Below are 115004 nucleotides of genomic sequence, written 5' to 3'. Positions count from 1 at the left end.
GGTTTAGGAAAAATCTGAAAAGTGTGACATTATAAAACTTAACAGCTTCTGAATTTTAATCATGTGATGTTATACCTACCTTTTTGGCTGAAATTTGGAAAACCATTCAGCAGCGACTTTATATAGCTGGCTTTTTTAAAGTAAAAAAACTACACTCACCTAAAGGATTATTAGGAACACCTGTTCAATTTCTCATTAATGCAATTATCTAATCAACCAATCACATGGCAGTTGCTTCAATGCATTTAGGGGTGTGGTCCTGGTCAAGACAATCTCCTGAACTCCAAACTGAATGTCAGAATGGGAAAGAAAGGTGATTTAAGCAATTTTGAGCGTGGCATGGTTGTTGGTGCCAGACGGGCCGGTCTGAGTATTTCACAATCTGCTCAGTTACTGGGATTTTCACGCACAACCATTTCTAGGGTTTACAAAGAATGGTGTGAAAAGGGAAAAACATCCAGTATGCGGCAGTCCTGTGGGCGAAAATGCCTTGTTGATGCTAGAGGTCAGAGGAGAATGGGCCGACTGATTCAAGCTGATAGAAGAGCAACTTTGACTGAAATAACCACTCGTTACAACCGAGGTATGCAGCAATGCATTTGTGAAGCCACAACACTTGCACAACCTTGAGGCGGATGGGCTACAACAGCAGAAGACCCCACCGGGTACCACTCATCTCCACTACAAATAGGAAAGAGAGGCTACAATTTGCACGAGCTCACCAAAATTGGACGGTTGAAGACTGGAAAAATGTTGCCTGGTCTGATGAGTCTCGATTTCTGTTGAGACATTCAGATGGTAGAGTCAGAATTTGGCGTAAACAGAATGAGAACATGGATCCATCATGCCTTGTTACCACTGTGCAGGCTGGTGGTGGTGGTGTAATGGTGTGGGGGATGTTTTCTTGGCACACTTTAGGCCGCTTAGTGCCAATTGGGCATCGTTTAAATGCCACGGCCTACCTGAGCATTGTTTCTGACCATGTCCATCCCTTTATGACCACCATGTACCCATCCTCTGATGGCTACTTCCAGCAGGATAATGCACCATGTCACAAAGCTCGAATCATTTCAAATTGGTTTCTTGAACATGACAATGAGTTCACTGTACTAAAATGGCCCCCACAGTCACCAGATCTCAACCCAATAGAGCATCTTTGGGATGTGGTGGAACGGGAGCTTCGTGCCCTGGATGTGCATCCCACAAATCTCCATCAACTGCAAGACGCTATCCTATCAATATGGGCCAACATTTCTAAAGAATGCTTTCAGCACCTTGTTGAATCAATGCCACGTAGAATTAAGGCAGTTCTGAAGGCGAAAGGGGGTCAAACACAGTATTAGTATGGTGTTCCTAATAATCCTTTAGGTGAGTGTATATATGTGTGTGTGTGTGTGTGTGTGTGTGTATGTATGTGTGTGTGTATATATATATATATACACATACATACATACATACATACATACATACACATACACACACACACACATATATATAGTTTTGATAATATATAAAAACTTAACTTTTGATTAGTAATATGCACTGCTAGGGATTTAATGTGGACAAATTTAGAGATGATTTTCTCAATATTTTGATATTTTTGCACCCTCAGATTCCAGTTTTCAAATAGTTGTATTTAAACCAAATATTCTCAGATCCTAACATACCATACATCAATGAAAAGCATATTTATTCAGCTTACAGATGATGTATAAATCTCAATCTAAAAAATTTGACTGGCTTTGTGGTTCAGGGTCATATATATACCTTATATGTACAGTTATATATTAATGTTATGCAAAGCTGTTGCTGTTTGCTTATTTATTTGTATTTTTTTTTAAAACAGTGATACATTTTTCAGGATTCTTTGGTAAATATAAAGTTCAAAAGAACAGCATTCACTTGAAATTGAAATTCCATGTCACCTTGGATCAACTTAATGCATCCTTGCTGAATAAAAGTATTCATTTCTGTCCAAAAAAAGTACTGATCTCAAACTTTTGAATGGCAGTATACACCTAAGCCTCACATAAAAATGGGTTGGTCATTTGGTGATCAAACAATCTAAATGTGCGGTTCTTGGCCAGAGTGAGCTGTTTGAGCAGATTTTATGATGGAAGTCTACTTCATCTCATCCGTTTCTTCCAATAAGAGGGATTTTCCAAGTGCCGTTCCTGTTTTCTCTGACTCTCTTGAGTGTTTATGGGATGATGTTCTACTGTATAACCGTATATAGCTCTACCCTGCTCTCTCACTCTCTATGATTTCATTCTCACTTTTCCTCTCTGGAGTGTTTGAACAGATGAAGTGTCCAGAGCACTTGGCTCCCACTAGCTTTTAGTACCACGGCTACTCTCGGCTGTTGATGACATCATAGGGAGGCCCGGCAACAAGCTTCATGATGCCATGACTCATAACCTGACACAGATACACACACACTTTAAAACGATTAACATGACTTCATCCCCCCACCACTGCCCTGGCAGCTCAACAAAATACAGACAAAATGTTATGCAAAATTCAATTTCACATGTTGTTTGAACATAAGTGTTGGCAGTTCTTTTTTTTTTAATCCCCATAAATCATAAGCAGTGTCTCTGAACAAGCAGTTCGCAGAATCCGTAAAAAATGTGACGTCACATTTTACAAACTCTGCCCACGACTGTTGACGGTAGCAGAGACCCCGTCCTGAGTGAGCCACACACAATCAGCCATGTTTATCTTCACGTTAGAGCATTTAAAAGCAGCATTCGAGTGAGAAATGTCTTATTAGAGCTACAGAAATTATTCATTCAAGAGCAGTGATTTTTATTTTATTGTTTGGGTCATATTTTCAGCACAGACAGCAGAATAGGTACTGTATATTACGCTGCAGTCACTTAATACACTGATCTAATATTAACACGCAATTTCTTTCCCAGCTGTTTCTTTGCCTTCACAGACATAACCGACTGTGTTTTTGTAACTCGTGTGTTTTTAACAAACCTGTATGTATTTGACTGTTTAAGCACAATAAAACATGAAAGAGAACTTAGTTTAGTACTCACATACCATGTGACAGCCGCTTTCTGTGTGTGTGCTTCGGATGTGTGAGCTCAGAAAACCATATATATCAGAAGTTTAAACTGATGTGGCTTTAAAACACATGATTTCAGTAAGGTAAACATGATAATCAAAGCCAAACTATTTTTTTTGGGCAGAATATCTGAGATACGAGCTAAATTGGACAGCCCTGTTCTGGAAAAGGGGGCAGGCAGCAGCAGCTCATTTGCATATAAAGAGACATGCACTAAAACAGCATGTAAAAAAGGGACATAATAGGTGCTCTGTAAAAGAATACTGCAGCTTTTATATGTATGTGTGTATTGCCTTGCAACTAACTGAAATAAATTAAGTCACTAAAATTACTAGAAATAATTTTTTGCGGCTGAAACTTCACTTTCACATTCTACAAGATTTCTTTTTTTTTTTTTTTCTTTTCATACAAATGACAGAAGCGCATAATACGTCAACAAGATTATGGTGTTTGTTGGTAGTTGCTGCATCGCTCATTTGCATATTGTCAGTAGCTGACAGTTATTGAAAATCAATGCCTTCTGGTTGCTTTATCAATCCTAATTGCTGTGAATGTCCCTTCTTCACACATACACAGTACAATATTCCTTTTGTATAGAAGGAAAAGCAGTAAAAAGCACACAATCCCTAAATATTGCAAATGAACAGTCACCATTTAATACTGTAGCTCCATAATGTTCATATTATCTGTGTAAATCTTACTTTATATAACCCATAAGAGCTACATAATGGTGATTGTTTTCCTCTATGATGTCATCACACTTTAGCATCCTACGCACTTCAGTGGTTCCAGCACTCAACATCTATTGTTACCATGGTGACAGTGCTGACACATGTACTTGTTCTGTCTCGCGCAAGATACTTTCCGTATCATTTAATACTTGATTTGCGCTTACGTCCTCTAGCACAGGACTGTGGTTATTGCTCAGTGAAAAAAAGAGGGCCAGAAATACCTTGCATAACTTTAATGTGGTTTGACGCCTGGTAGTTTTGGGGTTATTGAATGAGAGGGAACAGAGGGAAGGCGGGTGTCATAACTGTGCAGGGAAAGTAAAGAGCTCTTTCACTCTGAGAGCAGCTGGTGGCGTCTCTCCTCTCATCCACCCACCTAGACAAACACACACACACAGATTTGAAGGACACGGGCAAAACCTTCCACCGTGTCTCACCCAAGAATAAACATCCTGTTATTATTTACTTACCCTCATGTTGTTCCAAACCTGACTGACTATCTTCAGTGAAACAAAAAAGATGATTTTTTTGAGGAATTTCCTGAGCCCTCTTAATCTATGAAACTGAATGAGGAAGCTCCTTAACGACCAAAACAGAACCATATAAGAATCAAAACAGAACCATATAAGAATCACGAGAGACTCATATACGCATTCCAAATCTGTTGCAGTCTTATGATAGCTTTCTGTGGGAAAACAAACTTAAATTTAAGTCATTATTCACTAATAAACATACCCTTCAGTGAGCTGTTAACCACTGCAACAGGACCAAGTCAGAGTCAATCAATTTGAATTAATGAATTAATCATTTAGGCTGCTTTTGTGAACTGGATCAGCTGATTCATTGAAAAGATTGGACTCTAAAGCAGTGTTGTTTCTGTTAACTAAAAATAAACAAAAAATAAAATTATGCATTTAGCATAAAATGAAATCTGAAAACATAAAATTAAAGCTAATTATAAATGTAAATTTAAAGAAATATTCAATAATAATAACAAGAATTTACATTTTGTGTTCCAAAGAAGAAATAAACCCCTACAGGTTTAAATTAGGGTGAGGGTGAGTAAATGACAAAATTTGTGGTTGAACTGATTCTGTAGTCTTACTTCCAGTCTCTCACTCTTCATATTCTGAACTAATCAGTCTCATCAGAGTCTTGTTAATCTTCTGTATCTGCCCTTTTTCTCCCCCTCAGTCTGTTGATTTGCTGTTTCTGATTCAAAGCTGTTTGCTTTTGAAAAATGTTTGAAGGCTTTTTATTCATAGCAAAGCTGGAAAGATAAAACTGATGGGGAAGCAAAATTGGGACACAAGAGATCTGAAACCTGCATTGCTCAAATGAGCACCACGACTCAATATGTCTACAATCACAAAACCAGTCATAGCTCAAACTTAATGCTCATTTTAAACATCGTGACTGAGTCGTTCTCTTATGTTGTTCACAAAAAAGGTACCCAAAAAGTACAGTGGTAGTGCAGTGTGTTTTTGGACTTGCTTCCATTGTATTACTATAGTTATTTGGTAAATACCATGGTACATGTATTTCAGTCTCACTGTTCTATTCAAAGCACTATACACTGTAAAAAGAAAAAAAAAAAAAAGTTTAGCCAACTTAACATTTTAAGGCAGATTTTTGAGTTTTCTCAACTTGTTGTTTTAAGTTCATACAACAAAAAGTTGAGAATCTCCTACAAAAATGAGTTGAGAGAACTCAAAAATCTGCCTTAAAATTTTAAGTTGGCTAAACTTTTTTTTTTACAGTGTAGTATTACCTTCGGACACCATCACTTTACCTATTTACCACCATAGCACAGTTTTTGTTATAGAAATTAATACTTTTATTCGGCAAGGACGCACACATTCAATTTATTAAAAGGTAAAGGTGTTTAAATGTTATAAGATTTCTTTTGTAAATTCTATTTTTCTATTTGTAAAAGAATGTATCAGTTTTAAAAACCATTAAGCAGCACAACTGTTTTCAATATTGATAATATTAAATGTTCCTTGAGCAGCAAATCAGCATATTAGAATGATTTCTGAAGGATCATGTGACACTGAAGACTGGCGTAATGATGCTGAAAATTCAGCTTTGAATCACAGGAATAAATGACATTTTAAAATAGATTACAATAGAGAACTGCTGTATTTCAAAATATAACCATGTATTTTTGATCAAATAAATGTGGCCTTGTTGGGCCTTCTTTCAAAAACATTAAACGAATCTTGCCAACCTGAAATATAGGAGTGGTGCTGTTTATGATAATTTACACTTACATTTATGCATTTAGCAGACTTTATGCATTTAGCAGATAATATAATTTGATATCATTACTGTACTATGGTACCAGCACAGTACTTGTTTTCCATCAGCTATGCTCTCTTATCACCCCCCCAGATTCCGAAAGAAAACACTCGTACACACACACTCCAACCCCCGTTCGCTTCAGTGTCAGGACAGGCCCGTGATCCAGTCAAGCCAAGCTACTGGCGTCAGTCCAACACACACACATACACACACTGAGCCCTCACTGCATTAGCTGAGAGAGCAAGTGGGAGAGAGAGAGAAAAAAAATGAAAGGGAGGAATAAAAAACGAGTAGCTAAACATACACCAGCTCCCTCCGCAGATCTGCATCATATGAAGTCAGGCTGGTGTCTCAATGCTGCATTAGTGATCCATTAGAAGTCACTGCCTCTGGGGTCAGCGCTAATGCTAAATTTGGCCGAGTGTTTATTTCAGGAGCGGCATGTGGTCCGCACACATAAAGAGTCTTACTGTCGGGAGACTGGTCTCCACTGTAGCAGTAAAGAGAACATATCGTTTGGCTGTCCGACTGAGACCCTCCCACTGATTGTGTAGATATACTGTCATACAGAGGAAACACAGTCCCAGAGGGCCTCAGGCGAAAACTCAAATCCAGCTGCAGGTCTTATGGGCCCTCAATCATGTCCACACTGTTTGCTTGGAGAAGCTATTTAAAAAAAAATGGTAAAACTCTACAATAAGGATTCATTTGTGGGCTACATCAGTAAAAATAAATCTTAAAGGGTTAGTTCACCCAAAAATAAACATTCTGTCATTCATTACTCACCCTCATGTCCTTCCAAACCCTTTAAGACCTTCGTTCATCTTCGGAACACAAATTAAGACATTTTTGATGAAATCTGAGAGCTCTCTTACCCTCCAGAGACTACAACATATCTGAAATGTTCCCAAAACGTCCAGAAAACGTAAGGATATTGGTAAAACAAAAAAGCTAAGAGAATACTTTTTATGCGCAAAGAAAACAAAAATAAAATGATTTATTCAACAGTTTATTTTGGACAGTACCATGACACACGTGCGCTCTTTCCCCAGAACATAAACAACATAATCAGCAATAATATTCAACGTAATCTATAATATTATTGTGCTATGATTGCTGCTCAAGAGACATTTCTTTCTTATTATTATAAATGTTAAAAACAGTTGTACTGTCGAATATTTTTGTGGAAACTTTTTTTTTTCTCCCAATTATTACAATTAAAAGTATGAAATTGTTAATGAACTCACCCTAAACTTTATGAATAATAAAACTGAAACGATCACACACAAAAAAACACTGACTAAAATAGCTAATTTAATGACTAAAATTAATATTTTACCCAATATTTGTGTACATTAAGTTTAGTAAGTTTACTTTAATTTAATATACATACACTTTTGTTCAAGTTTGGGATTGAATTATTTTTTTTTAATATGTTTTTGAAAGTCTTTTGTGCTCACCAAGACTGCATTTACTTAATCAAAAATACAGTCATTATGTTTTATATTTTCATACATTTTAAAATGTATTTTTTTTAAATACAGTAAATACTTATATGAAATATTATATGAAATATAATGTTATAAAATGGAATATTATATCATATGAAATATTACTACAGTAACAATGCTAAATAATATTATTATGCTGATTTACTGCTCAAGAGATATTTCTTATTATTATAAATGTTGAAAATAGGTGTGCTGCCAAATATTTTTGTGAAAAAAGGGATACATTTTTTCATTTCATTTATTACAATTAAAAGTATTAAATTCTTTAAAAAATTTTACGGACCCTAAACTTTGTGCAAGTAATAAAACGGAAACTATCTAAAATTAAATTGATGTTTTACCCAATATGTGTGCACATTTTTATGATTTTTTAATTAGTATATATCTTCAGTAATTGCTGTAGTGATTAGTCAAGGCAATTTCAGTTCTGGTTGCCTTAGTGATGTTTACGATGTTGTTGTCATTTCATGTTAACATCAAACATTTTATGTCCCTAAAAGAAAAATTGTGGAGGTAAAAAGAAAAATTCTGACAGATCTTTCGCTGTCAGTTTATTACTACAATACTGTTTTTCTATATTTTCATCTCTGGATAGGCTTTTTGAGAAACCTGAAACCAGAGCGATGACGCATGGACAAACCCACCTCTACTGGTAATACACAAAAGTAAAGTGCATTGAATGCATTGACCCCAGATCCTCTCCTGGGTCTCTGTACAATGCAAAAGCTGTGTACTGGCGGTGTGTGATTTATATGGAAGGAGAGACACATAAACGAGCAGGAAAGCAGGCAGACAGATAGCGACAGCACCAGGGGCTGACTCATCCCTTCAGAAGGATAATAACAGCTGAAGGAGGGGACACAAGACCAGCGGCCAATTCTCTCAGTTCTTTGGAACGGGATGTTATATGGCTTTCTATTATTCCAAAGTCCTGTATTTGACTCATTTAACCTCATTACAACGTCACATCCGTGCTGGTGAACGTGCATGAGCCGGTGACGGATCTAAACGCATTGGGGATGGTGACTCTGAATTAACAGATATGAACATGAGAAGGTGCTAAGAAGTGAGCCACGAGACATAGAGAGCACTACAAGAGCACAGCTGTTATCCTGTTACTCAAAGACAACTTCCATTATGTGACAAGGCATATATTTCAAAAATCAAATACTTATGAAATAATGCATGCTGGGGCTTGATTTTGTGAGATTTGGTGCACTAGGCCAGATAAAGAAAATTTGATTTGGTGAGCAAAGAAAAACAACTCTACGGTTTTAAATTTCAAATCCAACCTAGCATATATCCTTAATAAACCAATCAACATTGAACTTGACAGGAAGTGATCATGCATTGTCATTGTATGAAGAACAGCAGACTTTTACTTTGGTTTCATTTCATGAGTTTGTAGAGATATGAAGGGATAGGTGAATTATGACAGAATTTTTAGTTTTAACTCAATGAACTATGACTTAATTAGACTGACCAAATTTTTATACACACTACTTTTCAAAAGTCTGGGTCAATACGATTTTTGTTTTTTCCAGCAGGATGCATTAAATTAATTAAACGGTATCAGTAAAGACATTAATAATGTTACAAAATATTTTTTATTACCAGTAAATGCTTTTCTTTTTACCTTTCTATTCATCAAAAAACAGCACAAATATAAAGCAGCACAAATGTTTCAATGTTGATAATTATAAGAAATTTTGGTTGCTGAAAATTAATTTTTGCAATCACAAAAATACGTTATATTTTAAAATATATTAAAATACAAAATGTAATTTTAAATTGTGATAATATTTCATAATATTGCTGTTTTCACTGTATTTTGGATCAAATAAATGCAGCTTTGGTGAGCATAAGAGACTTCTTTCAAAAACATAAATACATAATTTCTGCCAATGTTAATGGTGATTTAGGTACAACCATGCAACTCAATTTTTAAAAGATAAAGATTTATTTATTTTTGAAATCCACTTGGCTTAAAATGGGACACAAAAGTGGACTAATGATTAACTATTTAATCATTAATTATGAGTCTAAATTGAAAAACATGCACTGAATCACACAGAGCAAGAAAGTTGCTATTAAAAGTTACAATTTCAGTGCTTCTTCGAATAATGACTGTTTCCAAACAATCCTTCCATCTAGCATTGTTCAGCAGATAGACTGTTTCACCCAAAACTCAAGTTTTGAGCTCAGCTAACACATGCAGAGCGCAGTCAGAGTCTGGAGCTGTCACACGGACAGGTGTGATTTCTCAGGACACCTATTTCAGTCATGTCTGTCAAGAAAGAAATATATTTGTGCTGAAAGAAAATGCTTACAGCTACTGTATAAGAAATTGAAGTATTAAAGTATTACCACCATATACAGCATTTTCAGTGTTCAGTTTCAGTTTTGAGATGCTATGATTGTTAAATGACTGAGGATTATATCGGAGAGAGACGAACAATATATACACACATTTTGTGCCACAGGCATTTTTTACAGCTGACACCAAAAATGCCAGCTGAGGCTCGCCTCACTCCTCTGTATTTAATATAATGTGTACGTGAGCACAATCAGTCACTCCCACCTCTGAATCATATTCACCCGGTCATAAACATCTGTGTTGGTTAGTCGATGATGGCCCAAGAAAGCAGGCTTTATGAGCTTCATTTTCAATTTGGTGTTCTTTACTGGCATGACATTTGTATAGCCAAAGCAATGCAAAAATAAGTAATATGTTGCATAAGATAAAACAGTAGTGCAAATTCACGAAACAAAAAGGTAACTATTTTATGTTTTTAAAAATATAACAAAACAATACAATTATAAAATAAATAAATAAATGAAACATTTCTAAAATAAAGTAAAAAAAACACTACAATAAATTAAAATGCTAGTTAAAGTAAATTAAATGAAATAAAATACATCTATAAAATAAAATTATAAAATAAAAAACAAAACGAGAAATAAACATTCAAAAAATAAAAAGTAATAAAGATTCTACAATAAATTAAAATACTATTTGAAGTAAATTAATGAAATAAAATAAATGTTAAATGTAATTTAACCCCCCCCCCGAATAATATTAAAATAATGATAAAAGTAAAAATATAAAACAAAATGAGCAATAAACATTCATAAACTAAAAGATTCTACACTAAATTAAAATACTATTTTAAGTAAATTAATGAAATATGTAATAATGTAAAAATGGGATAATATTAAGCTAAAATAATTAAAATATTATAAATATAAATGACGAAACAAAACCCTAAAATAACTTCACTACTGTAAAATAAATTAAATAAAATACAAAAATAAAATGAAATAATATAAAAATGACATGTAAATAAAAATACTATTTTAATAAAATAAAATAAATAAAAATGATTATAAAATAAAATTATATATAAAATAATAAATGAAAAAAATAAAATAAAAGTAACTGGTGGGGTGGCAGGGGGCCAGACGGGGCTGGAAAGTTCCCAACTGTCAGCAGCTGCTCCTGCCATTGTCACCTAGTCTGTCAGCAAAACAGCCTGAGAGAGGTGTACACGTGAATAGCGGGGACATCCCATAGGCGTAATGGTTTTCATACTGTACAAACTGTATGTGCTATTGCCCTACACCTACCCTACATCTAAAGCCGCCCTCACAGGCGCATTTCTACTTTCCCCAAACAAACTCACTCTGTATGATTTATTAGCATTTTGAAAAGTGGGGACATGGGTCAATGTCCTGAAAAGTCACCTTCACCTTGTAATACCTGTCACACCTGTGTCATTATACAAATTTATGTCCTCATTTGTCACAAAAATGTGCACGCACACACACACAGAGAGTGCAACTGAACCAATTCCCCATATCAGCTGAATCCCTGAACAGATCAGCCAGAACCTGACCTCTTTCTCAGCCACACATTAGTGACAGCTGATCATTTTTCATTGATCCAATGAGTGCATCTGCAATAGTGATTCAGACCCACTGATCTAATGAAGGCACAGATGTCATGATGACACACACACTCATTAGCCCATCCTCACAACATGATGCAGGAGCAGAAAGGCTTAGCTCACCACTAAAATAAAAATTATGTCATTATTTACGCAGCCTTATGTCTTTTAAAAGGAGATTGTGCTGGCAGCTCTTCTTCAAACAATGAAAATGAATGGGGTAGGTGCTGCTAAACTCCAAAATGACCAAAAAAGCAATATAAAATGATGTAACGTGCTATATATTGCAGTCAAAAAATTTAAATAATTAAGATTTTGTAAATGTTGACAGAAGTCTCACGCTCACAATATCTGAATTATTAGACCAAAAAGAGTAAAAACAGTCTGCTGTGAAATATTACAATTTAAAAGAACTATTATAAAATGTAATTTATTGCTGATCAACGCTGAATTTTCAGCATCATTAGTCATCATAGTCTTCAGTGTCACATGATCCTTCAAAAATTATTCTAAAATGCTGATTTGCTGCTTAAGAAACATTTCTGATTATTATCAGTGTTAGTACTATGATAGACTGCTATTAAAAAATTTTAGGGTAAAAAAAGGAAACGAACACATTTAGCAAGGACGTGAAATTGATCAAAAGTGCGAGTAAAGGCATTTATAATGTTACAAAAGCTTTCTATTTCAAATAAATGCTGTTCTATTGAACTTTCTATTTACTAAAGAATCCTGAAAATTTTTTATCATGTTTGCATCAAAAATATTAAGCAGCAAACACTGTTTTACCATTGAAAATATTAATAATAAAGCACCAATAACAACAGCAGATCAGAATGATTTCTGAAGGGTCATGTGACACTGAAAACTGGAGTAATGATGCTGAAAATTCAGCTTTGCATTTTAAAATATATTCAAATAGAATTTAAGTTATATATTTTATTTGATAATACAGTAGTCAACATTTGAAGTGGATCAAAACCTTTCATCAAAGTTGTCCTAAAACCAAAACGTGCTTGATCCAGCACTTCAAATGTTGACTACTGTATTTCCCAATATTACCATTTAACTGCCAAATAATTGCAGCTTTGGTGAGAATAAGGGTGAAATTTTAAAAACATTGAAAAGTTTTAATTTATTCCATTATTCGATTGATTTGAACTACAGTGTATATCAAGTCATCTGAAGTCTTTATCACAACCTACACTTGCCATACAGCAGAATCTGCACTTAACATGTCGATTCATGTAGACTGTGTGTTTCAAAACTTTAAGGAAACCGCCCAGGCCCTAAATAAGTGAAATCTTTTGTCTTAAAGCCAAAGTCAAGTCACATGCTGTCCATCCTCACAGTTTAAAGATAATCCAAAGAGACTCTGGCATTCAGACATCAAAGAAATGGCTCAAACATGAAATTTTCCTGGATTCTCTGTAAGGAACAGATGGCTGATGCTTTACTGAAAGCTGTTTCAAAGGGCCTTTTAGGAATGCACGCACGATAATAGAAATTTGACACTCTAATAAATGCAACGCCATTATATAACGCTGAGATAATGTTATCTTTATCCTTTTTAAGATTAATGTTTTATTGGTTTCTTTCTACTGCAAAAGAATCTCATGTCTGAGAAACTCAAGCTGTGAAAGATTTTAAAACTATGGCCGACTTAAAGATGAATTCATGAGTTCCAATTTGAAGGGTTTTAAAATCTTCAACTGGGTTAAGAACTAGGTTCAACCATCACAAGCAATATGATATTATTATAATGCTTTATACAATAACACCAACAATCAATTATGTAGAACCCTGTTATCTGTTATTCTACATAATTGTTGTATGTATATATACAGTGCCCTCCATAAGTATTGGAACAGTAAAGACAAAATTGCTCTGTTGGCTGTGGAGTCGAGACATTTGCAAATATGATTAAAAGATGAATATGAGACAAAACTACAGAATGTCACATTTTATTATTAGCCGTTTCAACACATACATGATTTACCAAATAAAAAGAACAGCACTTTTAGAGTTCATCCCACTCATTGATGTATAAGTATTGGGACAGTTGAACATAAGGCAGATATAAAAGATTAAAAGCTATTATTTAGTTGCAGATCCCTTGCGCACAATCACAGCAGTGAGTCTGGGACCCATAGACATCACCAGACTCTTGGTCTCATCCTTTGAAATGCTTTTCCCAGCCTTTAATGCAGCCAATTCCCATTGTTGCTTGTTTTGGGGAGTTTCTGCCTTTACTCTCCTCTTCAGCTGGTGAAATTCATGTTCAATCGGATTTAAATCTGGAGATTGACTTGGGCAATCTAAGACTTTCCATTTCTTTGCCCTTATACTGTAAATTCCTTGACTGAACTGGCAGGGTGTTTTGGGTCATTGTCCTGATGCAATATGAAGCAGTTCCTAATGAATCTGGTGGCATTTTCTTGAATATTTGTAGTCAAGAAGGTTTTGTACGCTTCCAAATTCATTCTGCTACTGTCATCATACATTAAGTCATCAGTAAAGTTGAGAGGGCCTGTTCCAGAGACAGTCATGCATGCCCATGCCATGACACCACCTCCACCATGCTTTACAGATGAGGCTGTATGCTTGGGATCATTGCAGTTCCCTTTTTTTCTCCACATTTTTGCTTTCCCACCACTTAGATAAAGGTTCATCTTTGTCTCATCGGTCCATAAACACAGTTCCAAAACTCTTCTGGCTCACCTTTGTGCTTTTTTGCAAACTCTAATCTTGCCTTTCTATTTTTGGTGCTGGTCAGAGGTTTGCATCTTGCTGTGTAGCATCTGTAATTCTGTGTCAAAGTCTCCTGAGGACAGTAGATTGTCAGAGCATCACCCCAGCTTTCTGGAAGTTGTTGGTGATTTTACAGACACATCTTTTAGGGTTTATTTTCACAGCTTTTATGATTCGTCTGTCATCGACTACTGTTGTTTCCTCAGCCGATCAGGTCGTTGTTGGTTGCTGGTGGTTTCTAAACTCTTGATTTCTCCATGCCCTTTGTTTTTGCTAGAGCTCTAATTGACTTCTAATCTTATAAATCTAATCTTAATCTAATCTTTGTCCTGGTTTGTGTGGGTCATCATCGAATGCAAGATTCAGAATACAGAAGTAATGGATATAACCGATACGACACATTCCCTGCTTTTAATATCTGAAGAATTAACACACAATCAATCAGACTCCAAACTCTCCACTATGGGCAAGACCAAAGAGCTGTCTAAGGACACTAGGGACAAAATTGTAGACCTGCACAAGGCTGGGATGGGCTACAGGACAATAGGCAAACAGCTTGGTGAGAAGGCAACAACTGTTGGCGCAATTATTAGAAAATTGAAGTAATTCAAGATGACTGTCAATCTCCCTCGGACTGGGGCTCCATGCAAGATCTCACCTCGTGGAGTATCAATGATCCTGAGAAAGGTGAGGGATCAGCCTAGAACTACACGGGAGGACCTGGTCAATGACCTGAAGAGAGCTGGGACCACAGTCTCAACGGTTACCATTAGTAACACACTACACCGTCATGGATTAAAATCCTGCAGAGCGCGCAAGGTTCCCCTGCTCAAGCCAGCAAATGTCCAGGCTCGTCTGAAGTTTGGCAAAGACCATCTGGATTATCCAGAGGAGGCATGGGAGAAGGTCATGTGGTCAGAGGAGACCAATATATAACTTTTTGGTATAAACTCCACTCGCCGTGTTTGGAGGAAGAAGTACAATCCCAAGAACACCATCCCAACCGTGAAGCATGGGGGTGGAAACATAATGCTTTGGGGGTGCTTTTCTGCAAAAGGGACAGGACGACTGCACCGTATTGAGGGGAGGATGGATGGGGCCATGTATCGTGAGATTTTGGGCAACAACCTCCTTCCCTCAGTAAGAGCACTGAAGATGGGTCGTGGCTGGGTCTTCCAGCATGACAATGACCCCAAACACACAGCAAGGGCAACTAAGGAGTGGCTCCGTAAGAAGCATTTCAAGGTCCTGGAGTGGCCTAGCCAGTCTCCAGACCTGAACCCAATAGAAAATCTATGGAGGGAGCTGAACTCAGTGTTGCCCAGAGACAGCCCCAAAACCTGAAAGATCTGGAGAAGACCTATATGGAGGAGTGGGCCAGAATCCCTGCTGCAGTGTGCAAACCTGGTCAAGAACTACATATATTTTTTATGCAGGAAAATATAATGGACAACACTAAAAATGCATGGTTTAAAGTAACTCAAAATCTTTCTATAGGCCATAAGATATTTTTTCTACACAAACATATTGGGGTCACCCTTAAGAAAAGACATGCTGAAGCCTCAAAATGTGATAAACACATTACAATTCTTCTTCATCGGAATTTTATGGCAACATCTGTGCCAAGTTAAACAGCTATTTTCGTTCTTTTGTTCTCTGATCAACTTTAATCAAACATAATTTTATAGTAAATTGAGAAAATATGAGCCATATGGAAGTTATGTACCACAATGTGAGCAAGGCAAATCCTCATATGAGATTGCACAAATTGTATACTTATGATGGTTTGTTTCTTGTGTTCAGAAAATTAATTAAAAAAGGTTAAGAATGATATATCTATATATGATATATTTAAATTAAAAAGTAAAAACAATATAAATAAAATATTAACTATAAAATATGTCATTATTACAACAAGCATACCACAGAGGGTTAATGTTAAATATTTAAAATGACTCATTTTGAATGAAATAGTTTGTGGTAAAATGAGAATGCTAATAGCATTTAGGAGGAACACGTGGAGGACAGAACAGCGCATTATTTGAACATGAATCTGTTGGCAAGTTGTAGCATTCGGTAAACAGTGACAGATTTCTGTGTGCTGCACTCTAACACTAAAGAGACGAGCCTGATTGACTGATGGACTGCGGAGACGCTGTAAACCCGCCATCTGTGCCATCAGAGACTGACGGAGAGAAAGTGTGTCCCTGATCTTCTGCTAAACGCACAAGAGCAGGTCACGCAGAAGACAGACACAGGCTTATGTAATGGCCGGAGGAACGCACTCCTCTGAGATCCACAAGTTGTTTACCAGGCCATGATCACATCACCTGCCTGTTTCACTTACACACAGAAACCTCATCTGCAAACACATGGCACAAAGCTGCTAGCCTGCGCTTTAGTCTCTAACGGGTCATAACGTTCAAACGGTTTTTAAAGTGTTTTTGTCACTTATGTTCACAAAGATGGCATTCTTTTGATTAACAAAATGCAATAATGTGAAATTATATTTGAAAATGTAGTTTATTCCTTGATAGAGCAGAATTTTCAGTCTTCAGTGTCACATGATCCTTTGGAAATCATTCTAATATGCTGATTTATTGCTCAAGAAACATTGTCACTGCTGAAAACAGTTGTGCTTTGTATTTTTGTGGAAACAGATACATTTATTTATCAAGTATTCTTTGAATAGAAAGTAAAAAAAAAAAAAAAAAAGTATTTATGAAAAAGTATTTTTTTTAAAACATTATAAAAGTATTTACTGTTATGTTTCATCAAACCGATGTGTCATTGCTACAGAAAAGCATTTATTTTTTTCAGAAAAATAAAAATACTTCCTGACCCTAAACTTTTGAATCAGTGTATGGGTCATTTTTTCATCCAGAATTAATAAAATAGATTATATTTTGCAAGAAAATTTATATTTTTTTGCATATCCTTTTTATGAAAAATTCAGCACTTTTTTCCACACCAATTCACATGAATGTAATGGATCTGGGCATTTATTTGCTTATCTATTTTTATTTTTTGCAGTTTTTCTCAATAGTGAGTATCATTATTAATGAAGTCATTTTTATATAAACATGACTGACATGACATTACAACACACACCCCAAAAAGTCGTTTCTATGAGCTTCACCTGACAGGTTTTATGAGATTTGGTCCTTATGCCAGTAGAAGGAAGCGAAAGAGGTAATAACTTTCAGAAACAGTAAGCTTGTGTAATTGGCCCCCGGGGTCACATGAAACACACTTGGGTCACAGCAAAAAAAAAAAAAACACTGCACACTCAGCAAGAACAGTCAAAAACAAAGCAAGCAAGCACAGGAAACTCCCCTGCAGAAAAAAAAACACATTCAAAACCAGACACAACTTCCACAAGAGGAGAAATGCTGTTTTGCGTGAACTAATAATAAAAGTTGTGGGAGGAATCAGATCGGTACGTCCCATTGGAGGACGCCTGATACTGTAGCTACAAGCACAATGCCACGATACCTGCACACAAGAAGAGGAGGCGACTGACTCACAGTAATACTGTTGCTTCAGACAGAAAATTGAGGTCAATGGTAAATATAGATTGATAGATCACTCAGAATTATGAGAATTGTGAATTGGCAGAATTGTGAGGAAACAGTCTGAATTAACTTTTTTTTTTTATGCTGTGGTGGAAACGGGCTTCATATCATACAGTTAACAAAAATAAAACCACTGCAGCATGAACAAGCCAATCTTTAAAATAAATGCAATCAAAATGCATTTATTAACGCATACATTAAATCATTCAATATGCAAAAAATAACTGATTATTTACAGGACTTGACTTAACTACATGTGAACTAAATAATCCCCGCCACAGTAGTACCTAAAAATACAAATCAAAACCGGGTCCATAAAAGGGGAAAACCAAGGGGTCTGCGCCGAGTATGATCAGTCCAATATCTCAATTTACCCACAATCAATCTTTGTGAGGAGGGAAGGTACCGTGCTTCTACCAGGAACTGAAGTCTCCAAAACCTGTTCTGCCTTTGGGCTTCTTGGCAGGAGCTTGACTAGTGGAGGGTTTGGCACCATCTGGGTGGGAATGTTTCCTGATGAAGGAGAGTGAATAAGACATTAAAGTTAATTAGGTTTGTGTAATTGATTCAGTAGTGATTATATGAGTCCAGCCTCAGCAGTTCGTCTGGCACGTTTCAGAGCACAGTGTTTTGTGAATCTGTCACAATGTAAATGCAAGGTTTTGCAAAAAAGGCTGTTACTGAATGAACCAGCAGCAAATCTGGAACTTGAATGTAAACGCTGTTACTCATCATTTCACATGCAATGAGTTTAGCCAATCACAATGGACATGCTTTACATACAGAGCTCTTAAAGGTACAGTAGCCTGTTTAAATCTAAGGTTCATCGAAAGGGTGAAAATAAAATTCTTCACTTTCAGTAGTAATTAGTCTTTTATAGTATCTTTAAAACGGTTAAACTACAATAAAAATAAATGTCATACAATGTTTAAAACAAGTATAAAAAGAGTATAACATAACTAAAAGATGATAAAAAATATTAAAAAACAAAATACATGGCAGATGGATAGTTAAGTTTTTTAATTGTTTTAAACTTATTAGGCATTACATTATGATTGAGGCAGCTCATCTGTTCCTGCATTCAATGATTGTGTCCCGTATCTCATATTGTATTACAGTTTGGTTTCAAATGAATGATTCTTTAATTAGAAAAATTGAGATGCTGTATAATCAGGCTATAAAAATAATGGATAAAAAGCCAAACCAATCGCATTGTCATATTTTAAAGAAATGGCATATGCTTAACTTTAAAAAATGTATCATGTGAGAAATTGATTTTTAAATGCTTGCGTAATAAGGAACCTTCTGTTTTATGTAATTTGGTAAAAAGATGATACAGACTGAACCACTAAGAGTACAGGAGGTTGGAAAATGTAGGATTGGGTTTTGTAGAACATCACAAGGGAAAAAATCATTCTCTGTTAAGGGATCTCAACTTTGGAATATGTTGCCAAATGAGTGATACATTATATAAAAATACTTTTACACTGATGGTTAAGCGTTGGCTTAAAATAACCAGACCTGTATGCATATTTAAATTTTCATATGGTTCCTTCCTAGTAATTAGGATTGGAAGAGTCTATAAAACTAGGTGCATATTTGTTCTGTATTCTGTTTGTAATGTGTTAGTTTTTTGGTACAGAGAGTTATTTTATTCTAATCAATTTGGTTATTTATACATGCAATGATTTTTTTTTTTAGAAAAGCCTTTCTAGGGACATGAGATGCAAATTAGCACCTGGAACGTGACTGGAATCACGTTTATTGTATTGTCCCTATCCAAATAAACGTATAAATAAATAAAAAAAACTGATCTCATTTCCATATATTTGCATTTATTAAACTTTTAAAAATCTTTTCTTATAGAGTCTTAACTTGGTATGGGTCATTTTTCAACCAAAATGAATAAAATAAATAATAGATTATATTTTGCAAGAAAAAGAAACCTTTTTTTTTGCATCATAACATTTTAATGAAAAATTAAGCATTTTTTCCCACAAAATTCTAATGAATTTAATGGATCTGGACATTAAGTAATTAATTAATTTGTTTATTTATTTATTTATTGCAGTTATTCTCAATGGTGAGTATCATTATTAATACAGTCATTTTATGCAAACATGATTAATTGACATGACATTAATTGACGATGTAATTCTTTGAATTATTTTGAGCTCATTTAATTATCCGAACCCCATGTTTGTGTAAGTAATAAGCAGTAAGTCAAAATGAATAACAAGCATACTTTTCATAATACTTGCATGCAGCATGTGCATGTGAAAAATGGCACTGTTCCCATCAGGTAGCTGTGGTGTGTGTGTGTGTGTGTGAGCAGCAGGTGTTCACATTACTGTGTATGTATGTGTATGTCTGTTTAACAGTTAGTCATGTGTGTGTGTGTTTGTGTGAGAAGCAGTGGGGTTGTGAGGGATAATTAGAATGATCTCCTGCCGTTCTCAGTAAACTTGATATCCTGAGTCCTGCTGTGGCGTGGGACAAACCCCTCACTAGTGACACCCACAAACACACTCATTTACCATCAGAGCAGATCTATATAATAAAATAATGATCCTGCAATTATGAGATCTGTCTATCCATCCATCCATCTATGCTATCTATCTATCCATCATTACAAAGACAGAATACAAAGTTCCTCATATCAGAGTCTAAATCAATTCTGGTTAAATCATTTCTTTTGCCGTGATGCTGGAGATACAGTGTGAAAACTGCCGTAATCCTATAACCTTTCGATAAATAACAAGTAACATTTATTTTCAGAAACCAAACAACAAAATATTGCTTTTAATAAATAATTTGTTGTGATAAAGATGAGGATTACCAGAGTAAATTTCAGACTTTGAAAGTCAACAGACTTTATGTATTCAGTATGAATCACTTCTGTGCTAGCAGGAAAGCTTCTGGTAATGTAACTCATATGTATTACCTTGGTAATGATCAAATAACCTCCTCACTGTTGCAAGAAAAGTATTTGTGGATATTCAACTGAAATGAATCAATGCGATATATAAAGATCTGTGATATTACACTGTTGTCATATTCAACAGCGGTGCATCATCATGGATGTGTGTGTGTGTGTGTGTGTGTGTGAACTCACGTGGCAGTCGTGTTGATGTATTTGCCCACTCCTGGTCTGAAAGTTTTAGGCTTGTCCTCTGTTTTTGCCTTGTTGATTGAAGCAGAGGTTTGTGCTCTCTCTTCCTCCAGTTTCTGTGCTTCCTTCTCTCGCTCGGCTGCAATCTAAACACACAGACACACACACAGTCACATCGATGGCACGGCATGAAAACACAACTAATACGATACTGACTATGTACATGAACACAAATGCTGACCTGTGCATCGGCTTCCTCATACGGGTCCACAAATACTGAAGTGCTCAGCAGCTTTATCTCAGACTGACAATGTGAAAGAGAAACAGAGAGTCTGAGAAAACACTCTTCACCTATTAGCATGCTGCTACCTTTAAAAAAATGTAAGTCTCGAAAAGGAACTGAAGTGATGTGTCAAAAACTCTGCTGCCCCAGGCTATAACATTTTACATGAAGGAGAGAAAAATGGTTAAAATTCTGTTTTGAATTGGACTATTTTCTCTTTTGGCATTGTGGGATTTGACAGCAGGTGGAAAAATATAAACAAACAGGAGGTACAGTGAGTCAACATAAAGCACAGCCCTACACTGCTGACATGCAATTGTGTAAACGAATTGTACATTTTCTGATGCTACAGAAGGGACAAAAATGGCTTCAGCACCTTGGGTTTGTCTGTCTTTGGATCACTTTCAACATTCTCCATCGCTGTGAGGGTCTCTAAACCACCAACCACTCTAAAAGAGAGCAAGAGAGGGACAGAATCCTATTAAAATCCTGCTGCAAAGAGTAAATGAGGTAGCATTCAGTGCCAAGTGGTGATAATATCTCTAATGAGACTGGATCAAACTCTTTCACTGTAGTCAACAATCTTCTACTTTTCTTAAAGGAACACATCCAAATATGAAAAATTCTACAATTTGTTTATCCTCATCTTGAGTTGTTATGTTACCAGAAGGGCAAAAAAGGACCAAAGTAGTACAATACATAAATATTTTTAAGTTAAATTTTAAGCATTCTGAAAACCGGTTTTAACAGGGTTGTTATTATTAAAAATACTTTTCAGGGAGTAAGAATAAAAAACTAAAATAAAATAAAAAATAAAATAAAAACTAGTCACTGAAAAACCTAAACTTGCATTAAAATAAATTTTGCCTTGGCAATGTAACTTACAAAGCTGCAGTCGGTAACTTTTTTTTGGTTAAAAATGATCCAAAAATCAATATTTGAGCAAGTACATAACCAGCCAGTGACAAAGTTATTAACAAGATTTCCATTTCAAATAATTAGATAATAATAATAATAATAATTATTATTATTTCTTGAGCACTAAAATTAGCATGTTAAAGTTGTGAAGGATCATAGCTGCTGAAAATTTATTTTACCATCAAAGAAATATATAACATTTTAAAATATATTCATACAAACAGTTATTTTAAATTGTAATAATACTTCACAATATTACTGTTTTTACTGTATTTTTAATCAGATAAATTCAGCTTTGATGAGCATAAAATATTTTCTAAAGCATTAAAACAATATTTAAAAAAAAAAAAAAAACATTTTCATTATTTATTTTTAAAAAACTTTTTTTTTTTTTTTTTTTTTTTTATTTAGTACTGCCCTGATGAAGCTATTTGACTGTGAATGTCCTGTTACTGAAGACAAATCAATTCATAAATTACCTTCCAAACACAGTGTGTTTCCTGTCCAGGTATGCGCATGAGCGAAATGTTATAAAGCTGAAAGTAAACAGAAAAGAAACATTTTAGTAAGGGCAGTTTCATACTTGCACTATATTTGCCTTTCATGAGCTAAACATCAGTGCTTACACAGGCAACAAAAAATAGTGTTGAAGTTTCAGGTCAGTTTAGGCTTTGTTTCCTCTCATTTGTTATTGCTGGTTACAGAGGGTTAAATAAGTACAAGAGACAAGACCAACCAGAATTCAGTATGCAAATATTAGAATGACATCATAGGTGCTGGTTAGATTTAAAAATTCTTGCGATGTCAAAGGTCAATATTTAAAACAGAATCTTAAATTTCTGTTAAAGAGGTTTATAAAAACCCAAAGCAGACATCAGGTTAAAGTGATGTATGATACAAAGTTTGTTAAGAGGCTCGGCTGAATTAATTGCAAAAGTTTAATACTTCATAGGTTTAAAACAAACTCTAAACAGAGCGTTTGATTTTAATCCAGTCACTGTAATGAGCAGATGAAACATTTACTCACAACTGGGATTTATTTGTGTTGGGTCCTGAGTTAGCCATGCTCAGAATACCACGACCCGTGTGAGACAGATTGGGCCTGAACTCGTCCTTGAACGGCTTCCCCCAGTAAGACTCTCCTCCTAATGCACACAACAACAGAGAGAGGAACAGGAGGGGGGAAATATGCATATTAAACACAATGGGGAGCCTGTGTATGAGATTAAGAGTAACACATCATGACACTTGGCCAATAACAACCCTGCTGTATATGCAGCATCACATCTGTAGTCTGGTATAATTACAGCGGAAGAACAAAAGCAGTGATCCAGCACAACACGAAAACATAACTACATGTACACAAACAGAAACATTCATTTCAAAATAAAGTGTAATTTTCCCTCAAGTACCTTACTCCATGTCCTTGGGATTTTTTCTGCTCATTTATCGTAAATCTGATCACCTAAAAAGTAACACTTCATAAAAAAGCCACACAATTTGAGGATAAATTCATGTCCAATTTACTTACTGGATGGAGTTCAATAGGTTTAGTCATTAAATCTCAAATACTAAGAATCAGCGATATGCTTCATTTAAAAAACAAACATAGCAACCAATAAACTGTGGCAATCCAAAAATCACACAAACAACATGCACTAACATTTTGGCATCAGTAAGATTTCTTTTTTAAAGAAATTATCATTTTATTCAGCAAGGATGCATTAAATTGATAAAAAAAAATTACAGTAAATACATTTGCAATATTACAAAAGTTTCTATTTTTAAATGAATGCAGTTTTTTTTTTACTTCCTATTGACGAAAAAATAAAAATATAATAATATTTTACAATATTGCTGTTTTTACTGTGTTTTTGAGCTATAAATAAATTCAGCCTTGGTAAGTGAAGTCTCTCCTTTCAAAAACATTTTAAAAAATGTACAGTCCACACTTTGTGTAATGCAGTAGTCTATTTAATTCTTCCCAGATTTTACACTGAAATATTAAAAGCAGTTCAACTGAACTTGACCCAGATTGTCTATTTGAATCACTTCAAATCATTTATAGAATTACTAAACCAGTGCCCCACGCACAGGCACCATGCGTCGTCTTCTGCCACCATAAACAAACACCTCATGCCAAAGGCCTCCAAATCAGGTACACTAATTAACGCTTCATCACGCTCAATCAAAAGCTCAGCTGGATGCAGCTCTCTCAGCGAGTGATCGCGTGTGTGTGTATGCAGAGACTGACATGAGACTGCGCTCGAATGCAAGATTAGCAACATTTTTCCGCAACTCAAATGGTGTTCTGAGACACCAACACTGACTGAATTCACACCGTCATGTGAGTTTGAAAATCTTTTGTTACTTCAGTAGCATATGATTCTAGCTGTAGCAGAGCAGAGAGGAGTTTAACGTCCAGCAGCTGGTGTCGTTGTGGAGCGATGGCTTTATGGCACACCAATCTGCCTTTGAAAACGTGCACACCCTCATAAACATTCCCCAGGTGACATTTCTGCATAATTTATGATCTTGCTGACATTTCCTACCCCATGCCACTGACTTGATTAAAAAGGATGAGGAAAAAAAGGATGAAAATCAACCTACATAAAATCAACAGAATACCAAGGCTGCTAAGATTTAAAAAACAATGGTAAGAAAAAGTGATTTGTTAAAAACAAACAAAAAAAGCTGAACAATTACTTAATATGAATATTCAAATCCAAAGTTGGATGGTTAAATCCAAGCATCTGTGGAGTGCATCTGTGTGCATTATCACAGAAAATTCACATCACTTGTTCACCAATGGATTCTCTGTAGTGAATGGGTGCCGTTGGAAAAATAAATAATCCACAAATCCATCATTGTATAGTCACTAAAATAGTCAAAAATGGCTATAAATCAGAAATATTCAGATCCAATAACACTTCCTCCAGAGGAAAAAGTCCATTATTTAGAACTATTTTGTTTTCACTTGTAAACTGTGCTTGATCTGCGCATACTTCTCTTCTGATTTAGATGTGGTAAATTTTCACTGGAGAAAGCAATATTATGGACTTGTTTTAGCCAATAGAAACAATTTAAAGTTGCTTTTTACAAACATGCAGCTTTTCACTTCACAAGATGATTAACTGATGGACTGGAATGGTGTGGATTACCTATGGATTATTGTGATGGTTTGATCAGCTGTTTGGACTCTCATTCTGACGGCACCCATTCACTGTCCACTGGTGAGCAAGTGATGTAATGCTAAATTTATAATTATTTGGAGAACAGCAATAATTATGCCACATTTTCATTTTAACATTAGTGTTACTTTAAAAAAGTATGCAATACACAATGAATCATCAATAAACCATACATAAAAAAGCCATCTCATGCAAAGGCAATCTGGTAATTCAAGCTTGAAGTACCACCTTCATGAGTCTGCAGTGACTAATTAAAAATGATCGCAGATGGAAATAAGCAATTATGTTTAATCTGATTAACCGGCCATTCATGTAAAATCCCAATCATATACGATTGCCATAACTTTAACAAATCAACAACAATTAAACACTTTGTAAATATTTCAGAGTTGGTGATTACTACAAAACTAACTGGAACTTTTCTTTAGGTCTGAAATACTATTTTTTAAATGTCATGATCTTTTCCTTTTTTCCTATATGTATACAGACCTTTATATATACTCATTCATGCACAGGTATATCTAAAAATATCTGTGCATGTCAGCGTGAGATGTGATGTTTTCTGCTGCACTGATAGCAAACCGCTGTGTAAGAAGCCTTCATTTAATTTTGTAGATGAATCCTGCAGATTCATAATCACTGCACATTAATTCCCAGCCTAACAGCGCACCATTATTACAGAAAGGTGCGTCTCTTCAAAGGAACAGTGTGTGATTTGTCACACTCATACTTTATGGTTGCAGCATCCAAAACACATTTTGATAATTTGGTTAATATTATCTATTTTTCAACTAAATGGAGGAAAACAGGACGGCTGAATACATGATCAAAGCCTTCAAAATAATAATAAATAAGCCATGTTATTATGGTTGGTATAACGTCAACATTTATCAGTACATATCGGTTCATATTAAAGGGATAGTTTGCAGAAAAATGTCTCAACTTTTACTCACCCTCACCGTTTCAATCCTGTTTCTGAACCACAAATTTTAATTAAGTACGGCTTGTTCCTCTGCATTTAAACAGGTTTTGTGCATATGAAAGTTTTGTATGAAGTACAGACCAGAATTTAAGTTCAGGTCCAGATGACACTCGGGTTTTGTGAACTGGATCCAGTGTCATTTTAGTACAAATTAAATTACTATTATAGTTTTTTATTATTTTGAAATAAATTAAATTTTTTATACTTTGTTTTCATTTTAATTTGCAAGTTTTAGTCATTTTGTAATAATTAAGTATGATAATGATAAGTAATGTTTTTTTATGGTTTTAATTTTCTGAATTAACAGATTCATTGAGAAGATCAGACTGAAAAAAAGATTAATTTCCGAATTACTGGGATGAATTTTAAGTGAATAACTTGATGTTCATCACATTATTGCAATTATATGACTTTTTTATTGTCATTTTGGAGCTTAACAGCCCCAGTCCATATCAACTTTCATTCAATTAAAAAAGTTGAAATATTATTTTATAAAATCCTTTTGTGTTCTACAGAAGAAAGTAAGTCACAGAGATATGAAACAAGAGTAAATGACAGAATAATGATTTTTGTGTGAATTATTCCTCTAAAAATGACACTATTGTACAATTATAATCAAGAGAATTGATTTATATAATTGTTGCCATTCTGACAGATAATCACATGCATATGCAAATGCATCACTGAGGATTGAGGACACTGCAAACTCTTCCCTATTGAACAGTCATTTACACACTGTCCCACTCGAGTGACTAAAAGCACATATTTGATACAAAATCTCACCTTCTTATTTGCATCTATTTTAGGTCAAATGCACTAGCAGACCTCGCCTCAATTCGCATGGTAATATACACGTGAGAATGACTGGAAGCTTCTGACATTCAATCTAACACTAAACGCTTTAAAATTCACTCTCTGTTCATGACAAATCTTTTGGTCTACTTCCTTCTCTTGCTTTCAGTCCTTCTTTTTACTCAAGGGTCTCAGGTGAGGCTGGTGCATTTTTTATGTGATTGAATTTTAGATACATAGGAATAGTGCACAAACTCCTTACCCTTTCTGTTTCTCAGTTAGACCTGCACCTTTAAACAATCATGACCACAGGAAAACATCCCTTGTAAATGTGCGTCAAAAAAGCCATTCAGTTTGATAAGGTAAGCTGAGGTCAAATTGTCTAGACAGCTCAGAAAAGCCTGAGAAAATAATAAAAAGCTCATCTGACCAACTGAATACGAAAAATATTTATTTTTTCCAATCAAAGGCTAAACTTCCTATAAATGGTTCCATTCGAAAAACCTTATAATTTTAAGGAGAATCACAAAAATGTCCATGAGTCACCGAACTGACTTAGACTTGTAACTAAAACCATGTATTCAATATATTTGGCACTTCGGTGAGGGCAGATTCCATATTTAATTTGATGTGATTGAAAACAAGGCTCTACTTGCACTTTCCTAGAAAAAGATCAGGTTAAATAGCACTACTTCTCATAGTTTTCTAAACAAAATCTGAAGAGAGCAACCAAGGAGGACCATGTTGTAAAGTACCCCGCTTCGGTGGTACAACAAAACACATTTTTGTGCACATGATGTGAATATTAGGACACGAGTGACACGAGTACAAAGCTTTGTTCACCAAAGAAATAATTGCTTAGCAGCCAAATGCCACATTGCGACCATGGAAACATTTGGATTCATGCCGAACGAGAGAGGTACGTGAGCCCATACATTTGAATTAAGTTGTGTTCTGTTGTGTGGTCACTTAAACTGTTAGAGAAAGCATTGTTAGCCTAACTTTTCACTTTCAGTAAATGTCAGTTTAGACATTACTGACATTATCTCTTCCATCTACACTTGACCCTCTAACACTAACACTCTCTATTTCATTTCTTTCTACTTGTTTTCTTTTATATATTATACTGTATTTATAAAATAAACCTGACCGTTTAACACTAGCATTCTCTCTTCTTTTTTTCTATTCTATCTACTCGTTTTCTTTTTATTTATTGTAAAAATTAAAAACAAAATTCACACTAGCTCTCTCTATCTACATTTTATTCTTTGTATTTAATATATATATATATATATATATATATATGAGCTTGCTACGTGTACTTGTTAGACAAAGTAAGGCATGGGGAAGGAGAAAGATGAAAGATATTGTGTGATAATTCAGTTTCACTTTCCCTGAGTGTCAATTACTTTGGAATTTTGGGAGAAAACATGAAGATAAGAGACAAGAGATGGGCTCTGTCTTGCTTGTGTCCCACAGCCCTCTCAAAGCTCAGAGTGGGATATATGATAAAACATTCATTCTTGTGGGAAAATATAACTAACCCTGACTTAAATACTAAAGTTCTATTACTTACTGATTTTAATGCACTTTTAAAGTCTGAATGACCTTAAAAGCATAATTTGTACATTGTAAATATACTGCATGTGTGTATACATTGTGCAAATAATCAACACTGTCAGTCCAAGTTGTAACTGTTATACATCAGTGATCAAAATGATAAATTATTCAGAACAAATGTAAAAATTATTACCTGTACCAGTCCCTGTAGGGTCTCCTCCTTGAATCTGAAAATAACAAAATAACATAAATATGCCACATATTTTTCAAGATAAAAAGTGAAGGTATGGCTAGAAATCTATGGGAACTCCAATATATTGGAAAATGCAAAGCCTGACCAAAAAATTGAAATCAAAATGTAAAAAAAATCTAATATCTAAACTACTTCAGTTACATCAATATAATGAATAAAATGTAATTCTATGAAAAATTTGTTTACCATGAAATTTCTAATAGAGCGGTGGAATATCGTGCCTTCATAATATCCTTTCTTACACAGTTTAATAAAGTTTTCTCCAGCCTTGGGGACCTGCAAGGAATAAAACAAACATCAGTTTTTTAATGTCAGGAAATGTGATTTATAAAAACGGTTTGTCATTACGATGACACTTGCATAGCAGCCCGCTATACTGAAGAAGGGGTGAAGAAATTGATTCATTTACGAATACATATCTTTGTTGTGGTTGTGGGACACAGGAGACCATACAAATCACAAAGTATCTCCGGACAAGCAACAACAGTCTTTTGAAGATCTTACAACTCAAATCTACCAAATCTGAAATGAAACTGTAAATAGCTTAAAAAAAAAAAAAAAGTCAAAAAAGTCAAAAAAAAAAAAAAAAAAAAAGTTACAACAAATAAGAGGAAAAAACTATTTATCATTAGGATTTTTTGACAAAAAAAAAATTATTACTATAATGCAAGAATTTTTTATTATTATTATTAAACATAATAGTATTTATACATCATGGAATAATTTACTGCACTAAATAACAACTATGTCTGGACATGATGTTTATTATAGTACAGGCAATGAGCTTAATTATTATGAAAATAATGCCACAATGCAAAAAATCTTAATGATCCTTTTTTTTGCTTATGATATTTGAGGTGAAAAATGGTATTTCTTGATGAGATTCAACCAAAGGGAATTTAAACCCATCTCCAATTAAAAGACTGCAAAACATTCACATTAATGAAACTGCAGCTTGCATCTTTTAATCATTCATGAATATTACAAGAACTGTGTCCACTATAACTTCAGATGATGATTTAATTATTTTACTTAACATATATATACACAAGCCTTTCTCTCAAAGCCCTTGTGTGCTACCAAAAGGATCTTCTGTGGGCTATAAAGGTCAATAAACAATTAGGTCTGTTAGTAATACTTCTGGCAGCTTTGAATGTACGAGTCTGCTAGGTCATTCAGGAAGTGAAAGGCTTATGTAAAATGCTGTTTAAAAAAAGCACACAAAGTTAAAGCAGTTGCTTCCTCGCCCTCTCTGTAAATGTTTATGTGTTTGTTTCTATGGCGATCAGACATCCCTTTCTTCCAAAAAAACGTCTGCGAGTCAATAAACTGATTTTGTGTTCAGGAAAGACATTGTGTGCCTTACTGGGAGATGTAGAAGCAAATTCCACATTAAACTTTTATAAGTCATCCAGAGAGGAGGTCAAGCATGTCAGAACTTAAAACAAAAAGTCTGATTTCAATGTCACACACTCATGCATGAAACGCACACAAAACACCTACAAAAATAAAGTTGTCAAGTAAGATCTCAATCATCTGCTCCATCTAGACCTGACAGTGTTACATAACTGTCCACAATGACCTTCCAATCTAGATGCCAACATGTGCTGGAAACTGTAAACCCTGGACAAGAGGACTTGTGTTTCTACACAAATCAAAATGGGAAAAAAAAAAAGAATCATTTTGCTTATATAAAATGAAGAAAAATTCATAAATTTAAATAATTTTAGGGGAACTGAATAATTTAGAAGAGTTTTTCATTTACCTCTAAAACTATATTTTCATTACAGTAACACAAAAATATAGAAATTATTTTATTTATTAACAATTATACATATTTTTATTATTACATTGAATAAATAAATACATAAAAAACATTGTTTAAATTGTGAAGTGCTTATAAAGGCTAGGTACTGTCTGTTTCATTTTAAAGTCATTGTAATTACTGTATTTATAACAATATTACAGTAAAAAAATAAATTGGCTTAATTGTTATGAAAAGCAAAACACCCTAAAATAGGCTTCCCTTTATTTTGGCAAAATATATATCTATTATGTTATACAGTGAGATATGAACATGATCTTGACATTTTTCTTGTCCTTTCATAAGATTTAGCCTTACAGTAAAAAAAAAAAGCTATTACTACTTTGTAAACACTGCACCACAAATAGAATCATCACAAATGCAGGCAAACCACAGGAGGGAGGGAGTGGAGGAGAGGAAGAAAAAAGGCAGAGGGTAATTTTCTTATCAATGTGACCTCTCCTCTTTATCCTGATTTGACAAGCACACAGCCAACGAAAAGACACTAAAATAGCATCTAGTTACTAGGACTATGAAGCGCATGAAATACTGTTTCTGTGTCCATTAGGCAGCGTTTACTTTGGTTCCCAAGTCACGCTGACACAAACACATGCACTACTACTAGAGGATGCATTTTATAGCTGTCTCTGCACACCTGGAATAGAACAAAGTGCTTCTGTTTTCACAATAGTTTCCTTAAGCTTTAATTCTAAAATTCAAGGCATTTTCTAACCAAATTAAGTCTTTTATCTTCTGGCCTTGTAAAGGCTGTCTTCTGCTTTTGTGCACTGCATGAATTAAAACCTGAGCCAAATTCTTCATGAAAGTGATAAAATAGTGCTAAAACACAATAAATGTGATTTAAGCGTATGGAATCTTATGTAATTAAAAAGTCAGTATGACAAAGCTCACCAATTTCCCTGCACTGTGTTAAAGTGAAAAACTAAATGATAGATATAAAGAAATTGATGTGCAGCTTTGACCCAGGAGCGAGAGCCTGGCACACGCTCTCACATAAATAAGAACAGGGACCCTGCATCTGCTCAGCTGAGAAGAGAGAACTATGGGTACGTTTTACTGCCAGCGCAAGGCCAGAACGAACATTTTTTCCGAGGAAGTGTTTTATGTCAGGGATGATTTTACAAGCTCAGTGGGATACAGAGCACATCAAGGAAAAGAAATGAGAAGAGGGAAAACACATAAGAAAAGACACCAAGAGAAAGAATCTGACATTAACAGCAAAAACAAGACAACGTAAAAATGAGAAATAAAGGAAACAGAGTGAATCAATCAATGTAGGTCAGCAGTTGCAGTGTGTCAGTGAGATTGAGCACTCTGAACGCATTAATTATACATTATGTACAGACAGGACAGCCTTTAGACCACTACTCACACACACACACAGAACAAGGACATTAAATATACACACCTCTGCTCAATCCAGAAATATCTGGGCAGGACTGTGTTTTTATAAGCTAGTGTACATTGGAGCTGAATTGTATATATGCCGTATGTGAATTCACTGCATTGACCAACAGAAAGCGGTGATCTCTGTGTGAGAGGTGCTTTATGCATTACTACAATATTGACAATAAACAATGAACATTTTTTGCAGAATTTCTGCAAATTTGATCATACATTTAAGCCACAATTAAAATGTATTTACAAAGTTTAACTATACAAAATAACAAACAAGTGCCATTTATTTTAAAGATATATAGCACAAGCACACTTTTCAAACAAACCATTTTACAAAGTTTGTTAGATTTTAAAATATGAATTAATCTTCTATTCAAAAGTAAGAGGTCAGTAAGATTTGTTTTACGTTAAAGTCTCTTCTGCTTGCCAAGGCTGCATTTATTTCATCAAAATATAGTAAACAGTAATATTGTGAAATATTATTTAAATTTAAAATAATGGTTTTCTACATCAATGTTTTAAAATGTCATTTATTCCTGTGATGGCAAATCTGATTTTTTTGTTGTTGTCATTACTCAAGTCTTCAGAAAACATACTGACTTGCTGCTCAAGAACCATTTCTTATTAAAAACAGTTTCATATTTTTTTTTCTTTACTGTCACTTTTGATCAATTTAATGCATCCTTGGTGAGTATTAATGTCTTTAAAACAATCTTACTAATCACAAACTTTTTGAATGGTAATATAAATAAATGAAAATATCTACCGGTTGTCAAACTTTGTGAAACATGTTTACTGTTGATATATTACACTGTAGCTAATCTGCTTGAACACCTGTGTGAAACTGATAGGAACTGACTGACCTTAACACCAGCGGGTTAAAAATAATTGAAAAAGTGGCACATAAATGTGAAGTTACTTTTGAGAAAAGCTCTAGCAACAACTGTTTGCAGATGCCACTTGCTTTGATGTTTTGTATCTAATGCAATGAAAGAATGACTTAAGTGTCCAAAAGTGGACCACAGTCAGATCTGGCCTTGATCTGACACTGTGACAGCAAACAAGGTGTCTAACAGAGCCAGGAAAAAATAAAAATAACACATTTAGATAATGAGCCTACATGACGACAAGAAATGTTAAAAGAACAACTTTAAAAAGTTTAAGTCCACCAACACATATACCCAACTGAGGTTTGAGCTAGTGTTCATGTTACCTTATCACAGTGCAACTCCACATTCAGGTCTCCTTTGTTTGTGTGCAGGCGGACATAGCCTTTCTTCTTAACATACTGGAAGCGAACGGCATCATCGGAAATAGCATCTGCATTAACAAGGCAAATATTTTCATTCTTTACATTTATGAATGACTCCGCTGCGGACAGTATTGACAACATTTTTGTATCATAACTGCCTAATGCTAGTCTGAAAGAGAATGAACAGGTATGCGAAACCGATTTGACAGCTGCCAGATGGTTTCCTGAGGTATACTGAAGCCAGATTCATACTAAATGAGAATAAAATATGAATCAGCTCGAATACTTGCCAGGAGTTTCAGGTAGTGCAATGACACAATGTTATGAAATGCATTCAACTTCTTCCCAGCATAAACAAAAAGGGAAATGGTGTAATTTGTTGCGTGCATCACAAGTCATGGTGACATTTACATTTGCACATTTGGCAGATGTGTTAACCCAGAGCAACTAAGTGCATTCAAGATATGTAGGCAATAAAGTAATGGTTCACCCAAAAATGCTAATTTGCTTAAAATGTACTCGCCTTAAAACATCTTAATGATTGATTTGTTTCTTACAAACTTTCACTTCACAGGATTTTAACTGATAGACTGGAAAGGTGTGGATTGCTTGTAGATTACTGTGATGTTTTAATCAGCTGTTTGGACTTTCATTCTGACGGCACCCATTCAAATGCAGAGGATCCATTGGTGAGCAAGTGATGTAATGCTAAATTTCTCCAAATTTACATCTTGGATGGCCTAAGTGTGTAAATATTCAGCAAATTTTTATTTTTGGGTGAACTCTTCCTTTATGCCAATGAGAATCGGTAGTGTGAACTTAGAGAAGGAACCCTGAGAAGACTAATGTCAAGTTTGTGACTGATTAATACTAACCTTGCCCCATGGACTGTCTGATGCATATTTCACACAAAAGTGGCAAGAGCTGCCTAAAACTGTCAGTTGACTGATTTGTTTGGTATGAGTAAGCAGGGAAGCATTTCATTTATAACTCCATTACCTGCTTCATGCGTGGTGGCTGGAGCCATAGCTGTAGATGTGAAGGAGGCAGACACTCTTCCAGTGGAATAGTGAGCCTGGAGGAAGAGAGACAGACACGGTTTACAGATAAGGCTCTTCAGATTAGACAAAATAAGCTCTAACACCCACATCCAAAACAACCAAATAGGTGGATATGTTTTATTGATTCCTGTGGGGCAATTCAGGTGTGTTTGGATATGTCTGTATGCAGATGTTTCCAAGCTGACTTGTTGATCTTAAACGAATAGTGAACGAATCAGGCTTTTCTTTACCATTTTAACATCCATTTTCAATATTCAATGGAAAAAGGTTTAAGCAATGTCTCTTATGCGCACCAAGGCTGTATTTGAATTTGAGTATATTATTGTATATTATGAATACATAAGTCAAACTAAGGTATTTTTTTCTTTAACAAATAATACACAATGAGTAATGCATTTTCGAACTTAAAATTTGAATTTAAATCTATTATCACTATTAAAAATGGTTACTTTATTTATTTATTGGCTTAAATTTTGGGTTTGAAATGGACATAGTTATATTTGGGATATTATAGTTATCTTAGCATGGTGTAGAAATAGCAAAGTTAATTCAGTAGGAGAGTGGGCCTGGATGCCAGTCTATTTCAGCGTCACAATGCCAATCCAGCACAGCTAGGGCTGAAATAGACTGGCATTCATGCTAAAAGTCAAGCCAATTACATTCAATGCCTGCGCTGTGAATAGGCTGAGCAAGCAAAGCTAATATAGCTAAAAGCACGGGGGCAGACACACTTCAACCTGGGCTAAAAGCAGACTTGAGACACGGCCAGAGATGCACTTAAAACCATCGCAGACTAAGTAACTCTCACGGTTTAGATACCAGGTATCTATCTGGTGTCGTTTCCCAGGAAGTGAGTAATTGGTGTGTTAATTTTAGATCATTAACAGAAAAATGCTAAATATTTGACACGACATTCAGAAGAAATTGTGATTCTTGCTATGAGTGTATGTGGTCAGTTGAGGATCCTGTGAGGCGTTTTCTTCTGCTCCAGTTGCTGTGTGATGGTGGTAGAGTCTGAGAGGCAAATCACCTCATAATGCACAGACACTTCAACATACACGCGCACACACACACAGCAAGATACTTCACTGTGACCCGAACAGCACTGCTTTATCTGGCCTCAAACACCTCACAGGAGACCCCATTAGCACACATTAGTGATTAGTACACTACTGAAGGTCTGAGGCCTGTAGGGCTTTTAATGTTTTTTTATGTCTTACACTCACAAAGGATTCATTTCTTTGATCAAAAATAATAAAAATAGGTGTATTTTAAAATACTGTTACAATTTAAAAAAAATCTCTTTTCTAATTTCACATAGTTTAGAATAGATTTTTTCCTGAATTACAGTCTTCTATCATTCTAATATACCGATTTTCTGCTCAAGAAACAATTCTTATAATTGTTAATGTTGAAAACAGTTGTGCTGCTTAATATTTTTGTGGAAACAATGTTTTTATATGATTCTTAGAAAATACAAAGTTCAAAAAGAACTGCATTTTTAAATAGAACTCTTCTGTAATAAATATATTTACTGTCATTTTGATCAGTTTATTGCATCCTTGTTGAATATAAGTATTAATCAAGTTTTCCTGAACCAAAAACAACTGTAATGTACATTAAATTAAATTTTGGTTATGTCCACCTTTTAGAATTAAACATGTTTTTGCTACTGTTACAATTTCTATATACATGTTAGTATTGATATGAGTGGAAAACATTTTCATTTTCATCTGTATGATAAATAATTTTGATACTGTGTACCAATTTCAAATACAGATTGTGAAGCACAACTAGTTCAAAAACGTATTAGAGTGTGTTTCTCATGATATATAACCACTTCAAAACAACGGCAGACAGAAAAGAGAAATTAATAAATGAAGACAATGAGGAGAGAGAAAACTCTGCCACTGACTACAGCTAGAAAAGAAATATCTTAAAACACTCACAGCATTGAGCTTGTCTGTTTTTTTGGCTTCTGGCTCTTTCATAGTGGAGGCCAACAGTTCATCTCCTTTATAGTCCCTGTAGAGCTCTGCTAGCGTTTCTCGCGTCTCCAGGTTTGTGCTTTTCAGATGGTATGATGGGTGCTGCTTGGCTTTCTCCTCATCTGGAGGGGATAAAAATTAAGCTCATAAAAGTGACATCTTCACAATATAATAAAACAGTCACAAAAACTTGGTTACCTTGCATATGATGTATATGTTAAAATGCTGTTATTTTGAACTTTCTATTCCATTTACATTCAGTCATTTGGCAGATGCTTTTCTCCAAAGCGCCAAATGAGGATGAGTCATTTCTCAAAATATCATGGTTTCCACAAACATATTAAGCAGCACAACTATTTTCAACACTGATACTAAGAAATGTTGAGCGGCAAAACAGCATATTAGAATGATTTCTGAAGGATCATGTGACACTTCACGCATTTCATCACAGAAATAAATTCATTTTAATATTGAGAAAAAAAGTGCTATTTTTTATTGTTTTAATGTTTACTGTATCTTTGAGCAAATAAATGCAGCCTTGATCATAAGAGCTGTCTTAAGCTTAAACATAAAAAAGTAGGTATTATAATGTATTATAACTGTGGTTACACACAATACCATTTTAATGTATAAAGAACATTATAATGCATTATATGGGATTCAGGAGCTTTTCAGGGTTTTTCGAGATTAAAATATTGAATACAGAGTAAAGTAGCCCCATCATGAGATCTGCTGTGGCAGCAGTGCAGCGGTGCTGTCAGTAATATGGATCTCTCCAGCTAATTTAAGACCGGCAGGTCAGTGGCTACAGTCTACAGTGACATACATACACACAGCCATCTTGCATTTCTGTCACGATGGTTATTTTTATGGCCTTCTGAGTATGCCATGTTCAGGCCTTCCACTGAATTCACATCATTTGGCAAACACACTTCTTTCATTAATTCATTATGCACTGTGAGTCCTCAGCGAATTGCATAGAGTTCTACCTCGCTAATCAGTTAATTTCCTAAAATCATCACAGATGGGCTAATGCTAGTTATATGGCTACATAATAAAATTTAAAGAATGGAGACTGTAATGTGAAAATAGCACACCTGAGTCTGGAGCTAAATTATTCAATTCTCACAGGTAAAGTCTAATTGACTGACAGGCAGAGCATGATGGGAAAATAGGAGACAAAAGCCTTGTAGTCAGAGCTTACATTCAATCCATACTATAAAAAAAAATAAAAAAAAATCAAAAAGACATTATTACTAAAGTCCAACTGATGAATCACTCTTCTGGAACGTTTTTTTTTTTTTTTTTTTTTTTTTTAACGATTTTTGCAATCTGTTGCATTGTGGAACACAGTGTGCTCTGTTGTAGACCACACATTAGTGTTAATTTTAGTATTATTTATTTACTAATAAAACTATTACAGTATATACTATTTTATAATTAGCTTTATTTATTGTTATATATTAATTTAGTTTTTAAGTTGCTAAAACCATTTTAGCATTTAATTCATTTAAGTTGAAGTAATTTTGTTATGAATTTTTGTAATTTCTTTTATTTCATATTTTTATTCCACTTATTTATTTTATTTCAGTTTTAGTGTTAATCATTTTAGCACTTCAGAGTGTATTTATTTTCAATTAGATCTCAAGTCAACAGTTCACATTTTCATTTAGGTTTTTCAGTTAATAATTCTATTTTATTTCAGATTTATTTAAATTAACAAATTATTTTTTATAATTTTAATTAACAATAAGACGCTGCTGAACACAAAATTTGCACATACTGTAATCACACTATAAGTAAGAGTAGTGTGCTCTTCCCAAAATAGCGAGACCTTTGCTGAAACGAACTGAACTCACCAGGGTCGAGGACTTTCATGTTGTTTTTCACATGGAAGAAGTTGGAGACATTGAATTTATCCAGATTTGTGGGATCCTGTGATATAAAAGGACAAAATTGGATGTTATATGACAACCCCAAATTTTCTGACAAACTATGCAGGGATCATTATGTAAAAACAAATCAAATATGTACTCATCACAGGACTGCACATTTGTTATAAAACAACTCATATCATATTTTTCCCTAAACAGAAAGACAAGTAAACAGTCTCTAATGAATCTGTTTTGGCAGTTTTATCAGTTTAGTGGAAATGTTGCTGGCTGGACAGTTTGAGGGCTCGCCTGCTGCAACACACTCACACACAAACAAAAGAGAGTTCAGGACCTTCTCATCTCTCTTTCTCTCTCCACCACACTTTGAGTGACCCACCGTAGTATCCGTTCCAAATAGGTCAGACAGTGAAACTGTACCACAGCCCATTTCAGCCCTGCTATTTCAGCTAAACTCCCACTCAACCAGCTCCCTCTTTTCAAATATTCCCCCCCATCAATCCTTTTAAAACTCCCCCAGCTTTCCCACCCAATATGGCACCCAAAATAACCTCTGTGTCTGTCTGGAAACCCTGCAGCCCGTCACCTCCCCGACCTGCCCTTCCTCGAGTTCCAGGGATAGACACATCCAAAGCACTCTGAGCCATACGGCCTAATCTCACCCGAAAATAACTCCAAATCCATTTCTATTTCTCCAAACACCCCCCATAACACCCATCAACTCTCTCCCTGACCCAAAATAAACCATGCAAGGGCAGCATGGCTTGGCTTCTATGAATACAGAACACATGCACTCACGCACACACACACACACACAGAAAACACTGATTCAGCTTTCAGTGTTTTTCACACATGCCCACGTTTCCTTGTCTGAAGGAAGACATGCCATAGAATTCTGTACTTACATAAGGGCTTTCATATTATACTTTTAACAACACATTCTGTATTCCCATATTATTGCATAAAAATGCACAGGAAATGCAAACAAAACTCAACACTACCCTTCAAAAGTTTAGGGTCTATAAGATATTTTAAAATGTTTTTGAAAAAAGTCTTTTAAGCTCAACAAAGTGCATTTATGGCATTTAACAAAAATACAGTAAAAGAGCAATAATGTGTACTATTATTACAATTTTAACACATTTTAAATGCAATTCATTCCTGATGGCAAAACTGAATTTTCATCAGTCTTCAGTTTTCAGTGTCAAATGATCCTCCAGAAATCCTTCACATATGCTGATCTGATGCTCAAGAAACATATGTGATTAAAACTCCTGAAAATTGTGAGAAATTTTTTCAGGATACTTTGATAAACAGAAAGAAAAGAAAAGAGTATTTGTTTGAAATTGAGAACATTATACATTTTTATTTTCGCAGTACTGTGCATGACCTACTACACAGATCCTAGTGCCATGCATGGATTTGTATTTAGAAATTTGACCCTGGTTACAAAAGATCTTTTATTATTAACACTCAAATGGATTTACAGAAAGGCTTAACACAACTTTAGACAGTTGTCACATGCTGCTGTACTGTTTAATAAACTGTGCAGATCCTCAACCAGTGCTTTATTGCAGTCTTCATTTTAAGCGACAAATCAAAACACACTCATAATGTGAGGGTTTTAAAGGTATCTTGATGAAGGGATGAAGCTATGTGGATGGCATGCTATCGAATACCACAGACAACAACTTAGCCTTGATTTTTATTTTCACATAATGACAGACTTGTTTGCAGTTATATATGTTTCAAAGCACATTTGTGCAAGTTTGTATTATTTTTGTTAAAGGGTTTATATTCATTTTACCATACCAAAAATGATTTCAGCTTTAAATCCCTCCAAACATCCATTAGTGTTCAGATGCTAGAAGCTACAAGTGAATTTTTCCGTTTAGTTTTGGTATCCTTACCTTACCAGGCTTACAGGCTTTATGGGGACAGCAGTCATGAAAAGGGGTTTAAATATTAATTTAAAAATACAAATCATATGTTAAGAGATGGCTCTTTTGAAACAGTGAGCATTTTAACATTTATCCTGATGAAATGACTGTGGGATCAGTGTTGTTATAGTTAACTAAAACGGATACTATTAAAAATTGTTTGCGGTGACTGAAATAATTGAAATAATGAAATTAATAATGAAAAAACCATAAATATTAAATATAAAAAACTTTAAATAAAATTAGTTTAAATTCTAGTAGTAGAAATGTTGATTTGGCAACTGACTGAAATGAGTATAAGTACTAAAAAAAAAAAAAAAAAAAAAAAAAAAAAAAAATAATTATATATATAAATAAATATTTAAAGAAAAAATGACTAAAGCTCAATTTTAATTAAAATAAACTTAAAATATAGAAAATTCTAATTCAAAATATAAATAAATACCATAAAAGCTGAAAACATTTATTATTGTGGCATGCAAATGATTCTCCTCTGACTGTCTGTTAATCATCAGAATCATCCTGATTGTCCGTCTCTCTCGACATAGCTTCACTGTGAATAGACTGTACATTCAACCTGCCATTTCATAACACTGCAATCACACAAAAAGCACAGGTTTTGACACACAGCCACATACAAACTTCAAACTAACTGGCCAACTGTTGTTTGAAACGTGTTGCTTGATTCTAACTTCTTGTGTATAGAAAACCTGTATGAAATCACAGCCATGCTGACATAGCACCCTCACTTAATCATACTCAACAGTCATAAACACACACTGTCTGTGCCGGTCACCTGTAGTGTGATGAGATCCTGGCGAGTGAATGGTTCGTCTGACAACAGGTCTTTATAACTCTTTGTCTTGATGTTGAGCTGTTCCACTGCCTAAACAAAACACATCCACAGAATACTGACTATTCATGTACACATTTATACGGTTTAAAGAAGGTTAACACATCAATAAAAAATTACTGACGTCAGCAAGATATTAAAGGGGTCATGAACAACCGGATTTTCCTTGCTCTTTAGTGTAGACCTACATTTTCCACCATGCATGGAAACCAAACAGCAAAAATGTGTCATTCAAAAATCAAGGATGTGATGTCAACTGTATTAATGACTTAAATTTCATTATATGGTTCCAGAAGACTTGCAATATAGTGCATGAGTCATCTGGACTACTTTTATGGCTCGATTTTAGAGTTCAACCTTCAGTGGTCACTGTTTTTGTTGAATAGAAAAGAGCAACATGAACTTAAAAAAAAAAAAAAAAAAAAAATTTTTTATCCCTTTGTGCTCCATGGAAGACGACAAACAAAAATATTTATTTATATAATAATTTTAATAAGTGAACATTTGTATTTTTGGGGTAAACTACTCCTTTAGTAGCAAATACACACCGTTTAATTTTAAACATAATATGGGTATTTAAAAAAAAAAGTCATGAAAAACTGAATTATGACTGCTTTGGGTGCAAGCAACCTTCAATAACATTATAAATGGACTTCAGGGAGAAAGAAAGGGTCTGATATTAGAAGGCCCTTGAAATATTTAGGATGTAGTGTGTTTTACCTCGTTCGAGAAAACATTTCCTGTAACTTTGTTGGCAACAATGTGGGAGTTGTTTGTGAACACTGTGTAGAGCACAGGACAGTGGTACTTCCCTAAAGTATAGGAGAGAAAGACAGAATATGCACTGAAGAGGACTTCAATCCATTATCTCTTGTCATTAGCACATATTGTTGACGCAGGCCAGGTAAGAGGATCACCAGCGTGCGCACACACACATACACAAACATATTTACCTTCATTATTTTTGCTGAAGTTAAGCTTGATGAGGGATTTAGCCTCAAGCTTCTACAGAAAGAGAAAGAAACAGGATAGTGACTATACCTGTCAGACTTTGGCTTTCAGACACACCTTCATTTCAAATACAATGTAATAACACTGTGTTAATGTCTGATTGTGTTTAATTATTCAGCATGAATTTGCTGATTCATACAGCACATGTTTGGGCAATAATAAAACAAGACACTAGCTGAATAGCACTCATTTTAAACACCATCATGCAAAGTTGTGGCTAGTATGGCTTTAACCATATTAACAAGTAAATTCCTGTCTCTAATGACACTTAGATGAGATGAGCAAAGAAAGATTTGTATGATTGCCTCAAGTGCTACGTAGTAACTGTGACTCAAATAACAATATTTAAAGGTGATGTACACTATTGTTCAAAAATTCTGGGTCAGTTTGAAATCATGCTTTCATTGAAAACAATATATTGACCAAAACTTACAGCTCAAATATTTATAAAATTAAATTCTTCAAATAAAAACTGTTCCTTTTTTATTGGTTTTATACTTTGTGACAGACTGCCTGCACAATACGTTTAAACTGATCACACTGTGATCCAGTGACACACTGAGATTGTATAAAATACAGCTCTTCATCTCCCAGGATTATTTCTCTTTAAGCCTCTGATAAAGCCAGTAGCTGGGCATCTGACTGCTAGACTATGCCTCAGACTACAGTTTGTTTGCAGACCTCCTGATGGATACTGAACACAAAAATTGTAGGAAATACTCAAAATCATCAGCTGCAGTCTGACTGGCTGAATGGATTTTATCCATTAGAATTTGATTGGTCAATTCGCTTGACAGTATTGGCTAATATTATTTTTCCCTACCCACATAGTCTTACTTATGTTAAATCAGCAAAGGAGTTAGAGAAATTCATTATATTTTGATAAATGATGATGAATATCATGCATTCATGAATTTTGCACAGTAAAAGGTCTTTATTAGGAAAATAGATTAAATTGTGACTTCAGTTGAGAATCAACTGTGACTTCGTGTCCTTAAAGGAGTCATATGATTAGATTTAATGTTTTCCTTTGTCTTTAGAGTGTTCCAAGCTGTTTGTGCATATATAAGATCTGTAAAGTTGCAAAGATTAAAGACTCAAACCCAAAGAGATATTATTTATAAAAGTTAAGACTCTTGCAACGCCCCCCTAAAACGGCTCATTCAAACACGCCTCCACATGTCTACGTCACGGTGTGGGGAGATTTGCAAAACACCCAATAATGCATGTAGGGCAGAATTAGGCCGATTCCCATTGATTATAAATATACAAAAAAAGATCCCTCAAATTCTGGATGCATCTAAAATCAAGTCCCACAGAATCGCTACATTTTAAAGCACTACAAACCCAAGAACTGAAGCCCGAAAAAAGTCCCCTAAGTCAGCTGGTTCTGAGACTTACTAACCTGACTAACTCTACTAACACTAACCAGTCTCAGACCAGCACTGCTTCTCACCCAAACATCTAAATAAACGTATGAGTCATTATAATCAGTAATTATGTCCTCACTGGATGCAACAAATGCCTCGTTTATAAAGGGTTTTATTGTTTTAGTCTCGTCGCACCGGGACATAGCATCACAACTTGATAAGGGGCATAACATTTCCATCTCACGCATGAGGTATTCAGCCAATCACATTGCACTGGATAGCTGGCCAATCAGAGCAGGCCTCGCTTCTCAGAACGATGAGCTTTGTAAAAATCGGCGCTTCTGGTATGATTATTTCTAAATCTTTTGTTTTATGTAAACCCCTTTGAATTACACTTTGAACCTGGGGGCTTGTGAGAGAACTGCAGGGGGTTTGAGAGTTGATGAAGATAATAAAACTTCAATTTAAATAAACAGGGCTTCAATAGTAAAATTAAAATAATATAAAAAATAAAAACTTTAAAAAGAGACAAACTGAATTTTAAAAATCAGTTCACAATAACTGATGACGCTTCGTGTGATGATCAAATGAATGGCTGTCAAATAACTGCTTAAATAACAGTCTGATGTGCTGCATGTTTCAAAGTCAAATTAAGGTATAGCTACCAGTACTGTAAAAATTATTATAATTAATTTCAAATAACTATACATTTGTTAGATGAAAACTGCGATTCTTTGCAAGCACAACTAATAATAATAATTATTATTATTATTCAAACTGATTGGTTTCTCAAAACACCACTGCGAATGTAATGTGACTCTACCACAACTAAAAAGATGTTTGAGTTCACATTAAAGTCCAGCTACAAAGTCAAAATTATAGACTTACATCTGAGATCTGAGAATATGCGAATGTGTCGTTAAATTATTTAAATATTAATTTAACATATCAAGGAGTACTGGACTTGCCTTGCCTAACAAACACACACTGACACTTCAAAGATGCAATATATAAGAGTGATGCATAACACAAATCTACGTTACTACCCATTTAAACACAAATTTGTAAAGCAGAGCGGATGAGAGCATGATCTGCACAGGAGAACAAGTCGTGGCATGTCTAAAGGGTCTCTTAAGTCACTCTCAAACACACACACACACAGTCTGTGTTTCTCATCAGCACTAGTCAACTCCAGCACTTACTTTCCTCCTCTCCATCTAGCGAGACAAATCAATCATGAATACTTCAGATAACACAGTCACACTGAACACACACACACACAAACTCACAGAGGCATGTCCAGATATGCTCTCACTCAGATGCACAGCTATAAAGATGTAAAGATGCACTACAGATGACAGCCATGTTGACAGTGAATATGAAGTTTAAAGCAAGTAAATGCAGGACGTCTTACATCGTGCTCTCTGCAAACATTCACACAACTTCTGCTGATGCTAGTGCTAACCGATTATGCATGCAGCATGCACACAGAGATCCTATAACTCCTATTCCATAAATTAAGAGTGCAGTGACGTGCGTCCAGTGAACTGATTATGCAGCAATTTACACCCACATCCACTCCTGGCACACTGAACACTGTTAACCACCGTCAGCGGGCCTGTAAAATATCTTCATTATTGTCTCAATAATGATTTCTAGATGAGTAATAGAGTATTTTTCCTCTAATCAAAGCATTAAGCTTGACTACTCTCCAAAACATCAAATGAAACTCTCAGAGCAGAAAATACCTACTGTTTGGCAACATGTAATAAAATTAAGATTATGACATCTTTCGGTTATCTTAACATTTTATTGGCACTTTCATCATATTTATGTTAATATTTTTTCTTAGTTTTTAATGAAATTTTACGTTTTACTGTTAATTTGATTTCTTACACATCTGTTATGATTATTTTTTAATTCTTTTGGGTACAATAGAGCATTTTCCCCTCACATTAAGCTTGACTATAAAACAAAATTAAACTCTCAAAGCAGAAAATATCTACCATTTAGTAAATATGTAATGAAATTATGATTGTGAAAGGCGTAGGGTTATCTTAACATTTGATTTGCACTTTTTAACCAAAGTATATAGGGCTTTGAATGGTTTTTTAGAGGTTTTTTAGATGGTTAGTTACTGGTGTTATTTTGGCATTAAATATATGATATTGTAGCATTTAAAATGGAATAATATTTCTAATATTCATTTCAGTTAGCTTTTATTTTAGAATGTATATCATACATGATTTTCATAATTTAAATGTACATGCTTGTTTTATTGCATGCATACATGCAAAATAAACATATAAAATAAAACAAAATCAAAACCAATTAGAGACCAAATATCGCAGAAATTTAATAACAGCCAAACTGTACTGTTAATTAAAAGCTTGTCCAAAAAGGTGCGTCTTTAGGTGTCTTATAAAAGTGTCTACAGAGCCCATAGCACTCCGTGTTAGTGGGAGAGCCTCGAAGCCACAACACAGAAAGCACGATCACCTTATGTCTTAAGATGTGTTCTAGGAATAGTTAAAAGGTCAAGATCAGAAGACCTTAAAGACTGACCAGGAGAATGTGCATATAATAGATCCTCAATATAGGAAGGTGCCTGACCATGCCAGGCTCTATAAGTAATAACTAAAATTTTAAACTGCACTCTGAAAGCAATAGGAATCCAATGAAGGTCCTTAAGTACAGGGGTAATGTGGGACCTCTTGCTGGAACTAGTCAAAAATCTTGCAACTGCATTCTGTACTTGTAGTCGCTCCAAAGACGATTTCTTCAAACAAGTATACAGAACACTGCAATAATCCAATCGTGATGACATAAAGGCATGACAAAGCATCTCCATCTCTTTTTTTGAGACCAAAGTTCTAATCTGAGCAATGTTCCAAAGATGGAAAAAAGATGAATGAACTACAGATTTTACATGACTGTTAAAACATATAGCTCTGTCAAAGATGACACCCAGGTTTCTTATGTTACTGCGGTCAGAGAATGCTAACCCCCCCGTAGCCTGCTTAATCTTAGGTGTAATATTATCAAGGGCAAAGATCATCATCTCAGTCTTATTATTAAGTTGTAGAAAGTTGTCTGCCATCCATTTGCAGAACTGACAGTTTACCTAGACTATCAGGACTAAACTAAATATATAACTGAATGTCATCAGCATATAAAGGATAAGATATTATTTTAAAACTGTTAATAATCTTGCCAAGAGGAAGCATATACAGGCTGAACAACAGAGGGCCGAGCACAGAGCCTTGTGGCACACCGCAGGACAAAGGGACAGAATCTAACATATAAGATCCTACAGACACCGAAAAACTCCTGCCATACAGATAGATAGTCTATGGGATTTTTTGGCCCAGTTTATTATCTGAAAGGTAAAAATCATAAGACTAATTGCATAAAAAAGCTCTCACACATCTCTACTCAACATGTCACATGATTTAAGGTTCATATCACAAACAAGATAAAAAGTTTATTACTTAGGGTAAGAGGTTTACTAACCCTAAATACAAGTTTACCTTGGAAAATTGCACTCATATAGAGATATATATATATATATATATATATATGATTAATTTTCTAAAACCCACAGTGCTCTTTAAATCATGTGTACAACAAGAGATTCTGCCTTATAGCTTTGGATACTCTAGGATGCACAGGCAAGCATCATCTGGAGTTGATATTGCATTTTACTTTGTCATCAGTCAAGCACTTGGCTTCCCCTCAAATGGAGTCTGACGCCCTCTAGTGGTTGAATCCATGCAGGATATTTGATCATAAAAAGCTTTCACCTCTAATGTTTTTCAAGTGTATTGGTCAGTGTCAAACAAATAAAATATTATAAATAGGAACAACTAAAATACCTCTCCAGTTATGGGGTTGGTACCAAACTTCTTAATCCAAGGCACTATGCTCCTAGAGAGAAAACAAACGTTATTTTTTTTTCTTCTTGCATCGACAACGTAAAAATATCACAATTTGAAATAACTTTTCTATGTTAATATATTTTCAAATGTAATTTATTCCTGTGACATAATTGAGTGATAAATGACAAATAGAGCAGAATTATCAGCATCATTACTCCAGTTTTCAGTGTCACATGATCCTTCAGAAATCATTCTAATGTTGAATGTCAATGTTGGAATCAGTTGTTGGACTATTTAATATTTTTGTGGAAACAGAATATTATTTTTCAGGATTTTTGATAATAGAATGTCAAGAAAAAAGAAAACGTTTTCAATATAATTAAAAGAAAATGTAAATGACTTCCACTTTGGATAAATTTAATGCATCCTTGCTGAATAAAAGTATTAATTTCACCCTCCTAAACTTTTCAAGGGTAGTGTATGTAATAATAATAATTGAATGCAAATAACAGATTTACAAATGACTCATTTCGATGTTAGTGAGAGTAATTTACTCACATTAGATCAAAAACCAAGCCATCCACCGTGCACATGGGATACTCAAAGGGCTGAAGAGACAAACTATGCAAGAGATAAGAGACAAACATTAAAAATCATACATATAGGCCCGGTTTCATAGACAGGGTTTCGGCCATAGTTTAATTAGGACATTTAAGTCATTTTTATAAACATGCCTTAGAAAAAAACATTACTGGTGTGTATCTTAAGACAAAACAAAAGCACTGACATGGTTTATGATCAGTCAGCGCAAGTTTCTTTCAGTTGAAACAGCTCAGATTTACATTTTAGTCTAGGACTAGGCTTAAGGATGGTATGAGACTAAAGCTGCTGTGTGTCATTTCTGAGCCACCAAACAGATCTGAAAATATACTGACTGTTTCAGGTCACTCCAAAAAGCAGAGCAATGTTTTAAAATTAGCAAAATTATCAGAAAGTCAACATACCAATGTCTTAATAATAGTAGTCTCTGCATAAAAACTGACACACAGCACCTTTAACTCACATATAAGCAATGAAAGCATCGTTTGAAACACTGATCAACAGTTATGAAAGCAGAATCTATTGTGCTAGACCTAAATTACTGACCTGAAGAAACACAAAGGACGTTTTTAATCAAACATGAAAGAAGTGAAAACTCACCTGCAGTGATCAAAGGGCAGACGTCTGAAATTGCCTTGTGGGATTTCTATAAACATGATGACAAAAGGCTTATTTTAAAAGGTTTCGGAGGAAAAGGCACCAGCAATATCAAACAAAAAGTGCACAAAATAAAACTATATGCAGTGCAATCAAACAAACAACACAGCGAGTGACAGGAAAACCAACAGCCTTACAAGCGCTACTGTGCAAAAGTTTGAGTTGGTAAGATTTTTTAAAATGCCGTTTAAAGAAATATTGTGAACTATAATTAGGGTTTAAAATATCTGTGTTCTATTATATTGTAAAATGCTATTTATTCCTGTTATGCACAGCTGAATTTTCAGCATTCAGTGTCACATGATCCTTCAGAAGTCATTATAATATGCTGATTTCTAGAAATATTTCTTAGAAAGCTCAAAAGAAATAGGAATCTTTTGTAACATTATAAATGGCTTTACTATTATGTTGGATCAATTTAATGCATCTTTGCTCAATTTTTTTTTTTTTAAATCAATGGGATTTCTAATGGTAGTGTACATACCAAGGACTTGATTTATTTATTCATTCAGGCCTGAAAAATCACAATTTTAACATTTCCTTGATTCTGAGGAAACCCTGAAATGTCAGGTTTTACAGTCTTTAATGTGAATATTTTCCCCCTCACATCACACTACACTTTACTTTCTAAAATATACATAGTAAGACATGCTGCATCTAAACTGCAAATGTGAACTAATCTCTAAATACAGTGTTTGTTTGATTTGCTCATATTGTAAAATGTATCCTACAATGTTTTGTGTACACTGTTGACTGAGGTTTCAACAGATGTTTTCTTAATACAAATAGATCAGTACATCCAGACTTACCTGATTTCTTGCCTCCATAAAACTGAGTGTATTCTGTACACGTGATGTACCTGAAACAGACAGATATAACGAATACTATTATAATTATTGAAGAATCCGAATTACATTAAACAGGAAATGCGTAGTAGCTCACTACTAAACACTGAAACATAACTACAACAAAGATACTGAAAGAAACGTATATACAGTCTTAAGACAAACAAGGTAAGTTAACGTTATACACTTCAGATTAAACACGATATCACTGCAGTAAAGAATATACTGATTTAGTTTTCAGTGAAATCATCAAATATAACTGCTCTATAGTTAACGTCCTGTTGAGAGCAACAATATCATATTCTACTCGCGTTGTGTTTCATTTCAACTCACATCTTATCTTTTTGATGCTGTCTTTTCCCCATTTTTGCGGACCGATAGGATGTAGCAAATAAAAGAATAAAAGTTTATAAACGCCTAAACAACCGACACAAATCCTGCGAATGTTTAAAACACACTTCCGGTCACCGCTCAGTGCGAATGTAAAATGTGTCCGGCGTGAAACAGAAGACCGTTTTTATTTTCCTTTTTCGATACGGAATATTTACATAACTAAACATCTGAAAACATAATGAATGTTAAGCTGAAGAAAGTCTTGGGGCTGCTTTAAATCTATAATATGTATAATTTATTTATATTAATTAATTAAATCTATCTATCTATCTATCTATCTATCTATCTATATCTGAGCTTTATAAATAACGTGTTGATCACCCATTTGAAATATTATTGTGCCAGTTTTCTTTGCTCATTCATTGAGTTGAATGAATTACTAAAATAACCAAAACATACCCCCACAAAAATCTATATAAAATCTAGACACATTTTAAAAAGTAATAATAAAATAAAAATGACAAAAATACTACAACATCAACCAAAATAAAATAAAAAAACTACATAAAAAGAAAAACGTATTTGAAATATTCCTGTAGCTCAAATAGTAGAGCATGGCACTAGCAACGCCAAGGTCATGGGTTCGATTCCCAGGGAAAGCAAGAGCTGATAAAATGTTAAAACTGTAACTTGAATGCAATGTAAGTCGCTTTGGATAAAAGCGTCTGCTAAATGCATAAATGTAAATGTAATATGTAAAAATATTAATAAAACTATAGGCCTATTTAGCAATGATACTAAAATGACACTGACGTTAGCTCACATTGTCACATCATATAACACACATAAAATCATGTCTCACCCATAGGATGGTTCTTCTTCTAGGCTTAGTGGCAAGTATAGATGTACATGAGATATAGAAATATGAAGTGATCATCTTCTGCTGATCACAGTGTGCATTATCAAACAGCACAACTGCAACAGCAAGAAGGTTTTCTGCGAGTCTAACCTGGGTCAATCATATTCATAATGCACTTAAGCTGTGTTTTTGTGAGAAGAGAATGTGTGTATGTTCAGTTGCAATATACACCAATGGAAATCAGTTGTGTTTATTCATGTATCCATTCAGATCTGTGCTAACAGTGACAGTGAAACATGAACGAGACGTGTGTATGTTACATAAAGTTTTTATTTTGTCATCTTTCAAGGATTTCATTGCTGCTCAGTGGCCTCTTCCACAGGAACGTCATCACATTTCAGCTTAAAAGCACCTCTCCACTCAGCATTCGAGTTATTTACTGTATCATTCATGTGATGATAACAGTTCTGAATGAGTCTAAACCAGTTCAAGAAATTATTGCTATTGCCAATGGCACCAACAATAAAAGCTTCAAAGAATGAGGTCATTCAACAGTAGTTGATTCATTTTGATGATTGATTCAAGCACCCACACACTACATACATGTAATACATAGCAGTGACTTACAGTACAGTTCTGAACACAAAACTAACATGTTAAAGATGTGACTGTCACCACTTATTTGGGTAAGATTCATTTAAATATGAAAATGTTTTATTCAGTCATGTCTTTTAATGTTTTTATTTCTTTCTGACACAGAAAAACAGGTTTAAGTTGGTTGTATACAAGTCTATGGAAACTTATTTCCGCCACAGAATAAAAAAAGAAAAAAAGAATAATAATAAAAAAAAAGAACTCAGAATTGCAAGTTCAGAATTTTTATCTTGCAATCCAGACATTCTTCTTCCACAATTCAGACTTTTCTTCTCCAAATTGCAATTTATATTTTGCGATTCAGATTTAAATCTTGCAACTCAGACATTTTTTTTCTTCCATAATTCAAACTTTATTTCTCTGAATTGCGAGTATATATCTCCCAATTTACAGTTATATCTTGCAATTCAGACTTTTTTCACAGAACTGCAAGATAATTGTGAGATTAAGAAAAAAAAAACCTTATCGCGATTTTCTAACTCACAAATGCAAGGCACAAACTCACAATTCTAAGAAAAGTCAAAAAGTCACAATTACCTTTTTTAACTTTTGTTTGATTTCTATTTATTTAACAGGGAGAAATAAGCCTGTTAAAAACAACAAAGAGTTATATTGAGGTACAGTTTATATCTCGCATTTTTGTGAAAAAATCGGAAAAAAGTCTGACTTGTGGAAGAAAAAAATCTGAGAAAAAATTACATTAATTCAGAATTGCGAGAAAAAAGGTGGAAAAGTCACAATGAGGTTTTAATCTTTTATTATGTGGCGGGAAAAAGCTCCCATAAAGTCAGTGCTGACCTTTCACCTAAGCAAAGCATTTCTTCTGAGCTACCAGTCAAGGATATCTCTTATGCGACCCCATAGTCTTGTTATCCACAGGTTGACACCCATATCAGTGAGATACTGCAGCTCTGGCGTGAGCATTTTCCTGCAGAGCTTTCGATGCGCTTTGTCGACATTCTTTTTCAGATTGTATCCCATAATCGACTTCTCACCGATGGGTTGCCACGGCTGCATGGACGTCTCCAAGATGCTTCCTGCATCAACAGCGTGGCCTCCTTCAATGCAAATGGAAGCCATTTCTGCGTTTCTGTGCTGCAGCTCTGCAACATCTCTCGCCATGCGCTCACGGCCGTAAGCGTCCACTTTATGCCAGAAGGTGGCGTTGAAATACTGATAAAGCTTCCAATCGATGGCGTTCCACTCCAGCGCTTTGGCCCTGAGCTCTGGAGTCAGTTTAGAAACAGTTGAACCTTTCCGAGCATTGAGTTTGAAGAAAAGCAAGTCCTCCATGTCCCAGCAGAGGGAGTCTTTGAGCAGGATGAGCGACTCTTCGAAATGCTCCACCAGCATTACCAAATGGAAGCCCTTGGCGATTGCTTGAATGGCCTCGTCCACTTTTGGGTCTTCTGGATGTAAGTTATTATCCTGTCCAAAGTCAAAGAAAAGCAAGTTTTTGAGATAGAACGAATTGAATCCCTCTGGGTCATAGTAGAGCTTTGGATCCATCAGGAATTCTCTCAGCTTATCATCTCCAGAAAGCTTCCAAGTGAGAGGTACAATGCGTCCAAAATAGTGGAACGAGGACTCAGCGAGATCAGCCGGGTGCCGGAGGATTGTGATGTACGAGGTGTCGGCTGGAAGCACTTTTGCCACCTCAGCAGCATTGAAACGCATGTGATTACAGATGATGTTGAAGCACATTCCCGGCCTGTAGTCCTTCACTTGTGAGCGATGGAAAGGGGACGGGTAACAGAAGTCATTGCGCCTGTTGGGGAAGGCAAATTTGAGGTTGTGTCTTTCACCAAAGCGAAAGAGAATGTTGAGGAAAGTGCTGCTAGCTGTTTTATGGGTTTTCATGAACATGATGTCCACTTTTGGAGTGCAGGTTTGCTGCCCAGAGGCATGATGGGAGCTGTTAGAGATTGTTGAGGAGTGGGTGGCAGAAGGGCGATGAGCACATGAGTAAGGCACTGGGACCCTGTAAACAAAAGTAAACAAAAATATTGTAATTTGAATGTATTTTAGATGCACAGATACAGTCCCCTCCAAAAGCATTGGAACAGTAAAGACAAAATTGCTCTGTTGGCTGTGGAGTCAAGACATTTACAAATATGATTAAAAGATGAATACGAGACAAAACTACGAGGAGGGCACTGTATATCTTTAGAATGAATTGTTCACTACTGTGGTCATAAATAAACACAAAAAAATGCTATGAGAAAATCTTTATCCATATTTTACCCTAACATAAAAAAGTAAATATTTAAAAAATAATATGTTTTGTAGCATTATTTGCATGACAATTATGCAGCTGTATAGATAGATACATATGGATTTTTTTAAAGAAATTAATACTTTTATTATTTTTTATGAATTATACAGATCAAAAGTGAGAATAAAAACATTTATGATGTTATAAAATTCAGGAAAAAATTGGTACTATTGTTTCTATAAAAACACACAACTGTTTTAAACATTGCTAATAATCAGAAATATGACACTTAAGACTGAAGTAATAATCCTGAAAATTCACCTTTGCATCACAGGAATTAATTTTACTTAAAGATATATAAATAATTTCAATATATCATATATATATACACATACACATACACACACACACATACATATGTGTGTATATATATATATATATATATATATATATATATATATATATATATATATATATATTAGTGCTGTCAATCGATTAAAAAAATTAACTAATTAATCACAATTTTTTCCTGAAATTAATCGCGATTAATCCCACCTAACATTAAACTTTTTAAATCTACTTTTATATTGCAATAATTTCACATTTAATCTTCAAATTAATGTAGAAACAACATAAAGACGGTATATTTTTAATATTTGATTAATGGCATCTTTTTAATGAATGAAGGCCAGTATCACTGACACCAATATTGATGTCTCTATAAAATAATTATTTTTTCCCTAATATTTAACCATTGACTATTGCCATTCAACATTACAATATAATTGAGAGCCATCAATTTTAATATTTATTAGACTTTAATAAAAATAACTTCTAATTTAAGTGAACTTTAAACAATTTTCTCACAAACACAGTATAACCAATGTCATATTTAGCTACCTATGCCCTTCAGCAAGTAGGAAATATACAGAAATTGAATAAAGTTATCAAACACTAAATTCTAAATTAAATACAGATGAGTCCTTAAAGCTATAAAGTTATTGATTTCCTTTTTTTTTTTTTGTTCTTAGATGAACAGACATCACAGCAGCTGGGTTAATAGGTTATTTTGGCTGCTTTTTCTTTAAGAGCTGCCGAGGCGGATCTGACACGCATCGTGTTTTCTCTCAACTCACTTTACATTTTCTGACCCACTTCAGGTCTTAAAGTCTCTATTAATGATCTGACGAGTGTGTTAGATGAGTGAGAAAGTGCAGGACAGTTTTGAAAACCATTTCAGAGACATGTTCTTAAATGTGACTCATATATTTCACGCAAGCACGGTTTTAAGGCAGTTTTAATCACCTTCATGACTTAACTGACCACGACATTGCATGCACATCGTTTCTTTCGCGCTTTGATATGAAATGATAAAGGCTACAGCGTGCGGCAGCGCCTTTGTTCAGTACAGTACAGTTTCCGCGCTCCTTTGACTCACGCCTGACGCTGAAGTGAAGTTGAAGCACGCGTCTGAAACATCTCCTATTTGAAATGCTCGTAAAGACGTTCTGTGACTAAATTAGCAAGAAGAAAGAGACAGAGGCAGCAGTTGTGAGTGGGGTGGCCAACACTAGCCCCGCCCCTGTGTTAACGCCGTTAAATATTTTTAACGCGTTAAACTGAAAAAATTAATCACCTTTTAACGCGCTAATTTTGACAGCACTAATATATATATATATATATATATATATATATATATATATATATATATATATGTGTGTGTGTATATGTATGTATATATATATATATTTTGTTTTATATTTCATAATATTACTAAAATAATTGCAGCCTTGATGACATAAGTATTTTGTACTGAATTGAACTAAATCTTTAAATTTAAACAATGTTTCCTGTCAGGATGAGAATGAAGAATTAAGGAGAAATTATCTTATTAACAGTCATGAAAATAACATCACAATGCAGACCTGGTTTATTTTCTTTATGAATATGAAGATACATTATTTTAGTTTTATTTTGATTTTAGGATGAAATATTTCCTGGCTATTTCTTCTTGAAATTCACACCAAAATACTGCTCTAATCCACTGAAACTTTGACTGGGTTGCTGAAAAACGGAATAAACTGCTTATTGCTTAGTACATTATTCTTGCTCAAAATACATGAAGGAACTCACTCTTGCGGGCCAAACTGGACCTCTGGGGCCGACAGGCAGTACAAAAGAATCATGCAGATGGTCAGGAGCGCACCCAGGATCAGTCCCTTACAGATGGACCTCCACTGCCTGACTGGCTTTCCAACCATCATAGCTGCCTGGTTGGACCCTGGAAGAAAACCCTGAAGCAAAGAGAAAGATGCTTCAATAATGATTTAATGCGCCGACTAAGTGCCACTTCATTATATCTCTTAAGGCCCTATTATGTAAATACAGTAAAATGTGCTGCGCTATGTGTTGTGCTGACATATGCAGAGTCCTCTAGTGCTGATAGCATTTGATTATCGAAGAGTGTTAAGAGATATTCGTCACCATTTCCTCAAGTGCCCAATTATTTAGGTACACTGCTGCTCACTCAACTGCTTTTCTCCCCTGAGTTCAGCCATGCAATCTACATCTGCCCAACATGTACTTATGTGAGGATTTGCAGTGGCATTGCAGGTAATTCAGCTATGTGCAATTCTAGAATATTTTCATTTTAAGTGATGTACCAGGTCACTATTTATTTTAAGGTATCCTCTATTTCCAATCAGTGATTTATTTCCACTGAAACAGAAAAAAATACATTAATAGACTACTCTTCTCTAAAGAAATTTGAAGTAAACATATTTTATATATTTTTTAATATAAAAATACTTAATGTAATCTCTCAGTTAATCTAATGTCTTATAACTGCATGTATAATATAATAAATATAACAGGCCTAAATAGCGAAAAATTATCATCTGACAGTAGCCTATTATCCCGCGACTACTAGTGGCATAAAATATCGCTTTCAATTTAAATCATTTTGGTCACTTTAACTGTATATTATCTTAAAGTTGACGCTTAAAAAAAAAGACAAAAAGCATTACAAGTACTTAATTTTTGGAATCTGATTACATAATCTAGATTATATGTAATCAGTTACTACCCAGCTCTATTGGCATGTCATATAAACTACCCACAAAACAACAAACTCAAAAATAAACATTAAAAGCATTTTCCAAATAAAAATGTCTAGAATTATAAATTCTAATGTCGAGATGAATGCATTGCAGTTGCTGAGACAGTGCTTCTGCAGGGGCTTCATTATGAGGGCCAGCTGTCCAGCGAATGAATTATGCATTCAGAAGAAAAGTGACACTATCCGCATCTCTTCATGCATCATAGACCAGGATCAGATATCTGCAGTACGGGGCCACAGGTGGATAACTTCATACCACCAAGAGAGCATGTTAAGCACTGACTACGACAGCCATATGCTGCTGAGCACCAGCACCAAACACTGAATATAAACGTTGCACCAAAACATAGATGGAGAGACAACGGAACAAAGCTGTTTCTCTCAAAAACACCACCAGAGACTAGAAATCTAGAAAGGACAGAAGAAGTCTGAAGGAACCCATTGTTCTTATTTGCAGCAATCTCTAACTCTGCATTTTTCAAAGTCATCCTTTGTTGACAGCAAAAACACTAACAACATCATCATTGTTATGCTGATGGTCACAAATGACGAGGATTTTACAGAACCACAAAGAATTACTACAGCAGCTGCAGCTCTAATTTAGGATAAAACTAAATGCATCTTTGCATCCATCAAACACACGCGTTGTTTTCGTGGAGATTTGGGGTCTATCAGTACGTCGTATAAAAGTCGCTGAATGTTGTATTTACTCATGGGTGCATTTAAATGGGCAATGATTCCTGCATGCAATCTGAATAATGTCTGTGATTTAACAAAGAATGTCACATGTGATATCTGAAGTGCTGCTGGCAAATTCATAACAGACAAGAAACCACTGTAATGAAGTTTTATGATGGGATACAAATAGAATAAAGGCTCCTTTTACTTCACAAGAAAGCAGTCAGATTGAGCAGCCTGATTATAGAGAAAAGTTTAGGAATTAAGTATCGTTTCATTAGATTCAGCATTGTGAGGTCTCATGGTGATATAAAAGTGTTTTGGAAATAAAACACATGACATTCCACCAGCAAATTAGGTTATATTTGTCATAATCATAATAATATGCTTTTATTTTCTTTCCCAGCAAAATCTCTAAGCATCCATAGAACAACTGCAGAAATATTAAGCCTTTTTTTTTTTTTTTTTTTTTAGAAAATAAGGCTTTTATAGAACATATCTTGATTTAAATGTATTTGCCTTAACACATCATAAGAATAAAACTTTTTTTTTTCAGGATAGGATTCAGCATTGTAAACCCTCATTGTGACATTGCTGGAGCAAATTATATTCCAAAATAATAAAATAAAATATGCATTTTATTTACTTTTTAAGTAAAAGTATCTAAAGACAAAACAAGCTAAATCTACTGTATAAATTATTAAGGCTTTCACAGATAAAGCCTGGTTTAAGCATAAACAGTGAGGTTTATGCTTAAACCAGGAAACCTGAAACTTTCATCAGACGACAATAATCTTTTTTGACAATAATCTTATTTGTGAGGATGTTCAGACTAAACAATAGACAGATATTCATTCTGATTTTTTGCCACAAGTTTAAAGGTACACCAACTTATTTAAACAATGGCAATACAGTCACATTCCCAATATAATTTATTTTGAAGATTAAATATAAAACATTGTATAATATCTTACCAAATCATGTATATTCCTGTCACAGCTTGATTGGCAGAAAAAAAAGCAATGACCCTGAAAATAAAAATCTGACTTTGTTAACAATGATGCATTGTCAAGGCTGGAAAGACATCAATTCCTTCACAGTTAACTGTCCAGTCGTGCTATCCAAGGTTAACAGATCTGTATCCCTCTTATCTTCTGTGAAATATCCAGGCGATCATTCACCCTACACACACACACACACACACACACACACCTGATGATTTCGAAGCCCCCACCTCTCCTCTCTTCCTCCCCCGTCTGCATGCTGTAGAGCTGAGCTGGCTAAACTGCATACAGAAGAGGCTCGGCTTGCACTCTCTCTGACGCAAGACCAGTTGTCTGGGGACCTGCACTTGTCACTCTGTGTGTCTGTTTGCATTTGTGAATGAGCATACAGGAGAAGACAGAAGGCAGAAGGAGGGAGGTGAAGTTAGGATAAGAAAAGGCAAAGCAGAAAAAGAATAGGAGAGGAAGAGATTCAGAACAGAACAGGGTTAGCGAGAGAAAATGAGCAAGAGGGAGGGAAAGGAACAAAAGAAAGGAGGAGGGGTCTGTTCAAGGTGGAAACAGAGAGCCATTGAGAACAGATTGCTGGTTTGAAGTGGAAAAGTTGCTAGAAAGCGTAGTTAAATGCATGAGAGGGGCCAATACACAATTCCAGGTATACGGCTGAACACAAAGTCCCAAACTGCACCAGTTTGCTTAGCTTTCCATGTCCAAGTCACAAAAACACATTCTTAGTATGATCAGGTTTGAGGATGAAATAAAAGTAAACTGGTCAATACTCACGGCACAGAAAGGATAACTTGACCCTTATGCTGCGTTGAAAATCCTTTACCTAATCTGCTGTTCGTCAAAAATTATTCACCTTTAAAAATGCGTGTAAATCTTAATTTTTTGTATTTTTGGAATTGATTGATCATAAGCCTCGCTGATCTCAGCTTATGAACCTCAGTTTTTGAGTGAAAAAAACTTTTTTGGCAATGTTCACTTAAAAACTTAGTACATAAACTCAGATTAATTAAAAAAAACTTATTCTAATTGAAAGAAAACACGTTGATAAAAAGATTGAATCCAATATTTGGTAATAACCCTGCATAACAAGAAATTTATAATCCGTTTAAAAAAAATCCCTAAACAGCTCAATTCTTTTTTTTTTTGGGGGGGGGGGGGGGGGGGGGGGGGGTAGTTTTTATACCCAGAATGAGCTCAGTCAGCAAATTTAAGCCCAATGCATTAACATAAACTAGCACTTTCAAGAAAAAGAAAATACTCTCCAGGTCAAAATGACCAGAACACAACATTAGGGTTTAAGGCCTTGATTATTAAGAAGTGTATTTTTTACATGATGGGTTAGTGACAGATAGTTTCATGTGAGGACACTCCCATGGGAATGAATAGACAAGCTCAGGAAGAACTTTTGCCACAAGGAAGAAGAACTTTCTGGATCATATTGATGGTTTTCATGCTGCCATTTCTGGATGTTTGCTTTAGTGATGGATTGGAAAAATCCCTTTTTATATCAGTGTTTGCTTAGGCTGCTGCATGAGTTTCCATCCATAAAGAGGTTTGTGCCAGGAGATCATAAATTGGAGCATAAATGAAACAATCACTTGACACATTATCCATTTCAGAAGCTCTATATAAGGTTGTCTTACTATGGAATACAAGAATAAAGTGATTTTTTAACATTTGGGAAGCATTTGTGAAAAATTGACACTGAGGAACTTGTCCTCCTATTATAAAACATAACTTTTTTTTTTAGTTTTAAAATTTTAATAAAATTTTTTAGAAAATTTGTTATGTATGGAAGCCCATTTCCGCCACTGAATAAAAAGAAAAAAAGAAGGTTATTGTGACTTTTTATCGCGCAATTCTGACTTTTTTTTCCTCAGAATTGTGAGATTTACTCAGAAAAAGCAAATTTACTCAGAAAAAGACTGACCCTTAGTTTAGGTCTTTAAAATTTGATTATAATGCATAAATATTTCATGTTTATTTCTTCTGTTGATCACAAAAGGAGACATTTTGAAGAATGTTGGTAACCAAATAGTTGACGGTAGCCATATGGAAAAAAATACTATGGAAGTTAATGGCTACCATTAACTGTTTGGTTACCAACTTTCTTCAAAATATCTTTTTTTGTTATCAACAGAGGAAAGAAACTCATGCAGCTTTGGAACAAATTGAGGGTGAATAAATCATGACAGAAAATCTCATTTTTGGGTGAAGTGTAAGAGCTACTGATATTGCTGTAATTCATTGATCAATACTCTAATCTTTACATTCCTCTTGAGTGACATCACCCAATCCATTCCCTTTTATTTTGCTCACTTCTCAATGTCTCTTACTGTCCAGCACAAGATTATTCTGATCATCCAGATCTCCTTTTGACTGGTCTCAAACACTCAGTTCATTGTCTGCCACCACACACACGGACACACAGAATGTCATGCCAGTGCCAGGCAGTGTAAGAGCGACATGGCTGGAATGCAGATGGGTAATGTGGGTAACACTGCATGCTTGTGTGCGTGAACATGAATTAGTGATAAAAAAGGGCCATGAGTTGCCTGGCCTAAAGCCCACAGGGGTTACACAGCGCCGAGGAGAACACCAATGTCATAACTTCCCATCACCAATACAAAGAAAGCGCAAACATACAAAGCTGCGACCAAGGGTTTAAGGCTTTGCTTATAACAAATACCTCACACAATAATAAAAAATAAAAAAAACATTTAAATGGTTCTCTGGGTGTGACTTACAAAGAAGAGACCATGTCACATGTTATACACATGCTTACAGAATAAAAGAGAGCAGATCCCTTTTGAACACATCAAACTAATTCAGATTGATACAAAGCCTGCCTATAATAGTTTTTATATATATATATATATATATATATACCTTGTATAACAAACATCTGTCACAAAGGACTGAAATGGACACTGGAGAACATTCAGAGCTAAATAATTCAGCTTGCCACCCTAAACCAGGAGAATCTGACTCCATTCAGTACTTTGAAAATTCACAATGAGGAATTCAACGCAATCATTTTCTCACTACAACCTTCGTTTTCTGTGGATTTCAAAATCTGTACAACTCAAGTTACATTTCCCAACAGGAGTACATCCATTAAAAAGTTAGCTAGTTTTTATATTAGGAAAAATTCACAGTGTAGCCTATTTATCAAGCATTTTTTTTTACAAAGACCATAGCCATTGCGTAAAACAGAAATAATGCAGTATGACTAAAAATAATATCCTGCATAAAAAGAGAATTAAAGAAATTACCTTACATTTGTGTTTCACTTGTGCTGGGAAGACTTTGCGTAAAAAACATTTTTTTTCATAGAATGGGACCACTATACATTACATTTTTCCATTGTTCTTTTATGTATAGTTCATACATAATCATGCACTCTGCCGAATTGCACTTTTTTGTGTCTGAGGGAAATGCCAAATGTTGGCGAGATGTTTTTTTTTTTACATTTGTGGTCCGAAAGGTACATTCACATTCAGGGCCGACTGCAATACATCTAGGAATATACATAAGAGCCATACTTTCAAGGTTACATGATTTACTGGTTAGTACTGTCTTTGATCCCAGCAAAATCTCTGAGGGACTAGCTTAGCCTTTAATGCCATTTTGCATAAGGAACAACTTTTCAGCAGCAGAATCTAAAACCCTCGTGTCTAAAGCCACTTTTATGTTGTGATGTCCAACATAAGAGTCCTCAGGGAAGGGAGTGCCAATGGTTTTCTTCACTTAGGAATTTGACAATGTAAGTGATCCCCCAGAAACCTCAGTACATACTAGACTTCTCTGCCCTTGGGTATCAATGCCTATTTACACGAGAAACTAAAGTCAAACAAAAGGTTCACTCACAAAGAGAAATAAAAAAAAAAAAAAGTGTTTTTGAGGAGAAAAAGTCTCTCATTGCTTACCATGGTGGTATTTATTTGATCAAAAATACAGCAAAACAGTAACATTGTAAAGTATTATTAAAATTTAGAATATAATTTGGAACATATTTTATTCATGTGACGCAAAGCTGAATTTTCAGCATCATTACTCCAGTCTTCAGTGTCAAATGATCCTTCAGAAATCATTTTATTATACTGATTTGCTGCTCAAGAAACATTATCATTATTATATTATTGTTTGATAAAAAGAAACTTCAAAAGAACAGCATTTATTTAAAATGTAAATCTTTTTAACAGTCTTTACTGTCAATTTTGATCACATTAATGCTTCCCCACTAAATAAATGTATTCATTTCTGTAAAAAGGAAACTGCAGTGTACATCACCAATATCTAATCATATAAACATTGTAGAATTTATGACCTGCTTACACGGTAAAAATTCATAAGTTGACTTAACTTAAAAAATTGAGGAAACCCCTTGCCTTAAATTTTTTTTATTATTATTATTTACTTAATTTTAAGGCAACAGGTTTCCTCAATTTTTTTAAGTCAACATCACTTTTTACAGTGTAAGGAAATACTGCACTCATGAAGAATGCGTGAAACGTGCCTACAGCTATTTGCAATGTTAATATGATAGCTTTTTGTCATCAGTTCTTTTCTAGATGATTCTACTCGCAACTGCAGTTTTTTTCATCCAAGTTAATACATTAAATATTTCACAAATTTGAAACATGCACACAGACTAAAAAAACAAACTTCATTAAAGATAATCATTATCGTCTTATGTTTATTAGAAATGTGTCAAAGTCAAAACTGATGCACAAAGACATAAGAAATGCAGAGAAGTGTCACTGAAAACCAGTTTGGGCAAACTTAAATGACACATGGAGATCAGCGAATCATGTACAATTCCCATGAAATGATGCAACGAGTTGATACGAGAGAAGAAACACTTCTCAAAGTCTCTCGACAGAGAGAGAGAACACACAAGAAGTACTTTAATACATAAAAATCAGCACTTTTTCTTCTTCTTCTTCTCGTCGGCTTTGTTGGCATCATCGTGAGCTTTCCTCTTAGCTGCTAGCTTGTTAGCCTGTTGGAATGTGTGCATTAGATTCATGAACAAATGAAGTCTGTCAAGGTCACTGGAGCTTAAATAATGAGCCAAATGTAGGTCAAGCACCTTTTAAAGGGCTTTGACAGCCACTGTGCGAGCTGTGAATTACCACCACGTTTATTCATTTACAAAACACCACAAAGACCCATATCTCACTGCATAAAACCCCCCCCGATAACTAAGAATCAAAATGAAGTATTATTCTGAATCAATATTGTGGTTAGATTAGTGTGCTTTGTACACAACTTTATTTTAAATTTTCAAAAGAAAGCATATGAAATTATAAAATGGTATCCGACACATCTGTTTCTAAGCAGGCTTACCTCTCTGACGTGTCTCCTCTTGCCAAACATGATCTTGTCATAGAGGTATTTCTCTCTCTTCTTCATCATCATAATGGCCAGTCTCTTCTCCTCTGCTTTCTCCTCTTGTTCGGTTCGCATGCGGCTCTCTGCTTTGACTTTACCAGGGGTCACCTTTACTGACAGACTCTGAGGGAAAACCAGCACATGACAAACTTTTACATATTTTACATTTATTTTACACATCCCTCCACAAAATGTTTAAAATTTAAGGTGCAGCAGCAAACTACAACAAATCAAAAAAGATTCCATGCCAAAAAATCATCCACATTTAGAATCAAATAACGCAACTGTACACATTACATTGTAAAAGCTGTAAAACCTGACATGAAATAGTAAAAAAAAAAATGTAATCGAATTAATTTTTAAATCAAACTATTAATTTGATAAAATTTTATTAAGTTCAATTAATTAAAATATTAATTTTAATATTGAATCTTTGGTCAAAATATATATATTAAAAAAAGTGTTTTTTGTTGAGTATCATATTTGATATAGTAAGAATCACTATACTCCAGGAGGGGAAAAAAAAAAAAAAAAAAAAAAAAAAAAAAATCAAACCCTCAATTTTATTCAGAGGCCAGAATGGAGCAAAAATATCCAGTTTGGTACAGTTGCTTAAAATTTATATTTATAAATATAATTTTTTTTTTGATAGCCAGTAATATGAATCAATGAGAACAGAAAACTTCATAAAACACACATAAATATCAGTTGTCGGTCTATATCTCCCAATAACATGCCTTAGTAAGATGATATTTAAATGCTTATTTTTTTTTATCAAAACTGTAGTTTTTATTGTGGGGGCAAAAAAACAATGCAATGCAATAAAATAATGATTGAGAGATCAACAAATAAACATCCTTAAAAAGCCTGATGTATTATATTTCATATATTTTAACATGTTTTTTCTGAAAACTGATTCATGGATAATCAAGCAATTCTACATTGCTTCGGTTGATTGAAGGTCTTTGTCGTCTGAAATTTTTGCACGTTAAAAAATAATCACGTTTACACACTGCCTAGGAAGCTTTTGTTCATCATAAATTCAAATCAGGTTCGATTTTCTGGATTTCTGCATCCGTAGCGAGCATTTTGATAGGAAAGGATGACGAATACGGAAAAACGAAAAAAAAAAAACATGAACATTTCGGACTAAGTGTACCTCAAGTGTTCATTTTAAAATATTCGTAACAATATAAAAGCTATTCTAACATTTACTTCACATAAGACATGTGAGCCACAAGCTGGAGGCAGATGTTTTGCAATTCTACTAAAAGGCCTTTTACTTCTAAAAACCAATAAACTATCAATCAGACAACAGAAGGCATGTAGTAGATCGTGTACAACAGGTTTTTCAGCAAAGTTTTGATCATGTTGAGCTTTTTCACAGAAAAATCCGCACATCAAATATGATACAGTAGGCTATCTAGGGTTACATTTTTTTTTTTTTACTTGTAAGTCTGCAATTTTTGTGCCACTAAACAAGCATAACTGCAAAAATAACTTAAAACCATCTTACCTTTCCCTGAGCTCTCGTCTCCTCCATTTCAGTTAAATTAGCTTCATCTTCAGCCTCATCTTCATCCTCACTTTGATCATCTTCCTCTTCATCGTCTTCCTCCTCCTCCTCTTCCTCCTCCTCCTCTTCCTCCTCCTCTGCTTCTGTGAAGAGTTTGTTTGTGAAGTCAACAATCACTCAACATTCACACATAATCATATGCCAAAAATCATCTCATAAACTCACGTGGCTTCTCTCCTCTCTGCAGGGCCAGCAGTTTGAGTTTCTCAGGCGGCACATAATCTCCATCACTCTCCTCCACGAATGGTGACAGATGGGGCGGCAGTGTAACTCCCAGGAAATATTCCTCAACGGGTAACAGTATCTTCCCATTGACACAGTCATATACCCACTGGGGCTGGATGTAGTACCTGCAAGGTTGAGAAGTGCATTAAGAACAAGAATATACAGTATATGAACCGAATCCACTGTACAGAATCAGGGAGATTTGCTTTCAGACCTGTTGATATACTGTTTGTCGATACTGGGTCTGTCCACGATGTGATGTGTGATTGTTTCATCCGTTTCCTCGTAAGTGCTGCCGATGCACAGTGATTTATCCCAGGAGACCTGTCCACCGAAACACCTGCACACCATACAACAGATTCTTATATACTGACAAACATCCAACTCTGCTGCACTTCAACAAGTTACTTGTATTGGGGTTATTGAAACTGAAACAAAAAATAAAAGTACATCCATAAAACACTTAAAATTTGTTTATATTGAAGTACTAAAATAAACTGTGACAAACGTTTTAAGGATTTAAGGAAAGTGCTATAGACACGATGCGTGTGTGATAAAGAGTTGGTATGTCACACTCCTTCACCTGATGACAAAAGCCAGCGATTCCCTGGGAACTTCTCTGTTTAGGAAAAACTTCAGCCCTTCGAAGAGCTTCTTCTGTTTGTTTTGCTCCAGCTCCATCTTCTCTCTCGACTCCATTTTCTCCAGGTCTTCCTGCAATTGAAAGTGCATTTAAAAACGACATTAAATAATGAGGACAAAGGTCGCCTGCAGTCACGCTGGTTTCATCAGAATGTTTTTTTAACACCTTCAGCCTGAAACCATAGTAACAGTCTCCCTCAGTGAACATGAAACATGAGGATATGAGGTCCGTCCAAAACAACAATTAATCAAACGCAGGTTAAATGCTTCACTGACTCGCGCCTCAGGATGTGTGACTAAATAACAAGTGCCTTGTGACACTTTCTTTTAGTGAACTTGAAGTGTGGAAAATTATCGTGGAGTCACATAGTTGCATTAATTACAGTTGTTTTTCAGCAGTTAATTACATTGCATTAATTACAGCAAGTCGATAGGAATCTGACAGCTTTTGAGTTTGCTACCAAACAGCTGTGCTAAAGTTTTATATTCTGACCCATGAACCACTTTAAACGGCATTTTATGAAAGGTGCTCTACAAATAATCTTTTTTTATTAGTTATTAAATTAAACTAGCCTAAGCCTCCACTGTTTTTACATATAGCCCTACAAAAACAGATCGTGATTGTCATACCACACAGTACCTTGATACATATACAGTTCTATGTACACAAAAATTACCATATTCATATCAATTTTCATGATAATTCAGGGCATACTATAGTATTAAAATGGACATGGCAAAATAAATAATAGCAATCATGTCAATGATGGCAGATTATATTATTATTATCATCATTAATTGTATTACCATATCCAAATAATCATGGCAATAACAACAACAATAATTAATAATAATAATTAGTAATAATACTTATTACTATCATACACATTTTGTAAATTTAAAAAAAAAAAATCTAATACTATTATAACAATTTTATAAATACTTATTGAATCTAATACCATCTCCAAATGACAGTCTTTATTATTGCTATTACTGTGGTTATTTGGACATGGTTATGCAATTAATAACCATTTATAATGATGTTATAATATTATTAGAATGTATAATAATAATAATAGTACAAATAACAGTGATTTTTATTATTATTATAACTGGTTATATGGGCATGATAATATAATTAATTAACTATTATTAATTCATATTATTATTATTACTACTACAGCTACGGCTATTTGGACATGATAATAGAATTTATTAAAATTATATTAGAACATAAAATATAAAACCACAAAAATATAAAAAATATATATTAACAACAACAACAACAATAATAGCCATCATCATCTCAGAATAACCATAGTTTTCATGATTATAAATGATACCATCATTGGTAATTATTTTTTTTTTTTAAGTATATTGGTCTTAACTAAAGAATGTTTCCCAATATGTAATATCCCTTGTATTACGTCACTGCAGGTGTTCACAATACAGACAGCTGTCTGTTGCTCACCCCTTCAGCTGGGAAATGGTCCAGCTCTGCCTCCTCGTCCTCCACTGAAGGAACTGTACGGGCCAGACTGGCACTTAACGCTGATAGTTTCTGGTAGGAGATGTGAAGATGCATATCTTTAAACACACCGTAATATTTGGTCCAACTTAATGCTGATATGAAAAGAGAAAATTAAATAGTCAGTACCTCAGAATAGCTTTCTGACTCCAGGGCATAATCTTCTTCACACTCTGATTTGAGATTGAACTCTCCTTGTCCATCAAGCTAACAAGCACCAGAATACAAAAAACACACGCATTCCATTTCCAATTGGAATGAATTGGAATTCTGCTACTGAAAAATAAAAAGGCATTTAATAGAAGCACATTTTGTGTGCGATACCTTGGGTGGGTAGACAAGGTTGAGGGTCTGGTAAAGGCGGAAGTTGACGAATCCAAGCAGCGTTGTGTAGAGTTCTGTAAATGTGGACATAACTCTGTAGTCCACATCTGTAGGGTGCTGAGGAGAGCAGGGACAGGGGCTTGTTAACAGACATAAAACAATCTATAGAAAGACTTCAGCATCCAAAATACTGCAAAAAATAAGACACTGTTAAAAAAAGATGTGTTAAAAAGATTGTACATGGTTAACTCTTCAGTGTCACATGATCCTTCAGAAATCATTCTAATATGCTGATTTGCTGCTCCAAAAATATTTCTTATTATTATCAACGTTGAAAACAGTTGTGTTGCTCAGAATCTTTGTGGAAACAGTGATACATTTTTTTTTTCAGGAATCTTTGTTGAATAGAAAGTTCAAAATACCAGCATTTATTTTCAACATTATTAATGTCTTTACCGTCTCTTTTGGTCAATTTGTGTCCTTGCTGAATAAAATATATATATATATATATATATATATATATATATATATATATATATATATATATACACACACATATACATATATATATTAAATATCACAGTTTGTCCTGATTCAGGATCAAACCTGCTTTCCATGTGTGATACTTTATCAACATTATGAAAAAACATTCAACTATTTTCTGAACAAGCCTCAAGCTTGAAAAATATACTGTATATTTGCACTCACATCATGGGCAAACTGATATGGTGTGATCCATGTGATGGTTTGTCCCAGGACTTCAGCCTGGTTGTAAATACCCTTAATGGAAAGAAAAACCTGAAGAAACAAAAAAATAACCATTAAGAAATCCACTAGCTGTAACAAAGTTGAATCATTTCATCAACCTTTAAAATGCACACTTTTCACAGCATATGTTTACAGTACCTTTCTCAGGGACCGTGAGGCGATAATGTAGTTCATCCATTCCACGCCAAGTCTCCGGCACAGCTGAATTGTCTGAACGTGGCATTTTCCCGTGCGAGCGAACGTAGAAAACAGAAAACACATAGAAAGGGCATCATCTACATCTCGGACAGCATCAATGAACGTGGGATACCTGGAAAAACAAACTTATTTTAGAAACAGTATATGGACAGACGATTCGTAGAAAAAAATGGAAGATGTTATTCAATGTGGCTACTGAACAAAATAATTTAGCACAATTTGAGCTGAAGAAGCTACATTCGGTGCCAGATATAGGTGATCTGAAATATGTAATGGAAATATAAGTTTGACTAACAGTTTTGGAGATTTCCCCGCTCAAGTAGGAAAACCGGAATGAAAGCTGCACTTGTCATTCTATTTCATGGTGTTTTTAATCGAAATAGTCGATTAAGTACCCCTGTCAAGTACTATAATATCTGCTCAAGTCATATCAGTAACACACACACAATCTTTTCTTTCACAGGTGCCCATAAAAGAATATTTTTATTCAGCAAAGATGCATTAAACTGAAGGTAAAGACATTTATAATCATTATAACATTTCTATTTAAAAAATGCTCTCTATTCATCAAAGAATCTAATGGTAAAAGTATCACTGTTTCCACAGAAATACGAAGCAGCACAAGTGTTTTCAACATTAATAATAATAAAAAGAAATGTTTCTTCAGTAATTCAGCATATTAGAATGATTTCTGAAGGATCATGTGACACTAAAGACTGAAGTAATGATGCTTTGCATCACAGGAATAAATTACATTTTACAATGCATTCGAATAGAATATAGTTATTTCAAAGTGCAATATTTTTTCCGTTTTACTGTATTTTTGACCAAAAAATGCAGCTTGGTGAGCAGAAGAAACTTGCACTTAAAGCATGAAAGAAATCTTACCATCCCAAACTTTTGAACGTTTGGGGAAAAAACCCTCACATTCCAAGTTCAATTCCCAAACCCAGCTAATGTAACAGTTGTGAGAAGAGTTGATTGGACGGATAGAGACAGACAGTGTATGAGACAGTCGTTCGAGTCAAGATAACTGAAGTATCATATTCTTGTGACTTTTTGGATTCTCATAACTGATCTGTTTGTAGACAGCAACTGAGACTCTGCCCGTACTCATAATACTGTTTGGACACAAATAGGTGCCTATCACATAACAGAAAAGTCATTCACAGCATGCTGTTGTTGTCGGGACAGAGAGCTGAAGTGTGCACCCTGCAGTCCAGAGACAGCACTGCGTTTAATCTCACCTCTCCTTGATGATGTGGTCCAGTTTGTACACAGGCTTGTTCTCTTTTATTCTCTCCACTCCGCTCCATTCAGCCTTGCCATATGCTTTTCGCAGTTTCCGCACAAAAATCTATAACCAGGGAATGTATAGTTAGCATATAGATTGTCTTATGAACTATTTCCTCAGTGAAGCATATACTATCAGAATTTAATCTAGGATGCCTAGTTTTTTTTTCTTCAGAAAAATGTGGCAAATAATACTTAATCTTGCACTTGCAATAAACAACCAAAACGAATGTTTTAATGTTTTATGAGAGTTTTCATAGAGTGTCGCATGCACTGTTTGATGCAAACGTACAAGAAAATTATCCAATTCATTTAATATAGGGACAAAAGCATATTTCTAAATAAAAACCATGTAAATTATAATTCCATGACCAGTTTTCCAGCAGATCATCTCCAAGTTTCTTTAGCATATGTTTTACATTGTAATTGACTTTGTTATTACCTACCAAACCAGTATATTAGCTCCACTGTCATTTACATTAAACCTTAAACATGAAAAAGTGATCAAAATGAGAAGGATTATAGGATGCAGCTGCAAACACAAAGCAGCATCTTGATTTCCTAAAACACAGTTCTCACCTTGTACTCTCTGAACTTGCCAACGATGGGCTCGTGCAAGAGGAAGCGGATGTCTTTCAGCAGGTAGAAGGTTCTAGGCGCTGTCGAGCCCTTGTTGACCTTCTTTTTGTGTTTGGGTTCATGAGGATAGATTCCTTTCAATATGCATAACCGCCTAGAAAATGAGAAGCATGTATTAATTCACAAATGCTTAAATGTGACCCTGGACCACAAAAGCAGTCTCAAGTCGCTGGGGTATATTTGTAGCAATAGCCAAAAATACACTGTATGGGTTTAAAATTATCTATTTTTCTTTTATGCCAAAAATCATTAGGATATAAAGTAAAGATAATGTTTCATGAAGATATTTAGTAAATTTCCTACCGTAAATATATTAAACCTTGATTTTTGATTAGTAATATGCATTGCTAAGAACTTAATTTGGACAACTTTAAAGGCGATTTTTCTCAATATTTTTAGTTTTTTGCACCCTCAGACTTCAGATGTTCAAAGTTGCATCTCGGCCAAATATTGTCCTATCCTAACAAACCATACATCAATGGAAAGCTTATTGACCCTTATGACTGGTTTTGTGCTCCAGGGTCACATATAAAGTATGAGGTACGTAAAAACACCAAGACGCCAGGACAGAACACAAGTGAAATGCTTTGATAACCAACCTGAAATCAGCCAGACTCAGACTCAGCTTCTTGCGGGCTTTATTCCTGCTGATATAGTTAGTGACCGATCCTCTCTCATACTACACGAGAAGAAATGACAGGTTAGCAAGTGCTCTGACATGCGGGAATATGCAGAAACCACACACATATTTCACATGGAGTCACTTCTTAAGGTGATTTAGACTTAAGAACCCTTATTTCATCCCTCTTATGCTGTCAAGCAATGCTGAAAACGGCTGCAATTTATATTAAAGTTAGAAAACTCAGGCAAAAATGATGCTGTAGTCATTTAAAAACCTTGTATATCTTTATCAAATGTCATATATAAAACACTGTTAAATGTTTAGAGTAGAGTAACATGTTTAAAGCACACAGGTCTGTAGGGCCCTGCGCTCATCAAGACATCATGTTTTGTTTACCGACAGTATTTCTCTAAATCACTTTCTTACCTTCTTCTTCTGTAATCCACCCATTACAGCGGAGTTTGTTTTTCTCACTCGACAAAACCTCAATTAAAAACCACTGCAATAAAAGGCCAATAGATCTCAGCACAGATCCAGTCCTAACGTGCGTCTTCCGAACACACGTGTTTTTGTGTGACGTCAGTCAGCCAAGACAGTAGGACCCTTGAATTGAGGCGCACGAGTGAATGCCTGCATTGAAAGTAATAAACGTGTAGCGATTAAGCACAAAACCGAACTACATGTGTAATATTTTTATACTATGTATATATCTTTATGTTGTAATATAAATACCTAATATAATATTTTTAAAACATAGATACATAAAAAGCAACAGTAGCTACACATTTAATATTAATGTAAATATTAAAGAAATTGTGTAAAATGTGGGCTAGTGTAACTTCTAATGTTGTTTATGTAATCTATCTATCTATCTATCTATCTATCTATCTATCTATCTATCTATCTATCTATCTATCTATCTATCTATCTATCTATCTATCTATCTATCTATTTACAGGTACATCTAAAAAAAATAGAATATCGTGAAAAAGTTCAGTTTTTCTTGTAACTTATTTCAAAAAGTTAAACTTTCATATATTTTAGATTCATTACATGTAAAGTAAAACATTTCAAAAGTTTTTTTTTTGTTTTAATTTTGATGATTAGAGTTTACAGCTCATGAAAGTCAAAAATCAGTATCTCAAAATATTAGAATATTTACATTTGAGTTTCAATTAATGATCATCCCTACAGTATAAATCCTGGGTATCTCTTGTTCTTTGAAACCACAATAATGGAGAAAACTGCTGACTTGGCAATGATCCAGAAGACGAACATTGACGCCCTCCACAAAGAGGGTAAGTCACAGAAGGTCATTACTGAAAGGTGTGGTCAGAAGCGTCTTACCTGGGCTGTGGAGAAAAAGAACTGGACTGTTGCTCAGTGGTCCAAAGTCCTCTTTTCAGGTGAAAGTAAATTTAGCATTTCATTTGGAAATCAAGGTCGCAGAGTCTGGAGGAAGAGTGGAGAGGCACAGAATCCATGTTGCTTGAAGTCCAGTGTGAAGTTTCCACAGTCAGTGATGATTTGGGCTGCCATGTCATCTGCTGGTGTTGGTCCACTGTGTTTTTTCTGAAGTCCACAGTCAACCGCAGCCATCTACCAGGAAATTTTAGAGCACTTCATGCTTCCTTCTGCTGACAAGCATTATGGAGATGTTAATTTCATTTTCCAGCAGGACTTGGCACCTGCCCACACGGCCAAAGGTACCAAAAGCTGGTTCAATGACCATGGTGTTACTGTGCTTGATTGACCAGCAAACTCGCCTGACCTGAACCCCATAGAGAATCTATAGGGTATTGTCAAGAGGAAGATGAGAGACACCAGACCCAACAATGCAGATGACCTGAAGGCCGCTATCAAAGCAACCTGGGCTTCCATTACACCTGAGCAGTTCCAAAGGCTGATTGCCTCCACGCCACGCCGCATTGAGGCAGTAATTCATGCAAAAGGAGGCCCAACCAAGTATTGAGTGCATAGAAATGAACATAGTTTTCATACATTTCTGTTTAAAATATCCTTTTTTTATTGATCTTATGTAATATATATTAATTTTCTGAGACACTGAATTTTTGGTTTTCATTATCTGTAAGCCATAATCATCAAAATGTCAAGAAATAAAGGCTTGAAATATTTCACTCTGTGTGCAATGAATCTATATAATATATGGGTTTCACTTTCTGAAATGAGTCACAAAAAAATGACCTTTTTCATGATATTCAATTTTTATTTTTTATTTTTTTATGTACCTGTATCTGTCTATCTATCATACACTACATCTATAAATAGGCCTGTAATGCAATAGCACATCATCAAGTTTACTAAGATAAAATAAATATTTTTTCTAACTACAGATATGGAAAATGGGCAAGATGAATTACTCAATGCAAAATAAACAATGATAAAGAACATTGGAAAAAAGGAAAAGGGTGCCATTTCAGTAGAGAGAGAGAGAGAGAAAGAGAGAGAGAGACAGAGAGAGAGAGAGAGAGAGAGAGAGAGAGGCTGTAGTACTCAAGTGGGTGTCACTATACAGCATCAGTTCAGTGGTGAAGATTGAGACGTTCATTTTGCAGGAACATATAAGGAATTTTTTATAAAAATGGGTTGTCTGGAGTTCCTCAAAGACTTCTTCCTGGGTTTCTGGGACTATGAGACTCCGAAAGTAATGGTGGTGAAGGACAGAAAACTAGGAGTCATATACAGAGCTGTGCAGTTCCTGGTCATTACATATTTCATTTGGTAAGATGAATTTTGTATTTTTGTGCTGAAAACTTGCTTTACATCAATCACAAAATTGATACTTTTAATTGGTGATAAATATGATGTTTTTTTTGTTTAATGTGTCTCTGTGCTAGACAAACGGAGAACACTGAAATGCAAAACTTGAGTAATTTCATTGTCTCTGGGTGATTAATTTTACTATAAATCCAATGAAAAATATATTTTGCATATAAAAAGAACTCAAGGAGTATTTTTTTGTTATCTTTTGGAGTACAGCTGCAAAGAAGACGACAAAATATATGCATAAGTAATACAATAAAAATGTCAATAGATACAAATCAGTGATATAGAGATTTATGTATAGATGAAATGTCAAATCTAATTAAAACAATTTCAATTTCAACTTTATCTGATCTGAAATTCTACCCCCTACCTTCAACAATTTTGCTGTGAATTTATATTTTTAAAATTTTCTTTTAAATATGTTTGTTACAATGTTCTTCTTATTCATAGGCTATACAGAATTTCCTCTATTACACATGAAGGTGTGTTTTGTTTTTCAAGTTGTACATGTGTACAGATAATGGATGCATGTATATGTGATGTTTTATTTGTGCAGGCATGTATTTATCAGTCAGAAAGCGTATCAGGAGACGGAGACGCGTCCAGAGAGCTCGGTGTACACTGAGATGAGAGGTGTGGCCATGCTGGGAGACAGCGTTCAGGACACAACAGAATACGTCAGACCATCTGAAGTGAATAAACTGCATTATTTTACTCCAAAAAAAGTTTCAAGGGCAGACCAGATATCTTTTGTCACTTCAGATACTGTAAAGTGATCAAATCACATTTTCCCTGCTAAATCATAATATATAGTCTTGCCATGCATGGTCATTATTACTATTAATTGATTGAAAAATCATTTGAAACTGGATTTCTTAACATACAGGGTGGGGATGTCATCAGTACAATTCTTAGAAGAGAAGTGACGCACGATCAGACGCAGGGCACATGTGCAGAGGTGAGTGCAAAACACATACACAACTGCATAAATATACACAGTATTCGTGTTTTGGATGGAAAGGTTGGTCCGAGTCAAACAGCATTTTCTTTGTTTTTTCAGCATTACAGTGTTGCCAATGCAAACTGCACAAAAGATTCGGACTGCACTCAAGGGGAAATCGATTTCGATGGTCATGGTGGGGTTTACTTTATAATAAATACATATATACATACAGTGGGGTCCAAAAGTCTGAAACCACTAGTATAACATTCAACTATAACAGTCAGCAAATTTTCATTACAAAAAAGGCATTTTTTTTTTTTTTACTGTATTTTTGTTACTTTTTAAATCTAAATAAGTAAACTTAATTAACTGATTAATTAATTAAAAAATATTTTCATTGTGACCTCACTGTATAAATATACATTTCAAAATCACTTCAGGAAATCCCAGAATACTTCATGACAAGTGAAGTTGTTTTTGAACAGGTCAAAGAACAGGACGGTGCATCCCGTACTACAACTACACATTCAAGACCTGTGAGATCAAAACCTGGTGTCCCATTGAGGAATATGCTGTTGTCAGGTATTGTGCTTTTATTGACTGATCTGTCAGAAATCAAACTGAGAAATGCACTAAAATATCCTTCTTGTCCCCACAGAGAAGCGGCTTTGGAGCAGGCCATTAATTTCACAGTGTTCATAAAGAATGCTATCCATTTCCCAAAGTTTAAAGTTCTCAGGTACATTGATGAGTTTCTGCATATTTTATAAACCAGAGGATATGTCTAAGCAATGCAAGCAAGTTCAAAAGTTTAGTCTCTTATGCTCATTAAATCTGCATGTAATTGATCAAATGTACAGTGATAATGTGAAATATTATTACAATTTCAAATAACTGTTTTCTATTGTAATATATTGTAAAATGTAATTTATTTCTGTGATGCAAAGCTGAATTTTCAGCATTACTGCAGTCTTCAGTGTCACACGATACTTCAGAAATCATTCTAATATGCTGATTTGCTGCTCAAGAAACATTCCTTATTACCAGTGTTGTAAAGTTGTGCTGCTTAATATGTATGTAGAAACTGTGATACCCCCAGGATTCATCGGTAAATAGAAAGTTTAAAAGAACAGCATTTATTTGAAATAGAAATCTTTTGTAACATTCAAAATGTAATGCATCCCTGCTGAATTGATGTTTTTGCTCATGAAATTGCTTATGGTTTCAACTACAGGGGCAACATCAAACCAAACAAGCCAAAGAAATTGTTACGGTGCCATTATCACCCAGAAACCAACCCGTATTGTCCGGTGTTCAGCCTGGGCTTCATCGCAGCGCAGGCCCGAGAGAAATTCGGCGAACTTTGCAGAACGGTGGCTTAATGTCAAACAAATCCGCATTTTTTTCTTCCGAATTCAGTCATTTTTAACAGTGTTAATGCACATTTTGAATGTCATTTTATTTAGGGTGGAATAATTGGCGTGTTCATTAACTGGAAGTGTAATTTTGATGCGGATCCGTCAGCGTGCATTCCAACATATTCCTTCAGAAGACTAGACATGAGAAAAGACCTGCCCAGCTCAGGATATTACTACAGGTACGAGCTCTCTGCATGAATTTCAATAATCGATTGTAATTAAAACGATGATCAATTAGTTACTAATGTTTATTTAGAAACATATTAACTTCCAAACATTTCAGGTTTGCAAAATATCACCATAAGGATGGCGTGGAGTACAGGACGCTCATAAAAGCCTTTGGGATTCGTCTGGATGTCATTGTTCATGGACATGTGAGACCATACAGGAAGTACATTAGTGACATGTTGACCACACACATACGCCTCATATTGAATCTCGACATTTCTTTTCAGGCGGGAAGATTCAGTCTGATTCCAACCATCATCAACACAGTCACGGCCATGACGTCAGTAGGAATTGTACGTATTTTTTGCTGAATGCATATTAAAAACATGGTTATTTTGGGTTAAAGTGGGAGATAATGATGTCTTAATGACACTGAAGGCAGACATAAACACTCCACAAATTGCATTATGGGAATGATTCTCAGGTTTCTCTCACAGTGCTTGATCTGGAGTAACCCTGTTGGAAAGAGGCATTTATGGACATACACAGCTAGTGTTCATTTTGTCATAATGCTTAAACGGTGTCTCTTCTTCTGTCATCTATAGTGCTCTATCATCTGTGACTGGATCATGCTGACGTTTATCGATAAGAATGAAGTCTTCAGCGAAAAGAAGTTTGATGATGTAAGTCAAAAGGATAGAGATTACACTGAAAAAAAAAAATGTTAGTTGTAAATAAAACAATGTGGGAGTACGTTTTAAATTTCACATTTAATTCAACAATCGCAGTTACCTGCAGCAGAACCAAGTTTCCATAGTATTTTCTTGTAAAACGTAGTATATATGGTTCGAGTGTCTTAAGGGTCATTTATTGAGAGATAAATTTCAAATTTTTACAGGTTTAAAACATGGCAGTTAATAAATGACAATTTTTTATTTTCTAGTTCTTGAACAGATTAATCAAAAGCTTCTATTTCTTTAACCAGGTCTCCAAGAAACCCAGTCAGCCAATCACAACAGACCTCACGCTTACAAGCTATGGCTCCACCCACTCTGACCTCTCAGATGGCGTGCCATTATAAAACAACCTGCCAACACAGAAAACACTCCAGTGACGGCATGCTGCCAAATATACAGCACAGTAGGATATTTTAACATAAAGAACAGGATATTTTCCTGTTGTAGGAACAGTAAGTGTAGAAAACGGCCCAAAATGTCATATCTGAATCTAGAAAAGCTTCAAAAACACACAAAACCAAGCATCTGTTAAGCTTTGCTTCAATAAACGTTAAACACCAATATATGTTTAGTGTTTAATTCCACTACGTAACGGGTTTGCATGTATCCTCTCAACTTTGAACATTAATTCTTCTGTAAAATGTGACATTTCCATGAAAAAGAATCTTCAGTACGAAAAACATTGTTTCATGTAAATGTGTCACATGATTTCATTCACAAGACCCAAAGCAGCATTTGTTTTTAATCAGACTGTTAATATTTTTAACAAATCTCAAAAGAAGTATGATGAATTTTGATCTCATATCAACTTTAAAGTGCGACAAAAAAATAATCTGGTGATAAAAGATCAATTCTTTCCAAATGATCATCTCTTTTCTGGGAACCTTCTTCCATCAGAAGTCATCTTGTGTAAGGAAAGATGAGACGGTTTCTCCAAAGAGCAGCACTCGCTCTGCTAACCTGATAACAACTCCTCCTATGATATTGCTTACAGTAATGAAATTTAAGAGGAAGAGGAACTGCATCTGCCCAGCTCTACTCTAAATGTGATTAATAGAAACGTATCGATTTATGCAGCGCACACTTTTGAGGTTTATGGATCAGTCTTTTAAGTAATGATCAAGGGTACATATAAAACCTTATCTCCCCAGACAGGGTAATAAAGAAATCTTCTAAAGTGTTTCAGACCATATTCTGAAGAAAATGCCCCTTGCTATTATGGGAGAAAGAAACATTTCAGTAAAAGTGGTGAGTACAGCAATGCCAGTTCACAGCAGCACATTGCACAGCATGTCATCCATCTCAATGATGTCCAGGTCTTTGCCTCAGAGATAAGAAATCAAATTATAATGTGGTAATGTAGAGTGGGCAGGAGCCAGGCAGTGATGTAAACATCAAATAGAAGCAATATCCAAATGGACAATTACTAAAGAGACATATTAGTTGCATGCCACTATGAACAAGAGTGATACCCCACATCTGCAAACATCATTTCAGATTCAATTAGTAACCACTAATGACAAAAATCATAATTTGCATTCGACTACTTAGAAAGTAATGATTGAATATCATTGCAAAATGTAATTCTTCATATACAAAAATATTTATTAAAGTTCCAGAACCTAAATTGTTCCACAGTTATAATGTACACACATTTCATATGAATTCAGATTTGTACAAACTGATCAAACACACATCGTTTGGCACAAATTATGGAGTTTATAAGGTGAAAAAGCACCTATGCGTTCATACTAAGGACCCAGTCAATGGTCTCCAGCAGGAAGTTCATGTTATAGTGGGCGGCAATGTTCCGGAACACTTCCACCTGCTCAGTGAAGCTCTGTAAACATGCAAACGAGTGGAAATGAGCAATCATGAGACATTACATGACTAAACGAACATTTGTAGGTGGTCCATCCAAAACAAATCCATCAAGACATTTTAATTTTAAACCGTTGCTTCTGGACAAAATACAAGTCCATAGGGGTGTAACGGTACACAAACATCACGGTTCGGTACGTACCTCGGTTTTTACGTCACGGTTCGGTACAGCAGGGGGAAACAAAACTATACATGTGACATTTTGTTTACTAGCTGTTTTACTGACATCTTTTGACAGTTCACGGAGGCATTTATACAGCGATTTTTCACCACATCAAAATGGCATTTGTTGTTTGAACTTCCTGAAAAAATTTACTTAATTTGAAAGATGAGACTTTGTTTCTTACCAAAAGAAACGGTACATTAAATGGGAAGTTTTTAATCAAGTTCCACTCGTGCAGTGGTTAAAACAACACTATTTGTTCAGTATACATGCGTACCGAACCGAAAGACCCGTACCGAGAATTTTTTATAGGAATACGTGTACTGTTACACCCCTAATAATATTTCCTCCAGTGGAAAAGTTCATTCCTCGTTGTCCTCTCACACAAAAATTCACTGACATATTTGTTTAATACTGTTTTCACTTGTAAACGGTACTTGATTTGTGTGCATTTCTTTCCTGATTTAGACGAGACAACTTTTTCACTGGAATAAAGCAATATGAATATATTTCTCATATTTTAGTTGGAAGCAACGGTTTGAAGTTAAAAACATTTTGGATTTTTAACTCATAAACATGCAGCTTTTTGCTTCACAAGACATTAATTGATGAACTGGAGTGGTGTGGATTATTGAGATGTTTTTATCAGCTGTTTGGACTCATTCTGACGGCACCCATTCACTATATAGGATCCATTGGTGAGCAAGTCATGTGATGCTAAATTTCTCCAAATCTGTTCTAGAAGAACCAAACTCATCTAGATCTTCATTTTCAGCAAATTTTTATTTTTTTGTGAACTATTCCTTTAATGCATTTTTTCTGAAAGTATTCATTTCTTTCAAAATAAATAAATCTTTTGAACAGTAGTAAATAATAATAATGTGGAAGTATTAGCATTTTAGTTTAGCATAAATACCTTTGAGGTGAAGGTGAGGTTGAAATCTCCAGCACAGCTACAGTACACTGGCATGTTTGCTTCCTTCACTCCTTTGCATTTGGAGCATTCCTATGATGGGATAAAGATCCATTTACATAAGTCAATGGAATTGAAAGTCAATGGATGTACATATACATTACACTGGGACATTTAACACTAAACAACTAAAACCCTCTGAAAGCATCAGAAACATGGTAAATAATGCTGTTTATGTCCCCCACCAGGTCTTGTAGTGTGTAACTCATGAGCTTCTTCTGGAGCGCCTCCACCAGGGCCATTTCTATGGACTCTGTGTCGTACTGGGCTTGACAGTTAGAGCAGAACCACTGAGGAAGAACTGAACCATCCTACATAGGTAAAAAGGAAAGAAGAGCGAAGTAAGAATATTATAGCCTTTTTTGGCTAGCTTACCTCTGGAATCCATTAAGCAAATATAAACATGAATGAGTAGCAAATCATTAACCGCACATTCAAAGAAGAGATAAACTGTAACAAGAGTCCTTTTGTTACCTGGGAAACTGCAGGGTCTTTGCAGAGGTCAAGGTCACGACAGAAGTTACAGTGGTGGCAGATGACCTCTGGCAGGATGTAGGACTTGCAGGGGTCACGGAACTGGGCGTCCTCTGAAAATTCTCCAACATCCACCAATCGCAAAAGATCTCGCTTCAGTTTGTTCACCTGATTGACAATGTTGGCATCCAGAGAGAGCACCTGAAGGGATGTTACAAACAGAAACAACATCAGACAGGTGTGAGGTCTTCATAAAAACGTACTCTACTGTTCAAAAAGCTTGTGGTTGGCAAGATTATGCTCTCCAATTTATCGGATCAAAAATTCAGCAACAGAACCATTGCTGAAAACACTTGCTGCTTAATATTTTTGTGGAAACTGTGAAAATGTAAGGATTTTTTGATAAATAGTCCAAACAAACTGTTTATTTAAAATAGAATCTTTTGTAAAAGTTTTTACGGTCACTGCCATGTATTGTTACATCTTTAGGGGTTTAAAACACAAAACTGCAGTATAACTACACAGATGCAGGTGGTGTGTGTTGATACCTGGCAGACATATTTAATAAACTCCAGAGCTGGGTTGTTGAGAGGCAGGTGAGAACCAGGAAGAACAGGAAACATCTCAGATGGGAGCGTAACACTACGAGTGCTAGACACTTTCTTCTGAATCTTCTGAGTGATGGTGAAGAAGTTCTGTGTGAGTTCACTTGACACATACTCCTGAGAGAATGTAATCAAACCTACAACAGCATAAAGACAAATAAAAACACTTAGGTTTATATTAGGGCTGCAACTAACGATTATTTTGATAATCGATTAGTTGGCCGATTATTCTTTCGATTAATCGGATTAAAAAATATTGACCAAAAAAAAACACTATTCCACATTCTGCCCAATGTCCTTCAAACAAACGTGACAACTGAATGCTATGAAAACATACAGTGCTTAATTTATTAGACCACTTATCATAATAAAGAGAAAACATATTTTAGAAATTTGTCAAACATTTGTTTAAATTTAAAAATGTTATTGTCATTTATTGGACATAATAATAAAAAATGGCCTCATAACAGCTTGCATTCTTGCTGGTATTGTTTATGTACTTTTTGACTGCAATTGGGTATCGCGAAAAAAAAATACTCAAATAAAAAAATAAAAATAAAAATAAGTGCTCTGGTTTTCTTTCATAGATAACAGCAATAATGATATTATAGCATTAAAAATAGCCTACTACTGTTACTAAAGAGCTTACACATATTGGAGTACTAACCAGTACAGAAAGCCGAAAAATGATTTTGGTTATCACCAATACTGTTACTTTAGAGCAGCAGTGGCACAAACCTTACATAAACACATTGTTAAAAAACATAAATTTGTTAAGCATTGTAAAAATTGAATATAGTTTAAACCTCTATTAAAAATTTAAATAATAAAGATAATAATGAAGACGAATAAAAACACAAACTCAGTGTTAACCAACAGGTAAGAGTAATGTTCTGCAGGAACTACTTTGATCACAGTCACCTTGTCATTTCTTTATCCTGTAAAAGGCGGTTATGGAGCGTCTCATGTTTATATTCAGACAGACAATTACACGCTGTTATCCCTTTAAAGTTCCTACTTAAATTAACTTTCAACAACAGATAATTCAGCACAATGGATATGTTTGCGCTGAAAAGCCTATTAATTGTCTCCCTCTCTACTGTGTCCTGTCCGTCTGACGCGCGTGCGCGCGCCCGCCGCGCCGGCGCTCATTCGGTATTTTAAACTTAACACAGACTGTCAGGACGGACCTTTATGCAAAAATGGAAATGCTCGCGTGAATTTGTGGCATTTATAGATAAGGATATGACCGTAAACTGAACGTTTTTGCGCTGAGGACGCACACGCATCTGTCAAAGCGCCTGACAGGGCAAGCCATCTTATGCATTAACTTAAAGCTTAAAATAAAGAATTATCATGTTTTGGGCAGCTTGGATCACGTGCTTCTCCGGCAGAATCTCATTCTGTTTCCTCCACTATTTTTAGATGCATTTTGTCCATATAAATGCATTATTCAGTGCCGTAATTTGACTAACCAGCTGAAGTTGGGCGTACACTGTGGGCAGACCCGATTAATCGATAATGAGAATCGTTGTCGATGATTTTCATAATCGATAATAATCGATTTTATCGATTAGTTGTTGCAGCCCTAGTTTATATGCAAAAAATCTTTCTTGTAAAACATTTTGATTTAAATACGGTGAACATTTAGAAAGAAATAAACTGACATATTTTAATATTTCAACTTTGAAAATATCACCCCTCTGATTTGTATTTGAAAATATGAAAATCAAAATATTTTAATCAAATAACAGTCCAAATAAATTAATCAGGATCAATTTCATGGAAAGTGTATTAGAGAATACAGTCACAAATAACCCATTACAAAAGCACTCAATATACAGACAAAGCTGAATTGTTTTATGTCTTACCGGGAAGTGCACTAACATCCCCAGTTGGCTGCTGGGATGCTTGGGTCGCTCCTCGTCTCTTAATGGGAGTAGCACCAGGGGCGTTTCGCCGAAGCTCTTGTTTCATGCTGTGATAGACAGCTGCAATGTAGGCTGCAAACAACCAACCAATTATAATAAAGTTATGACAAATTATAATAAAGTTGATTTAGGGCTGCACAAAAAACTCTAAGGGTGGGTTGCGTTGCACCAACAAGGATTAAATTAAGCAGAGTTTAGAGCTAATCAAGCATTTGTTGATCTGGGTTTTATTTTAAATCGAGTTGTGCTGCACCACTTAATTTTAAACTGAGATTAACAAATCAGGGATTAGAATTCTAACCTGCGATTAAAACCTCCATCTACGATTTATTTTCTCTGCCATGAAGGATTCGTCATGTAATTAATCAGAAACAATGTTTATATTCCTTATCCTCGGTCTCTGACATAAGCTTTTGTCGATAAAGGAAATAAACTTGTAAAAGGTCAGCCATCTTTATAAAATGCTACATAGGGAGACCATGATGAAATGGCTGATTAAGCAGGCAGTAAAACTTTGAGGCAGTGCATACAGATTTTATAATCTTGGAAATATATATTTATTGTATCAATTAATGGAGTATAGCTTATGACAAAACAGTGAGCTTTAACTTTCATCTATAATAAACACCTCTAAGACCTGACGACACACCCACTGTTTCTGTCTTTGTTCAATCAGCCACATAACTTTATTGTATTTAAACCTCCTCACCTGTAAATTTAAAGTTAATCCTTAATTGAGAATTAAATCGGAGTTTAAAGTTATGTATCAACAGGATTAATGTAAATATAAAATAAATCCAGGATCAAACTGGTTTAAATGTAAACCTGCTTATTTTTAAACAAGGTTTAAAGTTTGGTGCAAGAGAATTATTAGATAAACCTTGATTTAATCTAGATTTAAGCTTAATCCTTGTTGGTGCAACCCACCCTAATTGTGCATTTTATGAAAAAATTGTCATTATGATTTAAAATATATTTTAAAAATTCCAGGTTTGATGTTTTTGTGTGTCAGGTTTATAGGGTTGGACAATTTGGCCAAAATTATATATCAAATTGACTAACACACCATATTTGTTTTTATCATTATTACTACTTCCAAATAAAATGAATTAAAAATAAAAATAAGAAACATTACTATAATATTATATTTTTTTTTTCATCGCACATTTGAGAAGATGATTGATGCAGGTTGAGTTTCCAAATGCAGAGAGAGGAATTTTGAAGGGTCAAACAAATGAAACCTGTAATATTACCTGAAATGATCATGAGAAAGTATTTCTGACAGGATGCTGTCTGAGGAAGGTACTGCATGATGTTCCAGCTACTTTCAATCAAGTCTTCTACATCATCTTCCCTATCCTGTTCCTCGTCCTCCCCTTGGTTTTCTTCATCTTCATCCTCATCTTCACTTCCATCGTCTTCCTCTCCATCCTTCTTTTTCTTCTTTTCATTGCCATGCTAGAATGGATAAAAATGTGTTGAAACAACTTGAATAGCCAACAATTTTTTACACAGAAAAAATCTTAACTCGTAAAGAGGAAAAAGTGGTTTCTAGGCCCTGAGCTTTACCTCTCCATACAGAAGGCTAGAGGGCAGCTTTCCCTTCACTCCTCCATAGTTAGCTGGATCCATCCACAGCAGAAACTCCCAACAGCGTGAGAATGTGATGGACAGAGAGTGGAAGATCTCCTTTGAATGGATACTAATGCCGAGACACAAGGCAGGAAGACAAACAATAAACAGAAAATTAATACAAATAATCTAATACCAAAGCCTGGACTTCAGACTTTCACATTGCATAAGAAACTAGGTTAAAGGCATTGTTCACCCAAAAATGAAAATTTGATGTTTATCTGCTCACACCAAGGGCATCCAAGAGATGTAGGTGACTTTGTTTCTTCAGTAGAACACAAACAATTAAGGTTTTTAACTTATACTTGTCATATAATGGCAATCAATGGTACGCATGGCTTTGATAGAGAAAAAAAAAAACCATACAGATTTATAAGTGCATTACTGCCACCTATCTCTCAAATGGACCATTGACACTCCTAATTGAGACTGTAGATAGAGTGTCGATGGCCTATTTGACTGATAGGTGGCGTTAATGCACTTATAAGTCTGCGATCCGCTGTAAAGCAAGAAGAAGAGGCGTCCTGCTGTTGTGTGAACGTGCTCAGGACAGTTGGACAGTGCGGTAACTCAGAGGTAAAATACAATATAAATACAGTCCAGTTCTTGCACAGACCGATCGTTTCGTGACTTTAGACCTCAATGCATCGTCACCAGCAGCAGGATTTAATTTGGTTTTGTCTGTGTATGGTTTTTTTTTCTCTCAAAGCCGTGAGTCCCATTGACTGACATAATATGACTGACAGACTGCAACGGTTTGAGTTAAAAAAATCTTCGTTTGTGTTCTACTGAAGAAAAGTCACCTACATCTTGGATGCCCTGGGGGTAAGCAGATAAACATCAGATTTTCATTTTTGGGTGAACTATCCCTTTAGGGTCTAGACAAGAATGGGAAACAAAATTAAAAAGGTTTAAAACCTGTTAGTGATGTACTCCACGTATGCAATGGCATCATCAATGCGCCGTTTCTTGGTGCAGAGGATGAGACGGTTGAAGTTTCCATAGATCACAGATGATCCCAGGCGTTTAAACTCTGCCACAAGTCTGATGTGTTTAGAATAAAAGGTACGAACACAAGCAGTCATTCTATGGCTAAAACAGCACCGCGTGGTTCAATCAACACCAAAGTCATGGGTTTAACTTATATTGTATAGTTTGAAAGTGGCTTTGGGCAAAAGCATCTGCCATGTTAAATCAAATGCAGTTAAGATGAAACCTAAAAAGCAATTTTAAGAGAAAGCTCTGAAACTGCGAATAAACTAATACAGCAACTTTCTTTAACCCCAAACATCAAATTAAAATATAAAAACTTGGTAGTCTGGGAGCTGTACTCACTGCAGGAAGATCTTCTTCATCATGTTGAGGAGTGTGCGGTGCAGGGCCGGGTCGTGCAGCAGAGAACTGGGTGATCGCAACCACCGGTAAAAATGCATCACCTGGTTATCAGCGTAGACGTTATGATACTGCGTGATCTCTCGGACCCAACCGACAACCATACTCTTCAGAATCCTGCACAAGGACAGAAAAGTGGTTTGTACACAGAGTCTTTGAAGAAAAACAAGATGGCTTACATTTGTTGGCCTTACTCATGTCTACATGCATACCTGAATGTGTTGGAGCAGAGCGCCGTCTCATCATAGCTGGCCACTGTGTTTGCCCCCTGATTCCCTGACATCATTTCCTCCAGAGATGCATGCTGAATGACATCAAAGCTGACGCCCACGCTGGCCCCGCCTTCCATGTCGTTAACGTGCTGGGACTGTAGAATGGTGTTCACCGCCAAACTCTGAATATCCAACTCCACACAAACTGGAAAAAAGTCAAAGTATTTTACATACATACTTAAAAAAAAAAAAAAAGAAGCAAAATATATATATATTTTTTAAACTGATATTCACTTTAACCATTTTTTTTTTGAGGGCATTTGGTGGGTCTCTAAATAAAAGCAAATACCAACAATGCTCAATACTGGAGACTTAATATCATGCGCGTGTACATTTTTATTTATTTTTTTGTCAAATTACTACTCGCTTCTTAAAAAAAAAAAAAAAAACCCTTAGTAATGCACTTTTAAATAAAATGCAGTTACAATAAAAACTAAAAAGCAATTTTAAGACTAAGTTCTAAAACGGTAGATAAACTAACAGGATAAATTAACTTAAGTTTTGTTCAGAGAATTACTTAAATCTCAAGTGAGAAATGTAGCTTATAAATAAATACATTTGTGACCACTTGTATCACACAAATCTACATAATTATAATGGCATAAAAATAAGTGATTATCAGAGTTAATTTGTTTAAAAACATTAAAAATGTTACTTTACATAAAATAAATGTTTATTGAAATCATTACTAAAAAGAATTAAATACACTTTTCAGATAGCTACAGGGAAACATTTCTCATTTTCATTTATTTTACACAATGCACTAAAATGACAAAAACTAATAATAAAAAAAAAGGACAAAAATAAAAAAAATGAAAACTGGAAATTAAAATAAAAACTTATTCAAATTGCTAATAAGAATTATTATGGCAATGCATAAACTAAAATAACACTGGTGGCGGTTTTTATTAATACAACATTTATAGTGCATATTATGCTTGCTATTGATGTAGCCTAATGCTTGTAAAGTTATTATTAGGCCCTATTTCACAAATCAGTAATAAAACAACAACAGTCAGTGGATATTTAGGATACAATACCATCATCTGCTACAAATACAATATTCGTGCTGTTTTTAGTATCTATTCTCTTAGTCTGCGTGTCTGACCGGGACTGAATTTGCTTACCTGTTGAGTAGCAACCATGGCTATTGATCTCCATGGAGCCTCTCTCATCACTCTCCATCACCAGTCTGCTGTCGTCAGCCTCTTTCCCCCCGAGGTCTGGACGTGCCGTAGGTGACAGCCACAACAAGTGGTTGTGCTTTCTCAGATGACGTGCAAGAAATAGATCTGATCCAAATATAGAAATGTCCTGAGGCAGATTTCCCACAGGCAGGTGATAATACCTGCAGAGAGAAAGGACATTACGGTACATGAGTTTGAAGTCAGCTTCTCCTATGCTCTCTGATATTGATTTCTTTAGGTTTATAGTGGCCATTACATGAAAAATCAAATAGTATTTGATGACTTTTTTTACCATTCAAAAAGTCTGGGGTCAGTTATGTATTTTTACAGAAATTAATTATATATATATATATATATATATATATATATATATATATATATATGGCTGGTTTTTGGTGTGATGTACCTGGCCATATCAAAAGCCTGTGAGAGGCAGCTGTCCAGGTTCAGGTAGTGCTTTATCATGCGTCGAGCTCCGTGCCGCTGCCAGTCCAGTACATTGTAACTTATCTCATCAATAACATGAACCGGGACCACCGGGAACTCCTCCAGTACAGTCATGCCAGCCACCAGCCGCCGCAGCTCCCAGTTAGACTGAACAGCGATCAGGGTCGGACCACGCCGCTCCTCCTGCACACGTTCAGGAAAAACAGCTGTTATTCATCTGCGTCACTGTGCCGTCAGCTGTATTGTGCACACGTTGAGGCCGTACCTTGTAGTTGAGGAGAATGCGCTGCAGTGCGCGGTAGATGGCTTTGACATCGTTTTCAGCGCGCACTTCAAACAGATGTTTCTCAGGTGGCAGGAGCTCCTCTGTGGTCTTCTCCAGGAGTGCTGTGCGCTCTGCTCCGTACAACGAACTCAGGTTTGGCATCTGATTACTGCGTACCTACATTTGGTGTAAATTTCAGAAGTGTAAATTGCATAATTGTTTTGCATACTGTGTGCTTTTACATGCAAGCTCATAATCTGGTGGGTTTTTTTTTTTAAGAGCTTGGTTCACAGTAAATGTTGCTCCACAATAACTAGAATCAGTTTGGGATATTTACATTTGAGAATGCAACAAGCACTAGTCATCTAACCAAGCTGTAATGAGCACTGCTTATAAACTGTCAAAAAAAAAAAAAAGCATTAAGCTCTATGGTCTAATTAAATCAGATGTAATTATTAGTTTTGTAAGTTTACAGCTTTACTGTAAAATATTTTTCTTAAACATTTTTTTTATTATACAGTGAAATATAACAACTTATTTTGATTATTTAACAATTATTTTATAGTCATGTTGATATATAATGATAAATTAGCCAAATCATGCAGCCCTATAAACAAGCACAGCAAATCTAGAGGGTTTTTTTTGTGAAAAATAGCTACATTTTAAAATCACATTTTTAAAAATGAAAATCACAATGGGATTTTTTCCCTCTAAATCATATAACTAATATCTCATTTACCAACTAGTCATTGAGCTGACAATTTAGCTTAACTGACATTTCAATTTTACCTAGAGTTAAGCTAGTAAACTATATTATTCTTAAGATGTGAACATTTGATTATCGTTTTTAAATAAAATACTGTTTTACATTGTGTTGCTATTTTATCAAAGCAATAATCCACAAGGAGGAGGAGGTTTTAGGTACTCCATTAGTCATGCCTAATAACACCCCTTTCCATAGTAAAATTACTTTAATAAATTCAAAACAATATGCCAAAAGAAAAAGTAAAGTACTGAAGTTAAACGTCAGCAATCCCATACCATATTGCCAAATTCTGTCTGAGGCAAAGGGATTTGACCTTTTCATCAGTTATTTCCTGTTCAAGGACGATCTTTTTGTTTATTTTGGTTTGTTTCCCATTCATTGTTGTTGAGTTTTGAGTTCACACATGCTTCCAGCTGAATTTTAGAGCTTACCGTGTCGAGAACAAAGATGCTGGCTTTGCGTTGCGATGGTATGAAGAGGCCAAAGAGAGCCTTATGGCCCTGATTGTGATGGTATAGGTAGATGTGCCTTACACTGCCTGTAACACATAAAACACATATTTAACTCAAACACCAGCACATCAGCCACTAGATGCGTAAGCATTGCTACAGTGTATGTACGAATGTTGTAACCAATTATCAACAAAACTAAACACACTGAAAGCGATTATCTCACCTGGCTCGAGGTAGCTGAACTGGGCCAGGGATCTCATCTCTAGATGCTCCAGGTCGAAGGTATCAGCCTCTCTGCCAGCCAGGTCTCTGACCACCTGCTTATTGACCATACACATGCAGCCCAACTGGACCAGAGCCCGGAACAGCAGCGGAACCTAGAGGTCACATGAAAGGGCAAGAGACAAACATAGGGAAATGACCTCTATTGATACTATAAATAAGGTCAATGCACCACAGTGCAGAAACCTGCTCTGGAAATGTCTCTTTGTAGAATACTGTATGTAGAATATTCCAGGTTTACTATTAAAATAAAGATAAATTCCTACATCACAACAGTTATTAAAAGGCAAGATCTCATATTTGGGAAAGGCCCTTACCTGTGTTTCATAGACACCCTCAATGTCAGGAGCTGAGAGGTCAGCATTGATCTCATTGATGTGTTCCTGGTACATGTCCTCAGGAACAGCATACTGGTACAGATAATACACCACACCAGAGCGTGGAAGTATCCGGTTCACCTGTCATTTAAATGGATCAAAATGAAATTTGTCCCAAACTCAATACTATCTGTAAGCAGCTGAATGGGCTAGTACTAAATTTACTTATAGTCAAGAATGCTCATCACACAGATCATTCACAGAATTGGTGGTTAAAATGTTATTCTGCAGACCTTTTTGCAATTAGCTCCCTCTTCTTGCTTGGGCACTTTCTGATTGACATAAAACACTCGTGGGATGTTGAGCTTCATGCAGTGCAGGTCACTGCCAATGACCGCCCACAGCTTATAAAAGCCTGGGTGACTGGTTTCTGCAATCTGGAGAAAGTGGATAAAGAAACACATCATGTGTTTTGATAGTACTAAAAAGAACAAAACTGCTGTTATGTTTCATAGTTCAGATTCGCTATCATTCAAGGTCAGTGAGATATTTTTAAAATTAATATTAAATTGACAGTAAAGACTTTTACATTGTAACAAAAGATTTCTATTTCATATAAATGCTGTTCTTTTGCACTTTCTATTCATCAAAAAAATTCTGAAATGGTTTCCACAAACATTAAGCAGCAAAAACTATTTTCAACAGTATCATAATACGTAATGTTACTTGAGCACCAAATCAGCATATTAGAATGATTCCTGATGGATCATAAAACACTGTAGACTGGCGTAACGGCTTCTAAATATTTCACCATTACTGTTTAAAATCTATTCAAAAACAACAAAAAAAAAAATTTCACAGCATTACCATTTTTATAATATTTTTGATATATGCAAATAGAAATAAATGCAGCTTTGGTGAACACAAGAGATCGTTGATGAGTTCGATCTAAACTGCTGGTGTGACATACCTGTACAATTTGCCAGGGCATGTCTAGAATACTGCGAGCAGTTCTTCGCAGGAAGCTGCCTAGCCCTGTTGTCGGTCCATCACGGATTACGCCGCCGCCAGTCGGCTGAGATTCCCCATCAATCAAACGCCGTCGCTTCCGCCTTTCTTTCCTCTGACGAAGCTGCAGCTCCCATTTTTTCTTATGGTAGCGCAACCAGACAAGAAGTTCCTCCTATACACACATATAAATGTAGATGATTTTACTGTGGAGCCTTTTTTTGTTGTTTGACAGCATAGAAATACTATAACAAAACCTAATATCTGATCATATGTACAACGTTGTTATGGTGTCTGAATTACCCGGGTGGCGCCAATGGCTGGTGGTGGCCCCAGTATTTCTCTCCATGACTGTGTGAGTTCTTGATCTTGAGACTCAGCCTGGCTATCCTCTCCTTGAGATATCCTCTTTCTCTTTGTGCTGATGAGTATGGCGGGCTGCACAGGGCGCTGCGGAGCACCAAAGTCCTCCATATCAGGAGTCTCACCTGCTGGTAAGGTTTGATGGGCCACCTGAGAGAAACAAAATATGTGCATATATAAGCAGACAGCCAGCAAGTTGAGTGAAAAGTATGCATGACAGTAGACCTACCTGTCTCTTTCCCTCACTGGTAAAGAGCTCACTGATCTTCTTCTGCTTGTAGATGTCATTTTTTTCCAGAAGCTTTTTATGCAGCCAGTCTGGATGCCGTACTCGGGGTACTGGATTTTTCACCTGAACAAAAATACTAACTGTTAAGAACATGGAACTAAACACAAGATATATAAATATAATAAACAGTCTTTTTTCTCTACACATTTCAAATCAGCCTATCAAAACACTGTACGATTCATATATGGTTATGTAGAGTGGAATTTTGCACCAATGAGACTTTGTTGCAAGTACGGCCCCGTTTACTCGTTTGCGTTTCTGTTTTAAAACGGCGTTTTAGAAAGAAAACGATCAACGTTTACACTGGCGTTTCAGAAACGATCTCGGTTTACACTACACAACCGAAAACGCATGTCACATGACCATTTATGCAGGTACAACCATAGATATGTATAGGTATATTAGATTCCCTATTATTTAGATGGCGGACGCGTCTGCATGCTTGGAGCAGTCGAATGGGGAATCTACCCATACATATCTGGGTACAATAATGAGCATGCTGTTATTGTTTACACGGTCGCCAAGGATACGCAGAGCGAATGTGGGCAGCCACGCCAACGTTTTCAAAAGTTTCCGTTTTGGTCCGTTTTCACTGAAACGCAACCCTGGAGTTTTCAAACTAAAACGGGGTCAACAGCGTTTTCAAAAGTCTCCGTTTTTGACGTCGAAAACGCAAAAGTTATGCGTTTTAAAACAAAAACGCACAAATGTAAACGGGGCCTATGCATTGGTTAGGACTATAGCGGAAAGCAACAGGATTTAATACTTGATTCAGCTGGTGAGTACAAGGATTCAGAGGGGTTTAAATGACTGTGCATGTTTATTTACCTGTTGTAATGCTGCAGGGATAGTGATGATCTTCTGTATGGCACTGCCTAACCGCTCAATGTAGTAACCCCAGTCCAGAATCTGACATGGGAAAGGAACAAACCATATATGAAAAATAGAAAACAAATGACAATAAGAATACATCATTGAAATTGTGATTTTATGGTTAAGAATGATCCAGGGTAAACGTAATGAATAATATAAGCTCACAGTTCTAATATCAAGGTCATGGAGGCTGGGCATCTTCAGCCATTTGCGTAGGAAATGCTTTTTAACACTCTCTTCAGCCTGAAAAATGGCCAAAGGGATCGCCCTGTGTAAGGTAGAATAAATAACTTATATATATATATATATATATATATATATATATACACATACATACACACACATAATAAAAATACAGTAATTTTGTGAAATATTGTTACAATTTAAAACAACTGAAACATGTTCTCACCTTTCAGTGACAGGCGAGCCCTCCGGTTTGCGGGAGATGACATAGCGACAGCTGAGGCCGGCGTCCTTCACCATCTGATCGCCAAGGAACTCGGCAAGACGCTTGGCTGTGCTGATGGAGGTGGACTTCTGTTCTCCATAATCTTCCAGTTTACGGGACATGGAGCGGTTTTCCGAAATCAGCTCAAACAACTCTGCATCTGGCATGTTGGCAGCCTTGAAAACAAAAAGACAAGAACAACACTCTCATTGAGTATCCCTCCCATGCAGCTATGTCTAGTTAAAATACTAAACACAGGTGTAATTATTATAATAAAATACAATGTGAGTGATTGTTCCAATTGTCACTTAAACCCGTACATAATTTTGTAATATTTGTCTATACCTTGCTGTAGAGCACATCAAGCCAGTAGTCAGCCACTTTAGCCACAGAGGCATACACCTCTTCTAGAGTCGTGCCTTTCAGGAAGGCCTCAAACACAGATGACTGGAAGATCTTAATGAGTTGAAGTTCTCCTCTTCTCTTCACCTCAAAGCCCTTCAGCTCAGCCAGCGACCCGTCCTCGTTAAACACGGCATACCTGAGGATAGAGAAGATATGAATCAAGCTATATAGGTAACAACCAAAAACTCTAACCGTAGTTTAGATCCCCGAGTGAATGCAGTTACTGGACAATGTTCACACACAAAGTGATTTGATGTAGTTCTCTCACCTCTTCTTTAGCTTTTTTCCTTCTTCTTTAGAGGCAGGCAGGATCATAGCCAAATACGGCCCATCGACTTCAAAGAAGATACTGTTCTCGGCTCTGGTCTCATATGTTAAAGATGCTGGGTCCATCAGCTCTTGATACTGATGATTTGTGAAGCCCTCCTACACATATAAGTGACAAAATTGATTAAAAAAAAAGTAATCTTTCGCGATTATCATTAGTTGTTCCATTTTAACCATTGTTTTTGAAGATCTCTTCCTTTTTAATATATAATTAACCTGCCGATAACGTGGTTTACAGCTCAAAAGAAGAGAAAGATAAATTACCTTGACCATGATATTCAGCATGGCTCCTGGATAACTGATGGTCACCTTTGCCTTCTTCTCATTGGTGGATTTTATGACAAAGTTCTCAGGAAAGGTGTTGGGAAGAACACACCAGATACCATCAGTGTCCAACTCCAGAGGCCTCCTAAAGAAGAGGAGAATAAAGTCAATTAATCAATCGATTACAATAAATTAAATCACATAACCAAAACTCTGACATTATTTAAGGGTTTGGTGTAAGAGTCTGACCCGATCTGCTCAATGAGTTCTCTGGCCTGTGTGATAATGTTGGCACCGGTGAAACAGACAATCCCTGCCATCTCCATCGAGTACCAGCGTGCTCTGTGAAACACAATGAGACATCATGTAAAACAGGAGTCATAAAACAAACAGGAATCTCAGCAACTACTGAAGACAAGAAACTCCTCAGGTTTATCTGCTCTAGGACTGGGCAAAAAAAAGGGCCTTAAAAAGTGATGGTTCAATACCCTTTTCTCATGACGTATCCATAGAAGGAGTTGAGGATGCACTTGTGTGCCAGTTGCAGAGACTCATAGAGAATCTCCATGTTCTTGCAGCGCTTCACCTCCGCTGCATCCCCATTATCCTGTGCTGTAGACAGCTTCTTCTTCCACACCTGGACAGATTATAGCAACAGACAAAACATACAAATTATTTCTTCAAGCATAGGTGAGCTCACTAAACAATCACCTTAAAAGACGATATATCATAGAAAAACAAATCCATTTGAAATAGAAGAGTATGATGTACTACGTAGATAGACTGTAACATTCATAAAATAATAAAAATTATTTAGGTCTGAGTACAGTACCTTGTGGAGTCCTTTGAACTCATATCGACGGTCTCTGAAGGCTCGAACCGTGTCAACATAAAAAGAGTTCTCTCTCTGGCAAATGGTAGTGACTCTCTCCTCCAGTCTGGTCAGGTGAACCTTCTTATAGGCTTTTCTACAGTAGTCTAAGAAAATGTATAAATGTAATAATGTGTATCAACATTCATCTATACAAGTGAGTACAAGTCCATCATTTAAGCTCATCTTGGCCTATGACAACAGTCACACAAATAAACAAAACCTAGTTCCCCACAGGTGGATACTGACCTCCCAACCGCTTCTTCTCATGCCTAGCTTGTTCTTCTCTGTTGAGCTCATGGAAAGCACGAGGTGGACCATTAGGAAAGAGAGGGGGGAACTTCTCGGACTCCAGTTGTTGCTGAATGCGATGAAACTCACTTCTACTCGCGGGCACTAGGAGGAAAAATAACTTTTTACTTTTCATTTATTTTCAGTGTCAATGACAATAATTTAATATGCTAATTTGAGTGTAAACCATGACAAATGTTGGAATATTTGATGAATAGAAAGTTCAAAAGAACTGCATTTATTTGAACATTTATTACAAAAGATTACAAAACTGTTGTTATGCTATAAATGACTTTTGATCAATAAAATGTTCAAAAAACATTGTAAAAAAAAAAAAAATGTATGTCTTCTCCAAGATATAAGAAGTTCAAATTACTCACTGATCTCTCCTCTCCATTGCCAAGTCATCCTGCGCTGACAGTTTGCACCAGGTTTATTAAAATCACAGGCAGCACAGGTCGCCTCATCCACCATGGCAGAGGGCTAGAAGAAAAACAGATGGATAGAAAGAGACAATTTGCCTTATTTGATTCATATACAGCTGAACAAGACAAACCAGAATTTCTCTAATAATGTCATTACAATTAAATCAACACCTTTACAACATATCCAAGATGAGAACTGTACTGTACCTGTAGTCTGTTGGTGAGGATGATGTTGGGGTACATGGCCCCCACATCCAGATGGTAAATAAGAGGACACTCGATTCTATTGGGCACTTCCTTCAAAGAGATCAGCTTCCTCTTGATTTCATCACACACCTAAAATAAAAAAATTCACATGACAACTGTAGAATAACTTGGAAAGATGTATGCATGCCAATGATAATTCATAAAATAGACATCACGTCTTGTATCCAAAGGCACAAAATGTTATACTGAACATTAAACACATGACACACTGACTGACCTCATTAAAGTTGGTGACCTGTTCAAGGGGAACCTTCTCCTCTTCCTCAATTGCATGACGAAGAGTACGCTCCACCCTCTGAATCAAGAAGTCAAATGCTGCTGGATTCTGTCAGAACAAGAACAATTATAAATAATAGTGTAGATACAGCACAAATAAAACGGCTCAATACTGTGTGCTTTGGTTAAAGTCCTAGTTACCATTTTAAAGCGGCAGGGGATATCACTGCGAAACACACCAGACTCTAGAGCCTCGACGTGGCCGCCAACATAAGTCTCAGAGTCAAGTACATGACCATCATCTGTGAGTTTGTTAAAGACCTGCTCCTGCTTGTTTGGGAAGACAATGTTGGCATGGAAGGCCTGAACCATCAGCAAGGCCTCGCACAGGGTACCGGAGCCTTTCCGCAAAACCTGTTCACATATACAGAAAACATTTGAATCAAACAGTTTTGATTCATCACAGTGTAGTAACAATAAAAATAGAAGATTTAGTGAATACAGACCTCATCGGGTTCCATAGGAATTATAGTGCAGAGGGCAAAAATGAAGGGATGAACATATTTCATGTAAAGGTAGTATGTGGCCACAGCATCAGACACTGAATAGGTGGCCAGAGTCTGAAAAACAATAATACAGCACATAAAGCAAAAGTAAGCACTGTTTTGAATATTTAATAAAATACATAAAAATTAATAAAAACGAATAAAAGATAAATAAAAAAAAACTAGTTAAAAAGTGAATGAATGAATAATGGACAAACTGATAAAAATCACAGCTAATAAGAGCATATTAAATGTTTAATATGCAGCTATGTTAAGCAGGATTTTAGAACAATGAGATTTTGTTGTTGGGCTGTTACTGTGTAAGTGAACGGTCATTTGTGTAAATGTGTTAGATGGGAGCTGGAGAGTAAAGGAAGAGCACCTGTGGTTCTTCAGTAGCCATACGGCACATCTCCTCTGGGTCCAGCTCTACAGGGTCATAGCTTAACTTAGCTTTCGCTGCAGCCTTGAGGTTATGACTTCCTACAGGCAGGTAACTGTCTCTCTTTACCCACCTGAATAAAGAGAGAAAGAGACACAGTGTATATTTACTAAAATAAAGTCATACATATACCAAACATAAGTAAAGCGTGGGTAATTTTCATTCAGTCCCCTTTAAGAAAACATTTCAGCTGCTCTCACCTGAGGCAGTCCATGTGAATAGCCTGGCTGGCTTTATATTCCCCCTGATTGTCCTTCTGGAAGCCGATCTCCCGATGCATACTCAGGCCAAGCTGGGCCGCTCTGGTTTCAATAAATGGCCTGAGAACACAGAGACACAAATCAACCATGAGCACAGGCTTTTGTACAAACACGTGAGAAGAAAACACCAATTGTCAACAAGTAAATGCCATGTAACTACATACAACATTATATAGTATGAGACAGTTTAACACAAATCATGTCCCACCAGTCAAAGAAATCTCCGTTGTAAGTGACAAAAATGTTCGGCTTGGTCTCATGGACGTGTTCAAACCATCTCTGAATAAGAGAGGCCTGCAAGCAGACAGAAATGGTCAGAAATATGGAAAGCCCTTTTACAAACTACAGAAAATGGGTTAAGCAACTTGACAATACCAATTGTTTAATTGTGGCACTCGGCAACAGCCTCGTAAACAATGCACATCATATACTGTTCATCTTTACCTCATCAGGTTCATTAAACACAGTGAAGGGGCCCTCATATTCAGGTTTTGGGGTGAACTCAAAGTCCTCAATGTCCTCAGAGACTATTTCTCTGTTTGTGATGAGGAAGCCCTGTGGAAAAAAGTACAATAAAAACTCATGTCAAGTATTAAACCCATCAAAAAGGCCAGCAAACTAAATTTAACCACAGCATGGATAAAACAACTATGTAATCAAAGACTGACCTATCTGAAATGTAAGAGCGCAAAAGACATTACCTGCCCATCTATCATGTATGATATCATCATAATCTGGTCTGTTTCAGCATCAGGAAACTTCAATGGGAGTTTAGTGGTCTCAATATCAAACGCCAACACTACAGGATCCTTAGACAGACAGAGAAAAATACTGCAATGATTCAGTGATTCTTCATAATTCATGCATAAAGCTGAATGACATCCAAAAAAATCTTGATAACCAGAGACGGTCTAAAACAAAACTCTTCAGCATCTACATTCTTTAAGACAAGGTTTGTTTCTTACAGGTCTTTCCACAAGATCATCCCTGCGCACAATCTCAGGAGAATAGGCACTTCCTCTGTACCGCACATTGTACCAGTGAGCCTGTTAGAAAACAGAGCGCACAATCAAGATCTCATTTGAATATTAAACATACCTGATAATCAGTCATGTAGCCTCTGGGGGTGGCTACATGACTGATTCGATGCTTCGCTAGGAGGAGCCTGATTCGTCTCATAATCTCACAGTCGAACATTCGCGAGGTGTTATGATCATGCCATTTTGGCTATATAGGGGTGCTCAATGTCTGATTTCACATAGAACTACCGGTTCTATTAATAACTACTGTCATATACATAATGTTATAATGAGAGTACTATTGTAAAAAATGTTGTGAATTCTTAGGGTTTCGCTGATGTTTAATGTTAACTATCTTTTAATCAAAACATAAAACATTATTTTGTATCTGCGAGGCATCCGTTTTCCGTGTGTTAACGTTTATGTCTGTCGAATGTCTGACTTGACTCTTGATAATGTATTTTGCCCCGCCCCCAAACATATGATTCGACTATCGGCATGATTCGAAAATCCCGATTAGACTATGAAAATCCTTAGTCGGGGACACCTCTAGTAGCCTCTATGGGCCTCTATTGTTTCTTTACCACATGAATCTTCAGGTCAATAGAAACGCGGACATGATAAGGCACGTCATATTCCCGCATGTCTACAATGTTGTCAAGCCGCTCAGTCATTTTCTTCGAAGTGCCGCCCTCATCCTCCGTCACTACGCTCCCACCAACCAAAGCACTGTAACACACAAAGGCCTTATTCTATTTACAGTACCAGTGAACAGTGTCAAGTGCATTAAATGAGAAATTCTTTTCTTTTAAACAATTCTTAAAGTTGAACTTATTTTCAAAATCTTTTTTTAAGGCTTTTCCCTTTGTTGCCAAAGCGTGAATACCTGGATAACATGCTGGTATAGGCATCATTGGACTTCTCTCTCTCTCTGTTCTTGCGGACAGCAGGTGAGATCTCCCTTTTCACTTTAATAAGGTCATCCACCGTGTTAAAAGAGAGTTTGATGTAATTCCTCTTCAGGCCCACCAGGTGATTAGGCTTTAAAAGACACACAGTAATCAAATGATTGACATTATAGAGCAGAGGTGCTCCCACTTTTTACTACAAAGGGTGAGAAATAAAATGTGGGCCGAATGTTGCATTACACCCAACAGTATTATATTAAAATGCATGATGTAAATATTAAACTTTGGCATATGCTCCAGTAGAATGATTTGTTTCTTCTACTTTTTCACCTCTTTGGTGATATGCAGAACAAATCAAAGATCATCATGGGTCAACTTTGGCCAGCTGGCCCTGGTTTGGGCATCTCTCGGTTATACAGTAAACACAGAGAGGATCAATAAATTAACTAAATTAAAGGTAAGCACTGATAAATAGATAATGGTTCATACTGAACTCATATATTGACATCAATCAATCAGGCAAGCAAATCAGCAGAATTGTTCACCTAATGAAGTGTTTCCCAACCACTGTGTACACTAGTGTGCCGTGGACAGTTATCAAAATCTTCCTTTCTCGGTTATATTTCATTATTATTATTTGAAATATTTAACCAATGAAAAGCATTCAAAAGGGCTTGTGATTAAACCACGTAACGCCATTGGATCCTCAAATTGTCAGCCAACCCTTTCCCCCTTTTTATCTTTTTTTTAATACGTGCTTAGTGGTGTGCCGAGGGATGTTTTACTTTTCAAATATGTGCCGTGCCAGAAAAAAGCTTTGAAAACACTGACCTAATGTATGACAGAACTTTACTCACCAGATCCAAGTCTTCCTTTGGGACAACTTCAAGCTTTGCCACTTTTCCCTGGAACTTCTTTGACAGGAAGGAGATAACCTCTCTTTCACAGTTCTTTAGAAAACACAAAAATACATTATCATTCAATCCATCCAACCCAAAGTGTTTTGATTCTGTGCAAAAGCTTTAAACTCACCTTTTTAGTGGCTATGTAGAAATACGGTTTATAGGGAAGAGCAATCTGTGAGGGACACGTACACAAAAAGCTGAAACTTTTAAATATATTGAAAATATATTCTTTATCCTGCTCAATGTGATTCAGGATAAATACACCAATGTTCAAAAGTTTGGAAGTAAGTAACTTAAAAAAAAAAAAAAAATTAATTACTTAATACTTTCATTTAGCAAGGACGCATAAAATTGATCAAAACTCAAAAGTGACGTAAAGACACCAAAAGTGAAGTAAAGACATTTATAACATTACAAAAGAATTCTATTAAATCAAATAAATGCTGCTCTTTTGAACTTTTCTATTCATTAAAGAATCCTGGAAAAAAAACCTCATGGTTTCCACAAAAATATTAAGCAGCACAAGAGTTTTCAACATTGGTTTTAGTGTATTTTTGATCAAATAAATGCAGCCTTGGTGAGCATAAATTACGTCTTTCAAAAACATCAAAAATCTTCCAGATCCCAGACTTTTGTAATTTTACAACATGGAGTAATTTTAGTATTTGGCTTGGAATAAATAAATATTCATATTTACGAAATGCTGTAATATGACACCTTGAATCTGCTTCCATCCTCCTGTATGAAGTAATAGTCCACAGCACTGATCATCCGCTTGTCATCATCCAGAATCTCAGTCTAAGAAGAAATAAATTGTTTAATGTTTAGAGCCCTTCATAATATTTGGCTAGATTATCAGAAAGCAAAATTTACTGCCAATCTAAATCCTGTGTTGATTGATTGTCAGACATTCATTCTTACCGGGTGCATGTTGATCAGCCATCCCGTTTTCTCCCCAGGTTCTTTCATCCGTTCGAAGCCAAAGCGCTCATCCATCCCATCAGTGAACTGACTGCGCTCCAGCCGCTTGACGGCAGACAAAGCTGATGCATCATCCCTAAAAAGCAACAGAAAATTTACTGCAACAAGATTCGACAGCCATTTTGACAACTGTAAAAACTGCTAAATATTTTCTTTCATTCTTGCATAATCATGTTTACATTCAGTTTTTATGACTTCATATTAATTGACATTGCATGAATTCGTAATAAAAACATTTTGTAATACACAAATTATTACTCTTAACTAAACTGCTAAAAAAACTTTAAATGAAACTTATTTTTAACCATTTAGAAAATATTTACGGTTATACATCTATATATTCATATTATATATAAGTTTAGCATTTTTTTTCTTAAATGTATACATGCATGTGTTTATATTTATATATACATAATAAATATTCACAGTATACATGCATGTATTATGCAAACAAAAACTTTTATTTTGGATGCAATTAATCGTTTGACAGCACTAATAAAAACTATAATAGTACATAACTAATAATAAAATAACATAATTAGGACAATTTTACAGCAAAAAAGGTATTAAAAATGTCAATTTCGACCATTTATGTGGCTATAATATACATTTATCCTAAAATCTTTGTTAAAGACATATGTTCATTTGTCATCAACCCAAACACTGTCTGCTCTTCCAAACTGTACCACATATGGACCTTACTTGACAACCATATTTCAATTTAATTAGCTTTTACACTAAATTAACATTAAACTAAGGCTGAAATATGTCAACATTATGAAGACTTACTGCTGGTTGTCCTGATCGCCACCACCTCGGTCTGCTCTATATCGCCCACTGTTCTGTAAAACCATAGCTGACGAGAAAGGACAACTAACGTTAGTTAGTTAACAGCTTCACTGAACACAACTCGATAGGTCACCTGTCTTCGCACACTTTCAACGCGACTCGCTGCTCGCATGAATATCACTAATGTCCCACCAACGACGACAAAACTTCATATCTCCTTGTACATTTTCATACAATTCGCGTTGTCACTGGTACATAGAATATTACAGTAAGAATATATATTTCCGTTGTTCACACTGTGCCGCCGCCATAGAAATTTGGCGCGTTTTGAGTTCTTGCCGCGAGCTCCAGTCACTTTCCTGCTTTGCTCCCGCCCCTCAAAACTTCAGCCAATGAAAATACAACCTCACGCGTACGTCATCAAGTATGCTCTGCATTTACTTACTTTTATTTTTATTTGCACACATCTAAGAATAAAAAAAATACGCTTTGGTAATAAAACGAAATTGTGATAAATAAAAATATGTGTAATTCATTGTGTGTGTTTTTATGTTGTTAATGACGTCTAGTGTGCTCTCCTCCATTCAAAGCCGCAGGTCTGCGCATGTCAGGTAGTCTCGTCTCCTCCCTTGACGTTTAGATCAGAAAGGCTGGAAGAGATGCATATCTTATTTATATGTATTTCATGATATTATTTCATTCTATCGACGCGTTGAAGTTTGATATTTCACGTTCTTTTTATATTAGGATTTCTATTAAGCTTTTAGATGATTACAAACCGTGGCAGATGATCAGACACAGTTAACTAGCTAGTCAGACAAAAGGTAAGATTGTAAACAATCATAATCTTTTGGGCAACATGATTCAGATGAACCTGAAACGGATCAAACAGTCAGACAGTTTGCAAACAAATTAGATTTTTTTTGTTCTAAACTTGGTCCTTCGGCTGGACTAAACCTTGTTAGATGTGAATTGGATGTCATGGTTTCCTGGAGCCATGTCTTGTAAATCCAAAGTTGCTCCCAGTGTTGATTTTGACCACAGCTGCTCTGACAGTGTTGAGTATTTGACACTCAACTTCGGGCCTTTTGAGACTGTCCACCGCTGGAGGAGGCTGCCACCATGTGATGAGTTTGTGGGTGCAAGGTACATTGTTTATTTATTCATTTACAACAGTTTTTCTCCATTGACTTCTTCAGTGAAACTGAGTTTTGTTTCTTGCAGGCGTAGCAAACACACCGTTGTGGCATACAGAGATGCCATCTATGTCTTTGGAGGAGACAATGGGTGTGTATTTGTTTTCCCTTACTTCTCCTACACTCTAAAACACACAGAAGGATCTCATATGGGTGATTATTTCTTTTTAGCAAGAACATGCTTAATGACTTGTTGCGGTTTGACGTGAAGGACTGCTCGTGGTGTCGGTGAGTGTTGTATGATAGACGCAAGGTTAATGTGCTTAAATATGTTTTATGTAGCCTCTTATATCGATTTATGTCATTAAACAGGGCATTTACTACCGGCACCCCACCAGCACCAAGATACCACCACTCTGCTGTTGTGTATGGAAGCAGCATGTTTGTGTTTGGTAGGTTTCAGTGTGCCTTTCAATGTTGTGTTTTCTTGTCCTGTGTGTGTGTCATGTTTTCTTGCTTGTATTTTAGGTGGCTACACTGGAGACATCTATTCAAACTCTAACTTGAAAAACAAAAATGATCTATTTGAGTACAAGTTTGCCACTGGGCAGTGGACCGAATGGAAGGTGGAGGGACGGTAAATCATATTGATTCTCATAATTGTGGTATAGCCTGTCTGACACACAAACTTGTTTTTAATACTTTTTCTTTTTTATGTTCCAGTCTGGTTGCCAGATCAGCTCATGGAGCAACGGTTTATAATGACAAACTGTGGATTTTTGCTGGATATGATGGAAATGCCAGGCAAGTCTATTATATCAATCTTTACACAGCTTTGAATGGCAAATATAAATGTGTTGTGACATCATCAAATCTATTTCAACATAAAACTAAGGGAGTTTTGAAATGTTACTTTTTTTTTGTTTCAACAGGCTAAATGACATGTGGACCATCAGTCTTCAGGATCGTGAGCAGGCATTCTGGGAAGAGGTGACTATGTTTGCATAAGTGTAATTCAAAAACCAGATTGTCTAATTGTTACACCAATTTTCACATGGATGAATGATTCTGAAGACATTATTTTATGCCTAACCCTGATATCAATTTTAGAATTATGGCCAGTAACAGAAGAAAATGTAAACACGACCCAGATGTTTTCTGCTAAATCTGTAGGTGTCAGCATCCAAACAGCAACAGAAAATGACAGATTTGTAAAGTTATTTGACATTAACTGCATTATTTGAACATTTCTTAAAAACTATCCATGATGCAAAGTTTTAATTGGCATTTTCTAACTCAGTATAATCAAATTAGTTAATATTATGCCTTTTTTGCAAATCTATTTTTTTTTCAAGATGCAGGGCTGTTATTTGATTTTTAAAGGGGTCATTTTGTGTATTTGGTGTAATGCAATGTTATGTGGTTTAAAGTTAAAAAACACATTATTTTCCACATACTGTACATTATTGTTGCTCGAATATTCCCCGCCTTTCTGAAACGCGTTGATTTTTACAAAGCTCATCATTCTGAGAAGCGAGGCGTGCTCTGATTGTCTACATTTGTGATCCGAGAAACGACAGACAACAAGCACTAATCTACACTGCTCAAAACTCCCGTTTGAATAGTCAGTAGCAGAAACATACTTACAGGCTGTGTGTCAGAAGCGTCAGACTGTCCTTGCAAAGTTGGAAATTGCCCCACTTTATAGAAACAGCCTTTGTGCAAGCCAGCATTGTAGGCTAACGTTACTCTTCCAGGTTCAGGAAATAGTCCTCTGTAAAATGCGCTGTACACACTCTAATATTTGGGTTGAACTGTTCTGGAACAGTGTTGTAAATACAACTTAACCACTGATTTCTATTACTTGTGTCCTCTTTTGGAAGCCCAAACAAAGTAGTTTTGCTTTCACAACGAAACACAGTGTCTCCAGGACATGAAAAACTCCCCACACCGTGACGTAGACATGTGGGGGTGTGTTTGAATGAGCTGTTTTAGGGGGACGTGGATAAGTCTTGACTTCTATAAAGAATATCTCTTTGGTTTTGAGACTTTAGTCTTTGCAACTTCATGCATGAACAGCTTGTAACACTCCAGAGAGAAAGGAAGACTTGCAATCACATCATATGACACCTTTAAACTTTTACTTAAGGGTTTGTGTTCACCTTAAAGGGGACCTATTATGCCAAAATCACATTTATAAGGTGTTTGAACAGTTGTGCGGCCACAGTGTGTGAAAACAGCCAGCATATAATGCCAATGAACATATACCATGTTGGATTGTTTCTGATTTACCGCTTTCTTTGTTTCCTTTAGATTGAACAAAGCGGTGAAATCCCACCTTCCTGTTGTAACTTCCCAGTAGCTGTATGTCAGGATAAGATGTTTGTCTTCTCTGGCCAAAGTGGAGCTAAGATCACCAACAACCTCTTTCAGTTTGAATTCAAAGGCCACATGTGAGCATGGGAGAGAGGACATTGATGAATATCATTTTGTGTAATATGCAAACCAAAATTTGAAGATGTCAAGTCACATTTATTTTGATAGCGCTTTATACAATACAGATTGTTTCAAAGCAGCTTCACAGTAATAAATAAAAATAAAGTCATTGTGGAAGAGTTCATCAATCATGAACTAAGATCAGTTTCACCTATAAAGCAGCTCTACAGAAGACAGTAGTGTCATTATTCAGCTCAATTCAGTTTCATGTTACATAAAGAGGAACGATGCATTTTTTAAAATTAATTATCAATGTGTTTTTTTTTTCTTCAGATGGACCCGTATTCCGACTGAGCACTTACTGCGTGGCTCCCCTCCGCCCCCTCAGAGACGCTACGGACACACCATGGTGGCGTTTGACCGTCACCTGTATGTGTTTGGAGGGGCGGCAGACAACACTCTACCCAATGAACTGCACTGCTATGATGTGGACTCACAGACATGGGAGGTCATTCAGCCCAGCACAGACAGTGAGGTATGAGAGAATACAGAGGAATTTGACACCGGCTAACATTATTACAACAAATCTATTAATACCCGTTGAAAATAAATGTTTGATGTAGTGCTGTCAAATGATTAATTCATAACAACATCATAAGCATCCATGACCCAATTGTGCATGTTTTAATTTTGAATTAAGTTTCCCTGTAGTTTTGGGGAAAAGTGTTTACCTTTTGGTTTGTGGTGTGTAATCTATAATTATCAGATGTCGTTCTAATTTCTCTCAGATGCCAAGTGGGAGGCTGTTCCATGCAGCGGCTGTTATACATGATGCCATGTACATCTTTGGGGGGACTGTGGACAATAATGTGCGCAGTGGAGAAATGTACAGGTTTCAGGTGAGGACTTGACCTCCAGAAATACATCTGCTTCATCTAATGCAACTGAACATACTGTATTATTCTAACTGGTCTTTGCTTAATTACCTTTTGTCCTAGTTTTCTTGTTATCCAAAGTGCACACTTCATGAGGACTATGGCAAACTGTGGGAAAACCGTCAGTTCTGTGATGTAGAGTTTATCTTGGGGGAGGTTAGTTTGTCCTGGATACACACTGTCATTCTGAATAATTGGCTACATTTTAGTTTTAGTAATAAATCTCCTTTTCTAAACTGTTTCTGTTTACAGAGGGAGGAGAAGGTCCTGGGTCATATTGCCATTGTAACAGCTCGCTGTAAGTGTCTCCGTAAGAAGATTCTACAGGCGAGAGATCGACAGAAACAGGTCCATTTAATTTTCATTTCTATTTTTGATTGTAGGTGTATATGCATTTAAAGGTGCACAATTTATAATAAAAGTCATAATTTTTAGGCATAAATTAGAAATAAAATATGTACATATTTGCCCTAATGCCAAATTGTGTGGTTTGTGACATTATTTATTTTAATAAATTTTATTAAATATATATTGTTTTTAGAGATGTTTAATTTGCATTGTTTTTTTTTTATGTACATTCTCATAAGGAACGCAAATTCCTGACCAAAAGCGTTTCCTTTTGGCTAATCAGAATGTAAACTTCTTTTTTGTAGAAGAGTAAACTGGAATGCAATGAGGAGAGTGAGGAGTCTAGCTCAGGCAGTCAGAAGGACAGCTCTGGAAGGGCCTCAAGAGTTCCTCCTTTATTAGAAGTATCAATCAGAGAGGCAGACGCGCAACCATTTGAGGTTTTAATGCAGTTCCTGTACACGGATAAGATACAGTACCCACGTAGAGGTAAGTTACACAGAAACACCTGTTTATCTTCAGATTTATGGAAGCTTCTTTCTGCCACAAAAAAAGTAAAAAAGCAATTACGACTTCTTAACTCATAATTCTGACTTTGTTTATATTTCACAATTAGAACTTTTCAGAGTTGCAAAATACAAAATTCAGAATTGCAAGATACAAACTAGCAATTATGAGAAGAACAGTCTGAATCATGAGATATAAACTCAAAAATTGTGAGATGAAAAGTTTTCAATTCCTTTTTTTTTTTTTTTTTTTTTTTTAGTCTGTGGCGGAAACGGGCTTCCATAGGTCTTCTGTAGAATAAAAAGGCACAGAGAGTGTCTCAGAGCACTATTTGAATTCTTCATGTCTCAACAGGTCATGTCCAGGATGTGCTGTTGATCATGGATGTTTATAAACTCGCTCTGAGTTTTAAACTGTCCAGACTGGAGCAGCTCTGTGTGCAGTATATTGAGGCATCGGTCGATCTGCAGAATGTCCTGAGTGTGTGTGAAAACGCAAACAAACTTCAGCTGGACCAGCTCAAGGTAAAACTGAAGTAACACACACCTGATCACAGAAAACGTCCTTGTCAGAAAGTCAGATTCTCTTCTGTATCTGTTTATTTCCACCCCCAGGAACACTGTCTGAACTTTGTGGTGAAGGAGAGTCACTTCAACCAGGTGATCATGACCAAAGAGTTTGAGCACCTGTCCACTGCACTGATCGTGGAGATAGTGAGGCGCAAACAGCAGCCTCCTCCCAGAGTCTATTCGGATCAGCCGGTGGATATAGGTTAAACATATTTTCTCTTTGTCCTTTCTCTGTAAGCACTCAAGCTTTCAGGACGGCTCCAAAAAAATTATTTTGTTTCAGGCACGTCTCTGGTGCAGGATATGAAGGCTTATCTGGAGGGGGCGGGTCATGAGTTCTGTGACATCATCCTTTTGCTAGATGGTCATCCGCGCCCTGCACATAAGGCCATACTTGCTGCTCGCTCAAGGTAATGACGATAGTCACCAGGGCCTTGACAAAGAATCGCTTTGCGTTTAAAGTATTAAAAGTTAACAGTAGCTATTGACTTCCACAGTATTTTCTTTTTTCCATACTATATTTTTAAGTCTTAATGAATTGGGTAAATCATGGACATGGTATAGTATTATAGTACATATTAATATTTTCAATTGGTTTTGATTTTTATATTTTCCATGTTTAGTAACTGTTGTCTTTTTTTTTTTTTTTCAGTTTTAGATTAGTTACAGTTTAAGTTTTCGGAATTCTAGTACTTCAATTTAAACTTAATGAAAATTGTAAATTTTGCCTTGAGAGTGGATACTGAAATATTTAGTACAAGCGAAAAAGTTTTTTTTATTTTATTTACATTTTTAACTTTGACTATGAATAATTTACCAGTTGATTGCTGCCTCAATTCTTTGACAGTTATTTTGAGGCCATGTTCCGCTCCTTCATGCCAGAGGATGGCCAGGTGAACATTTCAATAGGTGAGATGGTTCCTAGTACACAGGCCTTTGAGTCCATGCTGCGCTACATTTATTATGGGGACGTCAACATGCCTCCAGAGGACTCGCTGTATCCTTTTTACTGCTTAATGTGCTCTATTTTATGCAATCTTTATTTTTGGTTGCACGCACAATGCATTATTGTATTGCTTTTGACCCCCTTTTATTATTATTATTACTTATTTGAACAAATGTCACATCAAATATTTGGACAAAACTTATCCCACATGCAAGAAACATGATCGGTGCCTCAAATAGTGTTGCTATTAAGGAGAGGTGTGCTGTTACTTTCCGATCAGCAATTTTTCATCAGGGAATAATAAAACAGAATAAATCCATAGTATTAAATTGAAGTGACCTGAGCTTTATACGTTTTTTAATTATTTGTTTGTCCTTAACTAGCACACAGATACCTGTTTGCAGCACCTTATTACTACGGTTTCTCCAACAACAGACTTCAGGCCTACTGCAAGCAAAATCTGGAGATGAACGTTACTGTAGAAAATGTCTTACAGGTACTTGCTCACATTACATCTCTTGCTCATCCTCTGCAATGAATGGGTGCTGTCAGAATGAGAGTCCAAAAATCCACAAGTAATCTGCATGACTCCAGTCCATCAGTTAATGTCTTGTGAAGCCAAAAGATGCGTGTTTGTAAGAAACAAATCCATCATTGCAGCAATTTAACTTTTAAACTGTTTTCTCCAGTGAAAAATGTCATTTGATCTGAATCACAAGCGAAATATGCACAGATTTGTTGTTAACTAGTGTAAACACTCCTAAACAATTCTATTATGGATTATGTCCATCATATATTAAATGCTGTTCTTTTTAACTTTCTGTTCATCAAAGAATCCTGTATCAGGGTTTTCACAAAAATATTAAGCAGCACAACTGTTTTCAACATTGACGATAAGAAATGTTTGTTGAGCAGCAAATCAGCATATTAGAATGATTTCTGAAGGATCATGTGACACTGAAGACTTGATGCTGAAAATTCAGCTTTGCCATCAATAAAATACATTAAAATGTAAAACAACTATTTTAAATTGCAACCATATTTCACCAAATAACTTTTCACTGTATTTTTGATCAACAAATGCAACCTTGGTTAGCATAAGAGACTTCTTTCAAAAACATAAAATCCTATCAACTCCAAAACTTTGGAACAGTACTGAATATCGTAACATTTGAACCATTTGATGATCAAGAACAGCAGTCACATGCTATCATCCTTTCTTCAACCTTAGATCTTGGAAGCAGCTGATAAGACTCAAGCTCTGGATATGAAGAAACACTGCCTGCATATTATAGTCCATCAGTTCACCAAGGTGGGTGTGCTATTGACCACAGCTCTGAGCGTGTGCTGGCTGCCTCGCCACGGCTAAAAACACATCACCAGTGCGACATGGATAACCTCTACAAGCTATTAAATGTATACAATACTGCAGTCATTTTTTAATACAGAGAGATCTGTAACAACTAAAGGCTTTTTTATTATCTAAGACTTGTGTGTTTGATATGCATCTAGGCTTATTCAATAGATTAAATTCACTGCAGTAGGTGGAAATTGTCCCACTTTTGGTTACACCAAACAATTCTAGTATTTTTAAATGCCAGTGAGTGCCTTTTGTGAGCATAATTCCCGAAAGATATTTGATATTCTGTTCTATTTGGTCCTGTTAGCTTATCGGTTTCTTTTTGGCTGTTTATTTGCGGTCTCTTGCATGGCCTGTGTTGTTTACCATTTATTTCTTTGGTTCTCCTTCCTTCCCTGAAGGTGTCCAAGCTCCCCAACCTGCGATCGCTCAGCCAACCACTGCTGTTGGACATCATTGACTCGCTGGCATCCCACATATCAGACAAACAGTGCACTGAGATGAGCTCTGATATATAGTTTCTCCTCCTGTTTCACGTCCCGTCCCAGCCCTTCCTTTATTTACTTTTTCATTTACGCTTCCGCTCCATTTCCTTCCCTTTACATCCAGCACCTCCTCCCAGCCCATATAATCCTGCCTCAGTGAGATTGGGTTCTGTTTGCTGCTTCACGTTCCCCTAGACTTTATTTACCAAATTTGTGTACAAGAGACATGCTGGATGATCATAAAATTGCTAAAAGTTAGACTGGCGTTTACATTTATTTTAATGTGCATATATATTTTGGACAAAAACCTTGTTTTGTAGTGCTCATCAAATCAGTCGCCGGCCAACAATGTTGTTTAATTAGACATAATTATGTATCCCACATAAAGAAAGCTTGGAAAAAAACTCCTATTAGGGTTAATCTCACAGAAAAATGTCCAGGTCATTTTTCATTTCAAAATCCAAAGAGAAAAAAAAAAAGATATATTGCATAAAGAAAATGAACCCATTTTACGGCCCCGTATTTTTTTTGTGCCTTTTTTTTATGATAGTTACGAACATTTTCCCTCTACATTACTATAATGAGTCCAGATGTTTTACTTTTAATAATTCTTTCGATATTCTTCAGTGGTTGATTTCATTTTCTTCAGATTCTTGTACATTTAATAAACAGCAGTGCAGCAACAAGTACAGTCCATTATGTATATATATATTACCAATATTAATATATACCATTTTAATAAATAAAAATAATGAACTATTCTTTTTTTGCATTACAGTAATGAGAATTACATTTTTTATTATGAATATATACATTCTTTAAGCAAAATGTCATTTTTTCATTTGATATTTGATGAAATATGACCTAGACTTGATCTACTGCACTTTATGAATATGGTAGTACTTTATTTATTCCTAAACCTTGTAGTGATCCTGTGATGCTTTTATTATCGTGAATTATGTCAGTGCTCGTTATTATGCAGTTATGGCATAATATAATTATATAAGCGGATCATCACAACAGTCAATGTTAAGACTCATTTATGCTTTACTGTAATCATTGAAATGAAGCAGAGTGTCCTGTCGGCCCTGTGGGCAATATGCCTTAATAAATTGTGCAACATCAGCAGACAATGTTTTGTGGTTTATCTTATGCATATATATTATGTAAGTCACAAGTGGGAGAATGTAGATGAGATTACTTGAGGGGAGTTACCGTGGATGATCGATGGCTGGAAACAAATATGTAAGTATCTGTTCATTCATCCTTTGCGCGATGTGGTTAATAAGGGTGGTGATGGCGCAGTGGATAAGATACATGCCTTTGGTGTGAGAGACCCGGGTTCGAATCCACTGTGAGACACCAATGTGTCCCTGAGCAAGACACTTAACCCCTAGTTGCTCCAGAGGCGTGCGACCTATATAGCAATTGTAAGTCGCTTTGGATAAAAGCGTCAGCTAAATGTAAATGTACATTAACATGCTATTAAAAGGTGCTGAAAGTGACTGTTTTCAAATACCACGTATAAACTCTCTCTACTACCTGACAGATATCACTGAAGTCCAGTGCTCTTTAAACAACTTGTGCTTTTTATCCAGTAAGAAAAGTGTAAGGTTTTGGAGAAGAGTTCATGAAGTTGAAGCAAAATAGCTAAAATCACATACAGCACCTTTAATGAAAATACACAAATGGTAAGTGTAACACTTCACTAAAAAGTCAAAATATTGATGTCCTCAAACAATTTGGAACAAAATATAAACATTATTGATCTGAAATGCTGTTCGTTGTAATTTTCAACAGAACACCATTAAAGCCTGAGCCTGAGACAGGGGTGATGAAAGAAAAACTAAAGGTTTTGGATAGCAGCACAAAGGGGATCATTCTTTTCAGAGAAGCTCACATGATGCCAGGAGCTGCAACCGCACCTGGGCATCTCTCAGGCCACACAGTCTCAAAGATCAGTCTTTATTATCTATCATCTGGCATTGTTAGTGATTGAACATGTCTCGGAACATTAGCATAATTTTAGAGTTCACTGAAGAGGCCCTTTCACACTAACTAGTTTTACTGTTTCATTTTCATCAAAAGGTTAGGGTTAAATTAAAGCAATAGTTCACCCAAAAATTTGTTAAATTCAGGCTGTTAAAGATGTTAATGTGTTTGTTTCTTCATCAGAGCAGATTCGGAGAAATATAGCATTATCACTTGCTCACCAATGGATCCTCTGCAGTGAATGGGTGCCGTCAGAATGAGAGCCCAAACAGCCAAAACAGTCTTGTTAAAAGTGTTTAATTAAACACATGCAAGACATTTTAATCTTAAATGGTTGCTTCAGTCCAAAATACGAGTCCATAATGCTTTCTTCAGTGGAAAAAGTTAATTCCCTTTTGTCCTCTCACATCAAAATCCACCAGCATTTGTTTTGGACTGTTTTCAGTTGTAAACGATGCTTGATCTGTACACATTTCTCTCCTGATTCAGACGAGACCACTTTTTCACTGGAGAAAGCAATATTATAGATAGAGAACTCATATTTTTGCTGGAAACAAAAAAAATTAAGTGTCTTGATGTATTTGTTTATTACAAGACATCAATTGATGGACTGGAGCTGTGTGGATAAAATTTTCATTTTTGGATGAACTATTCCTTTAACGGACTACACCAAATCCTTTTGTGGCTGAAGGGTAACTTATCTATGATGTTCAAAGCACAGACAAGCTTGACCTTTAACCAGCCAAATTATTTTCATTTCAGTGTGTGGATCTGTTTACATCAGATTTGGGAAGATAAGCCTTTATAGTGAAGTCGTCTTTTAGAAATGTAATAACGGCATTTAAGTTCAGGTAAGGTTTTTTTTTTATTATTATTGTTTGTTTGCAAATTATTTTCATTAACATCCATCATGAAGTTTGACAGCTTTTTTTAAGAGAACAAAGATGGAGGTCAAATTGTGTCATGATTGTAAATCTAATATGCTGTTTTGTTACTCAAGAAACTTTTCTTATTATCAATGTTGAATTTGATACATCCTTGCTGAATAAGAGTGTTAATTCTTAAAAATAATTCATACTGACAGACAAAACTACAGAATGCCACATTTTATTATTGGGTGATTCAACACATAAGTTTTACCAGCTAAGAAGATCAGCACTTTTAGAGTTTCATCCCTCTTATCAGATGTGAGCATAAGTATTTGGACAGTTACCTCACAGGTCTTTCTAAGTGATCAGCTGTGTCCTGTTGCATTAATTCTTCAGATATTAAAAGCAGGGAATGTGTCGTATCAGTTATATCCATTACTTATGTATTCTGTATCTTGCAATCGATGATGACCCACACAAACCAGGATGAAGATGATGGAGCTGACTTTGAGAGAAAAGCAAGCAATTTGGATGCTAAAAGAAAAGATAAAGTCATTTAGAGCTCTAGCAAAAACAAAGGGCATGGAGAAATCAAGAGTTTGGAAACCACCAGCGACACCAGCAACCAACAACTACCCGATCGGCTGAGAAAACAACAGTAGTTGATGACAGACAAATCATAAAAGCTGTGAAAATTAACCCTAAGAGACATGTCTGTAAAATCACCAACAACTTCCAGAAAGCTGGGGTGATGCTCTGACAATCTACTGTCCTCAGGAGACTTTGACAGAATTA

The 115004-nt window shown here is 35.6% G+C and overlaps 6 protein-coding genes across 8 annotated transcripts; 2 read left to right on the top strand and 4 right to left on the bottom strand.

The window, feature by feature from the left end:
• Positions 1-16825: 16825 nt before the first annotated feature.
• LOC306870664 (RING-type E3 ubiquitin-protein ligase PPIL2-like) lies at positions 16826-50050 on the bottom strand. Its single transcript, XM_079418064.1, has 20 exons — positions 49890-50050; positions 49521-49570; positions 48655-48700; positions 48013-48075; positions 47452-47503; positions 42149-42200; positions 41916-42007; positions 41139-41228; positions 38370-38445; positions 36472-36632; positions 34461-34536; positions 33423-33529; positions 29173-29262; positions 28927-28960; positions 23236-23353; positions 22688-22744; positions 21667-21739; positions 21249-21311; positions 21011-21153; positions 16826-18408 (listed from the first exon to the last, which is right to left on the bottom strand). The coding sequence occupies exons 1-20, from the start codon at positions 49919-49921 to the stop codon at positions 18309-18311; spliced, it is 1575 nt and encodes a 524-aa protein (XP_079274190.1). The 5' UTR covers positions 49922-50050; the 3' UTR covers positions 16826-18308.
• A 1009-nt stretch (positions 50051-51059) lies between these two features.
• LOC306871267 (galactosylceramide sulfotransferase-like) lies at positions 51060-58673 on the bottom strand. Its single transcript, XM_079419071.1, has 3 exons — positions 58388-58673; positions 55751-55911; positions 51060-53383 (listed from the first exon to the last, which is right to left on the bottom strand). The coding sequence occupies exons 2-3, from the start codon at positions 55879-55881 to the stop codon at positions 52231-52233; spliced, it is 1284 nt and encodes a 427-aa protein (XP_079275197.1). The 5' UTR covers positions 55882-55911; positions 58388-58673; the 3' UTR covers positions 51060-52230.
• A 3675-nt stretch (positions 58674-62348) lies between these two features.
• Positions 62349-72232, bottom strand: LOC306870952 (pescadillo-like). 3 transcript variants are annotated; one of them, XM_079418557.1, is made up of 15 exons: positions 72065-72232; positions 71616-71695; positions 70957-71110; positions 70332-70441; positions 69025-69196; positions 68827-68916; positions 68119-68235; positions 67924-68001; positions 67738-67827; positions 66208-66338; positions 65839-65964; positions 65565-65749; positions 65340-65482; positions 63779-63946; positions 62349-63431 (listed from the first exon to the last, which is right to left on the bottom strand). In XM_079418557.1, the coding sequence occupies exons 1-15, from the start codon at positions 72086-72088 to the stop codon at positions 63351-63353; spliced, it is 1749 nt and encodes a 582-aa protein (XP_079274683.1). In that variant the 5' UTR covers positions 72089-72232; the 3' UTR covers positions 62349-63350. The 3 variants fall into 3 exon arrangements, with proteins under 3 accessions (XP_079274683.1, XP_079274684.1, XP_079274685.1); XM_079418558.1 differs by having other exon boundaries at positions 65340-65479; positions 72065-72230; XM_079418559.1 differs by having other exon boundaries at positions 65340-65476; positions 72065-72230.
• A 2008-nt stretch (positions 72233-74240) lies between these two features.
• LOC306870797 (P2X purinoceptor 2-like) lies at positions 74241-78250 on the top strand (the record flags this gene model as incomplete). Its single annotated transcript, XM_079418214.1, has 12 exons — positions 74241-74380; positions 74982-75117; positions 75312-75383; positions 75486-75561; positions 75854-75950; positions 76027-76107; positions 76603-76741; positions 76835-76965; positions 77070-77160; positions 77242-77307; positions 77560-77637; positions 77940-78250. The coding sequence occupies 12 exons, from the start codon at positions 74241-74243 to the stop codon at positions 78033-78035; spliced, it is 1203 nt and encodes a 400-aa protein (XP_079274340.1). The 3' UTR covers positions 78036-78250.
• LOC306870796 (DNA polymerase epsilon catalytic subunit A-like) lies at positions 77707-103011 on the bottom strand. The gene is made up of 49 exons (XM_079418213.1): positions 102627-103011; positions 101778-101913; positions 101574-101654; positions 100984-101028; positions 100809-100901; positions 99930-100084; positions 99628-99772; positions 98990-99070; positions 98726-98833; positions 98469-98579; positions 98233-98318; positions 97965-98084; positions 97705-97837; positions 97284-97397; positions 96979-97191; positions 96779-96886; positions 96502-96630; positions 96250-96352; positions 95828-95974; positions 95540-95685; positions 95196-95344; positions 94957-95049; positions 94708-94852; positions 94385-94542; positions 94057-94252; positions 93673-93887; positions 93429-93531; positions 93219-93299; positions 92331-92453; positions 92042-92251; positions 91701-91913; positions 91024-91167; positions 90731-90871; positions 90355-90508; positions 90111-90217; positions 88914-89090; positions 88608-88831; positions 88142-88362; positions 86955-87159; positions 86686-86859; positions 86269-86394; positions 85288-85420; positions 84972-85176; positions 83659-83790; positions 81731-81924; positions 81183-81383; positions 80894-81019; positions 80652-80741; positions 77707-79531 (listed from the first exon to the last, which is right to left on the bottom strand). The coding sequence occupies exons 1-49, from the start codon at positions 102689-102691 to the stop codon at positions 79430-79432; spliced, it is 6861 nt and encodes a 2286-aa protein (XP_079274339.1). The 5' UTR covers positions 102692-103011; the 3' UTR covers positions 77707-79429.
• A 217-nt stretch (positions 103012-103228) lies between these two features.
• On the top strand, positions 103229-112475 carry LOC306871205 (leucine-zipper-like transcriptional regulator 1). Its single transcript, XM_079418982.1, has 20 exons — positions 103229-103772; positions 103851-103913; positions 103994-104050; positions 104135-104214; positions 104291-104399; positions 104486-104566; positions 104695-104752; positions 106076-106215; positions 106532-106733; positions 106987-107097; positions 107197-107289; positions 107386-107481; positions 107787-107970; positions 108343-108512; positions 108603-108759; positions 108841-108967; positions 109405-109554; positions 109894-109999; positions 110735-110815; positions 111265-112475. The coding sequence occupies exons 1-20, from the start codon at positions 103603-103605 to the stop codon at positions 111379-111381; spliced, it is 2352 nt and encodes a 783-aa protein (XP_079275108.1). The 5' UTR covers positions 103229-103602; the 3' UTR covers positions 111382-112475.
• The last annotated feature ends 2529 nt before the right edge of the window (positions 112476-115004 follow it).

Source organism: Barbus barbus (genome assembly GCF_936440315.1).
Source record: "Barbus barbus genome assembly, chromosome: 6".
Taxonomy (NCBI): Eukaryota; Metazoa; Chordata; class Actinopteri; order Cypriniformes; family Cyprinidae; genus Barbus; species Barbus barbus.
The sequence above is the reverse complement of the archived record's forward strand: the minus strand, read 5'-3'. Positions and strand labels throughout refer to the sequence as shown.

Bases quoted from the DNA above. Each gene is read 5' to 3' on its own strand.
- LOC306870664 (XM_079418064.1), bottom strand. From the start codon at position 49,921: ATGGGGAAAAGACAGCATCAAAAAGATAAGAT. The intron at 42,201-47,451 runs GTATTTTAGTTG...CTCTTTCTGTAG, and splicing joins CCAACCCCATAACTGGAGAG to AAGCTTGAGGCTAAATCCCT. The intron at 21,154-21,248 runs GTCAGCATTTGT...CTGTGTGTTTAG, and splicing joins ATGAGGAAGCCGATGCACAG to ATTGCAGCCGAGCGAGAGAA.
- LOC306871267 (XM_079419071.1), bottom strand. From the start codon at position 55,881: ATGATGGTTGGAAAGCCAGTCAGGCAGTGGAGGTCCATCTGTAAGGGA. The intron at 53,384-55,750 runs GTGAGTTCCTTC...TTTTGTTTACAG, and splicing joins GTCCAGTTTGGCCCGCAAGA to GGTCCCAGTGCCTTACTCAT.
- LOC306870952 (XM_079418557.1), bottom strand. From the start codon at position 72,088: ATGGGTGGATTACAGAAGAAGAAG. The intron at 71,111-71,615 runs GTTGGTTATCAA...CTCATTTTCTAG, and splicing joins CTGAGTCTGGCTGATTTCAG to GCGGTTATGCATATTGAAAG. The intron at 65,750-65,838 runs GTCTGAAAGCAA...TCAACCTTGCAG, and splicing joins GACAAACAGTATATCAACAG to GTACTACATCCAGCCCCAGT.
- LOC306870796 (XM_079418213.1), bottom strand. From the start codon at position 102,691: ATGGTTTTACAGAACAGTGGGCGATATAGAGCAGACCGAGGTGGTGGC. The intron at 91,168-91,700 runs GTATGTCACACC...CACTTTCTCCAG, and splicing joins TGCCCTGGCAAATTGTACAG to ATTGCAGAAACCAGTCACCC. The intron at 81,925-83,658 runs GTAAGACATAAA...ATGCTGTTGTAG, and splicing joins GGATGTTAGTGCACTTCCCG to GTTTGATTACATTCTCTCAG.
- LOC306871205 (XM_079418982.1), top strand. From the start codon at position 103,603: ATGTCATGGTTTCCTGGAGCCATGTCTTGTAAATCCAAAGTTGCTCCC. The intron at 104,567-104,694 runs GCAAGTCTATTA...TTGTTTCAACAG, and splicing joins GGATATGATGGAAATGCCAG to GCTAAATGACATGTGGACCA. The intron at 108,760-108,840 runs GTTAAACATATT...ATTTTGTTTCAG, and splicing joins GGATCAGCCGGTGGATATAG to GCACGTCTCTGGTGCAGGAT.